The 144,179-nt window shown below is 43.7% G+C and overlaps 4 protein-coding genes across 10 annotated transcripts in view; all 4 read left to right on the top strand.

Moving 5' to 3' along the window:
• Positions 1 to 133, top strand: part of gar1 (GAR1 ribonucleoprotein) — a 4,089-nt gene extending 3,956 nt beyond the window's left edge. For 2 of the 3 annotated variants that reach the window (XM_088989175.1, XM_088989166.1), the window contains exon 7: positions 1 to 132. This exon is cut by the window's left edge and continues 154 nt beyond it. The gene's annotated coding sequence lies outside the window, so the exon portion shown is untranslated. The other variant, XM_088989183.1, reaches the window with a different exon arrangement.
• Positions 134 to 685: 552 nt separating this feature from the next.
• Positions 686 to 6,213, top strand: LOC148901546 (alcohol dehydrogenase class-3). 3 transcript variants are annotated; one of them, XM_088989155.1, is made up of 10 exons: positions 709 to 777; positions 1,330 to 1,431; positions 1,502 to 1,643; positions 1,730 to 1,817; positions 2,212 to 2,267; positions 2,403 to 2,431; positions 2,739 to 2,999; positions 3,071 to 3,206; positions 5,815 to 5,953; positions 6,034 to 6,213. In XM_088989155.1, exons 1-10 carry the CDS (start codon positions 724 to 726, stop codon positions 6,056 to 6,058), a joined length of 1,032 nt encoding a protein of 343 aa, XP_088845281.1. In that variant the 5' UTR covers positions 709 to 723; the 3' UTR covers positions 6,059 to 6,213. The 3 variants fall into 3 exon arrangements, with proteins under 3 accessions (XP_088845272.1, XP_088845281.1, XP_088845270.1); XM_088989146.1 differs by having other exon boundaries at positions 686 to 741; positions 2,212 to 2,431; XM_088989144.1 differs by having other exon boundaries at positions 2,212 to 2,431.
• A 1,285-nt stretch (positions 6,214 to 7,498) lies between these two features.
• Positions 7,499 to 10,527, top strand: LOC148901547 (eukaryotic translation initiation factor 4E-1A-like). Its single transcript, XM_088989196.1, has 7 exons — positions 7,499 to 7,531; positions 8,589 to 8,695; positions 8,791 to 8,886; positions 8,985 to 9,048; positions 9,462 to 9,575; positions 9,655 to 9,794; positions 9,868 to 10,527. Exons 1-7 carry the CDS (start codon positions 7,514 to 7,516, stop codon positions 9,980 to 9,982), a joined length of 654 nt encoding a protein of 217 aa, XP_088845322.1. The 5' UTR covers positions 7,499 to 7,513; the 3' UTR covers positions 9,983 to 10,527.
• A 17,771-nt stretch (positions 10,528 to 28,298) lies between these two features.
• LOC148901548 (uncharacterized) lies at positions 28,299 to 111,244 on the top strand. Of its 3 annotated transcripts, XM_089017142.1 has the most exons (6): positions 28,299 to 28,350; positions 31,067 to 31,155; positions 88,119 to 88,269; positions 108,789 to 108,936; positions 109,019 to 109,222; positions 110,540 to 111,244. In XM_089017142.1, exons 5-6 carry the CDS (start codon positions 109,096 to 109,098, stop codon positions 111,148 to 111,150), a joined length of 738 nt encoding a protein of 245 aa, XP_088873268.1. In that variant the 5' UTR covers positions 28,299 to 28,350; positions 31,067 to 31,155; positions 88,119 to 88,269; positions 108,789 to 108,936; positions 109,019 to 109,095; the 3' UTR covers positions 111,151 to 111,244. The 3 variants fall into 3 exon arrangements, 2 of the variants coding, with proteins under 2 accessions (XP_088873268.1, XP_088873277.1); XR_016117872.1 differs by lacking the exons at positions 108,789 to 108,936; positions 109,019 to 109,222; positions 110,540 to 111,244 and adding an exon at positions 103,421 to 103,861; XM_089017151.1 differs by lacking the exons at positions 28,299 to 28,350; positions 31,067 to 31,155; positions 88,119 to 88,269 and having other exon boundaries at positions 108,351 to 108,936.
• The last annotated feature ends 32,935 nt before the right edge of the window (positions 111,245 to 144,179 follow it).

A 144,179-nucleotide genomic window follows, 5' to 3' on the forward strand; every position in this document is an offset into this window, starting at 1 on the left:
GAATAATTGATACACCTCTGTCATTTAACATGACGATGACCACATGCATTCAGAAATTGTCCCTATGGTATGTATGGACAAATGGGGGGAGGGTTACAGGGTCGGGAGTTCTTACTGCAGAAAATGGTTTATGTTTTGATTAAAGTTTTTTTGTGTGTAAAATCTCGTAGTATTTTTATTCTAAAGCCTTCCAGTGACCCTTTTCTGCTTTTTCTATCTTGATTTATAGCCTTGGTTGGGTCTTGACAATTTTATGGTATGGTTTATCTCTATATGTTAAACAACACACAAGGCCATAGGATAACATGTCTGAACAAATAGTGGATAAAGTCCACTCCGGTCTATTTGTCAGAGGCCTGCGTATAGAAAGAAATATACATGTATAATAAAAGAATAGATTTTTTTCGTCGTGTCAAACGCATTAACATTTTATATCGCACTTAAAATCAGCGACCTTGTGTTTTTCAATGTCATTTTTATTCTCGACTCGGATTGGTCTCGCCGTATTTTCCAGCTCGCGTGCAGGGAATACTGAGCACATGAGAAACGGTGCAGCTAATGAAATGCGTTTTTTAAATATTCAGGACAGTTAACTTGAGATGGGAAAACTAATTTTCTGTCGGTTGAAATCCTTGCCGGAAGTACATGTTTGAGTCCTTGTTTCATTGGTCGAACTTTCCTCAAGTACGGGTGTGCCCACCCCTTTGCCGAGACTGAAGAAGCATGGCGGCGTCTGGACTGGTTCGTAAATTGTTCAAACGTACTGTGCGCTTTAATGTAACTATCACCAATTGGACCGGATATTAATTACATTGAACTGTTTTTAATGGTATCTGAGTTTGATTGGCGTTGAATAACAAACCAGTGGGAATTGTTTCCTACGCCAATTAGTTTTCGACGACTGTGAATGTTAGAGTAAAGAGTTTGATGTTTCTCTTTATTCGTAAATTGGTTAGTTGTCAGATCTCCCAGGCAAGTGACACGCAGATGCAATGTGTTGAAGAGCTTGATCGTGGCGTGGAGTCGAGCGGGTCGTGCTGTGGTCTCCATCCGACGCTGTGCGGGTCTCTGCGAGTCTGTAACACGGCGGAACTGCTGTTTTCTGGAAATAAATAAACAAGCAAGGGTGGAATTTATGTATTGAACCAACAACACATATAGTTTTCTTTTTATGGGAGGCCTTGCCTACGTTCTTCTAGTTCAAAGTTCAACATATGAAGTCCACACCGACTCCTTCCTGATAGATGACACCTCATTGACTCCACGTATTTAGTGTAGTAATTCTGTAGTTGAAGCAAAATTGTCACCTTGTGTGATTGACTTTTCCAGGTAATCAAGTGCAAGGCTGCTGTAGCCTGGGAGGCGGGCAAACCTCTGGCAATTGAAGAGGTGGAGGTGGCCCCACCTCAGGCCCATGAAGTCCGGATTAAGGTAAAGCAAGGCTAGGCAATGTGATGTACAATCAAGTGGAACGGTCCCTTTTCATTGACATTTTTTACAGATATTTGCAACCGGAGTTTGTCACACTGATGCCTATACCCTGAGTGGCAGTGACTCAGAGGGAGTGTTCCCCGTCATCCTGGGCCATGAAGGCGCCGGCACCGTGGAGAGTGTTGGTGATGGGGTCACCAAATTTAAACCTGGTCAGTGGTCTCAGACATATTTAGGATTTTAAAAAAGTGTTTCTGTAAGTAAAATGGCTGAGAGATTATTGTTTATTTATGTCAAGGTGATACTGTCATCCCGCTGTATGTGCCTCAATGCGGCGAATGTAAATTCTGCAAGAATCCCAAAACCAACCTCTGCCAGAAAATTAGGTACACTTATCTCAGAACAATGTTCCGCGCGTTTCATATACATGTTTAATGAGTACTATATAATTTTTCAAGCAAGCCCTCAAGTAATTTGTTGAAAACATAATGCAAGGTTTTTTGTTTGTTTTAGAGAAATATTTTGTTATAGAAGTAAAAAATCCGAACTTGTGATAACTTGCTATAATATAGTTACTGTACAAATAATGAATACCATTCCTTGTATAAATTGGAAACTGGGGCAAGACAATTTGTACGTAATTGCGATGAGTTTGACAATACGACTGAGAGCTTACACAGACGTATTTGATTTAATGTTCACGTCGGCCACATGAGGAATATTTGTGCTAGGTTAAACTTTAACTAATGTTATACTTCCTTGGTTCTTCCCATCCTTTAGAGTGACCCAAGGTCAAGGCCTGATGCCTGACGGGACCACCCGCTTCACCTGCAAAGGCAAGAAAGTGTTCCATTTCATGGGGACCAGCACTTTCTCTGAGTACACTGTGGTGGCTGACATCTCGCTGGCCAAAATCACTGAGAAGGCTCCTCTTGACAAGGTGTGCCTCCTTGGGTGTGGCATCTCCACAGGATATGGTGCTGCGCTGAATACCGCCAAGGTAAATATACTGAAAACATCACTTTCTCGTACAGTGAGCAACAATCAATTATTCCACTTAGATTATTACCACTCCTCAAATCAATGACTCATTTTTCCCTTGAGGTTTAGGTAAATCTGAATCTGGTCGAATTTTTTACAAATAGAAAACTCGCTTGATGCATAGAACATGAAACACAGTAGACATCGGCACAATTTCATTGCTCGGCAGGAAGTGTAAACCTGCACATACACGGCTCACTTCAGCTCATGAAGCATGTATAAAAGTGCCTGAAGCATACTTGGTGGGTGGGTTTCGTTTCATTCAGGTGGAACCCGGTTCCACGTGTGCCGTCTTTGGCCTTGGAGCTGTGGGCCTGGCTGCTATCATGGGCTGCAAGGTGGCCGGAGCGACGCGCATCATCGCCGTCGACATCAACCCGACCAAGTTTGACAAAGCCAAGGAATTTGGCGCCACAGAGTTTGTTAACCCCAAGGACCACAGCAAGCCCATCAATGAGGTCCTGGTGGAGCTCACTGACGGCGGCGTGGACTACTCATTCGAGTGCATCGGCAATGTGCAAATCATGGTGAGAAGTTGTGTATGTGTGTCTGTCAAATGTAATGCAACAAGAAGTGATTAAACAATAGAATATTCCAGCGAGCTGCTCTGGAGGCATGCCACAAAGGTTGGGGTGAGAGCATCATCGCTGGTGTTGCCGCAGCCGGACAAGAGATCTCGACAAGGCCTTTCCAGCTGGTGACAGGACGAGTGTGGCGGGGCACTGCCTTTGGAGGTGATGAGGCCATCACAATACACAAGTAGCCACATCCGCCTCAATTATAAAGTTTTGTCTTCAAATGTGTAGATTCTCCCCATAAGCTGCAGTCTGAAAAACACCAAACAATAACTTTTAATGCCAGCAAGAGATAACATTGCTCGTGCAGCACCTATTCAAAGTATTGTATCACAAATATATTTACACCGCTCAACTTTCTCTCGACAAGAAGAGTATCTCTCAAGCTAAGTCACAATACTACTCTGGACTCATTGACTAAAATACTGGAAATACTCGGGCTCTCTTTTCTCTTTATAACAGAATCATTCAACCCCCTATTTCTCTCCCCCTACACCTTTATTCCTCTGACACCTGCAATTCTCTCCTATTCTTTTCTGAAAAAGTCAACAAAATCCACCAGCATCTTGGCTCCTCTGTACCCTCCCCCCCCCCAACCTTCTTACACCATCTTATCTCTTATCTTCTTTTGATCTCCCTCATCCCTCAACAATCTCGAACCTCATAACTAAATCCAATAATTCTTCCTATCAATTAGATCCCCTCCCAACAGTTCTGGTCAATTCCTTCTTGCCATCTCTCCTTCCATTCATTTCAGTCATTATTCACTCCTCGCTGTCCTCAGGAATCGTCTCTGTCCCCCTCAAAACGGCGGCTGTCACACCAATTCTTAAAAAGCCTGGATCTGATCCCAACGATTTCAAGAACCTTCGCCCCATTTGTCACCTTCCTTGTATTTCCAAAATCATAGAAAAAGTTGTGTACTCTCAGCTACACTCTCACCTCTCCCAGAATGATATCTACGAACCATTCCAATCTGGTTTCCGCCCCTTCCACAGTACAGAATCAGATCTCTTATGTCACGAATGATCTTCTTTTGGCAGCTGACGCCGGTTTACTCTCCATCCTCGTCCTTCTTGACCTCACTGCAGCTTTTGACACCATTTCTTCTCCCATCCACCTTGACAGACTTTGCTCCATAGGGATCACCGACACGCCCCTACGCTGGTTCCACTCTTATCTGTCTGGCCGCCCTCAGTTCATCCAAATTAACTCCTTCACTTCACAGTCCTCTCCTGTATCTTCTGGTGTGCCCCAAGGCTCTGTCCTGGGACCGCTCCTCTTTATTACCTACCTTCTTCCCCTTGGCAATATTCTCCGCAATTTTGGTATACAATTTCATTGCTTTGCGGATTACAGCAAACCCGACGCCTCTCTACAACCTTCTTCCCTTTCACTCTGCTTCTCTGAAATTAAATCCTGGTTTACCCATAACTTCCTCAAACTTAACAGCGAAAAAACTGAAATTCTCCTCATTGATACCACATCCACTTTGAGCAAAGCTAACTGTTTCTCTCTCACCACTGACAATTCGATCGTTTCTCCCTCCCATCAGATTCAAAGCCTAGGTGTCATACTTGACAGCACACTATCTTTCCGCTCTCATATAAATAACTTAACCTGGTCTGCGTACTTCCATCTACACAATATCAATCGTCTTCGCCCGTCTCTCACTCCTCACACCACTGCTATCCTCGTTCATAGTCTTGTCACCTCCCCGGATTGACTATTGCAATTCACTTCTCTTTGGTGTCCCTCAGAAACTTCTCCACAAACTTCAACTCGTCCAGGATTCTTCAGCCCGGATCATCACCAAAACCTCATCCTTTCACCACATCGCCCCCGTCCTCCAAGAGCTCCACTGGCTTCCGGTCAAATATAGAATCAACTTTAAAATTCTTCTTTATACATTCAAAGCTATCCATAAACCTTGCCCCCCATACCTATCTGACTTTCTTCAAATTTCTATTCCCTCTCGTTTCCCTTCTCGATCGTCTTCCTCCCTCCACCTCTGTGTGCCGCTCCTGCCCGTCTCGGCACGATGGGTGACAGAGCCTTCAGCTGCTCTGCCCCCAAACTCTGGAACTCACTTCCTCCCAACATTCGTAACATCGATTCTCTTCCCGCCTTCAAGTCCCATCTCAAAACCCACCTATTTAAAATTGCATTTTCTGTGTAACTCTCACTCTTGTTTCTATTTATAATTGTATTTTATTTATTGCATTCTATTTGTGATTGTATTTTATTATGGTACCTATGCTTGTCTGTGACTGTAAATTGTCCTTGAGAGCTTTGAAAGGCACTTAAAAAAAATTTTATTATTATTATAACAATATCGCATACATCTATTTTTTTTTATCTTCTGCAAAAGATATACACACACATTACCACTGTGTCAAGATTTGGACAGCTGACCACACTATTTGGTGGTAGGTGGGGAGGTTCTGAACATAATTCAACGGCTTGTTTCACCATTTTGCATATCAAGATTTATGCAATCAAACAATGTCAGAAACATTGTGTGTGAAATGATTCGCCAGCAACACAATACATTGTGAGCAACTTTGTTGAAATTGATGAGAAGAGAATTGGGCATAATAATTTGCGTGGGCATAGCAACGCATTTGAAATTTAATGAAACAATAAACTGTTTTCTTTATATGCACAAGTGACACTGATGTCAATATGGAGCAAGTAGTTTGGAGGAAAGAAATTGTCGACTTGGGGAAAAAAACTAATTAGACCTCTTTAACCTTGTTCCCTGCAGGTTGGAAGAGTGTGGAAAGTGTCCCCAAACTGGTGGAAGACTACATGAGCAAGAAGCTGAAGGTGGATGAATTTGTCACACACACGCTGCCATTCGAGAAGATTAATGAGGGATTTGACCTCATGCACGCTGGAAAGAGGTATGCTCACTCATGCCATTGTCCTTTATTTGATTGATTAAAATTTGTCCCGAACAATCAGTTTCTTTTTTGTCATGCAGCATCCGTGCAGTCCTGAACTTCTAAAGTGCCTCGACCTCTGGTCAAGCAGCTCTCAACTGCCATACGTGTTTGAGCCATCGACAAACTCTAAATGACATGTCATTTTCATTGTCTAAATCAGACATTCCAGAAGAATTTCAAAATGGTTTTGACAGTAATAAAAAAAGCATTTAAAGATGCCACTCTCCCTTTTTATTTCCTCTACCAAGCAAGGTACAGCGTCGATATACAGTAACACATTCCCTTTCAAAGTCCAACTCAAATATTCCAGACAGAATTTAAAAATTAGGAATGTTAGGTTAAATTTTTAAGGAAATGAGGACAACAAGATCCAGGGTTATTTGAGTGTTGTTCTTTTGCAACTTTGTGGATGAGTCGTAGCTAAAACCTTGGAGTAATTTTTGCTGATTATTAATGAACCAAAACCTCTACCTGTGATTAATTTGCAAATTAGACCGAAAACAAGAAGGGCACAAATGCTATTTCATGGCGCTGTGCAATTGTCTATTTTTTTTTTTTCCCCCGGACTGGTTAGCATTTCCACCTCAGTGCAGAGGTCCGGTGATATGAATCTGGCTCCAGCCTTCCTGTGTAGAGTTTGCATGTTCTTACCGAACATGTGTGGTTTTTCTTAGGGCACCCACATTCCAAAACATTGCACTTAATTGAATGCTATACATTGTCCTTCAATGTGGTCGTTACTGTTGAAAGATTATTTGTTTTGTTTGCTTTGCGACTGGCTAGCAGCCAGCTCATACCCTTGTGAGGATAAATAGATCAGCTAATGGATGGTTAAATCACAACTTGAGACACAAATGAGAAAAACAACAAAATTGTAGAGCAGAAATGACAAAATTAACATTTCTGGAAATTTGGGAGACAGATCATTTGTAGATGAAGTTAATATTAATATAATAATACATTTAATTTCCAGGCGCCTTTCTGAACACTCAAGGACACTTTACAATCAAAAGAACAATAAAAACAAATAAAACGTTAATTAAAGTAGCTGATTGGACTACAAGAGTAGACCATGATTGCAATTTTAAACAAATCGGTTTTGAGGTGGGATTTGAAAGTCGGAGGGAGTCAATATTAAATAGGTTAAAACATTAAATATTGGGTAATTTATGAAAACGAATTCTAATTTGAATAGAATTATCCACATTTAACAAAATTTCTAAAAAGTAATTTTGAGAACGGCATATCCTTCATTGTATTTGATATGTCATGACTTCTGATGAATGAAGGAATAATTAAAGAAATCCGCACAATGACATCAATTTCAATGGGAACAAACAGCAAAATTAATGTCACAAATAATACAGATGTCGCGGGTCATGATTTCCTCATCACTGTCTCATCCAAGGGCTTCCCCTGACGTCACCATCCCTAAAACGCATGCGCGGTGCAGCGCTCCAGCTGGTCCAATCATCTTATTTAACACCGGAAAAACATCGCGAAGGCAGGTTCTACAAGATGGCGACCGCCTTTATGGTGAGTGCACTGCTGAATACCAGTCGTTAAATTCGTTTCAAGGTCCCTCGCATCTTTTTGGGGTCCCGCCTGTCTCAGACGTTAAATTGTCCAGAGTGCAAAAGTATCACTGGTGCAATAAAATGTCATTGCAATATTGTTAGCACAGCAGCGCAAGCTCAGCTATACTTAGTTATTTAATTTACCACGTAACTGACAGAAAATGCGTAGAATAACTCATTTTAAGTGCAACTAATGAAAAGTCTCGCCGAAGAATTATAAAGTTGTCCATACGTCCTTTTTGATAAAACCGCTTGTTTTAAATGGATGGAATGGTAGCGTGACGTCACGCTGTCGGAGGTTCACCTTGACAAATTTACAGCAAAATTGCTCCAAACGCTTGCTATTTAGTTGTAAATGATTCAGAAAACAATTTACTAAGGGGTTGGTGACATGGCTGTAAAATGACAAAAATCGAATTTGTACTTCCAGTTGATTTCTGTAAATTAAGGAGGCAAACTGTTTAAAAAAAAAAAAAAATCAAAGATTTTCATTTTAAAGTTTTATTGCCAATACATGTTTCCCCTCAATGTCGTACCTGTAAACGTGTGTTTTCCCTGTATTTTATATATTTTTTTATCATTTCAAATAATGTATGGCGTACTACAACTTTTATACTGTAAAGAAAAAAAAAAACATTCTGAAACGACCTAAACAAGTCCATTTTGGCTAAAAAATCTAGTACGTTTCAACTGCTGGTAGCGAACGACAATGCTGTCGCCGATTGTCACTATTGTCATGGCAAGTCAGCAAAAAGTAATACTCAATCGTTTTTTTTAATCGCTACTTACCGTCGGATTGTTATAAGCATAATGTGGCCATGCCCAGTAAGCTGTTTGCATTTCCGCTTGTGTTAGTGTTTTTTCATCATTTTAAATAATGTATGGTGTGGTTCAACTTTTATAAGGGAATTTTAATCATTTATAAGAGCAGCTATTAGCCACGGTTGACAGGTATGCAATTTAAAAATAGTTTTGCCTTTTACATTAAATGTTTGTGTATTACTTTGGTTTATCAGTTGTTACCCTCCATTACTCCAAAACCTGTAAAGGAAGAGTGCGAGGAGGTTGTTCAAAAACTGATTGAAAGTCCAGATTTATACATCAAGCACCCGTTACAAAACAGGTAAGATTTTGTAAAGATCAAGATTTTGGTTCTCAGATGCCGTGTTAATCTGTACTTTTGACTATGAAGCAAAGAACCGTGTTGTACATGTGCAGGTGGGCTCTTTGGTTTTTCAAGAATGATAAGAGCAAAACTTGGCAAGCAAACCTTAGGCTCATCTCCAAATTTGACACAGTTGAGGACTTCTGGGCGTAAGTAATGTTGTAGCCAAGTTTCTGCGGCAAGCCATATTAAAGTAACAGTTGAGTTTTTTTTTCTAAATACAAGTTGTATCCTTGTTCCATACCAGGTTGTATAACCACATTCAGCTGTCCAGTAACTTGATGTCCGGCTGTGACTATTCACTCTTTAAGGTAGGAATAAGCCCCTCCTGCCTCACTGCCATGACATAAAGTCATCGACGTTGGTATTTTGATGGGAGCTTTGTCGGAAGCGGTACTGTATTTTCACTCTGTCAGATGAGGCAGACCTTGGTTTCTGTTTATATTCACTGAGACTGAATGATTTACCATATAGCCCGACTGGGGAATCTAATCAATCGCCAAGCTCAAGTTGGGTGTTGAGGTTACACATCCAATCACATCAAACTGAATGCTTCCGTTCTCCACATTGACCACTGTTTTGCAGAGTTCCCAATTTCTTGGGTGTAATTTTTCAGATGGCTTCGATGATAGTGTGGCTGTGCCTTACCCCTGGATGCCCGTGTATGGAACTCCATAATCTCCACTTGGCTGCAGCGGTCCCATGATCATTTGTTTTTCTATAGGATGGTATTGAACCGATGTGGGAGGATGAACATAACCGGCGAGGTGGTCGCTGGCTCATTACGCTGTCCAAGCAGCAACGCAAGGCTGATCTGGATCGGTTCTGGTTGGAGACGGTAAGTTTTGCTCCTGTAGTACATGCCCATACTGTCCTCCTTTGTGGTCATTACATGAGAGGATGTTCTTGCATCATAGCTCTTGTGTCTCGTGGGCGAAGCGTTTGATGACCACAGTGATGACGTATGTGGCGCAGTCATCAACGTCAGGTCTAAAGGAGACAAGATTGCTATCTGGACTATGGACTATGAAAACAAGGAGGCCATCACACACATCGGGTGAGCAGAGAGATGCCACGTTGCCTTTTTTTCAGTGGCATTTTGTTCCATTTAAATGTTTCTCTTTTGTTAGGCGTGTCTACAAAGAACAGCTTGGAGTTCCTTCCAAAGTGGTCATTGGCTATCAGTCGCATGCCGACACGGCCACAAAGAGCGGCTCCACTACCAAAAACAAGTTTCTTGCTTGATGATGCGTACATTTTTTTCATATGATTCACAAACAAGAGATGGGGACAGTTGATCTTTGTTTGTGTGTTTAGTCTTGTGTGTTGAGTCTTGACTTGAATACAGTGATTGGCTGCAGCACTCCATTCCTTTCTCAAAGGCTCCCTAAGGGTGTAATGGAAGATCATATTTTTTTGGCAGTACCGTTTTGTGCCCAGAAAAGCCTTTTCATCAAGTCACTTGTACAAAGTGTGAATAGTTGTGGAAAAAAGAGACTTATTTTTGAAGAAATGAAAAACATAGCTTGGGTACATTTTTGGAGTGTTTATTTATTTTTATTTTTCAAATCGATGTGTTAATGTTCTTTGTTGCTTGAATTGAGTGATTTGAGGGGAAGTATTCCCGAAGCCAAGTTAATAGTTATTGTTGTCGGATGTTCAGCCTTTGTGCTTGGTTCAAGTCAACCTCATTTGAATTTTGTTTCAGTTAAGAGTACTGCTGCTAACGATTTCCCCGGACGATGAATGTGTGTACCGCAGATGTAAATAAAAGTATAGAGGAGCCCTCTTTTTCAGCAAGCCACCGCAGACTCATTCCACATGTCTTCAGACTGACTAAATAATATCGAGACAGTAATCTCATTTTAGTGGTTGAACAATATGTAGTTGCCTGCTCACGTGTTGTTTTAACCCAGAGGTGGGCAAAATACGGCCTTTAACTATCACTTGCGACCTTTATAAGACATTTTTTTTTTGCATTAAACTTTCTCTTGCCATTCATAGCAACTGAAGTTCTGGAGGCCATACGGAAGCCCGCAGTAGCCAAGTCAGTCCGATTCTGACAATTTACATGCTCAGAGTATCGCTTGCACCTCGACGGGCAGTCAAGTAACTGTACGTTTCCTGGAGCGGAGTTGACTTGTATCATGTTAAAAACTTTCCACAATCTGGGCCACTCATAAGATAGGAGGAAGATCGAGGCGAGGTAAGAAGTATGTGAGCGAATGGAAAGAAAGCCACCAGGCGTCTTGCTTGTCTCATTTTGTAGCAAATAGTCATAACTTTGAGTTATCTTATATCCATCCATCCATCCATCTATACTGCTGCACCTTGTTGCTTGGACACATGGATGTTGTTAACATACTTTGACGTTCATACAGTACATATAAAAATCCATAGTTGTTTCGCAGTTCTCATGAATAAAACTAAAATTATGTCAATACTTTAATAGTTTTGTTCTGTTGATGTTTGGTATGGAGTCTGTGAACTGTCAACACTTCACGGCCTCCTGAACATCCGCTCGCTTACGGGTAAGGGTTGTCTTATCCAAGACATCCTTAATGACCGTAAGCTGGACTTCTTCTGTGAAGTGTTGTCACTGAACATCCGCTCGCTTACGGGTAAGGGTTGTCTTATCCAAGACATCCTTAATGACCGTAAGCTGGACTTCTTCTGTTTGAATGAGACCTGGCAAACGGCGGGGGACTTTTCCGAGTTGAACGACACGACGCCACCTGGGTTTGTTTACCTCTCAAAACCCCGCCTCTCGGGCCGCGGAGGCGGTCTCGCGATATTTTACCGCAAGATCTGGAAAGTCACTCAAGTACCAGTCCCGGAAACTCTCTCATTTGAATGCCTTGCGTGTCAAATTTCTGGTCCATCTCCCACAGTTATAGCCACTGTATATCGTCCCCCTACACCACATCGTGACTTTTTAAAAGACTTCTCAGCCGTATATGTATATCTCAGACTTCACATGCTCAACAGCAGCTCATGCCCTTGCTCCTGTTAAATCCCGGTCAGTCCAATTCACTCGATCCGCCCCTTGGTTCACCGCCCAACTCCGCTCCACCAAGACGAAAACTCGGCAGCTGGAAAGACTTTACAGAAAGACCGGCCTCACCACCCACCAGGACATGTACACAGCTCACCTCACCCACTACAAGGACTCTATCACACGCGCAAAATCGGAATACTATTCTGGACTGATTGATGCTAACAGTGGGAATCCACTGACTCTGTTTTCCCTATACAACAAAATCATTCAACCCCCTATCTCTCTCCCCTCACACTTTCACTCCTCAGACACCTGCAACGCACTACTTCTGTTTTTCACTGAAAAGATCAACAAGATCCACCAGCACCTCGGCTCCTCTGTATCCCCCCCTCCCCCAACCTTGCTACTCCCTATCAACTGCTGTCGTCTTTTGAACTCCCTCATCCCTCCTTACTTTCTGACTTCATCACCAAGTCCAAGAATTCCACCTGTCAACTTGACCCCCTCCCTACTGTCCTCATCAAATCTTGTCTACCCGCTCTCCTCCCTTTTATTTCAGCTATTATTCACTCCTCACTGTCCACTGGAATTGTTCCTGTCCCTCTTAAAACCGCAGCTGTAACACCAATCCTGAAAAAACTTGGTTCAGATCCCAGTGATTTCAATAACCTACGTCCAATTTCGCATCTTCCATTTATCGCTAAAATTCTCGAAAAAAACGTCGCCTGTCAACTCCACTCTCACCTCACTCACAATAACCTCTACGAACAATTCCAGTCTGGTTTCCGTCCCCGCCACAGCACTGAATCAGCCCTCATAAAAATCACGAACGACCTTCTCATAGCAGCAGATACCGGCTCCCTCTCTATTCTCATCCTTCTTGATCTATCTGCGGCCTTTGACACCATTTCTCACCCCATCCTGCTCAACCGACTCTCCACTCTAGGCGTGACACACACCCCACTTAGTTGGTTTCACTCCTACCTCACTGGCCGCTCACAGTTTATCCAAATTACCTCATTCACTTCACGGTCCTCCCCTGTGTCTTCTGGTGTGCCCCAAGGTTCTGTCCTGGGGCCCCTTCTCTTTATTATATACCTTCTTCCCCTTGGTGATATCTTCCGCAAATTTGGAATTCATTTTCACTGCTTCGCGGATGACACCCAGCTCTACCTCTCCAGTAAACCCGACGCCTCTCTTCCACCTGCATCCCTTACACTTTGCCTCTCAGAAATCAAATCCTGGTTTTCTCATAACTTTCTCAAACTAAACAGCGAAAAAACTGAACTTCTCCTTGTCGGTACTAAATCCACCCTTCACAAAGCAAACAGTTTCTCTCTCACCATTGACAATTCTACCAGTGTCCCCCGCCCTTCAGGTTAAGAGCCTGGGTGTCATCCTTGATAGCACACTATCTTTTCACTCCCACATAAATAACATAACCCGGTCTGCATATTTTCACCTCCGCAATATCAATAGTCTCCGTCCCTCTCTCACCCCTCACACCACTGCTATCCTCGTCCACAGTCTCGTCACCTCCCTGTATCGATTATTGTAAGTTCACTATCTTTTCGGGGTATCGATCAAATACTTTCTCACATAACAGGGTCTCCATACGATAGTCCAAAATTCCTCATCGATATAACCCTGGATCATCACAAAAATGTCTCCATAAACCCAACTAGTCCAAAATTCCTCAGCCCGGATCACACAAAAACCCCCTCATTTCACTCCTGTCCTCCAACAGCTCCACTGGCTCCCTGTTAAACTCCGTATTGAATTCAAGATACTTCTGTTTACATTTAAAGCCATCCATAACCTTGCCCCCCCCTATCTGTCTGACCTAATTCAAATCTCCGTTCCTACTCGGGCCCTCAGATCCTCTTCCTTCCTCCACCTCTACACGCCCTCTGCCCGTCTCACAACGATGGGGTGCAAAGCTTTCAGCCGCTCCGCTCCTAAACTCTGGAACTCACTTCCACCCAACATCCGCAACATTGACTCCCTTCCTACTTTCAAATCTCACCTGAAAACCCACCTGTTTAAACCTGCTTACATGGTCTAATTTTTTATGCTGTTTTATTATTTATTGTTTTATGCATGATTTTACTGTTTTGTGTGTCGTCTTTGTTGTAAAGTGTCCTTGAGTGTTCAGAAAGGCGCTTGTAAATTAAATGTATTATTATTATTATTATTATTATTATTAACACATGCAGTTTTTATATGCACCATACCTGTCAACCTTGGCTAATAGCTGCCCTTATAAATAATTACAATTCCCGTATAACAGTTGGAGTACGCCGTAAATTATTTGAAATGATAAAAAACCGCTAACACAAGTGGAAATGCAGTTTTGCGAGCATGCGCACATTATGCCTTCATAATCGTTCGCAGCGATAAAAATATATACATATGATCGAGTATTACTTTTGCTCCCTTATTAATGATTACAATTCCCTTTATTAAGCGATAATAAACCAAACACAACCCGACACATAATCATTTACTTATAGCAATAATAAAATCAAAGGTAATTTGTTTACTCAATATACACCACAAGCAATGATTTCATTTTTTTCTGAGTGCTCTCCCCACATGTGGTAAATTTAATGTCGCTTATTATATGCATCAGTGCAGGATTTAGCAGACTGTGTGTGTGACGAAGTGTTTGGTCAATGGAACATGAGACTTGCTTTTACCTACATTTTCCACATGTCCGGCAGTTTTAAAGTGGCTCTTCAGATCGTAAAATCCACTTGCAGCAACTTTTACGTCCTTTTTACACGGAAAACATATCAATTGGCAATAAAATGAAAAGAATGTTTATTTAATAAATATTCATTTTGAATGTAAGGTATATTTTAAATAAAAACGTAAAATATATTCCATTTTAATTGTAAATGTTGATCGAGATAAAGAATGGGCATGGGAACGGTGACGTTACGAACTGGGGGCGGGACTTTCTGAAAATGCCCAATTCGCAGCTCAATTTTTTTGCAGATTTTGGAAACTTTAAGTCATTTTTATTGGTATTTTGCATTAGAATAAAAATATCACACTGCGTGTTTTGGGTATTTTAGATGCTATAAAATGTTTTTCTGATGTCAGTTAAGAAACAAAAAAGTGACGTCGGTTGTCCTTTAAAACAGGCAGGATTGCGGCCGCAACCACTGGAGTTGCCCTCACCGAGTTTTGGAAACCCCCCCTTTCCGTGAATTCAGGTCATACTCGTAGTCCCCCAGCAGGCGTCAGCGTAGCTCCACTTTTTACGCTTTTAATTTCCACGTCAAACACGCACTTAATTGGAAATTGGGATTACACCGAGCTCTCCTCAATTGTGCGCTGGCAAACGAGATACGTCTCTGTAAATAGCAGTTCGCTTTTTGTTTATTTATGGAGCACCTTCCGTCACCCTCCAAGCGTAGTCTTACACGACAGGCAATAAAATTTACATTACGCTCCCGTCGTCTCTTGCGACTGCCAACCGAGTCCTTCTGAACGCCGTCACACTCACAAAATGTAAAAAAAAAAACACGAGGAGTGGGGGGGGGGGGGGGTGCAAACTGCGTTGTTCACAGTGCGCCACTTTAAAACCCAGAGACATGACACCGACGAGACGACTTGTTCCCGTATCCACAGGGGGTGCATGTTACATCCGCCCTTCTTCCTCAAGGGCTCCCCGACAGACAAGTCGGCTGGCTCAGCGGGTAGGATATTAACCGTACGAATACTGACTATGTCCTGCAGTCGCTCATAATGTTGTCAGCCCTCAATCTGACATGTTGGAATCCTTTCGTTTGCAAAGTGTTTTTCCGAGAGCCATCGCCGTATGACACAAGTGACGTGAAGTGGGTTATGCCGTGGTGTCTTTTACACATGGAACACATCCACTTCGGCTAGGCTACATACAAGGAGTAGGGAGCAGAGGTCTACAGTGAAACATAATATTCCCTTGGCGTGATAAAGCATGCTCACAGTCGCTGGCACAGCTGGTCAGGCTTTTATTAAGCAAACATTGCAGTTAGCACAATCATACCGGAGTTGTTGTTACGCCACAACTCACGCGCAGTCATGCATGTGCTCTCTCAGGCTCTCTCGCGGGCTACTCGTTTTTTTTTTTTTTTTTTTTTTTTTTTTCGTCGTTGGCACAGCTGGTCAGGCCTTTATTAAGCAAACGTTGCAGTGAGCACAATCATACCGGAGTTGTTATTACGCCACAACTCACGCGCAGTCATGCATGCTCTCTCTCAGGCTCTGTTGCGGACTACTCGTTGTCGGGTCCTCCCTTCTCTCCGTGACGTCATGCTCCCCCGATATAGCCCAGCCCCCAAACATGCAACTCACAAGCACCGGACGTTATACTACCCTCCCCTTTATGAAACCCTCGCCGCGAGGGGTCAACATAAAATCCTCCAGCCGTAGGTGTTGTGGCCATTGTGTCCGTCTCTGCGGTCGACCTGGCTCTGAGTAAATTCTGCCTCGTGCTGGCTGACCCGGGACACGACTGGTGGAAGGTGGATCCTCAGCCTGGAAGTTCCGCCCCTCGTGCCGCACGTCACAATCTCGCTTTCGACGCGCACCGGCTTTCTGCAGCCGATCCCGCTGTCTGTGGGAAGACTCCAGCCCCGGCTGGTCCTCTGAGCAGCCCGGAGGTCTCCCAAACGCCTGAACTGGTGCGTGCGGCTGGGCTTGAAGTCTCTTGCCGGCCGCACACTCCTCACAGCGCCGACAGGAGTCCTCTGCGTTGTGTTGATGCTGTCCCCAGTAGAACACTTGGCGGAGCCGTCGGAGGGTCTTTGCGCGGCCAATGTGTCCTGAGCCAGTGCCCTTATGACATGCTCTCAGCACAGTCTCTCGAAGAGATTTTGGCATGACCACCTGCCATCTCTCTTCCCCAGCAGCAGGTTCTCTCCAAGCATGCTGCAACACAGCATCCTTTATGTGTAGCACAGCAAACTTGCTCCAAAGGCCTTTGGGAGCAGCAGAGAGTCCCATCACGTCTTTCCAGGGTGGCCTCCTGCCACTCTGGACCCACTGCCGCACCGGGTTGAGGTCGTGGTGCTCTTCTTGCTTTGCAGCCCACTCTGCAGTGTCCACACCCTCTAAGGTGCAGCATGTTGGCCCAGCAGCAGCCGCTTCTTCATGCATCTCCAACTCTCTTGATGTTATTGCCCCCTCTACCCGATCTCCTGTCGAGGGCAGAGTGGACAGCACTGCTGAAGGGTCTGCTGTGTTGATGGCCACCCCTGGGGTACCCTGTTGAGATGCCGTGATGAGCTCGACATGCTGGCCACCTGGCAGGGTGAGCACCCCAGCCCCCAAGTCCACCACACAATTTGTGGCTTTTAAAAAGTCCCGTCCTAAAATACAGGGGTCACTCATGTCAGCTACCTAAGCTGAGTGGGTTGTTGAGGAACCCCCCAAGACAAAAACAAATGTCCCTATGCCCTTCATCTTGGCCGTTTCACCGGTCACTGTCCTCAGTTTTGTGCGTGTCGACTTTAAGACGGTTCCTGCTGGAATAACGTCAGGCCTCACGATTGTGACTGAAGACCCAGTGTCTACCAAGGCTTTCCAGGAAACGTCTCCAATTTGCATGCGGACCTGACTGGGGTCCCCCACGTCTGTCCTACCCACTGTCATCGTTCCGCATGTGGACTGCAGTTCCCGGCTGACCACTGGAGGGGTCTGTGCTGCCCGGCCTTCAGGGACCCTTCGCCGTTTGATCTTTGAGCAGCGCCGCAGCAGATGACCTGGCTGTCCACACCCCCAGCAGACAGCAGGGCATGCACATCGACCACTCCCTTCCTCCTGTTGTGCTGGCCGGATATTCAATGCACACACCAGCTCTTCCACCCACGCCGGCCGGCACGCCTCACCTTTCGACAACGAGGTCGCCGAATCGGGGCAGGCCGCTGTCAGCAGTATTCCCTTGACTGCGATCTCCCTCTCTGTAGCAAAGGCAAGTGCTTCTCAGAGCGCCGCTGGGTGGGCAAGCTGGACGTACTGCCACAGTTCATCCGGTTTGAGAGCTTGGATGAACTGGTCAAATTAAAACCAGATTATTTTCTTACAGACAGTGTATTGTAGGTGTTCAAATACCTGACATGTTTTGGCGTATACTTCCGCCTTCCATGTCAGGTATTTGAACACCTACAATACACTGTAAGAAAAGAATCTGGTTTTAATTAGATATCAAGTAGACAGGATGAACTTAGTACAACTAACTGGTCATGAATCAGTTCATCCCGGACGTCCTCTGGAATCCCAGCATATGCGTGTCGACCCAGGCTCTCGATAGCATGGGCAAGACAACGTATTGGTTCACAAGGATGTCGATCACGCTGCTTGAACTCGCAGCGCAAGGAGTCTTTCAAATTGAACTCCCTAAAGCGCCGCTGCAGAGTGCCCACCAGCGTGCTGTAATCAAGTCTCTGTCCAGGGCTCAGTAGCAGCAGACCTCCTCAGTCAGTGAAAGCGCTAACTGCACCGCCTTCACCTTGTCCGGCCAGTTCGATGCGTGGGCCACCAATTCGAACTGTGCCAAATACGCCTCCCAACTTCCTTTCCCGGAGAATTTCGGCGCCTTTATGGAGGGCCACGCGACACCAAGGGCGCCACCATTAATGCTCTCATCGCTCCTCGTGGTGACGGCTGCACTTGTCGTAATGCGGATTGCCGGCGTAAAGACGACCGCGCTCCATGCCACTTGACTCCGACACGTCAATTTCGCATGGCAAGGCCTACGCCTTTACCTTCTGCCGAGTAGCGTTGTCGCGGAACATCTTCCCCCAAAAGTTGGACGTGCAACGGGTGAATCCGGAGCTTCTGACACCAATGTAGTGCCCCTCGGCGTGATAAAGTATGCGCACAGTCGCTGGCACCGCTGGTCAGGCTTTTATTAAGCAAACGTTGCAGTTAGCACAATCATACCAGAGTTGTTGTTACGCAACAACTCACGCACAGTCATGCATGCTCTCTCTCAGGCTCTGTTGCGGACTACTCGTTGTCGGGTCCTCCCTTCTCTCCGTGATGTCATGCTCCCCTCCGTGAATTCAGGTCATACTCGTAGTCCCCCAGCAGGCGTCAGCGTAGCTCCACTTTTTACGCTTTTAATTTCCACGTCAAACACGCACTTAATTGGAAATTGGGATTACACCGAGCTCTCCTCAATTGTGCGCTGGCAAACGAGATACGTCTCTGTAAATAGCAGTTCGCTTTTTGTTTATTTATGGAGCACCTTCCGTCACCCTCCAAGCGTAGTCTTACACGACAGGCAATAAAATTTACATTACGCTCCCGTCGTCTCTTGCGACTGCCAACCGAGTCCTTCTGAACGCCGTCACACTCACAAAATGTAAAAAAAAAAACACGAGGAGTGGGGGGGGGGGGGTGCAAACTGCGTTGTTCACAGTGCGCCACTTTAAAACCCAGAGACATGACACCGACGAGACGACTTGTTCCCGTATCCACAGGGGGTGCATGTTACATCCGCCCTTCTTCCTCAAGGGCTCCCCGACAGACAAGTCGGCTGGCTCAGCGGGTAGGATATTAACCGTACGAATACTGACTATGTCCTGCTGTCTCTCATAATGTTGTCAGCCCTCAATCTGACATGTTGGAATCCTTTCGTTTGCAAAGTGTTTTTCCGAGAGCCATCGCCGTCTGACACAAGTGACGTGAAGTGGGTTATGCCGTGGTGTCTTTTACACATGGAACACATCCACTTCGGCTAGGCTACATACAAGGAGTAGGGAGCAGAGGTCTACAGTGAAACATAATATTCCCTTGGCGTGATAAAGCATGCTCACAGTCGCTGGCACAGCTGGTCAGGCTTTTATTAAGCAAACATTGCAGTTAGCACAATCATACCGGAGTTGTTGTTACGCCACAACTCACGCGCAGTCATGCATGTGCTCTCTCAGGCCCTCTCGCGGGCTACTCGTTTTTTTTTTTTTTTTTTTTTTTTTTTCGTCGTTGGCACAGCTGGTCAGGCCTTTATTAAGCAAACGTTGCAGTGAGCACAATCATACCAGAGTTGTTATTACGCCACAACTCACGCGCAATCATGCATGCTCTCTCTCAGGCTCTGTTGCGGACTACTCGTTGTCGGGTCCTCCCTTCTCTCCGTGACGTCATGCTCCCCCGATATAGCCCAGCCCCCAAACATGCAACTCACAAGCACCGGACGTTATACTACCCTCCCATTTATGAAACCCTCGCCGCGAGGGGTCAACATAAAATCCTCCAGCCGTAGGTGTTGTGGCCATTGTGTCCGTCTCTGCGGTCGACCTGGCTCTGAGTAAATTCTGCCTCGTGCTGGCTGACCCGGGACACGACTGGTGGAAGGTGGATCCTCAGCCTGGAAGTTCCGCCCCTCGTGCCGCACGTCACAATCTCGCTTTCGACGCGCACCGGCTTTCTGCAGCCGATCCCGCTGTCTGTGGGAAGACTCCAGGCCCGGCTGGTCCTCTGAGCAGCCCGGAGGTCTCCCAAACGCCTGAACTGGTGCGTGCGGCTGGGCTTGAAGTCTCTTGCCGGCCGCACACTCCTCACAGCGCCGACAGGAGTCCTCCGCGTTGTGTTGATGCTGTCCCCAGTAGAACACTTGGCGGAGCCGTCGGAGGGTCTTTGCGCGGCCAATGTGTCCTGAGCCAGGGCCCTTATGACATGCTCTCAGCACAGTCTCTCGATGAGATTTTGGCATGACCACCTGCCATCTCTCTTCCCCAGCAGCAGGTTCTCTCCAAGCATGCTGCAACACAGCATCCTTTATGTGTAGCACAGCAAACTTGCTCCAAAGGCCTTTGGGAGCAGCAGAGAGTCCCATCACGTCTTTCCAGGGTGGCCTCCTGCCACTCTGGACCCACTGCCGCACCGGGTTGAGGTCGTGGTGCTCTTCTTGCTTTGCAGCCCACTCTGCAGTGTCCACAGCCTCTAAGGTGCAGCATGTTGGCCCAGCAGCAGCCGCTTCTTCATGCATCTCCAACTCTCTTGATGTTATTGCCCCCTCTACCCGATCTCCTGTCGAGGGCAGAGTGGACAGCACTGCTGAAGGGTCTGCTGTGTTGATGGCCACCCCTGGGGTACCCTGTTGAGATGCCGTGATGAGCTCGACATGCTGGCCACCTGGCAGGGTGAGCACCCCAGCCCCCAAGTCCACCACACAATTTGTGGCTTTTAAAAAGTCCCGTCCTAAAATACAGGGGTCACTCATGTCAGCTACCCAAGCTGAGTGGGTTGTTGAGGAACCCCCCAAGACAAAAACAAATGTCCCTATGCCCTTCATCTTGGCCGTTTCACCGGTCACTGTCCTCAGTTTTGTGCGTGTCGACTTTAAGACGGTTCCTGCTGGAATAACGTCAGGCCTCACGATTGTGACTGAAGACCCAGTGTCTACCAAGGCTTTCCAGGAAACGTCTCCAATTTGCATGCGGACCTGACTGGGGTCCCCCACGTCTGTCCTACCCACTGTCATCGTTCCGCATGTGGACTGCAGTTCCCGGCTGACCACTGGAGGGGTCTGTGCTGCCCGGCCTTCAGGGACCCTTCGCCGTTTGATCTTTGAGCAGCGCCGCAGCAGATGACCTGGCTGTCCACACCCCCAGCAGACAGCAGGGCATGCACATCGACCACTCCCTTCCTCCTGTTGTGCTGGCCGGATATTCAATGCACACACCAGCTCTTCCACCCACGCCGGCCGGCACGCCTCACCTTTCGACAACGAGGTCGCCGAATCGGGGCAGGCCGCTGTCAGCAGTATTCCCTTGACTGCGATCTCCCTCTCTGTAGCAAAGGCAAGTGCTTCTCAGAGCGCCGCTGGGTGGGCAAGCTGGACGTACTGCCACAGTTCATCCGGTTTGAGAGCTTGGATGAACTGGTCAAATTAAAACCAGATTATTTTCTTACAGACAGTGTATTGTAGGTGTTCAAATACCTGACATGTTTTGGCGTATACTTCCGCCTTCCATGTCAGGTATTTGAACACCTACAATACACTGTAAGAAAAGAATCTGGTTTTAATTAGATATCAAGTAGACAGGATGAACTTAGTACAACTAACTGGTCATGAATCAGTTCATCCCGGACGTCCTCTGGAATCCCAGCATATGCGTGTCGACCCAGGCTCTCGATAGCATGGGCAAGACAACGTATTGGTTCACAAGGATGTCGATCACGCTGCTTGAACTCGCAGCGCAAGGAGTCTTTCAAATTGAACTCCCTAAAGCGCCGCTGCAGAGTGCCCACCAGCGTGCTGTAATCAAGTCTCTGTCCAGGGCTCAGTAGCAGCAGACCTCCTCAGTCAGTGAAAGCGCTAACTGCACCGCCTTCACCTTGTCCGGCCAGTTCGATGCGTGGGCCACCAATTCGAACTGTGCCAAATACGCCTCCCAACTTCCTTTCCCGGAGAATTTCGGCGCCTTTATGGAGGGCCACGCGACACCAAGGGCGCCACCATTAATGCTCTCATCGCTCCTCGTGGTGACGGCTGCACTTGTCGTAATGCGGATTGCCGGCGTAAAGACGACCGCGCTCCATGCCACTTGACTCCGACACGTCAATTTCGCATGGCAAGGCCTACGCCTTTACCTTCTGCCGAGTAGCGTTGTCGCGGAACATCTTCCCCCAAAAGTTGGACGTGCAACGGGTGAATCCGGAGCTTCTGACACCAATGTAGTGCCCCTCGGCGTGATAAAGTATGCGCACAGTCGCTGGCACCGCTGGTCAGGCTTTTATTAAGCAAACGTTGCAGTTAGCACAATCATACCAGAGTTGTTGTTACGCAACAACTCACGCACAGTCATGCATGCTCTCTCTCAGGCTCTGTTGCGGACTACTCGTTGTCGGGTCCTCCCTTCTCTCCGTGATGTCATGCTCCCCCGACTAGCCCAGCCCCCAAACATGCAACTCACAAACACCGGACGTTACAATATATTGATAAGGAACTTGATGGATCACAGCAGATTCAACAATGTGATGACATCCACTTATAAATGTTTTTTTTGGGGGGGGAAATTGGAAACAGCAAGACTGAGCCAGTGGTGGACAGTATGATATAAATATTGATACCAACATTGGGATTGATCCGCAGTGTGTCATAAAATAGGCACCCGTAAACCGTGGAAACATAACATGAGTGCAGAGGAAAACCAGCATTTTAGAGGTGGTTTGGGACACAATTGCACATTATTCTTGTGAAATTATGGCGATTTTATAATTCATACGCCTGAAAGGATGTATCCGGCAAGGATGGTGTTTTTTTTTCACTCAAAAAGTCATTATGTCTTTGTTCCTCAGGAAAATCAAAATACCGTGTATTTTCGAATTAATCATTTTTGGGGGGAAAAAAAATCTGAAAATAAGTAAGCACTCTCTTATGACCTCTTTCTGCTCTGAAATATGGACATGCACACCTCCTTCCAATGAAATTTTGGTGTGATGCCTGCAAGATGCAATCTATACAATCATAATCAGTAGGCTCTAGTGTCTAGTCATTGATTTGCAACCCATACCACTTAGTACTGGGCTGCTTGGAGACCGATGCAAAAAAACAAACAAACATGTTTTTGTCTGCTTTGGCCAAGTTTTGAAATCAGCTACCAAAAGTATTCTTGTATAAATAGGAATCAGTGATTGCATGACAAATAATTCTGACATTCTTGTGACCAGTTGTGAGCTTTACAACATAATTATTCCATTGACTAATTTGAAAAAAAATATCACCCAAATGTTTAACACAAATATACAAACTTCATTGGAATTTGGCCTGTACTTAAAACACTGTCAGCCTTTATCAAAACACCCGAAGGTGATTTCAGGCTCCACAACCTGTTTAGACTTTGATGCGTGTCTTGAAGAGCGGACTCTCGTCACTTGGCTGTGAAGGATAATATGAGCAGTAGAGGTCAATGCTGCTGAAACTTTGTTTTGCAACTGCTTTATTTTATTGTCTGTACACTAAATGTACACTAAATGATCTCAACAGAAGAGCAAAACACATTTTATTTATTTATTTATTTATTGTAAGTATATTGACATTTGGTCAAAAAATGTGTCCTTTTATCTAGGGCATTCATCAAAACTGCTCATGACAAAGAACTGTCATTGTTGTACACCAGTATGGAGAATATTTGGCGATTTATGTATTTAGTTTTTTATGTGCCATACTTTGATCCTAATTTACAAGGAAAAAGTTTCTTCAGCGGTCATCTGTACTTCTTTGAAGGTGTCGGACGTCTCACTCCTCATCCAAAGAGCTTTGTCAGCAAACTAAATTTGTGCTGGTAACTCTGGCCATATATATATCCCTCATGGACACAGGTGGCTAATTTACATACATAGCTGATTCCAAAATCATTAACAGCGTGAATGGCAATGGCAGGACAGGTGTACTTATTATTTTTTGTAAGCTACAATTTTATACTATTCATACTAAGTGTACATTTTAAAATCAGAAAATATATTTAGAAAAGTCAGTTTGACTTTGGTACACATTTTATTTTGATACCAAAAATGAGGACGTAATCTAAGGAGAAATGAGACATTTTCCTTTTGAAACAAATTAACAAAATTATTTCCGGACTGCCAGGGGTGAAGAGGCTGTGGGGAGGAGTGGCTCAGAGTGGTGGCTGCATACAGGCTCTTCTTCTGCATTCAACTCCACGAACAAATGCATGAGACAGGTGCGACATCTTTCTTTAATGCGAGAGTGAAACGGCTGTACGGCACAGAAAAACAGCCATTCACATTCACATACACACCGAAGCTATTAGAATGTTCAAGTAATCTGGCATACACGTGAAACTCCCCACAGAGGCATGGGGACAACATACAAACTCTACACAGGACGGCCAGAGCTTGGAATCCAACACATGACCTCGACACTGTGAGGTGGACATGCTCAACATGTGACCATCTTGCCTCCAAAGTAGAACATCCCCGAGGCAGTACAATTCTGAATTGGACCAAGATTCTTGTTGGAAAAATACCAATGTGAGTTATGTATATATGCACGCACGCATGCCCACACACACACACACACACACACACACACACACACACACACACACACACACACACACACACACACACACACACACACACACACACACACACACACACACACACACACACACTTGGGCCTTTACCTCCTTAGCAGCACTAACTGGTCACTGTCCAGATGTCCAGAGTCCAAGGCCTCTGGCCCCTGCATTAAGCCATTGCCACGTCCGGACTCTCTGCCAGTGATTGTCCTATGCTGCCAAAGCGCTCTATTTATAATCTCAACATGTCACATGTATCAGGATGTCCTCGCCACTTAGTGTTGCTCAAATGGTGATCAAATGTTTTCTGTCAGCATGGTCATATTGTCCAAAAAGGAGACAACTAATATGTTTGCAGTTCAAACACTCGCTGGGGGTCAAGATGAGTTCTTCAAGAATCTGTGGTTTCTTTGACAACATCACTCTGCAGAGCAAGCACACTTTCTATGCTATTTTGTGTCCCAATTCATTAACTGGCTGAGCCAGACTGTGATATCTCCACTACATCACACATTTTCTTCTGTAATGAGAAGGGGGAGGGTAGTTGTGGGCTTGGGGTTCATTATTAATCTTATTAATGCAAATATAATGCATGGCTCCAAGTGGCCTGCAAAGCGACTCCCGATTGGAAACTGGAGAGATTGTCATGATTGTATATTGAACGACGACACCGATATATTTCAACAGCACTGTCACGAGGAGAAAGGAAACTTAGTTTATATTGTGAAAACAGAAATAAGACAATTATTTCCTGCTGCTCCAGAATGCTAATGTACGGGTGCTGACAAGACGTTGAATGTCTTTCAACATCACGGCACAGTATCACGGCTGATTCAGATTTCATGGTGGGGCAGAACATGTCATGTAAAACAACTTGAAAAGTAAACAAAACAAACATCCCTGTGGTGTTGATTATACAATATACACAGAGTAAACATTTTAAACTTACTGACAGGCTGCCGACTGCTCTGTCAGGTGGAATCGTGGAAAATAGACGGCTAACCGTCTTTGTAAAATATAAAATTTTAAAAAGCACCCACCCCCTTCATTAAATTGAGTACTCATGTTCTGTTTACGCCTGGGAGGAAGGAAGAACCTGCGGGGGTGGCAGCTTCGTTAAACGATCACACCCTCTCATCGACATGAACTCCTGCAAAAGTTTGGGTGTCATCCATCTCTGAGCCTGCCTCACCAGATAATTTGGGGGCGGGCAGTGTGAGGGGTGACCTAGTTTGGTAATTAAAACCTGCCACATATACTTCAGGTGATAGAGCACAGTTTGAGCTGAGGTGGAAAAAAAATATCCACAACATGTCACATTCTTTCTGAAAGTGCGAATAACAAGGATCAGTGCACTGTTAATGAAGCATTTCGGATGGTATACATGCAACCAAGGTCCCCAACCTGCGGGCCACGGATTGGTACCGGTCCGTGGGTCGTGTTGTACCGGGCTGCATAGAAAGAATAAATAGCCTACATTACAACCTACATTTCATTCATTTCGCCTATTGCCCAAAGACAAATAGGAGAGGTTCTGGCATGCTTGTGACCCTGTGAGGATAAGCCAATTAAAATGGATGGAAGGCTCTTAATATGTTTCAATATGTAACATGTAATCCGGCAGACATGGGTATTTTAACAGGGCCTCCAAAAACATTTCATTGAGCCATAACACAAAAAAAATGGGTTTCACGAAGACAACTTGGAGTATTTTTTTACCATTTTGGGGTCCTTCAAAAAGAACTCATTCAGGTACTTTTGTGCAATTGCACTCAAATAGAAAAACAAAGGTTTTCTTATAGCATGTGTGTTCTGCCCCCAGTAATTACATTACAATGCAGTACAGTACCCGTAGTGGTGGAAATAGTTAAAACCACTCAAACGTTGTGTGTTCAAAGAGTTCAAAGAGTCCCATTCATAACAAGCCACACTCTCTCAGGCAGTGTAGGGGTTTCAGAATGAAGACCCTAGACCAGAGCAAGCGCTTCCTTAAAAGGCATTTCATTTGTTTCAAATGCTGTATGTCAACAAACCAAAGAGCCAAAGACTGTAAGACTGCAGTTCGCTGTTCAAAGTGTGACAGTGATCGTCACATCTCAGCTCTACATGATGGTCCAGCTCCATGGATGGCAAAGGAAGCCGTGACTTCCGGGGGTGATGGCGGAGGGCAGGCTGAGGAGAACTCCACTATAAGTACATCCAGCTGCACTGAAGTTTGTGGAGAGTCATAGAAAGTCGTGTTCCAAAATATGCCTGGTCAATGTGTATCCTGAACAGAAGAAGACAATGTATGTTATGCTGGATGACCAGAGTAATTTGTCACTCGCCAAGTCTGCCTTCTTCGACATGTTTAACGTTCAGGGAATGGTCTCTCCTTATACATTGAAGACATGTTCTTGCATGACAGAAACAAGCGCCACAAACGTCATCATAGAGGCTATTGATGGTGGAGTATCCATGGTACTGCCAACACTCATTGAGTGCAATCTGATACCTAATAATAGAGACAAGATACCAACTCCAGAGGCTGCTACACATCATCGGCATCTCAAAACCATTGCTAACAGGATACCACCGCTTGATGCCTCAGCCGAAATACTTCTGTTGCTTGGAAGAGATATCATCCGAGTTCACAACGTTCGCAGTTAGTGTGATGGGCCATACAATGCGCCATATGCCCAACACCTTGATTTGGAATGTGTAATTATAGGAGACGTCTGCCCCAGGGGAGCCCATAAACCTACTGTGAACACTTTCAGGACGAGTATCCTCGATAATCGTCGAGTTAGCTTCTTCAGACCCTGTGAGAGCAGCATCTACAGTAAGGAGAGTTTCACAGGAGAGCCCCCCGCCCCCCAACAACCTCCTCAAAAGCCAGTTCAAGATGGTCTTGTCAAGCAGATCTTCAGTCACATCATTGAGGATGATAAACTGGCCCTCTCTGTCCAAGATGAGATCTTCCTCCAAATCATTAATAGGAAGTTCCCAAAGGAAGACTCAAAGAGTTGGGTGGCTCCCCTCCCGTTACGGTCTCCAAGGCAGCGCTTGCCAAAAAGCAGGGAGCACGCCCTCAACCGTCTCCTGTCTCTTCGGCGCACTTTGAAGAAGAAGATGAAAGATCACTATGTAAAGTTTATACGGAAAGCAGAGAGCAACCTCTACTCGTCTGAGTCTTTATCAAAGTCCAGCATTCAGGTGCGGGATGGCAGCCTGCAGTCTCCCCGGGAAAAGAGACCCCTCTCAGGGCCCCTCTCTGAGCATCGTGCACATCGCCACCGTCAACACGATGGGAAAATTGGTCGCTGTGAAGAAGATAGTATATTGATACTTACATTTTGATGATGTTTGTTCTTATTTCTGTTGGTTTGTTGGTTTGCCATCCTATACATGCCAGGCGGGGAGTGTTCTGCACCCAGTAATTACGTTACAATGCAGTACAGTGCCCCCTAGTGGTGGAAATAGTAAAAACCACTCAAAAACGTTGTGGAGTAGCCATTTTGAAATCTAACTGTGGAGAGTTGTGATTACATCCATGTCCATCCTCTTTCTTTTGACTTGTTCAGGCACACTCTGTAAGTACATTTACACTATTATACATTTTATTGTTTGTTGTGCAAGTTATTTATAAGGCTACATCAATATTTCGTCAGTTAAGCATTTCACATCAATCGTTGAATGAGCTAGAGCAGGGGTCGGGAACCTTTATGACTAAGAGAGCCATAAAAGTAAAATATTTAGAAATGTTTTTCAGTGAGAGCCACACGCACGCGCGCGCACATACAAACACTCGCGTGTGCGGCCACTTTTCATCAAAATATCAGAATGTATTATTTAAAATAACTTTGTGATAGTACTCACCGTTAACATGAATGGTTTTCCGTTCCTCGTGATTAGTAAAAATCCAGGCAAACGATCGGAATGAAATTCAATTTGCCGGTCCAGAGGCGAAGTTACTGCTAGCTAGCCTGCACACGGCTCATAAGCTTCCACACTTGCTATCTGCAATCTACTTCTCGCAGAAGTATGTCGATGCTAACGTTAACATGGGGCTTGTTAAAATGTCACTGACATTCGACTGTTTCATCGATGGTATTGTTTCATTGCAAATTAAAATCAGAACATTTTCTCTCCTCTAATGCTCCGGTGCATTCACGCTGAAGTGCACGAGTTGGGCTCATTTAAAGGGCCGTTTACCTGTTTCAACATGACGGCCACTATCATCCAATCAAAAGGGCGCTCTCGGCCATTCTCGCTCAGTGTCATCCAATCAAAAATGAGCTTTCCGCCAACTGCAGCCCCAACGGGAAATGAACGGCGAAAAAAACGACAATATGTATTTAGTTTTATCGGCGAGCCATATGCAATCATCAAAAGAGCCATATATGGCTCGCGAGCCATAGGTTCCCGACCCCTGAGCTAAAGAATAGGCCTGGTTCATTAATGTAATTTTATATGTATAATTGTATGCTGTACAACATTCGTATTCCTTTTCTGTTTGTATGCAGTTTTACAAGAAAGACTTCCATAAAAATACTAAACGGTTGATTCTCAACTTGTTTTTTATTGGAAGATTGTTAAGCTCGCTGTCTAAACACCAACATTTGGTCAGGGCAGAAGAATGTGTAATGGTGACATTTGATGAGTCGCCATCATGAGTAAAACCACAGAATCACAAAAATTGCCTCAAAAGAACCACAAAAAATTGCCTCAAAAGACACCATGCCTGAAAAGCCGCAGGAAGTCTGCCATTTTACTTTGAAGCATCCACTTTCAGGCGACTTTCAGTTTTCCACTATATTAGGTATTAGCAATGTTGTCCATGTGACCATTAGGACTCAGACCTCAGTACGACTTTGGTGACTGTGACCGGAGATACGTTTTGACAAGCACACAATGTAATAACTGAATGCAGGATGACAGTGAATGCAGTAGCAAATGAGATTCATACACGCATGTCGACACAGAGCTCATTTTCAAACGTTAATCCAAGCTTGCTGCAAGATGTTGGACTTTAAAATCTCATTTCAAACACAACACTGTATTTTTCAACCCACTCCTCAAGCTGCAGGAGGACGAGGAAATCAATAGGCAAAATAATGATGCTGTTGTCTGTGGAAGGCTGCCGCGATTGCACACATCCGGCGTCATTAATTTGCAACAGACCCGCAACCTTGCTTTTTATTCATGCGTCCCCTAGTTTATTTGTGAGGGTGCGGGGGTGCTCGGAACCCATACGTGAAGAATGCATGCAGTGCAAGAACATGAAGCATACTTTTAACGGAGCGAAGGAAAATGAAATTAATTTGTAAGGAACACAGGAAGAAGGCATTTGAGGAATTTGGCCCGTGGTTCTCGCAACCCTCCCTGCATAATGACTGGAAAAGGAGGAAATGTTATTTCTCTGAGCTGGAGATAAAAAGGATTTGTAAGGCTATGTAAGTACAGAAGAAGAGTCAGGAGAGCGATCAATAATTAATTTACTTTCAGCAGTCAAGGGCAATTAACATGCTTTTTTTGTGCCCATTACCCACCTAAAAGTGGCGACTCCAGGGCCTGAGCCCCCTAATCTTGCTAACCGTTGTCACATTGGAGGATTACACAGCCCGCCGATCAATAGCTACAAATACACGGACGATAGTCGGGCTTTGTGAATGACTACGAGTTAGATTACTGGCACTTTGTGAATAGTTACCAGTGTGGAACATGCTGCAGGATCTCATTAACTTGTCTTCAAGAACAGCAAGTCATTGTTTGGCATGCCCCTTCGTAGCCTGACATTTGGTAAATTTGTGTTTGGGACCGGGGGCGAAGCAAGAAGTCTCAGGTTGGGTACGTAGAGCATTAACTTGAATTCTGAATTACTATCGGCATCAAATAATCATGTATTAATCATTTATTATAATAATCAATAGAGAGGAGAGTCATTGTGTCATTGTGGTAGTCATATGTTCAGACCTCTCAAGTCCTTCATACTCTGTGACAAGGGGGTCGGGCTCTATAATTCACAAGTAGCCATCAACAGCCAGTCTTTGAGAACATTTTCTTATTTATGTTACTTCCATCATGAAATACAATAATGCGTCATTGACATGATTCACACGACACTTCGGTGGACTCCAGCAACGGTGTTCCTGATCAGTTATGATGTGAAGTAGAAATGTCACAATTCAAGCATGTGATTTTTCAGTGGATCGTTGCAAAATGATCACGTTTTCTCTTTTGCTAAGAGTTTATAAGTGACAAATTTGTATTATTTTAACATTTTATGACACAATCCTGTGTTTTTAGGTGCTGGAGGGTGTGGGGAAACATACATCTCCAGTGAGAAAAAAACAGCAAAAGTCAATATGAAGAGGAAAAAGCCCGCAAACAGCAAGGTAATTACAAATCTGAAAATACACAAGACAAAATGATTCACTTCCACGAAATGTAAATACCGTAATTTCAGGACTATAAGGCGCGACTTTTGTCACTAGCTTTCAACCCTGCGGTTTATGCAACAATGCGGCCAATTTTTGTATTGTTGGGGCGCTCGAGCACTGAAGATAAGAGTGAGACACGGCGGATATATGTGCCGAGGAAGACGCATGTTAATGTAACTGCGGTAACTACGCGTGTGGATCGTGCATTTAAAGTGGCCCTCCGAGTTGAATCGGAGGCTTGGATAACCAGCAACGAGAAATCGTTCACCAAATCTGACCTTATGCAAAGAGCAACCTTTGCTAACGTATTTCTTTCATGTCTCAGTGACTCGGCATGTTTTTGTTCTCAGACCTGTTAGCGAGTGCTAACGTGTTGCTGCCTTGTCTCACTTGTACTGGCATGTTTTTTGTGTTACTACTTACTGCATTATTGTGCCGCCATGTTCGTCTACCTGCGGTTGTGACGTCACCGCTGCTTATCGGCCTGTCACAACATTCTGTAGCAGTGTGACATATGCTACATTTACTCCCCTCCCTGAAGGAACCAGAAAAACTCTGCAAACAAGGGAAACCGGGTAGACTGCCGGTTTCCCTGCTTAGCCGTGTGGGTTATTCTGCCACGCGATAGGCTAAGCACTGGCTAGGGTTTGAAATCGGTGATTTAATGGTCCAAATACCGAGGGCAAAGGCGAACGCGAGCTGGCCGAGGCTCTGGCCCCACGGCTGGTTCACCACGCTCTTCACGTGTTCTCGGCGTCCCACTGATGTTCTCGGATGTGTGGCAGGACGTCAGTAGTCTTTGTCGGAGAAGCCTATATCTGCGACAGCCCTGTCGTTCGAGGGGGTCGGTGATGCCACTCTCCCTAGGCGGCTGGCATGCCCATGCGACCCGTCAGCCAGACAGAAGGCGGTCGGTCCGAGTTAGGCGGTAATCTGTACCGGTGCTGTCCAGGATGAGTCCAGTTTGTGAGAGCAGCTCTGCCGGTGAATGCGGACCCAGTCCGACACAGTAAGTGTGCGTTGCTTCGCCCGGCGCTTCTCATTGGCCCCTCTGCTGGCTGAGGAAGACTAGGGAGTAGGGTGAATTGTTTCACCCGCATTGTCAGAGATGGAAAAGCCGAGTGCACAAAACAAGTCCAAGCCCAAGAGTTTGGCGCCATAACGGGATATTTGGAAGATGAAGGGGGGGGAGAGACCTCGAGCCATAGCGCATAGGCGATATAGGCGGTCGCCTAGAGCGCCATCTGCTGGAGGGGCGCCGCCACGTTGTGATTGCTCAGTTGGCTGTTGTCATTGAATTGTATTGGGGGCGCCGGGATGTAATCTCGCCTAGGGCACCAAATTGGGTAGAGCATAGCGCACTGTGAAGGTGGCAGTGCCCACCATGCCAATCTTAGTTTTGCCATAGCCAAACAAGTTCTCAGCGTTTGCCTCGATCGGGAGATGAGGAAAAAGACGTCAAACTGTGAACACGTTCAACGGTGACCTGGAGGCTTCAGTGTCAAGCAGGAGTGGTAAACTAACTCCATCCACTTCCACTGTGCACCACTTGAATGGTTTGGCACGCGAGCCCACGCAGTGGATGGTGGTCTGCCTCGGCTGGCCTGGTGAGTGGCGTGACAGGTATGGTGACGTGGGAGCAGAGCGGCACATCCTGGCGATGTTGTTCATCTTCCCGCAGCGCTGGCATCGTTGTCCGGTGGCTCTGCAAGTAGGCGCACGTGTGGGGTGCAAGGCAGACCCACAGTTGGCACGAGGTGTGTGTGTGTGTGTCGGCCAACGCGGGAGAGTGTGAAGGTGTTGGTGGGTTCACAAGCCGAGCCGTTAATTGTGCTGCGTTCTCCAATTGGAACGCCATCTCTACTGCCTTCGATAGTGGGAGGTCGTCAGGGGACAATAACAGTTTCTCCCGTAGCTTCAATTGTGTGCTCCGCTAGTTGATCTCTAATCATTTCCTCCTCCAAGCGGCCGAATTTACAGAGGCCCGCTAAACACTGCAAGTTGGCAACATAGTGGTGTACCGACTCACCTGTTTGTTGCTGTCATTGATGAAAGGCAATCCGCCGGACAATCACGCTCTGTGGTGGGGCGACACAAACAACAAACAAAGCGACAAAATGTCTGTATTTCTGCGTGGGTCCGAGTGTACGAAAAATGTGCTGCCCCTCACTTCCCAAACTGTGCACTAGCTTAGCCGTTAACCGTGCGTCGCTTGCCTCGTTTAGTTCGATTGCCATCAGATATGTCGTCAAAGAGTCATACCAGCGGGACCACGGGACTGGTGGCTCACCGGGGAGCGCGAGAAACGAGGGGAGGGCAGCTGTGTAGAAGTCCATCTTCGTCGCCAATGTTGTGTCCGGAGGAATGAGAGGAGAAGAGTTGCTTTTTCAACGTCTTTAATGTGCCGCCATGTTCTTCTACCTGCGGTCGTGACGTCACCCCTGCTTATCGACCTGTCGCAACATTCTGTAGCAGTGTGACATATGCTACATCGTCTTTCTTTATAAACATGCGGTTTATAGTCGGGTGCGGTTTATGTATGTACAAAATGGCCTGTCCTTTAAAAATGTACTGGGTGAGGCTTATAATCAGTTGCGTTATGTCATCCGGAAATTATGGTAATCTGAGTAAAACAAGATATGCAAAAAAATACTAACTATACAATAAAATTATCAACTCATGAGCAACTGTAACCATGAAACGGGGGCATAAAGAAAATTACACTGGACCAAACAAGGTTAAGAGTCCTTAAATTCATGGCAAGGCTTGATTGGTAACGACAAACAGGTGCACAACTGAAGGGGAACGTCCTCCACTCCAGCTGCTGCTGTAAACAAAAACAAGAACGGAGCAGAACTTGACAGTGAGCCACTATATGTATATTATCACAGGCATTGCTGGGTTACATGCGAAGGCATAAATATATGATATGAATCATGGTTTGATATGTTATTGTCTTTCATTCTCCTCCAGTGTACATGGTGCGATTCTGCAGACGTTTTTATGGATGAAGGGCCTCCTCCCTGTGCCATTTGTTCCTTATTTTTTTCCATTACAGCATACATGAATCATGCAACAGCCACTGTGTTTGTTGCAGTTATTCATTTTTCATTGCGACTTTATCTTGGAAAAGCCATCTGCAGTCTAGGACCACCTCACCGGGTCGCAGGTGGAGGAAGTGCCACTGCTGGCATTTTTTTACCCCTCCCATATTTCTCCACTTGAAGTAATTCATAAATTGTGAATGCAGCATTGATGGACTTTCTTGTTTTCAACTGATGACATTTCCATACTTGGATGCCAATTTGGGAAATGTCATTCTCCCTCTGCGGCATGACCCACTGTGCTCCATATGATAATGTAAGTAGCTCCAAATAGTGGCTAGAATAAACAGATTTATTTATACATTCCCACATTTTTGCATATCCTCGCTGCCCCGAGCCCACATGCTTTATTTCAGTCCAAATGATGTTGAGTCAGCCGCTTCCTATATCGTTGCCCCAGATAAGTAGCTTGAAGCTCAATGACCAAAATATCACATGCTTTAAAATATGTCACAACCTTAAAATCGGAAAACAGACCTCCGTCCAATATATCAGAATCAGAATCAGAATCAGAATCAGAATCATCTTTATTGCCAAGTATGTAGGACACACAAGGAATTTGTTTCCGGTAGAACACGCTGCACTAGTATCGTTGTCAAAAAAACTGCTAAGTGGCACTATACAGTTCCATTTTGGCTACTGTTGAAAGAGTTCAAAGAGTTAATGGCTTGGGGGAAGAAGCTGTTTAAATGTCTGCTGGATTTGGTGCGCATGGATCGGTAGCGCCTGCCTGAGGGGAGTAGCTGGAAAAGGTGGTGGGCAGGGTGCGGAGGGTCCAGTAAGATTTTCCGCGCCCTAGTTTGGATTCTTGCAGTGTGCAAGTCCTCGAGAGTGGGTAGGGCGGTGCCAATGATTTTTTCCGCCGTCCTAACTGTCCGTTGAAGTCGGATTTTGTCCATTTTTGTGGCGGCCCCGAACCAAACGGTGATGGAAGAACACAGGATGGATATATATATGGCGAAGAGCAGCCGAGGTAGGCACTTATGGATGAAATTACTGTCGTACCAAGTTATAGGGCTCCAAATAAGAGTTTTTAAGACAGGTGCCGGTATATAATGGAAGGTCGGGATTTCAAAGTCAGTTTTCAAGATAGAGATAGGCTTTTTTTTTTCTTACCAGAGATCAAGTTTCAATTTAGGATTTTAAACAAAGTCTAGGGTTCAATGTAATTTACAGCATTTCCAAATACATTTTTCAAACATGTATTTTTTTTTTTTTTTTTTTTTTGCCAAAATCAAGCTTTTCCACTTAAGTTATCGTTTTTCGTCAAACTTTCTAGCCAGGGTTGATATTTCAAACCTGGGTTTGGGTTACAGACCCAAAACAATTAAACAGAGCCTATTTAACTTGTACCCACTGCGGTCAGACAGAAATTGAGATGCACAACCCGGATAAAAGTCCTAAAATTGAAACATGGAGGATGAAAAGTAAGAGACATGCAATAAATTGATCGAACTGAATGTGAATGTTGATAGTAAAATTATTTGCTGTTTTTCTTTCCACTGTAAACTAGCTAAATGAAGTGTATGAAATGTATTACAGTATTATTATAAATGAAGTGTAAAATAAATGTACTTATACACTATTAAATAAAAATAAAGTAGACATTTACATTTGGGTGAGTGTGTGTGTGTGTGTGTGTGTGTGTGTGTGTGTGTGTGTGTGTGTGTGTGTGTGTGTGTGTGTCGTATATGGGATATAATTTGCTATAGTGAAAAATATCCTGCTGTGAAAAAAATTCTTGCTATAAACGATGATTTTATTGTAGAGGGATTTCACTGTATCAGAAATAGTGTTTCAGACTAACTTCCATGGACTTTGACTGGCTGTTTGATGATTGAAACTTACTGATTCTTATTGATTCTGATTTGTTGAATCGTGACTGACTGAGTCTAATGGCCTTCTCATACTTCAAATCTTTTTTGTAATTCAGTCAAGCAGATAAATATCGTACTGTCTTTGACGAAGCGAGATGAAATGCTACAAAAACATCACTGACCAGACATTGCCACTGCTAACCGATTTGACTGCCATCGACTCACTCTAAACCACTTGGTTCTTAACCTGGGTTCGATCGAACCCTAGAGGTTTGGTGAATCGGTATCAGGGGTTCGGATGATCCACCGCCACAGAGGTCCACCCCTCAGTCTAGTCTGCAGTTAGTAGGCAGTCATTGGAAGAAGGGTTCAGTGAATGAGCATATGAAATTGGTGGGGGTGGGGTTCGGTGCCTCCAACAACATTAAGTACCACTGCTCTCAACCAAGTCACCAACTCTGAGTGACTAACACCGGTTTACAGACACATTGATTGAATTATTACTGACTCTGACTCACTCTTCCTGACTCTTACTCTGACTGGCTATGATTGACATCCTTACACTGATTAACTCTGATTGACTTAAACAACCTGATTCTGTGTTCTTTAAAATGACCGACTTACACACTTGAAACAACACCATCTTTCTTTTTTTTCTTCCAATGTGGAGTCAGTGTTTTTTGAGTTTATATTGCACCCATTCAAAGAATTATGACCCCAAATAATGGCATTAATCCCCACCACATTTGCCAGAAAACGTCTCAACACAATGGATCGACAAAATCTATAATGCTTTAGAGCGGTTCCTGTGCAAGTCCATTTAATAATTGAAGCGCACACACACACACACACACACACACACACACACACACACACACACACACACACACACACACAAATGACTGTGATGTGCATTTTAACTTTGCTCTCTGTTTCGTTGTTTTTTTGTTCTTTATCAGACACAGCAACTCTAATATAAACTCAACTGATTATTGCCTTCCTCTAGGGGGCACTTATCACCAGGGTCTCACTTCACATTGCGGTGCCAGGTGAGGATGGCAGCCTTATTTAGCCATGCTTTTGTTTCTTTTATTTCGATTTCTGTTAAGCCACAGGAAAAAAAATCAGCATCAAGTCCCTTTTCTTCTTCTTTCATACGACCTCTTGAGATTAATAATATAGCAGCAAAAGCTCCTCTCTTCCTCCCGCTCCTCCGGTACTCAACAAGAGCCACCTTATTCAATCTCGGCCATAGTGCTCAGCCAGCATGAGATAATTTTAGACAACGACACCCCTGAGTGCTTACGATAAGCAGCACACAATGAGCGAGGTGGGTATGGCATGATGGTGTTAGGCAATGTTATTTTTCTCTTCTCTTTCATGCCGCAAAAGCCCCTTCAGGTGCAAATCGGCAGAAACACGGTACTACTTTTGCATATCCAGTGACCGCACCAGCAAAATTGGGCATGGTAATGCAAACTCACAATACAGCTATGCATGTGGAATACATAAGCAGGTCCATTAATACATTCAGCAACACCTTTTAAACTTCAAAAAAATTAAATAAATAAATGTTTAGTATTCCCTTCATTGCCTTTATCAGCAGTTTAAAAAGGGCATGTTCTATTGGGGTCAAGTCTAGAGATTTACTTAAATTTCTTGCATACTGTCCCTCTTACCTCAGGAATGACCGAAAGCTATTCAACTTAACTTAACTCAACTTTATTTATAGCGCAATTTATAAACAACCACAACTGTATACACACTTTTGTGTATAATGTAAAAAATGTCTTCTTTTAGGAAATGAAGCCGACAAATCATTATGCATTCTCCCACTGTGCTCTGGGATACCTTCCATCCCTTTATATAAGGTAGTATACTGCATGGAATATGTTTGTGTTTTTTTTGTTATGAAGACTTTTGTCTCTAGAGTTCTCTTTATAAGGAATGAAAACATCCTACTTTCCCTCCCCCCAGCCAATTAACTGCAAAATGTTCGGTCGATAGCGGCGAGGGCCAAAAGTGTTCAGCATTACACTGCAATTGTTTATGAAGCAAGATTCTTGATTAACATCTGAACATATAGACCCAGGCACCAGTTTGACTGACTCAGTCATGTTACTTTTGTTACACTGTGGCATTGATTGTAACCACCAAAATTACACAACCAAATCTTTGTTACTTTCTGATTTGTTGATCGCTGACAGAGAGAATGATAATGACAATTTATGGTGCCTATTTGAAGACAGCACTGACTTTGTAGGGCAACTAATTACAGCCATTTACTTCTCGTTGAGCTACTTTTTAATTGCTTGTTCGTATACCAATTGTCAGGTCTTTGGAGTGTTCAAGTGTGGAATTAAACTTCCAATGGAATCTTTAGTGAGCTTCTCAAGGCACATAATATGTGAGGGGTCCCCTAAAATCATATTGGCAAAACTCACCCCCACATCAGGTTTGACAGTAATGACGAACCAGAAGGTATGCAGAGCTATATTGTGTTTTGGTTGAGGCACGAATGATCATTAAATAATGAAAAAAAGCACATCACGCAGGATTGGAGTGCTTTGTGAAGTGATTGGCATATTAGATAAGTGCCCGCTGTATGCACTTCATGACATACTGATAATTGCTGCCTCCATGAAACAAAATGCTTTCACAGATTTACTTGCAGGCATACTTACAGACTCACTTGCTAATTTATGGTTTTTTTTGTTTTTGTTTTTTGGAGAGCATGTCATGTATACTTTGTATTTTTATGTTTTTTAGGAAGGTGCAACAGCAATGCAAAATACACCAATCTACTAGTTATGCCATGGTCAGGGGTCCACTTTGAAGAATATATAAAAGTGTTTCGGATCAAATCACAATGTTATATTTTTGAATGAAATATGATGACATCCAACAGTTATCGACAGAGTGCTGAATCTTTCTGTCTGTATCTTCATCAAGTCCACCACAGTGGTTTTCCACAACCCGTACCACAATTTAGATCTGGTGGACCTGGGGTGTGTGGCAGAAAAAAAACATTAGTCCGTGGAATGCTCAGCAAGCCGCAGCGTGGTCTTCCAAATCCCTAAACACAACAAATTACATATGCCCTGGTACAAAAATTAAAATGTGTCAGAAAAGGGTTCTTTGTTTTCTTTTCAACAAAGTTCAACATGAACAGTATTTTTCAAATGTGACACATAATAGTTTCTTTGCATTTATTTGCTGCTTCATCCTTTGGAATATAGGTACCGTTGACAGAATGTCCACGTGTTTCGAAAAAAAATAAAATGAGTGAATTCATTGTGATGTTCTCTCAATTAATGATCCCTCAAAAAGTTTTTTTTTTTATATACGTCTATTTGTCTAGAAAAATGTGTCTTTAATTGCTTGTATTTTTCAGTGTTTTACACTAGTACTACTACAGTACTCAGTTATTTGCAACATGGTCCATCAGATTAAAGGATTAAGGAGTCTCTTACCAATGGACAATAATTTGAGTGCTTCAGAAGTAATAGAATAGTTCAAGATGCCTCATTGCACATTTTCTATCAAATATCCTTTTTTTATAGATAAAGCAAATTAAGAGTTTAGATTTTGCACAAATTGTTGCATGGTTTCTATAATCTCAGTTGCACAAACATACTCATGCTTTAGTGTGCGCGTGTGTGTGTGTGTGTGTGTGTGTGTGTGTGTGTGTGTGTGAGAGAGAGTGCGTGTGTGTGTGTGTGTGGGCGTGGGGTGGGGTTGGGGTTGGGGGTTCAAATGTTTGACAAATGAGAACTGCCATAAAACTTCATACACATTACTGATGCTTGGTTGTCGCGAATGATGTGGGCGATCAGTATTATGTTGGGATGATAAATCATTTTCTTTTGGTATAATTTGGAAAACGAATACTGCTTCAGGGCTCTGAAGTTGGCATTAGTGGCTTTCTGTTTAAGGGCATTAATCATAATTGTTAGGCAGGAGAAAGCTTTTTGTTGTGTGACTCAAACGGTGAAAAGAATATGTTCATTTTAACAGAAAAGGTGGATTTTAAAAAAGTGCTGCAACAGCACAATCCATTGTTCATAATATGTCTAGTTCAGAAAGTCATTGATCAATGTTAGGGTACCAGCAGAACAGTCACACGGATAGTACGACAATTATGCAAATGATGTGCAATGTGGTCAAGCAATGTGGTGGGATGATCAATAGCCGTTATGCAAAAAACAAATAGTGACAAAATCACAATACAGTAGTGTCACAACAAAAATGTGTGAAATGGCACAAATGAATTCTCCGTATCCTTAATTTATAGGGCAGCAGACTGAGGTGCCATCTGCAACCTGGAGGTTTGACAGCATTGAGGCAAGTTTAGAGCGAGAAGAGCAGGGGAAAAAGAAGAAATTCTTGGGTCCCCTGGTGTTGATGGTCCATGGTGATGATGATGTATCTCTCAGCCTCCCCTGCTGTGTCCTGCCGAATAGGAAGCTTTTAAGTCCACTGGCAGATGGCAGGGGAGGCACTTAACAGGAGGAGTTTGAAGGAGTGTGATGATGGTGTTGAATGAAGAACTCAAGCCCTCAAACAGGAACACCTTTCGAGGTGTTCCTGAATGAAGTGCAGTCCCATGCTGACTGTGTCAACTATTTGTCCTGAAGGTAAATTGCAGGGACTGTGGCAGGAGTTCTTTGTTGCCCTTCTGGCAGTCCAGCATAAAGCTTTCAAAAGACTTGATGACAACGGCTTTAAGAGTGACAGACCTGTCGTCGTTGGAGGCTTGGGATAAGCTTTGGAAGAACAATGGGAGCCATTGAATACCCAAAATGAAATCTGGCACCAGCTGATCAGTACAAAATTTGAGACAATAGGGAGACACACTTTCGATCCAGATTGCCATGTCGATCTTGTTTATGAATGGTCAAGCAGAGGATTAAGTCAGAGGTGCAATCCCAACCCTCACCCCTAATCCTGAACTCTAAACCTCAATCCTGACCACCTAAATGTATCCTGAACATGAACCCAAATCGTAGACCCTCGCCCTATTCCTATATCCTAACCCTAAACGCTAACCCCAAACCCAAACAGCCTTTACCTCGCCCTACTCCTACCCCGAAACCTCTTACTCTAACTCCCAACCTTAACCCCAATCCTAATCCCCTACACAAAAACCAACCATAACCTCAACCTCAACCCTAACCTTAACCCCATTCCTTAACGATAAGCCAAAAACCTAGTGTTCGGGGTTAGGGTCGGGGTAAGAAATAGGGTTGGAGTTAGGGTTGGATGTGCGGTAAGAGTTGGTATTAGGAATAGGGTTAAAGTTTGTGCTAGTTTTAAAATACTGTTACTATTGTAATTGACCAATTTTCCACATTTTGACAAGCGAGCAAATTAGAACCCACTACCCAAAAATATGCAAGATATGTCCCCATTGTGAGCTATCCGGTAAAATAGGTGATTATTTTCCCCAGAGAGAAAATGGTACATGGAGTCTTTGTATGTGTGTTCGTGTTTTAAAAGATTGAGGCCAATCCCTTTTTGTGTAGAACGCGATACAAATGAAAAGAAGTGGGTTGCGATGGACTGGGAAACTTTCCGATGCGGTGACATTGAAATGCCATTCTACCAAAACACAAAGGCACAATCATGCAAGTCCCGGAGCTTTTTGGAGGCTGACAGTAATGACATGTTGGGAAAGGGGAACATTCCCAACCCTTTGACTCACTGATGCTGTTTTTCTGAGAGGCTCAGATGGAGAGAGGGTGTGATGACAGGAGGGGAGAGTGATGGCGTTAGGCAAAGAGGCAAAATGACAATATAATTTGATTTGATTTGTGTGCCTTTATGCCTTCTCACTGGAGATGGTGGTGGTGGAGGAGGAGAGTAATGGCGACACAGGTGGATGGAGGCATAGGACAAGGCTACAAAGTTCATTTAGCACTCTGTGATATGTGGGACGCATTTGGTGCACTTGCTCAAAGGACAACCGACGTCTCCGGACAAGTTCTGTCCATAATTTGTAAAGTCGCTTCAAATGAGTTCTACTGAGCGTATTTTAAAAAAATTCCACCGCATATAGCTATATTTTACATTTTAAGACTCACGCTGAATATTCCGGAAGTCTTGTTTTTGAGTTGGTGACGAGTCCTCACGTTACGTCACTGAAGGAACGCCCCTGACCGAAAAAAGGACACATTGTAGCAGTCCTTCCATCATGTCAATGCATTTTGCTGTCCTTGGTTTGGTCTGAAAACTTCATGTAGCACCAAAAAAAGATAGAAGAGGGCGACAAAGCTCCGTGTAAGGAATTAATCAGCCTGTGAAAACGGGCTGATTAATTTCTTACACAGAGCTTTGTCGCCATTTTCTGCCTCTTTTTGGTGCTATATTTCCCACCCCCAGATACCTCAAAATGGCATGGAATAAATTCTTTAATCGATTGCAAACATGTATGCTTTCCTCTTCAGAACTATTTGAATCATATTGATAACTGGATGAGTAACAAGAAAGCATATTCTCCGAATCTGAAGCCATTTATTTTGATTCTCCAGCAAGGCAAGACGTCCTGGGGTGACACCACGAACAAAGGGGCGGGACCTTCTGAAACTGGCCACTTTTGGTTTCATTTTTTTGCTGTTTCAGCACACTTTAAGTCATTTTTATTGGTGTTTTGCATTTGACTAAAAATATCATACTGTGTGTTTTGGGTATTTTAGATGCTATAAAACGTTTTTCTGATCTCAGTTAGGAAACAAAAAAGTGATGTCCGTTGTCCTTTAAGGCTGCTGATGTTCTTTTGGCAGAGTGGGCCTCCTGGTGTCAGAAAAGGAATATTCATGATTGATTGATGTTTAACTAGACAACTACAGAGGAGAGCGGCACATACTTGCTGTTTGGCATTGCAGGGTAGCCTATCTGCAGATTTATTTTCATCATATGCTAAGAAGCTTGGTTGTCTTTATTTATGAATTCCTAGACAGTTATTTACCATGTAATTAGCAAAAGGCGTTATTAACAACAGTCTGAGATCAGAATCAGAAAACCTTTATTTGTCCCACAATGGGGAAATTTGCAGATATGAGTGATTCGACTTATTTTCAGACATGAACTGTAGTACAACCGATTTGCATTTATTTATGTATTCATTTTGCTTTGATTTCCAAACTAAATTGAATTTAATGGCAGTGAACTCAATTTAAATCATGCAACAACAAGCCGGAGTTTGGCAGGTAGAGAAGGGAACAATTTCCCCCAAAATTATAAGAATTACATATCATCGATTTAAAACAACCGCATGCAAGCACTTTCCCTTTGGCCATTCCATTTGCCTATCATTGAAAACACCAATGACAGGCTCACAAATAGCAGTCGTGTCACAAACTGAACTTGAACCCTCAATTTCTATGTGCTGTGCAGGGAGCCGATTTACTGCTAGTTTGTGGCTCCCTTTCGGTGGCAAATGTTCAAAATGCACAATAAACTAGATTGCGTGTGCTAAATTAATGCACCAATTAATTAACCAATCAATGTTTTCAAATACCCCTTTCAGGATGCATAAAATGTACTGTAGCAATTTTGTGCATTTGGTAGAGCATTTCTGGGTGTTCTCGATTATGAGTTTACCTGTATATAGCTTCAGCTTATGTTTGTGTGAACAATAAAGTTTGCCCAATTTTGTTGCACATTCAAATAAAAAAATCCGTCAGGTAGTCTTACATCAGGTAGGGTTTGAGGAGGAAGGATTGCATTTAATTATGTGCCATGTTTAATTAGGGTTTGCGTTCCATCGGCTAACCAAAGGAAAGTTAGCCTCTTTGTTATTTAAATGATCGACAGCCTCTTAGCATGATGCAAATGGTAAAATGTACAATTAGTTGGATACGTCTGTGTAAGCTCTCAGTCGTACAGGAGTGGTCCATCGATGAGAAGGTTTCTTCAGCCGTCATCTGTACAAAAGTGAAGGTTTCGGACGTTTCGCCTCCTATCCAAGAGGCTTCGTCAGCGAACTAAAGTCTGACTGGTCGTATCGGCCCTATTTATATATCCCTAATGTCCAGACATGGTGGCGCCGGACACAGCTATGATAGGTCCCTACTCTCAGGTTTGGGGGGGCAGCGGACCCCTCCCTGTGGCCCCACTGATTGTTCCTACATTCCTGACTAACGACTGGCCTATTAAAGTTGCCTAACCTGTTTCAGGTTAGGCAACTTTCGTAATGCTGATGAGGGTCGTTATGCTGATGAGGTGATACCGGTGGGAGTGGGAGTGGGAGTAATAGGCTAGTCGTTAGTCAGGAATGTAGGAACAATCAGTGGGGCCACAGGGAGGGGTCCTCTGCCCCCCCAACCTGAGATTAGGGACCTATCATAGCTGTGTCCGGCGCCACCATGTCTGGACATTAGGGATATATAAATAGGGCCGATACGACCAGTCAGACTTTAGTTCGCTGACGAAGCCTCTTGGATAGGAGGCGAAACGTCCGAAACCTTCACTTTTGTACAGATGACGGCTGAAGAAACCTTCTCATCAATTAGTTGGATACTTTTACAATGTGACTTTGGGGTTTCTACAAGTCTTTAGTACAAAATCTACAATTAAAGAGGCCCTCTTACAGTGTTTTCTCTCCAAAGGGCTGTCTCTACTGGGTGCACAAAACATGAATAAAGCACTTCTGATTGTATTAACCGCCCGTGTTTCACCTTCCGCCTCCCTGGCTTTTCCTCCACATGTGTATCACCGGCATACAGAAAATGCTGTCCCATTAAAGCCGCTCAGAGCTTTTATTGGATGAGGGACAAGCAGCTCCCACAGGTGGAGGATGGATTATTCCCCTATCTGAAAAGGTGGCGGTACAATAAAGGTGTGTAAAAACTAGGTGCGTGTTTCATTGTGAAATATTAAAGGAAAGGAGGAGGTAATAACCACAGGCAGGTATGAGTGGAGTGGTGGCTTTACAGGAAATTAGGTACAGGAAACGTGACGGCCTCTCCCTCTTGCCACACGGCCCCTGAGCATACTTGTGGCGCATAGGTTAGCCTGGCCACTCGTTTGTGGTTGCGGTGAAGCTTTTTGGTGTATGTCAAACTTGTTCACTCGTTGGAAAGGGTTTGTAATTGACTCTGTTAACTTATACATGTCATGCTATCTCTTATGCATTTTACCATATTTGAAATGTCGCGCTTGGATGACTTTTCATGTGCAAAGTTAAACCACACGTGTGTGTGGGTGTGCACTTTATTGGTTTCAGCAAGTTCTACTTCCGGGCAACTGACGAGGCACTGTAATAAAGAACCAGATATTTAAAATGTGAATGACTCACCAAAAATATTTTTAACCACAGTTGGCATATTTGCAGGTATCGATTTGGATGCCTGGTTAGGATAACATGTTATGATGTTAGGGTGATGAGGGTTACCATAAAACCAAATATTAGAGCTTGTTTGAACCTCCCTGTCCTCACCATCAAAATAAGACAAGGCGCTTTGCATCGAGTAATTCATCATCCCTTACTTTGTATCTCCATTTAACGCATCAAGGAGGCATCGAATAACAAATAAGTGTGGTGGATTTGGCGAAACACAGATATGAGGTGGCTATCAAAGCTGCTTTATATTAAGGCTCCTTCTCAGGAATGTCTGTCGTAATTGGCTGTGAAGGGATGTAATCAGATAAATGCAATGGCTGACGATGCCTTCCAGTCGAATTGCGTTTTTTTTCCTTTCCAAGATGCCTTCGCCATCAACTCGAGCACAAATTCTCAAGTTGCTATGTTTTGTCACATTGACATGACTAAAATTGCCACAAAAGCTAGTTAGTAAGCAAACAATGTTGTCAGCAGTGACGTACGGTGAGGTTCATGGCTGGTGAGGCACTGACGTTCATCACAGTCAGATTTACAAACATGAACTCCACAGAGTAGCATATTCACCATTTGATTGGCAACAGTTAACATGTTTTGTTTAAAATGTCATGTCAGCATTCTTTATACACTGTATACAAACTGTAGCAGAGAGAAAAAATATAAAAAGACGTTATTATCGTTTTACCTTTACTTATAAATGAAGTCCAAGTCTCTCTGTCTCAATGGAGATCACTGCCAGTGAAGAAAGTTGTCCTTGATCAGTCTGTTGTGACTGTATGTTTTCAGTCTTTTGTGCTTAGAAGGACCGCTCCACTGATGCTGTAGTAGAGGGAACAGTGAGCACGAGCTGGAGCGACTTTGTCCCTTTAGGAATAGTTTCAATGAGATCCTTCTTGGCCAAAAAGCTTAGAAGCTGTCCAGGAGATTTACATTCATCCCTCACCGTTTGTGAGCTATACAGTCTGGTGTTGGTCTTCCTTTAAATATTATCTCCTGCTTCGATTGAAAGTCCAGTTTAGAAAATTCTTTCAATTTAGATATGTAATCCACCATTCTGAAAATAAGGCCAAACAACACAAAAAAAATGACTGGATGGTTGCACTTAACTTGCTAACTGTTTACTGTAGCTTGCTGTCACTAATTCTATTCTGCATTCTATTATGCAGCCGAGGAGACGCAAGAAGTATCTGTAATCACCAGCGCCCCCTGTCATGACGCAGGAGAACTGTGTGCCTCACCTCGGCACACTGTTTTGATAAAAAATAAAATAGAATAAACACTGTAGTACAGTGTTTATAATGTACAGAGACTGTACATTATATACACCAGCTAAAGTGTAGAAATTTAGTTCATATACTAAAGGCTATTGAACACTTTAATAGTGATATGCAGAGGGACAGCAATGCGGTCTCACTGCAGAGCAAGCCAGCACAGTTAGCAAAGTGATTGTGCAATCCATGGCGAGGCTCAGCCGGCTGCTGCCTCACCGCTCGTCTCCACTTAGTATTTGAACGGTAAATGTGAAAATTCAGCGATTTTGAAAAAAATCCAAAAATGATGAAGTTAAATGGAAAAGAACGTGAAAGTACAAATCACTAAATAAATATAACTGTTTAATTTATTTTGTCGTTTGATATTTCCATGATGACAGGTGAGGCACCGCCTCACCTGCCTCTCCTGACTGCACGTCACTCGTTGTCAGCAACAAATTAAGCAAGAAAAAAAGTTAGTTCAGTTGGATTCCACAAATCCAACACAGCTTTGATGTACTTATTTATTTATGTATTGAATTATTTTTTTGTTTATTTATTTAGTTAGTCATTTAATTATTTTAACAGGAGAAGTCAAACATTTCATGGTAATGATTTGTTTTATGGATAAGAAGGTTTCTTCAGCCGTCATCTGTACTTTTTGAAGGTATAGATGAACCATAAGCCAAGGCATCACTGTAGTTATGTTTTAAAATACAATAAATGTCACCTCAGTTTGACATTCAAAATTAGATTCCAAATGTGTTTTATCTGGTATATAAATATATCGTAAATATTTCCTGCTTTGACACACTGGGCTGTTAGTGAGCCTTGAGTAAACAGCAAGTGAATTTCACCTCAAGACTAAGAAACTAAAAAGTAAAATTCCTGCAATAAAAAGAGATCTCTGCACCAAAATAAGCAAAGTTCCAGACCCCCCTCCTTGTTGATACTTTTTGCAGATCTTAAAAGGGTAATTATGATTCAGGGATTATAAATATTGTTTTCTGTTGCTTTCAGATATATTTTCAAATCCATTTTTCTGAGGGCGCCTCGCAATTCGCTCTGTGTCAATCTCCAACTGAAACTTTCAGTGGGGCTTTGTGAGTGAAAGAGCCATTTTTAAGTCAGCTGTGTCGCCCAGTAATGCCGCTTTAGTATGCAAATGTCTTTGTGTATAGCCGACTCATATTTCTTTTGGGGTAGAAGGCCAGTTCAAGCAGAGTGCACTACCTCAGAAAATGAAGTCTGTATGCTGAGTGACGCCTGTGGCAGGGGGAAGTCAACAGATCAATGGAATTATTGAGGAAGCGTCAGAAAAGGTTCATGTGTAACTTGAAGGTGTAGTCCTGCAATGCAGACACATCCACACGCTCAACTTCAAGTCCGGAGAACTGGTTCCTGAAAACAGAGTGGCTCTCTCCAGTAGATTGTAACAAAGCGATTCGGAGGATAGCAACTTTTACTGACCTCAGAAAAGTATGTTTAATTCCAATATTGAGTTTCGCGTTTCATGGTGGAATTGTCAATCATTGCTGCCCAGCTATGTCCACACAAGTTTTCCTTTTGAAGTGATCTCCCGAAGTGATCTCCCTCAAGTTGAACGTATTTTCCGAGGCTGCTCTTCTTGTGCTCAAGGAAGGATTCATCAGGGATCGTGCAGTTCTGTTAGGAAACGTTGCTTCACCATTGCAATGTTCTCACCCAGGAACTGTCAGATTCTCAGTGCAAGTGAAGATGTACATTGCAGTGGTGAAGCAGCAACACTGTCTCCTGGTAATCTTGAGGCATCTTGGCGGTGCTGGTTGCAGCGCTGTCCTCCTGATCATAGGCCCATAAAGAGTACAACTCATGGCTTGTAGTTTGTATCTGAAATTTGTCATTATGACAAAAAAACGATTCCAACAGAAATGGCAATCATACTCGCACTCTGTATTGTACTGTACTGTATTGTACTGATTTACAGAGATACGTATCGGACAAAATAGTTCATTTGTCATCCGTTAGTGGGCTAGGTGCACATTTGTCATCATCAATCATTTTTTTCCAAGGCAAACTGCAATTATCAGTCAGTTAAAGGATAACCGACACAACTTTTTTGTTTCCTAACTGACATCAGAAAAACTTTTATAGCCTCTAAAATACCCAAAACACGCAGATGATATTTTTAGTCAAAGGCAAAACTTAAAAAATGACTTAAAGTATCCAAAATCCACAAAAAAAATGAACCCGGAAGTGGCCAGTTTGAGAAGGACCAGCCCCCTTTTTCGTGATGTCACGCCAAGACGTCTTGCCTTGCTTGAGAATCAAAACAATGGCTTCAGATTCGGCGAAGATGCTTTCTTGTGACTCATCCATTTATGAATATGATTCAAATAGTTCTGAAGAGGAAAGCATAAATGTTTGCAATTGATTAAAGAATTTATTCCGTGTCATTTTGAGACATCTGTACAGAAATGTAGCACCCAGAAAATGCAGAAGATGGCGCCAAAGCTTCGTTGGAAATGGGCTGTTTTTTTTCTCCTGGGAATTTGTGTCAGCGAATATCAAATAGTTGTCTTGGTGCAACACACAACGATTCACCATCGCGTTATTTATGTGTACCTTATTTTTCGGATTATAAATCGCAGTTTTTTTCATAGTTTGGTCGGGGGTGCGACTTATTAATCGGAGCGACTTATATATGCTTTTTTTATTACTGTATATAATTTCACGTTATTTTCACATTAAACTGCAAGAGCGCGCTCTAGGCCTGTGCTGATATTGTGGTGTTGAAACATCTGTGAGCCGTCAAAATCTGTGAGCGCAGAGACAGTAGCCTACACATTTCTATAACAGGTGTTACAGGGAAATCTGTGACCCGTCAGAATCTGTCATCCCTGCGGTCGCGGTTTCTGGAGGGTCAGATTTTTCTGTAACACCTGTTATTTATAAACACAACTGAGAAGGGCTGAATAAAAATGGCACCGAAAAGAAAGTCATATTCTGCAGCTTACAAGCTGCAGATAGTGAAATATGCAGCCGAAAACGGCCATCGAGCAGCAGAAAGAAAGTTTGGAGTGAGCGAAAAACTTGTAAGGAAGGGACTGGCGAAAAGCAGAGATTACGCTTACTGAAATGAAGAAAACAAAAAAAGCTAATCGCGGGCAAAAAGCTAGGTGGCCGCAGTTGGAGGAACAAGTTCACCCATGGGTGCTTGAACAACGTGCTGCTGGGAGAGGTTTGTAGACGATGCAGTTGCATCTCCACGCCCAGGTCGTTGCCAAGGAGATGAATATAAACGGCTTTGCAGGAGGACCTTCTTGGTGTTACCGCTTCATGCAACGCAAACGCCTCTCTATCAGAAATCTCTATCACAAATACATTTTCCCCAAAAATGCGACTTATCCTCCAGTGCGACCTATATATATTTTTTTCTTCTTAATTATGCATTTTTTGGCTGGTTCGACCTATAATTCGGAGCGACGTATAATCCAAAAAATACGGTATTCCTTCTAATTTCGCCATCAACATGGATCAACACGAAGTTTTCAGACCAACCAAAGTACCGCAAAATGCATTGTGTGTCCTTTTTCAGTCTGGGACGTTCCTTCCGTGACGTGACGTCAGCAATCGTCCCCAACTCAAAAACAAGACTTCCTGAATATTCAGCGCGAGTCTTAAAACGTAAAATATAGCTATATGTGGTGGAATCTTTGTAAAATACGCCCAGTAGAAGTCATTTGAAACGATTTTACAAATTATGGACACAACTTGTCCGGAGCCATCGGTTGTTCTTTAATACCTCATGTTATTTTAACCATTGTGCCCGTCATCACCTCTTTCAGTAAATTTCACCGGTCCGTGAATCTGTCAGTGCGTCCGTCAATCAGTTCATCCCTACCCCTCCAAAAAAAAATGGCCAAATGCTTTCTCTAAATTCACCTTCTCCTCTACATCCTTTTTCTTTCATTGGTGGATTGCACCTCTTTAATGCCACCACAGAGTAGACAGGAAGCGCAAAACTTTTCTATGTATAGTCAATAGTAACAACCAAGCTCAAATTCATTTCAGCTTACATTAATGTTCATGTCACACAAATCTGGCAGCAAGTTCAACTATGCAGGTGTGTTTGTATATGTGTGTGTGTATGTGGGGGTGTATGTGTGTATGTATGCATGCGACCATTCTGGTCCCGCAGTCAAATGCCAGCACTTACCCCTTCGACCGACATGTACCTTGCACTTTGCCAGGGGCCACTTGGGCTATTATGGGTGCAAACCTGCTCCTTCTTGATATGGCTCATTTCTGTAGTCAGGCATCATAAGAGCACCTGTGAAAGATGCACTGGGCTCCTCTGATTCAAACACAGCAGGTTTCTTCGAACCCATCCAATAGTGAATGTCACCCGTGTGCAATGTTTATGACGATCAAAAGACATGGCTTGTCTCTGCAACAACTTTGATTAGATGAGTGATTTTCTCTTCTTATAACATGCTAATGTGGTTGCTGTGGTGATGTGTGCTGGTACAAAAGCGAGACGGAGTATATGGATTCTGAGATAACGTGGGACACTTTTGCAGGGCCACATACTTAACTGAGGCTTGTTAGAGCTCGTGTTGTGTTGAGTGGTAGCAAGTGGTGAGTCGCAAAACAATAAAAACCACATCGGTTGTGCTCAATGGAGCATTTTTTCTGGTCTTTTTTAATTTTATTTGTATAACCATGCATTTTCCTCCTACGCACATGTCCCCAATCAAGACCTTTGATAAAACCAGCATGTGTAAGCTGTGAAAGAACATGGAAAGACCCAAGAATTATTGACAACTGAGTATGTACACTGTAACAAAATGCATGATTTTGCCCTTAGAATAGAAACAGGAGACAAATGCTTTTGTAAATCATGCAAATTGTCTATAAATATAGAAAAATCAATATTTCAAAGTGTGTTACTTGCAGCCCCAGCCCTTTCTTATTGCAAAGGTAACACAACTTTAAAATTTGGCATATTCAATTTCTGTCACTAGATCAGCAGTTCTCAATTCTCATTGTCCTTATTGACCAGTGTTATACAGTATAGCCATAATTTGACATACTGAAAACAAAAATAAATGAATTTCACCCTTCTGATAAATGAGGTTGTAAATCCTGAAATACTGGATCGTTGTGCGTGTCTATCTTCAACAGGCTGGTCTTGTCTTAGTGTGTTATTTATTTATTTATTTTCCTTTCAAAGAAAAAAAATAACATTCTAGTTTTTTAACACACGCTGGCATCAGTGACATTGGTTTTCACAAATGCAGTTAGGCAACAAAAAGTCAAATATTGTTCACCAGCACACTGACATTGTATAATTATAAGTAAAATGTATAATAATAATAATTATTAATAATAATAATAAATATAATAAGAATAATCAGCTAGGAAATATGCAAAAAAAAACACCCCCCCCCCCAAAAAAAAAAAAAAAAAAATGTTGGAATAGCTGACTCAAAATGCGTCTTTGATTAATTAAATAAAACAAGCTTAATCCAGTATCTCTGTGTGGCCATTCAAAGTGGTTAGGGACCCTTGCTCGAGATTTATTGATGTCATAAACACCGCTCCAGCATTTGATTTCAAGTGACTATGGGTTTATGCTTACATTGGCATATTGCATAAAACTGCCATAGAAAGAAAGAAAGAAAGAAAGAAAGAAAGAAAGAAAGGGAAGACAGTCGCAGTATAATTATTTGATAGTTTTCTGGCAGTCTCTTTGTCAATTAAATCTTGTTCCACTTTGTGCCAAGCATACTGTGACTGCATCCAAACTTGAAAGGCAATGTGTTGTTGCATCTTCCTGAGGCGTTTTATTTATTTCAGACTTACAAATGTGCTTAAGTGAATGGGAGAATACACACAAGGACAGATTTACACATTTTATATGTTCCTCCACCCTGACTGTGCAATCTGGCATGAAGGTGAGGAAATTATTTACTTGGGTTAAACAGAGAATATTTCCAGCACGCATGCACACATAGATTTCAAATTCTACTTTCCTGCCAATATTTTACAGTTAAAGCTAAAACATTTATACGTGAGTTGGATTGTTGCTGTTGGAGATCCATCATTTGTGACAGCCTGTGAGGCAGCTGAGGCAAAACAAGCAGCCGTAAGATCTGCCCCAATACAGTCCATTAGTATTAATTATGAATAATATCGCCTGGCTATGGATGAGCTGCCTGACAAATACAATCAAATTAAATGTTGAATGCTAAATAGGTATCAACACGCAGTAACACTTCTGTATTGTGTTGTGGTAAACAGCAAGATCAATGTGGACAAACAAAGCCAACCCTCAATTTCATTGGAAGCTGTTTGTAAGATAAAAGACACATTAATCTTCACACGCCATTCCACAAAATAAAAAAATTGAGAGCTATCCACTCCATCCAATCCTGTTGTTTGTCTGGCTCCATTAATCTCCTCGTTTGCTCAGTCCTTGAAATACTTTCCACTTTCTCTGTGCCTCTTGCAAGTCCTCTGAGGGATTAGCAATGTAGTAGCAGGTACAAAAAAGATGATTTTCCCACCATAACTATAAATAACATACATTATTTATTGATCACATCAGAATCAGTATCATCTTTATTGCCAAGTATGTAGAACACACAAGGAATTTGTTTCCGGTAGAACACGCTGCACTAGTATCGTCGTCATCTCTCTCATCTCATCTCATTTTCCGTACCGCTTATTCCTCATTAGGGTCGCGGGGGTTGCTGGAGCCTATCTCAGCTGTCTTCGGGCACGAGGCGGGGGACACCCTGAATTGGTTGCCAGCCAATCGCAGGGCACACAAAGACGTACAACAGTCACTCTCACACTCACACCTAGGGACAATTTGGAGTAGTCAATCTGCCTGCCATGCATGTTTTTGGAGTGTGGGAGGAAACCGGAGGACCCAGAGAAAACCCACGCGGGTCCGGGGAGAACATGCAAACTCCACACAGGGAGGCCGGACCGGGACGCGAACCGGCAACCTCTGCACTGTGAAGCCGGTGTGCTAACCACTTGACTACCGGGCCGCCGTATCGGCGTCAAAAAAAAAACAAAAAAAAAAAACAAAAAAAAAAAACTCCTAAGTGGCACTATACAGTTCCATTTTGGAATACATGTATGGAATACATGTATGCAGTATGGGGACACTTGGTGAGATAATAGGTCGCAGCAATGCACGGCTGACTGGGATCAGCTTTGGGGTCTGCTGAAAGGTTAGAGATTTTGCTTTCGGATTTGCGTCACAAATTTGTTGACTTTATATCGTCTTTACCTTCCGCATTGTGTAGACCAAGAGCATGCAACCATAACAATCTTGATTGGACCCATCAGTAAACGCCAGAAAAATCACATTTTGCAAGAAAGTGTCTCCCGCTGAACATGTACAGTATGCATGTGAGTCGCCTCATTCCAAAATGTACTCAGTGGCACCACATGGAAAGCTAGGACATTTTCCAACAAACAACATGAAATATTGCGGATGTGCAGATGATATCAGGTTGCCCTCCCCCCCAAAAAAAAACATGCTGAGGTTTCATTGAAATTGAATTGAATTCAATTGGTACGTCAAATCAGTTGGTTGAATGCCTGGGCTCGTATTTTGACACACTCGGAAATTCACCAAATTGAGCCCCAGTTAGCTGCCAATATACTAGACGGATGGGGATCTTCATGTCAATCATTTTTGCCCAGGCTATCTAATGAATGCGTCTTGGGGTTAAATGAAAGTTTTGAGGAATGTCTTTAAACCAATAAAAGAATGATGCGTCGTCATCTGATGAATGAGTACACACTTTTATAGTGCTAAGCGTACCTCAAAGGTAGAAAAGGAAATTTACTTCTGTCATGTGTCCTATTGGCTCAAATGTGTTGCACTGAAGATGACCCCAGTCCATAATTCCACGCTGAGTGTCAACTGTCAATTTTCATAGAAAAATCAATTGGATTTAATCCCTGAAACAAACCACTTCTTGGGAAAGGTGAAACGTAACTCCACACCAAGATCTTTATGCTTCCTTCAGTGAGAGACTGTCAGATATAGACCATGATGACCTTTAAAAAAAACACGAGAAAAGCAATGAGATGAAGCCATTGTGTCAGCTTATTAGCTTTATTGAACAAACAGCCACATGATATATGAACTTTTCACCATGATCAGGGCTTTTTCCTATGCAAGCTGTCACATACTTGGTGATTATTGGAGGATCCCAAAAAGCAGGGAGGAGGCAGGAGCTGGGTATACGTGACACATTGTATTAAAGAAATACTGTACAGAGATAACAAAATCTAAAACAAAGTTATTGGATTTACCTTTATTCGTCTCACAGTGAAAAAATTTACATTTCACAGCAGCAATGTTATAAACGTAAAGATGAAAGGAATGAAATAAGTAGAAAAACAAAATACATGAGCTGCTGGAAAGGCAGCCACACACAAAGACAATATGACAAAACAAAGACAGAGAGTCATTCATTCTTAAGTACTTTCTGTACCCCCTTTGTCAATCAATCAATCAAAAAAAAACATGACTGAAGCTAAAGCCTAACAGTGACCGAAACATGACAGACAAACAAACATAACAGGAGCAAACAACGACCCCACCCCTGTTCGGGCTTGTTGTGTCCGGAGGAATGAGAGAGGAGGAGAGTTGCTTTGTCAACGTGTTTATTGTGCCACCATCTTAGTCTACCTGCGGTCGTCACGTCACCGCTGCTTTACGACCTGTCGCAACATTCTGTAGCAGTGTGACATATGCTACATTTACCCCCCCTCCCTGAAGGAACCAAAAACACTCTGTAACAAGGGAAACCGGGTAGACTGCCGGTTTCCCTGCTTAGCCGTGTGGGTTATTCTGCCACGCGATAGGCTAAGCACTGGCTAGGGTCTGAATATTCAAAATATGTGATAATTGTCCAAATTACCAAAGGGCAAAGGCGAACGCGAGCTGGCCGAGGCTTTGGCCCCACGGTCACGGCTGGTTCACGACGCTCTTCGAGGCGTCCCATCGGTGTTCTCTGATGTGTGACAGGACGTCAGTAGTCTTTGCTTGAGAAGTCGTTCGAGGGGGTCGGTGCCGCCACTCTCCTTAGGCGGCTGGCATGCCAACGGGACCCGTCAGCCAGACAGAAGGTGGTCGGTCCGAGTTGGGCGGTAATCTGGACTGGTGCTGTCCAGAATGAGTCCAATTTGTGAGAGCAGCACGGCCGGCGAATGCGGACCCAGTCCGACACAGTAAGTGTGCGTTGCTTCGTCCGGCGCTTCTCGTTGGGCCCTCTGCTGGCTGAGGAAGAGTAGGGCAGGCCGTCTGCTTGGTTGGAGCTTTCTCCACCGCCGTTGGCCTGGGGGTGAATTGTGGCACCCGCATTGTCAGAGATAGAAAAGCCGAGTGCACAAAACAAGTCCAAGCCCAAGAGGTTGGCGCCATGACGGGAAATTTGGAAGGTGAAGGGGGGGAGAGTCCTCGAGCCATAGCGCACTGTGAAGGTGGCAGTGCCCACCATACCAATCTTAGTTTGGCCATAGCCAAACAAGTCCTCAGCGTTGGCCTCGATCTGCAGAGGCAACGCAGAATGCTTTTAAAAGCATCATCCAATGTCAAAGAACAACTTTACTGAAGCCATTTAGCCCTGAAAAAATGTTACAAACATGCATTTCTTTGTAAGACAGTGTGTCAGTCATTCTCCAATTGGTGTTTCTGGACTGCCCATAAGGGGAACGAAACAGAGCTTGGATGCTTCCTAAAAGAATTGCAATCATTCTTACATAAATTGAATGTGTGGATAGCAGATATCAAACGCCATTGTTACGCTAATTTATTTATTATGACTGACAAATAAATGAGAAATGATGCAAGCACTGTATGGCAACAATGAACTCAATTGACAACAAGCAGCAGTTTGGTGTTGTTATCTCTCTCTCTCTCTCTCTCTCTCTCTCTCTCTCTCTCTCTCTCTCTCTCTCTCTCTCTCTCTCTCTCTCTCTCTCTCTCTCTATATATATATATATATATATATATATATATATATATATATATATATATATATATATATGCAGGCGCACGCACACACCACTGCCGGTAATGACAGCTCAGCATATGATCATTTTCAGCATTTAGATCAGGGGTCGGGAACCTATGGCTCGCGAGCCATATATGGCTCTTTTGATGATTGCATATGGCTCGCCGATAAATATTACATATTATAATACATATTGTCGTTTTTTTCGTCGTTCATTTCCCTTTGGGGCTGCAGTTGGCGGAAAGCGCAATTTTGATTGGATGACACTGACCTAGAATGGCCGAAAGCGCCATGTTGATTGGATGATAGTGGCCGTCATGTTGAAACAGGTAAACCCTTTAAATGAGCCCAACTTGTGCACTTCAGCGTGAATGCACCGGAGCATTAGAGGAGAGAAAATGTTCTGATTCTAATTTGCAATGAAACAATACCATCGATGAAACAGTTGAATGTCAGTGACATTTTAACAAACCCGATGTTAACGTTAGCATCGACATACTTCTGCGAGAAGTAGATTGCAGATAGCAAGTGTGGAAGCTTATGAGCCGTGTGCAGGCGAGCTAGCAGTAACTTCGCCTCTGGACCGGCAAATTGAATTTCATTCCGATCGTTCTCCTGGATTTTTACCAAACACGAGGAACAGAAAACCATCCATGTTAACAGAGATGAGGAAATAGCCGTCGAACTGTGGACACATTCAACAGTGACCTGGAGGCTGCCGTGTCGAGCAGGAGTGGTAAGCTCACTCCATCCAGTTCCACTGTGCACCACTTGAATGGCTTGGCGCGCGAGCCCACGCAGTGGATGGTGGTTCGCCTCGGCTGGTCTGGTGAGCGGCGTGGCGGGTATGTTGACGTGGGAGCAGAGCGGCACATCCTGGCGAAGTGGTTCCTCCTTCCGCAGTGCTGGCATCTCTGTCCAATGGCTTTGCAAGTTGGCGCGCGTGTGGGGTGCCAGGCAGACCCACAGTTGGCACAAGGTCTGCGTGTGTTGGCCCGTTGATGTCTGACGACATTTATCTCGGTACGGTCGTAAGTGAAGGTGGGAGCAGAGCGGCACATCCTTGCGAAATGATTCATCTTCCCGCAGCATTGGCATCGTTGTCCGGTGGCTCTGCAAGTGGGCGCACGTGTGGGGTGCGAGGCTGACCCACAGTTGGCACAAGGCGTGCGTGCATCGGCCCCTTGACGTCTGGCCACATTTATCTCGGCACTGTTATATGTAGAGGTGGAGTCGTAGGTGGCGGTGGCTTCTGGGAGTGGCGAGGTTGGAGCAACAATCTGTGCCAATGCGGGAGAGTGTGAAGGTGTGGGTGGGTTCACAAGCCGAGCCGTTAGTTGTGCTGCGTTCTCCAATTGGAACGCCATCTCCACAGCCTTCGATAGTGGGAGGTCATCAGGCGACAATAGTAGTTTTTCCCGTAGCTTGGGATCAATTGTGTGCTCCGCTAGTTGATCCCTTATCATTTCCTCCTCCAAGCGGCCGAATTTACAGAGGGCCCCTAAACACCTCAAATCGGCCACGTAGTGGTGCACTGGCTCGCCCGTGCGTTGCCGTCTTTGACGAAAGGCAATCCGGCGGACAATGACGCTCTGCGGTGGGGCGAAATGTCGGGCCAATAAACTGACACAATCCCCGTATGTCTGCGCGGGTCGAAGAGAGCGAAAAATGCGCTGCCCCTCACTACCTAAACTGTGTATTAGCATAGCCGTTCGGCGTGCTTCGCTTGCCTCGTTTAGTCCGGTCGCCGTCAGAAACGTCGTAAACGAGTCATACCAACAGGACCACGGGACTGGTGGCTCACCGGGGAGCGCGAGGAACGAGGGGAGGGGTGCTGCGTGGAAGTCCATCTTCGTCGCCAATGTTGTGTCCGGAGGAATGAGAGAGGAGGAGAGTTGCTTCGTCAACGTGTTTATTGTGCCACCATCTTAGTCTACCTGCGGTCGTCACGTCACCGCTGCTTTACGACCTGTCGCAACATTCTGTAGCAGTGTGACATATGCTACAGGGCTGAGAGTCCTTCTAAAGCAATACAGTAATCACATTAAAACCAATAGGTGAACATATGCAAGATGAGCCCGACTTCGCCACCCGTCGGCCACAAACAGAAACATGAGACAAACTCTGTAACGTGAATTTAACTGGTAGACAAATCTTTCTATTCTAGACAGCGTTACAAAGTAAAAACTAGTGTTGTAAAATATAAACTGTTCAGTCATTTTCAGAGGAATGTCATATACTATATATATATATATATATATATATATATATATAACTCCTCCAAGGGACGTAAGCCAATTGCCACCATATTTGTTAGAAAGCCAGAAAGCATGCCAGCAGTTAGACATCCACTTATGTGGCATTGCGCACCATGGCAGGATGTGCAAACCCCCCCCCCCCCCCCCCTTAAAAATGCTCCGCAATACCCATGTAGACTTCCATGTTGGCTTAAAGGGGCCATTTTCAATGGACGCGTGCCATTTCCATGGGGAGGACTATTAGACTCAGTGACAGCCTTTGATTGTCGCCTTGTGCAAAATCATGCTTGGTGCTTTTCCATGATGCTAGTTCCACACCCAGACCTCCATACATGGACCAAGCTGCCACTTTTCCATTGTACTTTTTCAGGCTAAGCGGTTAGATTGGAACTGCTTTTCAGGACCATCTTGGAGTTGTTTCTAAAGCACAGGACACGCAAGGTTGTGCCATCACTGTCATGTGATTGTCCAACGGCATTACAGCAACTAAAAAATGGGCATTTGCATTGGAGTACCCCCAGTGCAAATGAGATTTTCCTGAAGATTAATAATAATACATTTTTTTCCATCCATCCATCCATGCATCCATCCATCCATCCATTTTCCGTACCGCTTATTCCTCACTAGGGTTGCGGGGGGTGCTGGAGCCTATCCCAACTGTCTACGGGCACGAGGCGGGGGACACCCTGAATTGGTTGCCAGCCAATCGCAAAGCACACAGAGACAAACAACAGTCACTCTCCCACTCACACCTAATGAGCTCAAAGCTGGAGAGATTCAGAAAGTTCAGCCACCAGTTCGTGACGTCTGCTCAGGATCCCCCTTCACAAACTGCCTTGCTCCAGAATCAAAACAATGGTTTCAGAGAGTTCAAATTCAGAAAAAGATCCTTTCTTGTTACTCATCCAGTTATGAATACAGTGATACCTTGGCTTACGAACTTAATTGGTTCCCAGACATTGTGTAAGGCGAAAAGTCTGTATCCCAAAAATTAATTTCCCATAGGAAACCATTAAAATGAGAATAATCCATTCCCAGGGCCCCATAAAACACAATTTTCTACTTTCTAATTTTCTAAGCCTTAAAACTACACAAAATATACCTTATTTTATGTATAATAAATGTGCTATGGTATTATAATTAAAGAAATAAACTGTACAGGATAATAAAGTTGTTTTATTTACTTTTGTGATGGTTGTTGATGGCTTGATGGATTGGAGTGGTTAAACACTTGACGAGGAACGTAGCCTTCTTCTTTCACCATCATGAGGAATGATCCCTTGTAGGTGCTTTCTCTGCGATAATTTTACCTTTTTCCTCATCGATTGTGTTCTGTTTCGCTGGGTTGATAACTTTTTGCGTCAAGTGTACAGATGGCTTGTGCGGGTTATTTGGGTAGCCTGATTGATGAGATATTTTAACCTTGCAGTCTACACTCTGCTTATCTCTCTGTCGTCTGCCTGTCTCGAATGTTTAACCCCTCCCCCCTCACTGCTGCGTTCTTGACCAATCACGTGTGTTAGATTATGAATCTTGTCAGATTAAATCTTGTTCAACATCGCAGGGATAATACTAGTGGGTCTCAATCGGCAGTACATTTGCACCTAAAAGCTAGTAACCACTCATTTGACGACAATGAGGTTAAAATCTTAGCGAAAGAACAGATGGGTCGAAAGGGGAGTAAAAGAAGTGATTCTCATAAAACAACTAAATCCTTCATTAATTAGTATTTTAAATCATATTGCTCCATTTAAATGAAGAAAAAATCTACAATATCTTCCAGCCTGGTATCAAAACTTTAGCCTTTACATTGTTTTGTTTATGCTTCCATTCACTGGATGCTGTGATGTTTCTTCAGTTTTGCACACCCTGGCAAACGTTAGGCAGAAGAATAAAAAATGTACAGTTCTTGAGTGAATCAGAATCAGACAGCCTTTAATTCTGAAACACATTGTCTTTGAATGGCATGGAACTCGAACCCAAAAAATAACTAAATGTTTATGCTATGACAAAAAAATTGCATTTGTGATAGGTTTATGGTATTTCCACATCTCATTTTGTAATGGTCATCCCATCGAACAATCTCAAATACATCATTTGCTTTTTCTCCTATGTCTTCCACAACAATTGCAAGAAAGGAAAATGCAGACAAAGAGGGGTTTTTTTTCTCCAGATGAAAGTCACAGCTGAGTCCCATCCCGAGTAATATGTTCTTTTGTGGCTATCAAAGGGATTTTTGCATTTTGTCACCTTTTGAATCAAACTGCAAGTCTCCAATGGCAGATTTGTTTTGTACTATTGAGACGATAAGCACTCGTGTGTCTCGTTCAAGCAACGCTTTTGAGGTAAAAGGCATACAGTTTGAAGTTGTAAACTGCAGATTGGTGAATCAAAGGAATAACCACCACCATGTGCAAAAGAAATCAACGTAACAACCAGGACTAGTCAAAAGTCCCAAAAAAAATCAATGACACACAGTGCATGCACGTAGATTGCATAATTGCTTTTCTCGACGGTTATTAACAATGACTGATAAATAAGCGTGCAATGTCAAGAGTCCACACTGAAAAAAAGTACACACCACGCTCTGGCCATGTCGATGCACATGGAGGTCTCATTAAATTACGAAATGCAATTGTTGTTTGGTGCCTCCCCAAAATAACACCAAACACAATAACAGGACATAATTTGCTGAAAAAAGTACACAGCACGTGAGATCACATGTGCCAGTCATTCTCACCAAATATCAAACTCATAATTGTAAGCTTTTGCATACTGCGATAGAAAATAACGTGAATCGAGGATTGTCACTTCCAGACTGTGTATATAGCAGTTACAGTGGTACCTTGGCTAATGAACTTAATTGGTTCCCAGACAGAGTGTGTAAGGTGAACAGTGTGTATCCCCAAAATTTATTTCCCATAGGAAACCATTAAAATGAGAATAATCCGTTCCCATGTCACCATAAAATATAATTTTCAACTAAATAAGCCTTAAAACGACACACAACATACCTTATTCTATGTATAATAAATGTGCTATTGTATTGTAATTAAAGAAATACACTGCACTATATAATAAAGTCACTTTATTTACATTTCTGATGGTCGTTGATGGCTCTTAATTGACACCTGTTGCCTTCTGACTTGTAAGGTCTTACGAAACTGGGGCATCAGAATCAGAATCAGAATCAGAATACCTTTATTCGTCCCGCAATGGGGAAATTTGCAGTCCACAGCAGCAATTGAAGAGGGATGGGGTTGGGGTGGGAGTGAAAGGATAGAAAACAAGATATTCTAAGCATAACAAAATAAAAATGTCAACTGTATACTGTGCAAATGTAGATGTGCAAAAACCGTTCTATAAACAAGACTGTACATAGTGCAGAATCAAGAGATGCATTTAGATATATTGCAACAACCCATATTTACAAGTGTCCATTTTTTTTTTTTTTTTTTTTTCCCATTATCATTCATAATGTTGATGATTCTAAGACCCACAGTCTTTTCTGGATGGAACTGTTCAATAAAAGCCTGCATATCACAAATTCATCCATGCTGCTTTCAAGGATCGAAGGGTAACAAGCCTTTTCTATCAGCGGAACACAATGATACTGTCACGTTCCGAGCGTGACAGGGATAGGTGACTCGTCGGAACGTTAATAAAAGGGGTTGGATCTCTAAACAGGCGGCAGAGACGTAGGTGCCGGCAGAGATTTTATTACAACAAAAGGCGTGAGTCCGATGATTCCACGGACCCGATAGAAGAAGGCGGGCGGGGGCGATCCATCCAGCCTATCAAGCTCAGCAAAATAAAATGGCACGCGGGGGTTAAAAAAAAACACCCGATCTCGCAAAGCTACAAACTTACGCGATCGCGGCTAACAATCACCTCGGGCGAAGCCAACTCTTGTGCTGGCAAGTCCAAGACACTGGCGAGGCGCGAGACGTTGTACTCATGTCACTGGTGAGGTGACAGTGACTCGTTGAAACGTCCCAGTATCGGTGATCAGGGGATTGACATCAGCTGGTGGAGGTCGGAAGCGGCGGCCCCGCCCCAGCTGTCAACTTGCACGTGACAATTTTGGTGTCATTAGTCACAAGAAAGAATCGACTAAATAAATCCTTTGTGTAAAGTTTTTAGGCAAAGGATGGTAGCAATGGTGGATTTAGCATACTGGGCTCTTTATCTGTAGAATGATAGTAGAAAGTTACTCTCATTTCCCACACAGCGTGGGAAATGTTTCAGGCTGAGATTCCCATGAAAGCCGCGGTGCACACCTGTGACGCCACAAACGCACACCTCGTTCTTGTTTCTCAATGATCTCCTTCTTCTCCTCGACTGTAATTTTGTTTTCTGTCTTCTTCGGCTGAACACGAGCCTGTGGTGGGGTCTTTTTCGGTCCCATAACGGCAAAAGTATCGTTGAAGACGATCGACGTGTGCACTCATAGAAAGGGGGTGTGGAAAGGTAGGTCGGCTGGGGTGCCGTTCGGTCGTGTGCTTTGGTGTTCTTCCGCCAAAGATTACTCCGCCAGCTGTGATGGGGAGTGTGTATCGCGAAAATAGTGCTTAATGCAAGGTTTAATTTTTATAAATGTAACGTTCATAAACCGAAAAGTTCGTAAGGCAAGGTGTTCGTCAACCGAGGCCCCACTGTTTTAACAAAGTCTTGATTGCTCCCCAGACACAACTGCTGAAGCTGCTGTGTATAGTCTAAGCAGGGTATTGTATGAACGATCCAAATTGAACCTCACCCCACCAGACCGGTTTAACTGTTTTGAGGTAGTGTGGTCAGAGAACACATTCAACTCATGTTTCAGCACTCCATCATCACCATTCAATCAATGTTGGCATTAGGAGTTGCTGCACATACAGCGTGCAGAGCATGGATGGTAACACAATCAATAAATCGGAAAGCAAACACACAGGGTTTGAATCCATGCACTATGTGCGCGTGATGGTTGATTTTGAGAAATTTTTACACATTTTTACTATTGAGCAAGCTCAGTTCATTTTGATCATGCTGTTTGCGATAAAAAAATAAAACTGTCTTGCATCTTCATCACTCTGCAGATGACGTGCAAAAGTATTTCCACAATCTTATTTTTCTTCATCTGAGAGAACACAATGTAAAACGTTTTCAAGTGTTTGGGCTCAATAAAAATATGTGTTGTTGAATGTTAGAAAATACGGTGTATATATATATATATATATATATATATATATATATATATCAGTATACACTTCAATAGGTATGCCCGCACGGTCCAATAAGATCAAATAAAAGTGGTTCCTTTGTAAAAAAATAATTTCAATCTTGTGATGATCCATGCCAGAAAGCAGTGTCAGGGCAGAGGCAGTTTTTTTTCAATTTATTGATGACAGATTAAAGTTTGGGTGAGGTATTATTGAGAGGTCTCCGTCATCTGCATTCATGTTTCATGATGGTCATGCTCTGAGCAAGTACACATTCAACGTAAACATGAATGGTCAAGGGAAATACTTTTGTCAATCTCAGTGAGTTGCTAAAATTAGCATTATTATTATTTTTTTAAATATCTGTTTTTGGACAGCAAATATAATATGATGTAAAAATACATGATGTGTAAGGAAGCTGAGGGTAGTCATGTGCGCTTAGTTTGGTCAAGAACTGATTTTTGGTTGGAAACCAAGGCATAAAAGACCGCAAAATTTAGGTCGAAAACCAAATTGGTTTAATCTGTATTTGATTTTCGGCAAGCCCTGCGTTGTCCTTCTTGTGTTTGTATTACTGCAACACAGTAGTCTGGAGTAACTATTCACTCTCTCCCACGAGCGACTGGCCACTGGATGTATTATTATATTGGTGCAGATGATTCAAGCGTCTGCATCGCTTGTCTTTGTTTCGACGGACTCAAATGACACAGCACTTTTACCATATTCATCGCTTGCGCATGACAAATCCGCGTAATTCTCTTCAAAGCTTGTTTCGGCAGTACCACTTTGGGTACAATGAGTGTTTGGGGCCGTTTTGAGGCTTGTACTCATTCTCTTTCTCCCTTCACAATGTTATTTCTTTTTACGTGATATTTACAGTAACAACTAGTGTCATGCAAATGTCACGTATGGGGACCCTCTCCCCCGAAGTCTCCCCCTTTCCATCTTTTGATCGCCATGTGTGAAAAGATTATTGACGGAAAGACCGGGATGGCCACCGTCCATCCGTACTCTGACTCATCGCCTCGGAGGGGCAGCAGCGTGGGCGTCATAGCACTCGCTGACAGCAGTTTACCTTAAACATCAATAGCCTCTGGCTTAATGAGCCAGCCATTGGATTTCTGTTTTGATCTTGGTGGTGTTTGCGATGACGCACTTCATTCGCAGTGCTCAATTATGTCCATCATTTGAGATTAGGGGGAAAAATATTTCTCATACACCCACTGTTCACATCATTGGGTTTACCTGCACAGTCCATGAAGTATTAATTTGATATGTTGCTATTATTTCTCTTGTGATATACAGCACTGGATCATGCATTGCAATGTTGTTTTTGTATTAGTTGGGCTATTGTCCATCCATCCATCCATTTTCCGTACCGCTTATTCCTCATTAGGGTCGCGGGGGGCGCTGGAGCCTATCACAGCTGTCTTCGGGCACGAGGCAGGGGACACCCTGAATTGGTTGCCAGCCAATCACAGGGCACACAAAGACGTACAACAGTCACTCTCACACTCACACCTAGGGACAATTTGGAGTGGTCAATCTGTCTGCCATGTATGTTTTTGGAGTGTGGGAGGAAACCGGAGGACCCGGAGAAAACCCACGCGGGCCCGGGGAGAACATGCAAACTCCACACAGGGAGTCCGGACCGGGATGCGAACCGGCAACCTCTGCACTGTAAACCTGGTGTGCTAAGCACTCGACTACCGGGCCGCCTGGGCTATTGTTATCTTGTGAAATATTGGTGTTGTTGTTAAAGTTAATTTATTGATCTGGTTTTGACAAATGGTTTTGTGATATACTGTTTCTTTTGATTGGGCCTTGGATCTATCTCATTACAGTCAATAATTTGACACTGAAGCTATGTTTTTGTGTCTCTCGCAATAACTCGTGTTGTCTATTTTGCCAAATCGATTGAATGCGCTAAAATACCATTTAATTGTGGATTTGTACCCTTTGTGTAAAGTTCTAAAGCATATCTTTGCACACGTGAGACTGTCATGTCAGTTTGTGCTTGCGTGTGATTTAGGTCAGTCTAATATTATTGATGAGGCTCATTCGAAGGTGGTTTCATTTTGTTGAATAATTGAACGATGGAACATGAATTTAATATGATATTTAAGTGGTTCCGAAACAGAGTATGCCATATGTTTAATGTTAGACTATAAATATAGGAAATTGGAATACATTATAGGTGCGCTGCCATTTATTTTAGGCAGGCAGATGTGTCACTGGGACCCGATCTTAAGGCGGGGTATATGAGACATCAGTGGGCCCTTTGCGTGACTGTCCGAATTGAGTGCAGATCTTACCCAGGTGAATAGTGGTAGTTTACACATATCATATTTGCTCTATATTGGTGAATTTTACGTACTCGTCCATGTTACTTACTTAATAGTGGCCATTTGAAAGCAACGGTGCACCACAACAACAAAACTCTGATTAATGGTCTTGAAATTGCATGGTCGTTTGATGTGGGATTCCAAAGCAAGAAAATTGGCTTCACACTTAGTGAAGATGATATATGAGCTCTCTCAACAGAAATGTTTAGCAAATCAGAAACATTGTCCTTTATTACAAATCAAAGTGTACTCATTAAAGGTTACTTAAAGCAATGACCTTAACATTTTTTACAAAGCAACACATGAGCCTAATCAATGATGAATGGCCACCGTACACATACAGTTTGCAACCATGTATAATAAGTTGTACTTCCCAATTTAGATATTGTGTTTGGTATTAACAGAAACATGTTAAATGTTCACTATTTCAAATAGGCTCGATACAGTGTGTCTATTTCTTTCAACACAGATAAAGGATGACATTTTTGTGTCATTCAGAAGATCTTTTTAAAATTTTGCTTTCTATGTTTTAATCATCATAAATATTAGTCATTATATAGAAACAATGTCGGAATCAACATTAATAGTTCAATTCCAATGCAAACTAAAGATAAAATCATCACTATCAGGAGGCAAACCGGGCAATTCAGGGTAGCGTGACATGCTCAAAAAAAAAAGTGAGCTGTTTCAACAAAGCAAATCATGGTCAATCCACCAACAACCCCAGTTATAATGAACTCTTCCTATATATATATATATGAGGTAGAAAAAGAGTTGAGATGTACACTTTCACAATACTTGCACGATACTAAACTTCCTAGTAGCGGTGCATTCGGTGCCTTCTTATGATATTTTGGAGTTTAACAGAGAGATCACTAAACTATGCAAATAAGCTTGCACTTCAGCAACTGCCCCAAAGCTCCACAGGGGAAAAAAGCAACTGTGAGTACCTGGAGGTTCATTGTATTCATAGTTCACATTATACACATTCACATGTTCACGGTGCTTTTAAGAGCGCCGTTTCCAGAAAATGAGGACTTGGGGACTGAACCCTGCTGAGAATAGTTAAATTTAATTGAAGACATCCCCCCTCTGAATGGTTATAATGGATTCAGTTAAGTTAGATGTAATTTTAAACTCAGAAAGCATATTTCTTATTAACAAAACAAACAAACAAACAAAAAGCCTATGGATTATCGATTATGATGTGCACATGTTGAATGTCAAGCAATAATGAGACCTCAATTGTTTGTTATCTTATGCTTTATAATAGTCACTCTGCAGAGTACAATCATACAGTGTGTTGGGGCAAATGGCTATGCGAACACATTCTTAACATCAATTGTCATTCTCAATGTACAGTTTTGTATACTTATTTCAGCTTATGGTGATATTGTTTAAAAGTGTCTATCAGCTACAAACTAACTCCCACTTCTAGATAGTTTGTAGCTGATAGACACTTTTAAACAATATCACCATAAGCTGATAGGCTTGTTTGAAATGATGTCACACGTAGAGAGAAGCTGCTCCTCTCTCTATCTTTCTCTCTCTTTCCACGCTCTCTGTCTGTCTGTCTCTTTCTTTCTCTTCCCCCGAGCGTTTTCTGCTGCTAACCTTTTTGGGGGTCAGCACTCAGTGTCTTCTCTGTGCCGTCCCAAAGATAAAGAATCTTTTTATTTTTACTTTGATTCCTGCTTCATCAATTATGACCCTATCACAATGAAATGCATATATTCTACGAACTAAACTTTTCCTCCTCAATGTGTAAATATGTCTTTCTTTCAATTGAGTTGTATCACTTAACACGTCACAAACTCGTTTTCAAATCTGAAGTTAAGAATAATGACTTTTATTGTGGTTGACATCCAAAAATATGAAATTTTGGCTCAGATTTTAGCAATCATCATGGAATTTAACAAGTTTGATTTGCTTTCACGGGCCGAAAAAAATGATGTGGCGGGCCGGATTTGGCCCGCGGGCCTTGACTTTGACACCTGTGATATAAACTAACCACTTTTTGTTGTTGTAATTTACAATAACCCTGTAAAGGACTAGCTACCCAGGTTCCAACTTACTCTAGTTTGGCAACGGAATACGACGGTGCATAAAACTGACAAATGCGTGTATTCGACCCAAAACAAGGACCTCCCCTTAGATCTAGAGTACACTGGTGCTTCTTTATGACATGCCAGCAGAGGCAAAGGCGCTAAAAGGAAACAGACAGTCGAAGGGTCAGAAAAATGACATATATGTCCATTTGAGCTGCAGCCCTTGAAATGGAATCACGCTTGTTGGTGAATGTCGTAAAATCCTGAAAAGAGCCAACCTATGAGAGTCCGTTGTAAACAGAGTGTGTCGTGTACGTATCATGAATCATATGCAAATGCACCAGTTAATCAAGACAACCGAGACCTTGCACAATAAAAAGAAACAGAATGGTTAAATATAATCCATCATTTTAAAGTTTATGGCATGCTAGGTTTCTCTCTCTCTCTCTCTCTCGCTCTCACTCTCTCTTTTCTCTCTCTCTCTCTCTCTCTCTCTCTCTCTCTCTCTCTCTCTCTCTCTCTCTCTCTCACACGCACACGCACACGCACACACACACACACACACGCACACACACACACACACACACACACACACACACACACACACACACACACACACGCACGCACACACACACGTGCACACACTTTGCAATGTATGTGTCAAGCAATTAACTTGACTGCTCCTCTTGCCAGTTAATGACGGTTACACCTTGCACAGTAGCAATAAACCAGGAGTCTCCAAAGTCGGTCCTCAAGGGCTGCAGTCCTGCCTGTTTTCCAGCTCTCCCAGGAGCAATGCATCTGATTCAAATCTTCAGGACCATTTTGATGCGGTTTCAGAGCTAGCTGATGAGCTGATCATTTGAATCAGGTGTGTTGCTCCTAGGAGAGCATGAATCAGGCAGGACAGTGGCCCTCGAGGACTGACTTTGGAGACCCCTGCAATAAACAGTATGACTTTGAATGACCCATCAAGTTTCAAAAAGTCCATGCAAATTTACAAATACATAACAATAAAGTGTAAATCGATGAGAAGGTTTCTTCAGCCGTCATCTGTACAAAAGTGAAGGTTTCGGACGTTTCGCCTCCTATCCAAGAGGCTTCGTCAGCGAACTAAAGTCTGACTGGTCGTATCGGCCCCATTTATATATCCCTGATGTCCAGACCTGGTGGCGCCGGACACAGCTATGATAGGTCCCCACTCTCAGGTGGGGGGGGGGGGGGGCCGGGACCCCCCCCTGTGGCCCCACTGATTGTTCCTACATTCCTGACTAACGATTGGCCTATTACACCCACTCCCCCCCGGTATCACCTCATCAGCATAACGACCCTCATCAGCATTGCGAAAGTTGCCTAACCTGTTTTGCCTGAGCAGGCTATTGTATGAACGATCCAAATTGAACCTCACACCACCAGACCGGTTTAATGAAGGATTTTGTTGTTTTATAAGAATCGCCTCTTTTACCCCCCTTTCAAACCATCTATGTTCTTTCGCTAAGATTTTAACCTCATTGTCGTCAAATGAGTGGTTGCTAGCTTTTAGGTGCAAATGTACTGCCGATTGAGGCCCACTAGTATTATCCCTGCGATGTTGATAAAGTCTTTTTTTTGAGAATTTGTTGAGTCTCCCCAATGTACTGCTCTTTACAATTTTCATTCTTACAATGTATGGAATAAACTACCTTACTTTGTTTTTCATTTGGTAGCCTATCTTTTGGATGCACTAATTTTTGCCTTAACGTGTTTATCGGTTTGAAATAAGTAGGAATTTTATGTTGCCAAAGGACTCTTTGTAATTTTTCCGAAACTCCTGCAATGTACGGTACTGCTACTCCTCTCCTTTTAGAATCTTGAGAATTATTGGTTTCGTTCGCTATTCTTTCTTTCTGACATTTGTTGAATGACCACTGAGGGTACCCACAGTTAGTGAGTGCTCTCCTGATGAAGCCTCTTGGATAGGAGGCGAAACGTCCGAAAACCTTCACTTTTGTACAGATGACGGCTGAAGAAACCTTCTCATCGATGGACCACTCCTGTACGACTGAGAGCTTACACAGACGAAATAAAGTGTAAATTATTTTAAATATTTTTTTTTCTTTTTCTATGATTGAGTTGTTTCTAAGCATTTTAAAAGTTTCCCAAAATGTTTCCCCAATATGCTCTTTTAGGAATTGTAGTTAGCTAGTATAAGGGACACCCCCAATGAATGGTGCATTTTCAAACGTTTTCATATATAAGGCGCACCTTCAATGAATGAAAAATGTTTTCCAAATATAACATTAAACTATAAATGTTTTCCAAATATAAGACACACCATCATTATAAGGCACTACAGAAGAGGCTTGGGTTATGCACTACTTTTGCAGGGGCAAATGGAGTCGGTGCCTGCTGACAGTAGTTGCGAGACCAATGTAATCTTATTTCACATATAAGGTGCACCTGCGTATAAGACGCGGGGTCTTTTGTTGAAAAAAAATAAGTCTTTATACACCGCAAAATATGGTGCTTCGTATTTTGTTATTTTGCTCATTTTTCATTTTATTGTCTTTTCTTTTAATGATGTGAAGTACCATATTTTTCAGACCATTATGCATTGTATTAGTCATAATTTCAATGATTGGGTATTACGTGGTTAAAAGGCCCACTGTGTTACTGTTAAGACATATTTGTGAAGCCTCGCATTTTGATTCCGATGGTACGATATGTTTAGTTTATTGATAAAGCACTCTTATCCTAGGTTCACACCCGGACACAAAATATCAGGAAGCACCGCTAAACAAGTCAATGCACTAACCATTATCAAACCTTTTTTTGCTCAGGCAAAGCAGCATTTGGAAGCTGGCTGTGTCATTGACCTCACAACCCACCATTGTAACATTGGAAATGCGGTAACATAAACATTTAGTTCGCATTCAGTCTGACAGCATTGAGCTAGGAGAACTCCATTTTCAGTATTTCGTAGATAAGACAGGAGCAAGTTGTTTAAAATCTTGGGATGACGAACACAGTCTGTACTCTAATTATAATGTTTTGCATTTTAACAGTTGAAATGCGTCTCCAGAAATGGTTCGCCTTGTTTGGTCTATAGTTGTTGTTGTTTATGTGATATTGTTGGAATGGACAATGTCCTCATTAAACTTATTCATTTCATTTACTAGTTGTTTTCCAAAATAAAAGCTTATGTTTAAAAATTTCTTATTTTGATGTATACAAAAGAAAACCCGTCTGTATTGATGAACTACAAACCCCCAAAAAATAATTTTTGTTGAGAGGCTGAAATTAGAGATCAGAGATTTTAACTGCAGACAATCATTACAAATATTTGCCTATATATGTGATAAACAATTACTTTTTGATTAAATTTAAATTCACATCAATAGTACATATATTCCTAATTTTTGACCTGATCCGCTCCTGTTGAATCTTTGGTTTTAACTCTTTTTTTTCTAATTTTAAACACAGGGGGGTGGGCATTGAGAAGTGGGTTGACATCTTTTGGGGGCGCAGGGGTCACTTTGAAGGCATGGAGTCCTTGAAGGTTGAGTGTGTACAATGTGAAGAAGTTTTATTGCTGTTTGCCTTCATCTTTCCTCAAGTCTAAGCATCATCCGTGGCCTCCGTCTCCCTCGTTCAGTGCACGCACATGCACACTCACAGTCACGCACACCAGCAGTATTCTTGTTTGTGTTCTGCTGCACATAATACTGGCTCAGAGGGGTCACAGAGTAGTCTCTTAGATCGTATTGAGGTTGGCAGGAAACGGCTACGAGGATAATCAGAATAAGAAAACCTTTATTCGTCCCACAATGGGGAAATTTGCAGTCCACAGCAGCAAATTGAAAGGGGATAGGGTGGGGGGTGAAAGGATAGAAAACAAGATATTCTAAGCATAACAAAAGCATAATAAAAATGTCAACTGTGTACTGTGCAAATGTAAATGTGCAAAACTTTCATAAAAAAACTGTACATAGTGCAAGTATCAAGAAAGGCATATTGATATATTGCAACAGGAGTGGTGCGATAGGTGGTTCTTGCTGAACCATGCATGTTTTAAATGACATTATTGCTGAACCATTCGCCCCCTATTGTTCCAAGGCCAAATGGTGTACTCAGTTGAACTGGGGCAAGCAGTGCCAGGGAGGGAGGAAGTGATATTCATCTTCATGTTAAACGAATAAGGAGAGATGGGGTGGGGGTGAAGAAGTGCCTCATTTTCACTCAATGCCTCGCCTCCAAGCCCATCAGCATGCACGGCTGTTAGAATACAGCCGACCATCTGTGGGTTGCGGAGTAGTCACCAGACTCCATGTGCCCATCTTGTCTCTTCACCTGTCTGTTTCCCCCCTTTCTGTCCTCACTGTCTGTCTGTCAGTGTTCCTGTTGATTTATATTGGGCAAGGTGCCAGTTGTCATGAATAATGTTTACAGTAGCTTTCTCAGTTATGTCGTCAATGTGCCCTGTGTGTGTGTGTGTGTGTGTGTGTGTGTGTGTGTGTGTGTGTGTGTGTGTGTGTGTGTGTGTGCGTGTGTGTGTGTGTGTGTGTGTGTGTGTGTGTGTGTGTGTGTGTGTGTGTGTGTGTGCGTGTGTGTGCGCGTGTGTGTTTGAGTGTATTTTTACCTTATACTGGGGTAGCAGCTCAGGGCAAGAGTTCATTTTTTATCAGGAAAGATGTCCAATCAATGTTTAAATATGTTTCACAATTCAGACAAAATGTGTCCAAATTTGATGTAAAATTAGTTATTTCAGTTGTAATTAAACAATATTAATTTTAGTGTCAACAGTTATAATTAATGTCATTTAAAACATGCAACTATTTTTTCATCCAAATATTAGATGTTTCCTTTTTTATTAACAATACATTATCCAATTATTTACTTAGATACAAATATACACATAAAAAGTCGAAGAATAACTCAATTTAAATGAACCAACTATATAGGAAATATGCAATATGTATTTCAGAAGTCTTAAGCTTGTTAATGTAAATTGTAAATGGGCTGTTTGTTTTAAATAGTGCTTTTCTCCCATTGGTAGTCAAATACTGTGACCTTATTCACCTACCAATGACATCAGGAGCTACTGTGGGTTCAGTATCTTGCTCAAGGACACCTCGACCGGCTTGCAAATGGCCTTGGCTCAAAACCCCAACCTTAGCGTTGGGGGAAGACCACGACCACTGAGACACCCCCCAATAAATGCTCTAAAGTTTAATGTCATACCATTCTCATTCGTTCAAGTTTTATTTCTGTTGTGCAAAGTCGTGGTTGTCATAAAAAGTCATGGGAGGAGATGCCACATTAATTACATAACATGAACCATGTGAGCATTGTGTTAATTTTTATTTATTTGTTTATTTTAACCTTATACAATGTAAAGTTTTATTTATTTTGGGCAGGAACCACCTGCTTCATTACATGACAAAGGTACACATGTAGCTCAAGGTGTCCCTGAAATTTTTGAAAGGCACTTGTAAATATTTAAAAAATGGTATTATTATTATGAAAAGGTACATTACTATGATTTATGGGCAAGAATAGTTGTGATCCTTAGACATGAAATTTTCCAAACAGGATTTTGGATGTATTATTTGTTGTTGGTTCATCAATTTTGACTGTGATAGCGTATTATGACATATCGATAATGTGTTCATGTGCTAGTCCGCCTATTTTTTTTATTTCTAGTCGTACTGCAACTATTTGTTTATTTCTATTGTGCAAGGAGAAAGATGTCATGTGTACATGTGGATATGACGTATTTGTGTGTGCGTGCGTGTGTGTGTGTGTGTGTGTGTGTGCGCGTGCGTGCGTGTGTGTGTGTGTGTGTGTGTCAGAGATAGAGAGAGAGAGAAAGGGGAGAGAAAGAGAGGAGAGGAAGAGAGAGCGTTGAGTGCCAGCCCTTTCAGTGCAAGTGTGACTTTGCTGATTTCATGAAGCCTTGCAATCAGACACCAGTGAAGAGGCTCACATTTTGCGTACAAACCATTTACTGTTTCAATGTGTGTGATTGTGACAGGCCGCCAGCTCCTTGAGGGAAAAATATGAGTGCAAGATTTGTGACCCGCTCTGATCCCTGCAATACTGTATTTAAATACAAAAAAATATTATGGAGGATGTTTGTCCTTCCTGCGATTGGCTGACATTGTATTTTTCAGTCAAGGATAATCAGGCTGGAATGGATTGGTGTGACTTTTCACTTAATTTTATTGATGAAACTCGGTGAGTTACGAACATGGTCAGGGTACGAATTAAGCATGTAAGTCAAGGTGCCACTTTATTTAGATTGTGTAAATCCACCTAATGCTGTGTTTCTTGACATTTGTATGGGAACATAACCCGCCAATTCAAGTTGCTATGTTTTGTCACATTGACATGACTAAAATTGCCACAAAAGCTAGTTCGTAAGCAAACAATGTTGTCAGCAGTGACGTGCGGTGAGGTTCATGGCTGGTGAGGCACTGACGTCATCACAGTCAGATTTACAAACATGAACTCTACAGAGTATTTATTGGCAACAGTTAATGTGTTTTGTTTAAAATGTCATGTCAGCATTCTTTATATAAACTGTAGCATAGAAAAAAACAATTAAAAATAATTTAAAAAAATATCGTGTTACCTTTACTTATAAATAAAGTCCATGCGCCGCTCCTTCTGAAGAAAGGCATCGGTAACTTCTTTGTAGAAGCCTTCCGTATCGTTCTTCAGTTTTAAAAGTCTCTCTATTTCTTTCAATTTAGATATGTAATCCTCCATTCTGAAAATAAGGCCAAGCAACATGAAAAAATGACTGGATGGTTGCACTTAACTTGCTAACTGTTTACTGTCTCTCTCACTGCTCTCACTAATTCTATTATTCTGCAGCCGAGCAGGCGCAAGAAGAATCTCTGTAATCACCAGCGCCCCCTGTCATGAGGCAGGAGAACTGTGTGCCTCACCTATGCACACAGTTTTGATAAAAATAAAATAAAATAAACACTGTAGTACAGTGTTTATAATGTAAAGTGACTCTACATCTACTGCAGAAATTTAGTTCATATACTAAAAGTGTTTGAACACTTTATTAGCGATATGCAGAGGGACAGCAATGCGGTTTTACTGCAGAACAAGCCAGCACAGTTGGCATAGTCATTGCGCAGTCCATTGTGAGGCTCAGCCAGCTGCTGCGTCACTGCTCATCTCTACTTTGTATTTGAACAGTAAATGTGAAAATTCAGCGATTTTGAAAAAAAAGTCCAAAAATGGTGAAATTAAATGGAAAAGAACTTTAAAGTACAAATCACTAAATAAATATAACCGTTTAATTTGGTTTTTCATTTGATATTTCCATGATGGCAGGTGAGGCACTGCCTCACCTGCCTCCCCTGACTGCACGTCACTGGACCAATTTCACCAATTTGCAGCTCCACAGTAATACTGAGACGCAAATCTCCTTTGGGGTGGCTGTTTGAATGGCGTCCTAATGCAGCAAAACACCATATTACACCCCAAAGGACTTGCTCATCTTGTCGCCTGCAAACACACAGAATTACCCTTTCACGCCAACATCATATGCAAGCGCATGGGAGCAGCAGAGTGATAAGGGGAGAGTCTATTTTGGACTATAAAGTCCACACTTAAGTCAAGAGGCACAGTTATTTGCATCGGGGGTCAATTTTATTTCTACTTTTGCGAAAGAAATGACACTTCAATGACATGACACCCGCTTTGGTACATATTGGTTAAAATATTTGTTTAAAGCCGTGTGGGCCCAAACTTTTATAACCCAAGATTGACTTTTAGATCACAAATGCATGCCATGCCAACACAAAACAAAAACTAACATGCACAGAGATATACAAATGTTTGTTTGTCTGTATTTATTTATTTATTTATTTTTTATTCCATCTCCGGGCCTCGCAACCGACTTAGCAATCAACGTAATGGGCAGCCTTGTTAGAACGGGGCATAATTACTGTGGATCAATAATTCCAATGCAGCTTTTTCAGGTTTCTCCATCGCGATCCTAGAACATCTGTCTACGGCATATATATGTATGTATATATATATATATATATATATATATATATATATATATATATATATATATATATATATATATATATATAGTAAAGTCTCGTTATATCGATATTCAAGGGAGTCCGAAAAAATATCGATATAACCGGGACTATCGATATATCCGACCCTGTTTGCATGTAATTTTCTCCGTGCGTGCATAGAAATAGTATCGATATAACCGGGACTATCGATATATCCGATATCGATATAACGAGACTTTACTGTATTTATGCATCAGGTATGTTGGAGTAGGTAGACGTGAAACATAGGTAGGACAGTGGCCTCTAGTGAACACGATTTAAGATCCCTCATGTACGAATTTGGAAGAAGCGAGCCAAGGTCACTGTCATGCTGCTGCACACGGGTTAGTCTAAAACACTTAAACATTTCACGGTCACCCTAATACTTGGTATTTTCCACATGCAGTGACCTAAGCTAGTGTGCGTTTCTATGGTGAGGCATACAACTATTGGCCATGAAATCTGAAATTTTGGGGAAACATTTTGTCATGATCTGGTTGGCGACCAACGGGGGGGCGCTGTCGGCCCCGCCTACACCTGCACAGGTGCTGGTCGTCCCGATCAGATTGGCGACCAGCGGGTAGCGACGTCAGCCCTGCCTGCAGCCTCGCAGGTGCTGGTCGTTTAATCATTGATAATAATAATAATAATAATACATTTAATTTACAAGCGCCTTTCTGAACACTCAAGGACACTTTACAACAAAGACAACACACAAAATAGTAAAATCATGCATAAAGCAATAAATAATAAAACAGCATAATAAATTAGACCATGTAAGCAAGTTTAAAGAGGTGGGTTTTCAGGTGAGATTTGAAAGTAGGAAGGGAGTCAATGTTGCGGATGTTGGGTGGAAGTGAGTTCCAGAGTTTAGGAGCGGAGCGGCTGAAAGCTCTGCACCCCATCGTTGTGAGACGGGCAGAGGGCGTGTAGAGGTGGAGGGAGGAAGAGGATCTGAGGGCCCGAGTAGGAACGGAGATTTGAATTAGGTCAGACAGATAGGGGGGGGCAAGGTTATGGATGGCTTTAAATGTAAACAGAAGTATCTTGAATTCAATACGGAGTTTAAAAGGGAGCCAGTGGAGCTGTTGGAGGACAGGGGTGATGTGGTGAAATGAGGGGGTTTTTGTGATGATCCGGGCTGAGGAATTTTGGACTAGTTTGAGTTTATGGAGACATTTTTGATTGACCCCGAAAAGAAGTGAATTACAATAATCGATACGGGAGGTGACGAGACTGTGGACGAGGATAGCAGTGGTGTGAGGGGTGAGAGAGGGACGGAGACGATTGATATTGCGGAGGTGAAAATATGCAGACCGGGTTATGTTATTTATGTGGGAGTGAAAAGATAGTGTGCTATCAAGGATGACACCCAGGCTCTTAACCTGAAGGGCGGGGGACACGGTAGAATTGTCAATGGTGAGAGAGAAACTGTTTGATTTGTGAAGGGTGGATTTTGAACCGACAAGGAGAAGTTCAGTTTTTTCGCTGTTTAGTTTGAGAAAGTTATGAGAAAACCAGGATTTGATTTCTGAGAGGCAAAGTGAAAGGGATGCAGGTGGAAGAGAGGCGTCGGGTTTACTGGAGAGGTAGAGCTGGGTGTCATCCGCGAAGCAGTGAAAATGAATTCCAAATTTGCGGAAGATATCACCAAGGGGAAGAAGGTATATAATAAAGAGAAGGGGCCCCAGGACAGAACCTTGGGGCACACCAGAAGACACAGGGGAGGACCGTGAAGTGAATGAGGTAATTTGGATAAACTGTGAGCGGCCAGTGAGGTAGGAGTGAAACCAACTGAGTGGGGTGTGTGTCACGCCTAGAGTGGAGAGTCGGTTGAGCAGGATGGGGTGAGAAATGGTGTCAAAGGCCGCAGATAGATCAAGAAGGATGAGAATAGAGAGGGAGCCGGTATCTGCTGCTATGAGAAGGTCGTTCGTGATTTTTATGAGGGCTGATTCAGTGCTGTGGCGGGGACGGAAACCAGACTGGAATTGTTCGTAGAGGTTATTGTGAGTGAGGTGAGAGTGGAGTTGACAGGTGACGGTTTTTTCGAGAATTTTAGCGATAAATGGAAGATGCGAAATTGGACGTAGGTTATTGAAATCATTGGGATCTGAACCAAGTTTTTTCAGGATTGGTGTTACAGCTGCGGTTTTAAGAGGGACAGGAACAATTCCAGTGGACAGTGAGGAGTGAATAATAGCTGAAATAAAAGGGAGGAGAGCAGGTAGACAAGATTTGATGAGGACAGTAGGGAGGGGGTCAAGTTGACAGGTGGAATTCTTGGACTTGGTGATGAGGTCAGAAAGTAAGGAGGGATGAGGGAGTTCAAAAGACGACAGCAGTTGATAGGGAGTAGGAAGGTTGGGGGAGGGGGGGATACAGAGGAGCCGAGGTGCTGGTGGATCTTGTTGATCTTTTCAGTGAAAAACAGAAGTAGTGCGTTGCAGGTGTCTGAGGAGTGAAAGTGTGGGGGGAGAGAGATAGGGGGTTGAATGATTTTGTTGTATAGGGAAAACAGAGTCCGTGAATTCCCACTGTTAGCATCAATCAGTCCAGAATAGTATTCCGATTTTGCGCGTGTGATAGAGTCCTTGTAGTGGGTGAGGTGAGCTGAGTACATGTCCTGATGGGTGGTGAGGCCGGTCTTTCTGTAAAGTCTTTCCAGCTGCCGAGTTTTCGCCTTGGTGGAGCGGAGTTGGGCGGTGAACCAAGGGGCGGATCGAGTGAATTGGACTGACCGGGATTTAACAGGAGCAAGGGTGTTGAGCATGTGTGCAAGGTCCATGTTGTATTGGGAAACAAGTTCATCAGGACGGGAGTTGTAGTCCGGTTTGAGGTTGGCAGCCATTGCAGTGAGGGTGACAGTGTCAATGTCAATTGGATGTTCCGATAAGTGATGATGCGCGGTGGCTTGGGGAGAGAGAGTGTGATGGGAACGTTAAATGAGACAAGGAAATGGTCCGTTACAGGCAGTTCGTTTGCTGTGCAGTTGGCGGGAGTAAAACCACAGCAGCATATTAAGTCCAGGGTATGCCCTTTTATATGCTTGGGGAAATCAGAGAATCGGTGTAAGCCAAAACTCTCCAATGAGGAAATAAAGTCTTGGATGGGTGGAATTGTCAATGTGTATGTTGAAGTCCCCAAGGATGATAATATTTGGTGACAGAGTGGAGAGGTGTGTGAGGATGGCTGAGAAGTCTTTTAAAAAGTCACGATGTGGTTTAGGGGGACGATATACAGTGGCTATAACTGTGGGAGATGGACCAGAAATTTGACACGCAAGGCATTCAAATGAGAGAGTTTCCGGGACTGGTACTTGAGTGACTTTCCAGATCTCGCGGTAAAATATCGCGAGACCTCCTCCGTGGCCCGAGAGGCGGGGTTTTGAGAGGTAAACAAACCCAGGTGGCGTCGTGTCGTTCAACTCGGAAAAGTCCCCCGCCGTTTGCCAGGTCTCATTCAAACAGAAGAAGTCCAGCTTACGGTCACTAAGGATGTCTTGGATAAGACAACCCTTACCCGTAAGCGAGCGGATGTTCAGGAGGCCGAAAGTGACGCTGGTGGTGTCATTTTGAGGGGTATTGGCCGACCTAGCCAGGCCGGCCAACACACGGTGTTGCACGGAGCGGCTGTAACCTCTGCGTGGCCGGCGGAAAGATGACCACAGGGAGGTGATATCCTTGGAGTCGTCGAGGTGAAAGTCTCGACGTGATCCGCGGTGGATATACCTCCGGGAAGGGCGGCGAGCGATTTCCGGGAATCGGAAAATCGCCTGTGGCACGCTCGTCCACCGGGAGCGGAGTTCAAGCAGCTCTGACGGCAAGTACTGCAGCCGTCCAACGGGTCGTTGGAGGAGCGACATGATAGCAACCAGCAACGTCCAGAGACAGGCAGCGCCCAGGTTAGCCCTCAACAGCGGGTACAGGTGGGTGGAGATCGTACGTGTTCTCGTCCGTGTTCTCGTTCGCGGTCCGGATAAACGACCGGAATCACGAGACGATCCGACAGCCAAAGCGGATTGGAGTTCGACCATAAGTTCCTCTGGTGACTGTCGAGTATTTCCAGTGGTACAGGAATCGTAAAAAAACAAAAAGAAGCCAAAATGTTTGCGGGCGAACAGCGGCAGCCAAAAGCGCGCCAGCGTACATTCGACCAAGAGATAGAGATAGAGATAATATTGACACTTAAAAGGACACCTGGCACGACCATCCGGTGCCGGTTCATTGTTTTTTTGCTGCTTGGTTGCTGCATGCATTGTGTATGTGTTTGTTTAACCTTGGCGGACTTTTACTTTTGGTCGTCTTTTGCTACTTTGTATTTTTTCCATTTAGATGATTTTGATGTTTTACATTTTGTTCCTGCTGACTTTATTTTAATACAATTTGTCAAACAACCTCCTGCTCCCTCCTGCCTGCTTTTTGGGATCCGCACCCGCCATCACCACCTCGCAAACCATGACACATTTGCAATATTTTCAGAGGCCAATGTAGGCATACTATAAGTAGAGATGTCAACATACTGTATTTTTATTATTTCTTTATCTATTTTTTTGTGAAGACTAATTGCAGTTTTGGGATCTCAAGCGACATTTAGTTTCCTGCATTGTTTTTACATTGTCTGAAACAGACAAGTAAAGTGGGACGTACATTGAGGTTGACAATGAACTTTGCCTTTTGAACCTGGTTTAACAAAGACTCCAGGGGAGCCACTAAACTATTTGGACATCTAACATGAAGAATCCTTTTCCTGTCACATTTTTCTTTTCATTTCTGCTGCGGTTTGAACCGAATCGACCATTCACAGAGTTGGCCTAATGACTTGTTAATGCAAGAGCCATACATACATGGGTGGAATTTGCCCAGATCAGCCTTTTCGAAATCCAGCGCCTGAATTCTTATCCAAATCCTGCATTTCATTACCCAACCGTTTAGGCACTCGCAGTAACCAATCTAATTACATGCATTATCAGGAGCCTGGCGTGAATTTTGTGTGTAATGGTCCATCGACTTCCATTCCGCCAGGTGTGTCTTGTTTGTGCCATTTTGGGTTTTCTTCTTGCACCACTGGGCTAATTGGATGTTCTTCTGAAGTGTCTTTATCAATGGAAGAAAATTAAAATACAATGTTGGACAGTGATTACTAGCTTCAACTGTGCATCAATAACCAAGTGTATTGCTGTGATATAATTGCGTACATGTTTTGACTGTGGATTACTTCTTTACATGTTTGTCTAAAGAGAGCGAATTGCAATTGTTTTCTCTTGAGAGAAAAAAAAATATCCTATTTTTTGTTTGGAAGGAACTATGGAAATGTAAGTTACTGGATGTTATAGACTGTTTGCACGTGAGGTGGAATACTAAGAGAGAGATTGAAGTGTATGTGAGCACTCAAGAGTTCAATCATTTATCTCCTAACTTCTTGGTTCGACTTGGGGAGTCAGTTGGCTTTCATTCGGCAGTGGCGTGCGCAAATCATCTCCTTTTCAAAAGGGCAACTTGACTTTCAGCTAATAGCGCACTCGCGACATTTGTGATTCTGAAAAAGAGATAACCTTTAAAGCACCTGTATTAGGAAGAGGTGGGGCGTTTCCAACATTACTTCAACTGGGGTGTAATTGCACTTGTACTGCAGGCTTCAAAGTAACTACTGGACGTTGCAAGCCTTAACGGCACCATGACTTGTTGAAGTTTTGTGCATGTGACTCATTTTTGATTGATTAAAGTTAATTAATACATGAACAAGAACACATGAATTAATCTAAGGAACAAAAACTGAATTTCTACCCTTTACGGCACTGGAAAAAGCCCATTAATTATTCATTTCATCATGTAACGATGTTGCGCGCACACACACACACAGAGACACACACATATCTATATATCGCTCCATCCTTCTTGCTATCTATCGATCCATCCGTCTTGCTATCTATCGATCCATCCGTCTTGCTATCTTTCCATCCACCCGTCTTGCTATCTATCTGTCCATCCGTCTTGCTATCTATCCATTCATCCGTCTTGCTATCTGTCCGCCCGTCCGCCCGCCCGTCTGTCTGTCTGTCTGTCTGTCCGTCCGTCTTGCTATCGATCCATCCACCCATCTTGCTATCTATCCGTCTGTCCGTTCGCCCCTATCTATCTATCTATCTATCTATCTATCTATCTATCTATCTATCTATCTATCTATCTATCTATCTATCTATCTATCTATCTATCTATCTATCTATCTATCTGTCTGTCTGTCTGTCTGTCTGTCTGTCTGTCTGCCTGCCTGCCTGCCTGCCTGCCTACCTACCTACCTACCTACCTACCTATCTATCTATCTATCTATCTATCTATCTATCTATCTATCTATCTATCTATCTATCTATCTATCTATCTATCTATCTATCTACATATATACAGTAAAGTCTCATTATATCGATATCGGATATATCGATAGTCCCGGTTATATCGATACTATTTCTATGCACGCACGGAGAAAATTACATGCAAACAGGGTCGGATATATCGATAGTCCCGGTTATATCGATATTTTTTCGGACTCCCTTGAATATCGATATAACGAGACTTTACTGTATATATATATATATATATATATATATATATATATATATATATATATATATATATATATATATATATATATATATATATATATATATATATATAGATAGATATATCTATATATATATAGATATATATATACAGCAGATTGAACGCTGAACTTTTCTTGGGATGACTATTGTAGTTAATGAAGGAAAAAAAACTTTAGTTAAATATAACAATGCAATATATATATATATATATATATATATATATATATATATATATATATATATATATATATATATATATATTTTCCTTCATTAACTACAATAGTCATCCCAAGAAGAGTTCAGCGTTCAACCTGCTGACGATAATAAAACTTCAGTGACTCAAACGAGATATTTCTGATAGCGTGCGATGACTTTCACGCGAACCCTACTCCCATCTTTGAGACCCCCCTCATCTGCTCCCGCCACTTGAAATCGTTAGTGCGCCCAGGCGACTAAGAGCAGTTTATCAATCAAGTGTAAATGAGGCCGCTTAATTAATAGGCAGCTCAAGGCCATGTGCAAATATTTCTCTTCAGCCTCAGCAGGATGGAAGGCCATACTGATGGATGGGCTGAACCGAGAAGTTAGGTGGATCTGAAGTGTCCGACAACCTGTGGCACTTGCAAGGATTGTGCTTGAACTGACTTGTCCTTCATATATTTGTAAGCTCCAAAGCATTCTTGTTTTTCCACCGACAGTTTTCTGCTATTGCCGTCTGTTTTTTTTTGTACTGGCCAGCAACCAATAATATGCAGTTAGATTAATTGAATATTAACAGCGGGCATTTTGTAATCTGCTCGCGGGGTGATACAGTGGCTGCGCGGCTAAACACTACATTAATCCGAATGCGCCGCTTTTGCATTATGGTTGCATCTTCGCCCTATTTATAAACGGTAAGTGGCCTGAATTTCCCTAAAGTGTGACATGTCACGAGGATACATAAAAATGTCTCATAAATATGACTCCTCATTAGTTTATTGCAAGCCATCGAAATAACATCTGGGGAGAGGTACTACGGGTGCATTGCCACATGCAATAATGGAACATTACGGCTTCAAGATGGGCTGTCAGTTCCCGCCAGAGCTTGTTTTGCCAACGTTCACTGGCTTTTTGGCAACATAGCAAAAGTGTGTTAATACGTATTTGTGAAGCAACGGTTGAATGTAATTCCTGGCAGCTGCAACCTTGAACAATAGACATGAACAGGTTGACGAGAAATAATCCACAATCAAAAAGGTTCATACAAAGTTCAATCATGATAGGGAATAGTTATAAGGAATGTTCCGTTTTAGAATGAATGATATTCCTCTTCTCAAAGTTAGTGGGGACTTTTCATTGAAGAAATATATAGAATTATTAGAATTTTACATTGAGTTAATAAATAAATAAATAAATAAATATCACGTTCAGACATGTACAGGAATATACACAAGAAATATAAAAATATAAAATTAATATGATAAAACAGTCAATGTGAACTGGGATTGATGGTTATGTTGTAACAGCCCTTGAGAAAGAACAAGATAGCTACAAATGATCCATTTTGTGAGAAGCTTTATCCTCACAAGGGTCACAGAGGGTCCTGGAGCCTATTTGAGTTGTATTTGTGGAGTAGGCAGGGGACACACGAAGCTGTTCGCCAGGTGATTGGGGGTCACAAATAGTCGAACAAGCATCCAGGCTCACACTCACCCCAAGGGACAAATTAACTTCAGACGCCATTCGATCAATTACAGGAATATGAACAAAGATTGTACTCTTTTTACATTTATGCCATCAGTTCCATTCCAGTTTTTTTTTCTATACAACCACTTTACACGTAAAGTTTAACTAAAAATAACCTAATGTAAAACAAATAAATAAATAAATAACATGAGATGGCACACATAGAGACAAACAACAATTCACACCCACATCCACACCTTCGCTGAGTGGGAACTGAAATATAACATCCATTTTCCCATCCACGTTCCTCTATTTTATATAAACAGTAACATCCATCCATCAAAATTTCCGACCTGCTTTATCCACACAATGATGCTGAAGCCTATCCCAGGTGTCTTTGGGGAGACCCTAAACCAGCCTGCCATACATTTTCCAAAGTAAACTGAGGCCCAGAGAGAACATTCAAACTCCACACAGGGAGACCAAAGCCGGGATTGAACCCACAACCTCTGTAATACGAGGTCAACGCGCAAACTATGGTAAAATAGTAATATTAACGAATTAAACATTTGGGTAAGAAAGGGTGGAATTTTATTTTGGAAATATCATAATGTGGTGGGCTGGTGGCTCCTCTCCAGTATTTTTGGAATTGCCGTTTTGACACAGTGCACTGCAGTCAAAAAGTCTGTCAATGTGCAATGTAAATGAGACGATGTTGATGTGTCGGTTCATTTAGTTTTTCATTTCTGGACTAACTGTCGTGGCGGCAGTGAGGAAGTGAAAAAAAAAAATGCAAATTTGCACTTGAGTCTCACAACAATGCTCGTTGTTGTCATTAGAGGTCGTGTTGATGATATGCTAATGAGCCACAACACTCAAAAGAAATCCTAAATTCAGAGCTGTTTTGCTCGTGTTGATATTGAATTGTAGAAGCATTGAAGGTGACAGCAAAAACACAAAATAATAAAGGTGAAAATGTCAGAAGCATTTTTCAAAGTGTACATGGATCATGATGATTAATGTAGGAAAGTGAAAGCTTTCATTTTGGAGAGTCCAGGGGACATTTGACCAAGGCTTCAAGCTCTAATCTTTAAAGTTGACTTTCCAAAGGTGACACAACCTTGAAACCTAAAATATAAAGCTTTGCACTGTTGTAAAAGTACAGTATAGTAGTACAGCAGCTCATGTATTTTGTTTTTCTACTTTCATTCCTTCAATACAAATGTATATTTCTCCACTGTGAGACTAATAAAGGCAAATGAAATCCAATACAATACAAAACCCTTTCCCTGACTTGAAACTCAACTTAAAATTCCTAACCAGGACTTGAAAACCTAAATGTATTCTAAATCCTTGCTTAAAAATATTAGCCCACAATTTGAACTTCAATTTGAAAAATAACTGACTGGCAAATTTTAGCAAAGACTTGACTAATTAGTTAAAATTTGGTTTGCAATTCAACCCAGTCTTAAAACCCTACTTTGAATTCCTAATCCTAGTTTGAAAGCCAAACCTTGTCTTCAAAACCACATTTGAAACCCTAACGCTTGTGTGAAACAAACGATCATAGTTTAAATATGATTTTAAACGCTAACCTTGATTTGAAGCCCTACTATGAAAACCTAAAACAAATTCCGAGGCTTAATTTCAACCTCTCACATTGATTTAAAATCTAAACTCTGGCTTGATAACTACCTATCCTTTTCCGTGACTGGTTATGATTAAAGGGGTTGTGAGAATTCTGGAGCCCATCCCAGCTGTCCTCAGGCTGGAACACACTCTGAATTGGTCTCAAGGCAATCAAATAGTTATTTGAAACCTTCTTTTAACCCAACCCTTGAAGTCAGGATTGAGGCTCAATCCCAACCCCCATCTTGAAACCCTCATTTCCACCCTTCACATTTAACACACAATTTGTAATACAACACATCTATGATGGAATCACTGTTATTTATTGGAAACAGATGATTTTTGTCCAATTGGGGGGTTTATAATAGCATAGTTAATGTATGTCTTTTTTTTAGCATAGTTAATGTATGTCTTTTTTTTGCCCACAAGCATGTGGCTTCATCTCAGACTGTTCCCAATTACAAAGCGGCTGCTAAGACTGCTGCAAACCCACAGCCATCATTCTGCCTCAGTGATCTTGACAGCCCAATCCCGCGTATTCCCCTCTCGCATGGGAGATGCAGAATGTATGGCGGCCTACAAAAGCCCTGGCTTCAGCAATAAAAGCCTCGCCAATTTGAAGCGCCACTTGGCATCCGCGGTGGTGGGAAAACAAGTCGGTCGGCTTTTTGTTCATCGCGCGACTCAATCAAAGTCAAAGAAGCTGGCGGGGAGAATGGACGAATCAGCCTTGACGATAGTTTGCTTGGTATCAATCTTCAGAGAGATGCACAGGGGTAAACTGCACAAGTAAGACACACACTGACTGGGTGGCTGATCTCAGACCACTGCACATTGATAATATAGCACCCACTAGCAGGCCGGCTAATACCAGTGGGAGACCTTTTAATTGACAACAAAATAAAAATGAAATAAAAGAAGATGGTGGTGGTGGTGGTGGGAGGGTTGATTCAGGCGAACAACAACTCGTAGGGTCAGCATATGTCTTCATCAAATGAATGCCACTTGTGAAGTCATTGGCTGCTGCCTAGTTTGTAAATGATTTAACTGCATTTTGTTCATACACAGAGCATAATATGATGCAAACATGACACATCTGATGTTGTATTGAGCCTTGGCCAAGTTTGAAACCTTAACCCTGACGTGAAACCATTGCTCTGACTTGAAATCCTACTTCCAAACCCTGTCTGTGCCTTAGAACACAAAACACACATTTTAATGGCGAATCCAATCATGAAACCCTAACTCTGGCTTTAAAAACTATTTTGATACCATACCGTGGATTCGAGCCATAGCCCACTTTAACAATAAAAAATGATTGGTCAGTGTGCATTTTGGTGTGCAGTCCATTTTATTTGCAGCAATAATAAGCATGCCATGTGTGTGTGTGTGCATGTGTGTGTGCAAGTGTAAAGAAATAGAGAAAGAGGGAGAGAGACAGAAAGAAAATGCCAAGAAAAACTGACAGTTAAGCAGGGAAAAAAACCTTGAATCTCAACAGCCTCACTCGAGGCGTTTGACTTCCCGTTTTGTGCACGGTTAAATCTTTTAATTCTTTCACAGAGACCATTTCTGTTTGGCGAAATCTCCTTTGCCACACACACCTACGAGCAAGCTGAGTAAATGGAATATTTATAAAAGCCGTATGGTGTCAAGGCAAAAACAGCCGGGCAGCAGATGATATGCGGGAGGATCACGCTCATCTTTTATTTCAGTAAGTCACAGAAAAAACGCTTTCACACATCACTTGGAAATGTTATCCAAAATGATGTCTGTATAAGTGATCAATATGTCACAAGGTTCAAACTTGGCGAACGCACACAGAGCTGTTGCAGGCTTTTCTCTTCCAACAACCACACTCCCTCATGCATTAATTCTTGGAGTTGTGTAGTTTTTCAATTTGCATTCACCCTTCCATCAAACCTGAAATCCCCCCCCTTTCTTCCAATCCATCACTAATCAATCGAAAAGGCCGGAGTTACACTACAATTGAGCTGTTTTTGTCCAAACAAGCTGTAAAATGGTCTTCTCAAACTCCACTATTTTTTTTGTCATTCAGAACGTTCACATTGTAGTCATGTGGACTAACAGAGGTATTATCTGTATCGCGTTGTTTCCATGTTCAGAAACATTTAATAAAATGTTTGTTCATCAGCTTTTAATTTCACAATAATAGCACGACTTGAAATGCTACCTATATTTTCCAACATTTTTTCTTTTGTTCTAATTACTTTTTGAAAACTGTAAACCACATTGTCATTTTTTTCCCTCCATGTCATAGAACAGGTGGCACTGTACTGTACAGCAAAACAAAGAAAAATTGTGACATGCTAGACTTTCTGTATATATATATATATATATATATATATATATATATATATATATATATATATATATATATATATATATATATATATAAATATAACCATAACCAGGTGGCTGGCATAGTCTACCGAAACATCTGTGCGGAGTATGGACTGGAAACCCCAAGGTCAAAATGGGAAACACCTCCCAAGGTGGTGGAGAATGACCGAGCAAAAATCCTGTGGGACTTCCAGATACAGACTGACAAGATGGTAATGGCCAACCAACCAGATATCGTGGTCATAGATAAAGGGGAAAGGAAAGCCGTTGTCGTGGATGTAGCGGTCCCGAGTGATGGGAACATCAGAAAGAAGGAACATGAGAAAATCGAGAAATACCAAGGGCTCAGAGAGGAGCTGGAGAGAGCCTGGAAGGTAAAGGTGACAGTCGTGCCTGTGGTGGTCGGAGCACTTGGGGCAGTGACCCCCAAACTCGACGAGTGGTTGCAACAGATCCCGGGAACAACATCGGATATCTCGGTCCAGAAAAGCGCAGTGCTGGGAACAGCACGGATACTGCGCAGAACCCTCAAGCTTCCTGGCCTCTGGTAGAGGACCCGAGCTGAAATGGGGACAGACACCACCCATGGTGGGTGAGACGAGGATTTTTTTATATATATATATATATATATATATATATATATATATATATATATATATATATATATATATATATATATATATATATATATATATATAGCGGTAGTCGAGTGGTTAGCACACCGGCTTCACCGTGCAGAGGTCGCCGGTTCGCGTCCCGGTCCGGCCTCCCTGTGTGGAGTTTGCATGTTCTCCTCGGGCCCGCGTGGGTTTTCTCCGGGTCCTCCGGTTTCCTCCCACACTCCAAAAACATGCATGGCAGGCAGATTGACCACTCCAAATTGTCCCTAGGTGTGAGAGTGACTGTTGTATGTCTTTGTGTGCCCTGCGATTGGCTGGCAATCAATTCAGGGTGTCCCCCGCCTCGTGCCCAAAGACAGCTGAGATAGGCTCCAGCAACCCCCGCGACCCTAATGAGGAATAAGCGGTACGGAAAATGAGATGAGATGAGATATATATATTTATATACTATATATATATATATATATATATATATATATATATATATATATATACAGTAAAGTCTCGTTATATCGATATCGGATATATCGATAGTCCCGGTTATATCGATACTATTTCTATGCACGCACGGGGAAAATTACATGCACACAGGGTCGGATATATCGATAGTCCCGGTTATATCGATATTTTTTCGGACTCCCTTGAATATCGATATAACGAGACTTTACTATATATATATATATATATATATATATATATATATATATATATATATATACAGAAAGTCTAGCATGTCACAATTTTTCTTCGTTTTGCTGTACAGTACATTGACTGTTTTATCACAGTAATTTTATATCGAGTGTATATATATATATATATATATATATATATATATATATATATATATATAGAGAGAGAGAGAGAGAGAGAGAGAGAGAGAGAGAGAGAGAGAGAGTGTGTATAGTATAGCGATATCTCAGTTGATAAGGAATCGGTTTGGCATATGGGAGATGAGGGTTCGAATCCCACTTGGGGCAGAGAAAAATGAGCACAAAAACATCATCCAGTGTGGGTCCTTGGGCAAGACCCTTCACGCTAATGCCTACCTCATACAATGATGAGAGACAATAAATGGAATGACATGCAGACGTCGCCCGGCCAAACAAGGTCTGCGTCGGGTGCTGGGGAACCAGAGCACCTTGATGAAAAATGGGCTACTGGAACAAAGCGGAGATGGACGAGATGCGATAACATGGCTCTGTTGGAATGCTACTACTCAAGCAACCCGAGTCAGAGGGGTTACATGCGGAGAATGGGGGCTGAATGGTTACTTCGAAACCCACAGTCACGAATGACCACGAAACAACTAGTAGCTCAGTGTTCCAATATCCACAAACGGCAATTACTATCACAACTTGAGATTGATGAGGTACAACACAAATTCGAAGGCGAAGGGCCCCAGGCTGCCACATCAGAGGAAGAGGTTCAGCCAGAGATTGGGAGGCAAGCCCCAATGAATGATGAGATTGGGAAGCCAACCCCAATGAATGAAATGCTGAGCGAGGCAGCAACTGACCTGAGAGATAATGGCAAGAATGAAAACTGGGCAACTCAGAAACCGATTACAACGGCTCTGTGAAGTACCACCTGAAAGTCTCATGGAAACTGTGAATGCAGCACTGAGAACGATCCCGACCGGAACGATCACGGAAACCAATGAGCTGATATACGCCTCAGCATCAGTGATCCTAGAGATGCTTGGCTACAAGAGCAACCATGAGAGCCACGCGATTCATTACCCACCATGGAAAAGATGGTTTAACAGCAGAGCAGACCCTCCAAGGCAGACCCTCCAAGGCTGGAAACTGAAAGATACTGGAAAGGCATATGGGAGAAGGAGGTCGCATATAACAGCAGTGCACAATGGCTGGTGACTCTGAACAGAACACCAGTTACCATCACAGCGGCAGATATACAAGAAAGAGTCTCAGGTATGAAAAACTGGACGGCACCAGGCCCGGATATGGTCCACACCTACTGGCTAAAGAAACTCCACGAGCGCCTAGCAGCACAAATGAATGGATGGGACTCACCCAGGATGGCTAACCGAAGGGCGAACAATCCTGATCATGAAGTATTCCTCAAAGGGTGCAGTTCCTTCCAACTATCGGCCAATAACCTGTCTCTCCACAACATGGAAGCTCATATCAGGCATCATTGCGGCTAAGATAAGTGGACACGTGGATCAATACATGAGCAAAGCACAGAAAGGCATTAGTAGAGATACTAGAGGTGCCAAACATCAGCTGCTGGTTGACAGAACAGTCACACAAGACTGCAGGTCCCGACATACCAACCTGTGCACAGCCTGGATTGATTACAAGAAAGCATATGACCCACACACATGGATCACTGAATGCTTGGAGTTGTATAAGATCAACAGGACCCTGAGAGCCTTCGTTGCAAACTCGATGAGGATGTGGAAAACCACACTTGAAGCCAATGGCAAGCCACTAACGCAAGTGTCCATCAAATGTGGCATATACCAAGGTGATGCACTCTCCCCACTGCTGTTCTGCATAGGACTGAACCCCCTCAGCCAGATAATCTATGGATACCGCCTCAGAAATAGAGCTACGATCAGTCACCTCCTCTACATGGATGACATAAAGCTGTATGCTAAGAGCGAAAGAGACATTGACTCCCTGATCCACACAACCAGGATCTACAGCAGTGATATCGGAATGTCATTCGGGCTGGAGAAATGTAGTCGGATGGTGACTAAGAGGGGCAAGGTAGTCCACACTGAAGGGGTCTCACTCCCTGAAGGAACGATAGCGGACATTGAAAACAGCTAGAAGTACCTCGGTATACCACAGGCCAATGGCAATCTCGAACTAGCAACAAGGAAAGCGGCTACGACCAAATACCTCCAGCGGGTGAGGCAAGTCCTCAGAAGCCAGCTCAATGGCAAGAACAAGACCCGGGCAATAAACAGATATGCCCTGCCAGTGATCAGATACCCTGCAGGAATAATAAGGAGGCCAAAGGAAGAGATTCAGACCACAGATATTAAAACCCGACAACTCACCATGCACGGAGGGTTCCATCCCAAGTCCAGCACCCTGAGACTGTACACAAGCCGTAAGGAAGGCGGCCGGGCACTAGTGAGTGTGCGAGCCACTGTCCAGGATGAAACATCCAAGCTCCATGAATACATCAAAGAGAAAGCTCCAACGGATGATGTACTCAGAGAATTTCTCATACAATGGGGAGCAGAGGATGAGGTGCTGGAAGAGGGACAATCATAGAGGAAAAGCCCCTACACGGGATACCATAGCAGAAGTGGCTGATCTCAAGAAGTCCTATCAGTGGCTAGAGAGGGCTGGCCTAAAGGACAGCACAGAGGCACTCATCCTGGCTGCCCAAGAGCAGGCCCTGAACACCAGAGCCATAGAGGCAGGGATATACCACATCAGACAAGACCCAAGGTGTAGGTTGTGCAAAGAGGCACCTGAGACAATCCAACACATAACTGCAGGGTGTAAGATGCTGGCAGGGAAGGTCAAAATGGGAAATACCTCCCAAGATAGTAGAGAATGACCGAGCAAAGATCCTAATAAAGGCAAATCCAATCCAATCCAATCCTGTGGGACTTCCACATACAGACTGACAAGATGGTAATGGCCAACCAACCAGATATCGTGCTCATAGATGAAGGGGAAAGGAAAGCCGTTGTCGTGGATGTAGCGGTCCCGAGTGATGGAAACATCAGAAAGAAGGAACATGAGAAAATGGAGAAATACCAAGGGCTCAGAGCTCCTCTCTGAGAGAGCCTGGAAGGTAAAGGTGACAGTCGTGCCTGTGGTGGTCGGAGCACTCGGGGCAGTGACCCCCAAACTCGACGAGTGGTTGCAACAGATCTCGGGAACAACATCGGATATCTCGGTCCAGAAAAGCGCAGTGCTGGGAACAGCACTGATACTGCGCAGAACCCTCAAGCTTCCTGGCCTGTGGTAGAGGACCCGAGCTAAAAATGGGGGATAGACACCACCCATTGGGGGTGTGACGAGGATTTTTTAAGTATATATATATATATATCTCATCTCATCTCATTTTCCGTACCGCTTATTCCTCATTAGGGTCGCGGGGGTTGCTGGAGCCTATCTCTGCTGTCTTCGGGCACGAGGCGGGGGACACCCTGAATTGGTTGCCAGCCAATCGCAGGGCACACAAAGACATACAACAGTCACTCTCACACTCACACCTAGGGACAATTTGGAGTGGTCAATCTGCCTGCCATGCATGTTTTTGGAGTGTGGGAGGAAACCGGAGGACCCGGAGAAAACCCACGCGGGACCGGGACGCGAACCGGCGACCTCTGCACTGTGAAGCCGGTGTGCTAACCACTCGACTACCAGGCCGCCCTATACAGTAAAGTCTCGTTATATCGATATCGGTTATATCGATAGTACCGCTTATTACGATACTATTTTCATTTCCCTTGCACATTTCTAGTCTTTTTATGTATAATTAGTACCGTTTAGTACGATACCCGGTTATTACGATAATCCGGTTATTACGGTGCTCCTTTTCATCCCCCGCCTGCCATTTTTGTTGTTTATATTGATATATCCGTCGTGCCATTGGTCAACTTGGTCACGTGTCTTGTTACGTGAGCCGCCATCGGTCGCGCCATTGGTCGACTTGGTCACATGAGCCGCCATCGGTCGCGCTATTGGTCGACTTGGCCGTGTGACTTTGTCACGTCACACGCCATCGGTCGCGCCATTGGTCAACTTGGTCACGTGTCTTGGTTACGTGTCACGCCATCAGTCGCGCCATTGGTCGACTTGGTCAGGTGACTTGGTTACGTGCCCAGCACCCGTGTAGCAGAGCCATTTTCATTTTCAGACGCTAGCTCGTGTGTAGCAGACGAGATTGAAGTGTTTGTGTTAAAAGGTAAAAATGGGAAGCAGAAGAAGATTGATGACTTTTTTAAATTGTATACATAATACAGTAAGATGTAAGCGTTGCAGTTTCCCTGTTGTGTTATGTACATGCCCACTGTACTGTATATGAATGCAATCGTTTTTTGCAACAATGTTTCTTGTTTTGTCTGCTGAAGCGCGATGATTTTGAAAATTATTAACATTCCATACTGTGTATTAAAGGACAGCCGATGTCACTTTTTATTCAAATGCAAATAAAAATGACTTCACGCCAAGACGTCTTGCATTGCTTGTGAATCCAAACAATGGCTTCAGATTCGGATAATATGCCACTGTCCAGGATGAAACATCCAAGCTCCATGAATACATCAAAGAGAAGTCTCCAACGGATGATGTACTCAGAGAATGTCTCAGTCAATGGGGAACAGAGGATGAGGTGCTGGAAGAGGGACAATCATGGGAGGAAAAGCCCCTACACGGGATGTACCACCGAACCATAGCAGAAGTGGCTGATCTCAAGAAGTCCTATCAGTGGCTAGAGAGGGCTGGCCTAAAGGACAGCACAGAGGCACTCATCCTGGCTGCCCAAGAGCAGGCCCTGAACACCAGAGCCATAGAGGCAGGGATATACCACACCAGACAAGACCCAAGGTGTAGGTTGTGCAAAGAGGCACCTGAGACAATCCAACACGTAACTGCAGGGTGTAAGATGCTGGCAGGGAAAGCCTACATGGAGCGCCATAACCAGGTGGCTGGCATAGTCTACCGAAACATCTGTGCGGAGTATGGACTGGAAACCCCAAGGTCAAAATGGGAAACACCTCCCAAGGTGGTGGAGAATGACCGAGCAAAGATCCTGTGGGACTTCCAGATACAGACCGACAAGATGGTAATGGCCAACCAACCAGATATCGTGGTCATAGATAAAGGGGAAAGGAAAGCCGTTGTCGTGGATGTAGCGGTCCCGAGTGATGGGAACATCAGAAAGAAGGAACATGAGAAAATCGAGAAATACCAAGGGCTCAGAGAGGAGCTGGAGAGAGCCTAGAAGGTAAAGGTGACAGTCGTGCCTGTGGTGGTCGGAGCACTCGGGGCAGTGACCCACAAACTCGACGAGTGGTTGCAACAGATCCCGGGAACAACATCGGATATCTCGGTCCAGAAAAGCGCAGTGCTGGGAACAGCACGGATACTGCGCAGAACCCTCAAGCTTCCTGGCCTCTGGTAGAGGACCCGAGCTGAAATGGGGACAGACACCACCCATGGTGGGTGAGACGAGGATTTTTTTTTTTTTTTTTTTTTTTTTTTTTATATATATTTTTTTTTTTTCTTCAATCTGCTTCATTGACTCAAGGGTCACGGGGCCTGCTGTAGCCTATCCAATCGTCCACAGAAACAAACAACAATTCACTCTCGGACACACACCCAGACACAGCCAGCCTGCCATGCATGTTTTTTAAACGTGGGAGGAAACCGGAGGACCTGGAGAAAACCCACTCAGGCCTGCAAACTCCACAGAGGAAGGTCAGAGCTGGATTTGAACTGGGTCCTTATGCACTGTGAAGTCAACATGTGAAGCACTCGACGACTGGTCCACATCAATTTAAAATCCATATGAATAATTCTGTATTTATATGAAGTCATCAAAAATAATAAATTCACATGGACATGATTCTTGACTGGTGATGGAAAATAATCATATGTTTGGATCACTGCGTTGAGATTAACTGAGCATTACACTCAATGCAACCCAAATTTTAAAATACCCAATATTTTTACTTTTATATGTGTGAAAAAACTATATTTTATGATTTGAAAAATCTCAAGACACATAGAACATCCAACAAAGACATTTGGGATGAAATCGATACATCCAGCAATTAATCCATGAATTAATACAGTCATCTCCTCTACCATTCATCCACTGTCGTTGTGTTTTTTGAATACCGATTTCTGTCTGTGGATATATCACAAATCTGGATTCGACCAGAAATCCATGTTATAATCCTGCCAATGTCCCTCCGTCACTCATCCTACTAAAAATCCACACACTAATCAAACCATTGTCCATTCATGAATCCATGTATTCATTTTTCATCACAAAAAAATCATGAATTTGGCCAGCTCGCTCTCCCGCTCCATTCATCCAGTGGAAATGGCCTACATGAATCCGTATACCGATTTGGGTGTTGCCTATCCCCATTGTTCACCCAGTAATCCATGCACAAATCCATCTAGCACCCATATATTAATGGGGCGAATGCCTCGACCATTCATCTTAACACAACTCCATTATTAATCCAAACATTCCGCAATCCTGCCATATAACCATCAGCAAACAATAACGCCATATATTTTTTAATAAACCAATTCCCATTGCACTCATTCCACACATCAGATCAGGATAACACAATGACTACTCCTCACTGTAATCAGAGAATTTCTCAGCCCAGCTATTTCATTTCCACTGCAACCGTCATTTCTCTAAACGTAACTTTTTCTCCAATTCTTTCCTCAACCAAGATGATTGCTGCAGCAAAACTAAGCACATAGTTTCGCTCGGGTTGTCAAATGATGTGGAAGGAAAAACCCCTGAAATAAAACCTGCCAGTGGCCGCTTTCCACCATTCATGCAGAACAAGAATCGGAGCATCCATCAGTGTTCCATCATCAATCTGCATTTATTCACTCTCACCCATGGAATAACCTCTTCCACCATTCATTCATTTACTCATCCATCTATGTAAAAATCCATGACTCAGTCCACCTTTTCACTCAGCTATTCAGCCATTCATCCGATTCCCAAAAACCACAAATTAATCATTCAATCCATCATAAAACCTGTAATCCATCTTCCATCTAGATGAATGCTTTGCCTGCCAAATAAAAATAAAAATCCACTTTTCAGTTCATCATTCATCCTGTTCATTCATTCATTTGACTGAAGTCCAGCATGTACAAAAACTTTTTACCACAGGAGCTTCCACTCATTCAAAGTATTGCCAGTGTTCCTCAGCATATTTATACTCAACGTGTTTTGGGCCAACCGAATGGAACCCGTGGCATCCTCTCCCATCTGCAAGTAAATGAGAAACGCTTGGTCGGTTTCTCATTGAGCCTAATCAAACATTTAATTGCTCGTTGTGAAAGACAGACTGGTCCCAAACCGGAGGAGCTGAGAACGAAAAGCACAGACAAAAATGCAATGGAGACGGGCATTACTTGAGCATAATTGCTTCCTAAACAGTTATCTCCTTTACATTTTATAACCACACACAAACACGCGATGAGGAAACCTGACCATGCATTTTTTGCATATCACACAGAACTTCTGTCTTGTCATAGTGATGCCTCACAAGGATTTATATTAATCACTTCTAAGTGGTTTCTGAAGTTGGTTGTCCGTTAACAGGGTTGCACTATAAAGAATGCAAAGGTCAGAGCAATTGATTGATATTTATTTTATGGCATGTGTCTTTGTCAATTAATTTGTTTGTTCTTTAGGTTGTATGTATGTTTTTTTCTTTTCTTAAAAATGATTCAACTACTATGATGGTTAAGGTTTAGTCGTTTTGATGATTATTACTGAGCTTGTTTTTCATTGGGGGGTTAATTTGGTTGTTAATTTGGATACAAATTAGGACATTTTGTAAATTGATTATTGATCTTATTTTGCCAACTATCTATCCTGAAAATAATGCGACTTCACCATTTGCATTCAATCCACGATATCAACTTGCAGTTGCATCTCTGGTAATATTATGTTTTTTGAGCACCATGAGTTCATTGGCTCATTGGTTTGCGTGGTACTTCAGAGTGTTTTCTGTTCAGTGAAAAGCCGGGATGAACTTCCCTTTTCAGCCACGTGAGGAATATTTGCACAATTCCTGCATGGAATCCTCGTAAATCATTAGGAAATTGGTTGGATAATGGATACTGTGATAAGAAATATAGCACTTTGCTAACAGTAAGAGGTCGCTCCCGCTGAGCAATATCAACAGCAATGTTGTTGCAAGCCAAGTCAGACTATAATTAATAGCATGTGAGTTCAACATGTGACACGCCTCTTCTGCTAGCCGCCGCTATCTGATGCAAAATGAAGAGGACTTAGAGGGGAAGATCAGGCTAGAGTGCAAGCATTGTGGGTGGGCTTTCGCGGAGGTAGCTTTTCCTGATCTTCGCCAGGGTTCAGTGTTGCTCTGTCTTTTCTTATTAGGAAGCTAATGCGACTGTCTGTTCTCATAGCAGAAAGCAGTCCCCCCCAACACCACTGTTTCCAATCCACCACCTTTTTCCCCCTATTGCCCTAATCTGTGCAGTGGCAGCGGATGATAAGGTGCCACACATTCACTTAGTCTGCTCTGTACCGCTTGAGGACGTGAGGGAAACTTTTGCAGGTCCATCCATCCATCCATCTTCTGCCGCTTATCCGGGGTCGGGTCGCGGGGGCAGCAGCTTCAGTAGGGAAGCCCAGACTTCCCTCTCCCCAGCCACTTCTTCCAGCTCGTCCTGGCGGATCCCGAGGCGTTCCCATGCCAGCTGGGAGACATAGTCTCTCCAGCGTGTTCTGGGTTGTCCCCGGGGTCTCCTGCCAGTGGGGCATGCCCGGAACACCTCACGAGGGAGACGTCCCGGGGGCATCCTAATCAGATGCCCGAGCCACCTCATCTGGCTCCTCTCGATGTGGCGGAGAAGCGGCTCGACTTTGAGCCCCTCTCGGATGACCGAGCTTCTCACCTTATCTCTAAGGGAGAGCCCGGACACCCGACGGAGAAAGCTCATTTCGGCCGCTTGCATCCGGGATCTCGTTCTTTCGGACACAACCCATAGCTCGTGACCATAGATGAGGGTTGGGACGTAGATCGACCGGTAGATTGAGAGCTTTGCTTTTTGGCTCAGCTCCTTCTTCACCACGACAGATCGGTACAAAGTCCGCATCACGGCAGACGCCGCACCGATCCGCCTGTCGACCTCTCGATCCCTTTCACCCTCACTCGTGAACAAGACACCCAGATACTTAAACTCCTCCACTTGAGGCAAAATCTCCTCCCCGACCCGGAGAGGGCACTCCACCCTTTTCCGACTGAGAACCATTGTCTCAGATTTGGAGGTGCTGATTCTCATCCCAGCTGCTTCACATTCGGCTGCGAAACGCTCCAGCGAGAGTTGGAGAGCTCCACTTGAAGGCCCCAACAGTACAACATCATCTGCAAAAAGCAGAGATGCTATACTGAGGCTACCAAAACGGAAACCTTCAACGCTTCGGCTGCGCCTAGAAATTCTGTCCATAAAGGTTATGAACAGAATCGGTGACAAAGGGCAGCCTTGGCGGAGCCCAACCCTCACTGGAAACGATTCCGACTTACTGCCGGCAATGGGAACCAGACTCTGACATTGGTCATATAGGGACCGAACGGCCCGTATCAGCCGCTCCTGTACCCCATACTCCCGAAGTACCCTCCACAGAACTCCACGAGGGACACGGTCAAACGCTTTCTCCAAGTCCACAAAACACATGTAGAGTGGTTGGGCGAATTCCCATGCGCCCTCGAGGACCCTGCTAAGTGTGTAAAGCTGGTCCACTGTTCCGTGGCTGGGACGAAAACCACACTGTTCCTCCTCAATCTGAGGCTCGACTTTCCGATGGACCCGCCCCTCTAGGACCCCTGAATAGACCTTTCCAGGGAGGCTGAGGAGTGTGATCCCTCTGTAGTTGGAACACACCCTCCGGTCCCCCTTTTTAAAAAGGGGGACCACCACCCCGGTCTGCCAATCCAGAGGCACTCTCCCCGATGACCACGCAATGTTGCAGAGGCGTGTCAGCCAGGACAGCCCCACAACATCCAGGGCCTTGAGGAACTCCGGTCGGATCTCATCCACCCCCGGGGCCTTGCCACCGAGGAGCTTTTTAACCACCTCGGTGACTTCAGTCACAAGGATCGGAGGGCCCACCTCGGAGTCCCCAGACACTGCTTCCTCCAAGGAAGGCGTGTTGGTGGAGTTGAGGAGGTCTTCGAAGTACTCTGCCCACCGGTTCACGACGTCTCGAGTCGAAGTCAGCAGCGCCCCACACTCACTGTACACAGTGTTAGTGGTGCACTGCTTTCCCCTCCCGAGACGCCGGATGGTGGACCAGAATTTCCTCGAAGCGGTCCGGAAGTCGGCTTCCATGGCCTCACCGAACTCTTCCCATGCCCGTGTTTTTGCCTCGGCGACCACCGAGGCTGCATTCCGCTTGGCTAGTCGATACGTGTCAGCTGTCTCAGGAGTCCCACAGGCTATATAAGCCCGGTCGGACTCCTTCTTCAGCTTTACGGCATCCCTTACTACTGGTGTCCACCAGCGACTACGGGGATTGCCTCCACGACAGGCACCAACCACCTTACGGCCGCAACTCTGATTTGCCGCCTCAGCAAGGGAGGTACGGAACATGGTCCATTCGGACTCAATGTCCCCCACCTCCCCCGGGACATGTGTATAGTTCTGCCGGAGGTGGGAGTTGAAACTCCTTCTGACAGGGGATTCTGCCAGACGTTCCCAACAAACCCTCACAACACGTTTGGGTCTTCCAGGTCGGACTGGCATCTTCCCCCACCAACGGAGCCTACTCACCACCAGGTGGTGATCAGTTGACAGCTCCGCCCCTCTCTTCACTCGAGTGTCCAAAACATGAGGCCGCAAATCCAATGATACAACTATAAAGTCAATCATCGAACTGCGACCAAGGGTGTCCTGGTGCCACGTGCACATATGGATACCCTTATGTTTGAATAAAGTGTTTGTTATAGACAATCCGTGTTGAGCACAGAAGTCTAATAACAAGACACCACTCCTGTTCTGATCCGGGGGGCCATTCCTCCCAATCACGCTCTTCCAGGTCCCACTGTCATTGCCCACATGAGCATTGAAATCGCCCAGCAGAACAAGGGAGTCCCCAGGGGGAGCGCTCTCCAGCACACCCCCTAAGGTCTCCAAAAAGGATGGGTACACTGAACTGCTGTTTGGTGCATATGCACAGACAACAGTCAGAACCCGTCCCCCCACCTGAAGGCGGAGGGAAGCAACCCTTTCGTCTACTGGGGTGAATCCCAATGTACAGGCGGCGAGTCGGGGGGCAATACGTATGCCCACACCTGCTCTACGCCTCTCACCGTGGGCAACTCCAGAGTGGAAGAGAGTCCAACCCCTCTCGAGAGGGCTGGTACAGGAACCCAGGCTGTGTGTGGAGGCAAGCCCAACTATGTCTAGTCGGAACTTTTCAACCTCGTGCACCAGCTCAGGCTCCTTCCCTGTAAGAGAGGTGACATTCCACGTCCCCAGAGCTAGCTTCTGCAGTCGAGGGTCGGACCGCCAGGGTCCCCGCCTTTGGCTGCTGCCCAGCTCACATTGCACCCGACCCCTCTGGCCCCTCCCATGGGTGGTGAGCCCTTTAGAAGGGGGACCCACGTTTCCTCTTCGGGCTGAGCCCGACCGGGCCCCATGGGTGTAGGCCCGGCCCGGTATTTTGCAGGTGTTTCACATATTTATTTATTTATCCCCCCGCAGAGTTCCATTTGTAATTTCTTTTGGAGGAGGTGAATTCTGTTGAGGCAACATCTGGAGGGAAAAAAAGCAGGCTCCGCCTTCATTTAATAAAATGGAACTGTATAGTGCCACTTAGCAGTTTTTTTGACGACAATACTAGTGCAGCGTGTTCTACCGGAAACAAATTCCTTGTGTGTTCTACATACTTGGCAATAAAGATGATTCTGATTCTGATTCTGATTCTGATTTGAAAAACATGAATAAGCCCCACTTTTAAGGCCGTTGAATGAGCACAAAGTGTCGGAGCTTATGGGGGTATTGTTTGGTACGAGGGCCTTAAAAGAATTTTACGCCGAATCCACTGGCCACAAGTTTTATTCATACTTGTATTTTGAAGATCAAACATGTCAAACTGGACCTTGACTGCCAAATGAGAAGCGCCCGATGGGCTAGAATGGAGGAAACAAAACAGATTTAAAAACAAATCTGTTAATAGATAAATTGGATGATGTTCATGCTGAATTTTCACCAACTTCTGAAGACCACCGCAAGGCATCTTAAAGTATTGAACATTGTTTTTAACACAAGCATGAAATTGTTTGAGTTGGTCTCTGAAAAGGGATGGCCCACATATCAAAGATTATCATAAGGGCCTAAAGGTATTCTTAGAATGGTTGGGTATATTGCGATTTTTTCCCCCACCAATCGATTGTGGTTTGGAGCCTCAAAGTGCCTGACGTGTGAGTATCATGATGAAAATGCATGTATTTAAAGGTTTCAAAAATCAACTACCTAAATCTTATTAGGGAGGTTTACATATCAGAGCTGTATTTCAACTTAAACGTGTATTTGTGTTTATATATTGATCTTTTCTTCTTCACCATTGTTCATTTTTTAAAATGTATTGACTTTTAATATTGAAGGGGCTCGGGGCTGACAGCTGCCCAGCCCTGACCAAAAGAATCCGCCCATATGAGTCCCAATTGGAAGCCCCAATCCATCACAGATTGCCATTGATAAAGTATGAAGCCATTTTGTCGACAACATAAATATGGGAGCAGCACCAGTTTTTTTTTTTTTCTGAAAAAAAAAACCCCCAAAAAAACAATCGATACCAGTCTTAACTAAAGTGTTGGTCAGAACATGACTAGAGTTGTGGGCATTGACTGGAGTTGTTTTTTATTTAAAAGGTAAAAGCCGGCCCACCCGTCTGTGTTCAGGTTAGGGACATTGAATATCGTTGACATAAAGGCACCACACCCACCCCACAGCACAGATGTCATGAGTTACATTCTGGTCCCTGGCCATCCTGTGTGGACCTTCCATGTATTCCTTGTACCTGTGTGGGTTTTCTCGGAGTACTGCGGTTTCTTCCCACATTCCAAAAACATTGTTGATGGAAGACTCTTAATTGTCCCGATGTATGCTGTCCCGATGTGAGCATGAATGGTTGTTTGTCTTTCAGTGCCCCGCCCACTCCTGCACGCCCCCAGCCGCCATGAGGAGAAGCGGCTCCGATAATGTATATATTGACGGATGTCTTGGAAAGTGCTTTGCTGTGCTTGCAGCTTATGTAAAAGTGAAATGTATTGCACTGAATTGTACCATTCGTTTGTCCTGCCGGGTGGGTTTTCAACCTGTGAAATTCTGTGTGAGCCGCCAGGTGGTATTCCACCAAGGTGGTTTGATTCAACTTTTGGAGAGAGTCATCAGATTTACCGCCACTTTGAGGATTGAGCTGATCTCAGTAAAATCCCTCCAGCAGATGCAAACCCACCTTTTCCCCCAACCCTCCCCACTGACAAACAACAGACTGACAAAGGAAATTAATATCGCAAAGAAAAGTTATGCGGAGAGGCTTAACAAACAGTTCTCCGCTAACGACTCTGCATCGGTGTGGAATGGCCTGAAAGCAATAACAAATTATCGTTTACCTTCCCCCCAAACAGTGTACAACAATGGTATGGCTGATGAGTTAAATACATTCTTTTGCCGATTTGAAAAGGACACCCCCATTTCCCTCGTCCCTCCTTCTTCCCCCAAGCCATTAACTCTTTGGACTCTTTCAACAGTAGCCCAAATGTAACTGTATAGTGCCACTTAGCAATTTTTTGATGATGATACTAGTGCAGCGTGTTCTACCGAAAACAAATTCCTTGTGTGTTCTACATACTTGGCAATAAAGATGTTAAGATGATGTTAAGAAATGTCTGGATGCTGTCGCGGAGGAGTTGTGTCCCGAGAAGAAAGATGCATATAATGCCGTAGGTCTGTCGGCGAGTACAATCACCAGACGCGGTGAAGTGCACAGACGTGCAAGACACAGCGCAACTGCTCATTTTTATTTGTGGAGTTAGCGCATAGTGCTCCAAAGTCTCAAAGGGACTACAACGCGAGAGGATATTTTTGACCAAGTGTACCAAACCCTGGAGAAGTTGGACCTGAGTTACAGAACTGTGATGTTCTGAAAGACCCATTCAAGCCCAACAGTCTCATTGACTTCTAAGCCGCCCTCCCAAACGACACATATCCAAACATCAAAAAACACGCAATGAAAATGTCCACAGTTTTTGGTAATACGTATGTCTGCGAAAAAAGCTTTTCTCGCATGAAACTGCTGAAATCTCTGATGAGATGAAGATTGACAGAAGAACATTTGCATCAGTGCTTGAGACTGTCAGTAACTAGAATGGAACCTGATATTCAACTTCTCACCAGCCAGATGCAGATTCACAGTGCACACTGCTGAACATACATAGGTAATCTCACTTTTCTGCCTTGAATAAGTCATTCTGAGCATAAACACATACAATCATAATAAAATATACTGGGATAGAATCCATCTTTACAGCTATAGTGGTAGTGAAATGTATTTTGCTGTGTAGGTGCTGTATCACTTAGTTCACTTTCTCAACCTGCTTCCTTTGTGGTTTTCACAGGGAAGTTGATGAGGGAGAGCTGCAAACAGTGGTGTCTACAAGCCTACTGGAACCTACAAAATGATAATAAGGAAGGAACACAAGAACTTTAAGAGACTGCTCATATGTGTCAGAGAGATTCTGCTCTGACAACTGAGCTGAACTTTTATCTGTTAAGATTGTGCATGGCACAACAGAAAGTTAATGTTCCATGGCTTTTTTCGATGAAGAACACAGAGTTATTTAGTTATTATTTATTTCATAAATAGTGTTATTTATTTCCTGTTTTTTCTATGAAGAACCCAGAGAGTTATTTAGTTATTATTTATTTCATAAATAGTGTTATTTATTTCCTGATATTTTTCTGTGAAGAACTCAGAGAGGGTTATTTAGTTATTATTTATTTCATTAATAGTGTTATTATTTGTTTCCTGACTTTTTTTCTGTAAAGAACCTGGAAAGGGTTATTTGGTTATGTGTGGCTTTCTGGAAAACAATTTTTCTAAGCTCCCCTACGATCGTCACACTTTCTCTGTTACAAACTGACACCGGCCCCCCATCACAGAAGGGAAAAGTTATGTGGCCCTCACAGGGAAAAGTTTGGGGATCCCTGCCTTAGACTGTTTCCCAAATAAATGTAGCAGTACTAATCTGAACCAGAAAAAAAAATGCAAAAAAGGTAGGTAGGTATATTTGATAATAGAATGGGGTACCTCTATAGAAACTTAAATGCATAACACACAAGCGACTCGTTTATGCCACAACAAAAGAACTTCATAAAATTTCTAAGAAAGATAAATGCTCGTCAATCAAAACTCCGAAACCCCGAGTCACAGCAAATCCCGGATGAGCTAAACCACTGTAACCCAAAAAAAAGACAAAAGGTGGCACACTCTTTAACCCGGTGTGAATAAGTATTCCTTATGTAGGTATAGATGGCTCTGTCTGACCTGTCCCATGATCAGGGCCTTACCAAACATAGAAACATAGTGTTTTTGATGTGAAGTATGTAGTAAAAGAAAAAAAAATGGTAGTAATTAAGATGCGGGGTCAGAAGGTTGTGGGGTGACATCCAAAGATGGTCTCGGGCACGTGTCAGGGGAGAACGTGTGCATGTTTAACAGTAATTGATTGAAAAAGGCAGAATTATTATGTGATTGCATGATGCCATTGAAGTTTGATGCACTGCCAAAAATAATGTCTTGCTACACCTTTATTTTTTGTTGGTTTTTAACTTGTTCACTGCCATCCCCGAATTTTTTCGGGAATAGGAAATCTGATGTGGACCGCCATTCCCAAATTTGTTTGGGTTTTTTTTCTTGTTGGGGGGGCGGGGGGCTGTAAATCGCTGGTCAGACCTCTGGCAATGTTTTTCCCGACCATGAGGGGGCGGCATTTGCCTTTCGTATAGCGCCCCCCACTTGCACCTCATATTACTCCAAAATGATATCACTTAGGAATTAACTCTTGAAAAAAAGATGGTCGAAGGTTTCTTACAATGCATTGAATGTTTATGTAGTCCTAAACCTCAATATTCTGTGGGTCCTGGAATTTGTGTCAAAATGACAAAACACTGGAGTGGACACATTTTTGCACGTCTGGAAGTGAATGAGTTAATATATGACCCGTTCCTCATCGCTATCCCCCCAGAATGGAAAATATCAATAATAAAACAAGTATACTCCGAATAACTACTACATTCATTTATTCCTTTATGTATCCACCAACTCTTAGAGTTGTGCTTCGTATGCAACACTTTTCCATCATATATTTTTAAACGGATATCCCGAACATCATTAAATATTGCAGCAATTTAGCATCCCGGCGAGACCAAAGGGGGGTAAACACTGCGCTTAATGAACCCTCCACTCGCACTTGTTCAACCTGAGCCTGAAGCTGGGCTGAGTTCCACAGCTGTGGAAAACGTCATGCCTGGTCCCAGTGCCCAAGATTGCCAACCCCAAAGAGCTCAACAGCTACAGACCGGTGGCGCTGACGTCTCACCTGATGAAGACGCTGGAGAGACTCGTCCTCGCCCACCTGCGACCGCTGGCAAGCTCATCGCTGGACCCGCTACAGTTTGCCTACCAGTCCAGCATCGGTGTGGAGGATGCCATCATCTACCTCCTCCATACGGCGTTGCTGCACCTGGAGAATGCTGGGAGCACGGTGAGGATCACATTCTTCGATTTCTCCAGTGCCTTCAACACCATCCAGCCAAGTCTACTGGGGGACAAGCTGCGGCATGCCGGAGTCGACCATCACCTCACATCCTGGATTACAGATTACCTCAAACAGGCCACAGTACGTGAGAGTAAAGAACTGTGAGTCGGCAGGCTTCTCTGCAGCACCGGAGCGCCGCAGGGAACAGTCCTGGCTCCATTCCTCTTCACCCTCTACACCTCGGACTTCAATTACAACACCCCAACCTGCCACCTTCAGAAGTTCTCTGACGAATCAGCTATTGTCGGCCTCATTACAGAGGGAGACGATAGGGAGTACAGGGGACTGACAAAGGACTTTGTGGACTGGTGCCAGCAGAATCACCTCCAGATCAACACCGGGAAAACCAAGGAGCTGGTGGTGGACTTCAGAGAAGACAGAGTCGCCTCTTCCTCCTCAGGAAACTGAGGTCTTTTGGAGTTCAGGGCTCACTCCTAAAGACTTTCTATGACTCTGTGGTGGCATCAGCCATCCACTATGGCATTTTCTGCTGGTCAGGCAGCATCACCATCCGGGACAGAAAAAGACTGGAGCGCTTTGTCAAGCGGGCCAGTTCTGTCGTGGGCTGCTCGCTGGACTCTCTAGAGGAGGTGGGCAACAGACGGACGCTAGCTAAACTAAAAGCTATGACGGACAGCCCCTCCCACCCCCTCCTGCCCATCCTGAAAGCTCTGGGTAGCTCCTTTAGCCAGAGACTATTACACCCGCGCTGCAAGAAGGAGAGGGACCGCCGCTCGTTCCTACCGACTGCTGTCAGGCTTCACAATTCCCAATGATCACATGTGAAAAAAAAAAAAAACTGGACACTTGTAAATATGGGTTGTTGCAATATATCTAAATGCATTTCTTGATTCTGCAATATGTACAGTCTTGTTTATAGAACGGTTTTTGCACATCTACATTTGCACAGTATACAGTTGACATTTTTATTTTGTTATGCTTAAAATATCTTGTTTTCTATCCTTTGACTCCCACCCCAACCCCATCCCTCTTCAATTGCTGCTGTGGACTGCAAAATTCCCCATTGCGGGACGAATAAAGGTATTCTGATTCTGATTCTGTTTCTGATTCACTCGACTCAGCTGAGGCTTACAGCACTCGACTTATCCGTTTATTTCATGCCAAGAACAACTTTTTCAGATTTTTCCCCCCTTTTGCTTAGGATTTTTTGGGGAGCCGCAATCTCCATGATCGCTGAACTGGAATTTCAATGTTATTTCGGAGCTGTGGAGCGCTTACAAGTGACGTGAGATATTTCACACTAAAATGAGCTTCAATATATTGTGAGGATGCATTGTCATTAATCGCTCAACCATCCGTTGAGGCAGCCTGAATCCAATTTGTGCCCAGTGAGGGTGGTTTTAAATCAAACAAGTATGAGACTTGTGCAGGACTTATGCCTGAAGTATGGCTCGGCTAACGGTATCTAACTTACTCCTTTTGTCATCCATTGAATCTTGTCCAAACAGAAATATTCATAAAAACCCATTCAAATGTGAGGATGTCTAAATCGTTCTTTGCCTGACCCAAACTGATCAGGTACTTTCAGAGAAGATAAGCATTTGATGTTTTACTTTTATAAAAAAAGAATAGTTGTTTAGTTTGCACTTTAATGGAAAAAAATATTTCTGCTGTACCTCATACTGTATGCCAATTCAGTAATACCCCACCACTGTGCTTCACATTTTGCAGGTACAGTGCTTCACATTTTTTCCCCAAAATGCTGTATTCATCCCATCACCAGCGTCATATTGCTTTAGCCACTGCAGCATAACCATTTTTTCTCACATTCATCCCATCATAAAGTAAGAACTGAACCCAAGCTGCCAAAATCAATCAGGCAAGTGTTCCACATCACCATCTGTGTCCTGAATTAAATTCAAATAAGACAAAAAAGGACAATAACGTACTTGTGTTTTCAGGTTAAAAGATTGACCATCTGGGGCTAGCGCCGTGGCAGGGAAGATGTCATGTTCCATGTCTATATTGAAGTACCAAAATGCAAGGTCACCCCTTCCGCTGTCCCACAGGGGGGTCGCTGATGGGCGATAAAAGGCCATGGATCAACGCATCAAAACAGGATGAGCTGAATCAAAAAGACAGCTGCATCTCTTCCAACTCTCCAGGTTGGACACTTGTCTCTTGGATTTAGTGTGTGGATTTCTGTGTTTGTGTGTGAGAATGTGTCACCGTTCTTTCTATGCTTAAAAAAAGAAGCTTCCTCAACAAGCTACAGTGCAGTGAAAATGTATTTGCCCCCTCCTTGATTACATCTAAACAATTTTAATCTCACACAAAGACAGCCCAAAGACAGACAAATTGCTGATTCTAAATGACAATTTCATTTATTTAGACATAAAAAATCCCTGTGCTCCTTGACACTAGTAAACGGATGTGCTACCCAATAACTAAAATAAAGCGTTTATGATAATTGATGATTCATCTTTTGTCTCGCTGTGTAGATTTTGTCCCACTTTTCATAGAATTACTTCAATTCTTTTCTAGCATGAACTACAGATTTAAGGTCACGCTGTGGCGTCACCGGTGCGCACCGCAGCTTTGATGTCTTTCAAACCTTTGATCTCTTTGAAATGCGTCTCAGCCTGACTCATGTCCCACGCTTGAAAATAATAATAATAATAATAATAATACGTTTAATTTCTAAGCGCCTTTCAAAACTGGTATGAAAGTAGCCGTCGGGGGACAGAGAGAATCAGAATCAACTCGGACTCAGACCCAGACAGACACGCAGCTCGCAGAAACCCGCTCAACCCCATTGTGATGGCCTGTATCCCGTCCTCTCACGCGGTGAGAAGACGTTCCGGATTCAGTCTCCATCGACCGACTCAAACTGGCGGTCGTAGAGCACACGTTGCCGTGCTCCCGAACATCGGCCACCCCCCAACAACGCCCCCCATAAAGTGTTTGATGTTTCTCTTTAATCGAAAGTAGGTTCGTTGTCAGATCTCCCAGGGAAGTGACACGCAGATGTATCCCAGAGCTTGATCGTGGCGTGGTGTCGAGCAAGTCGTGCTGTGAAACTCCGTCCGATGTTGAGCGCGTCTCTGCGAGCTGCGTGTCTGTCTGGGTCTGAGTCCGAGATGATTCTGATTCTCTCTGTCCCGCGATGGCTACTTTTATATTTTTACCTTTTTTAAGCGTGGGACATGCGTCAGGCTGAGACGCACATCAAATAGATCAAAGGCTAAAAAGACATGAAAGCCGCGGTGCGCACCGGTGACGCCACAACACCACAGCATCTTAGTTGGATTCAAATCCGGACTTGGCCACTCCAAATATTTAGTGTTTTATGTTATTTTATTTATTTATTTTAAGTCATTCAGAGATAGAGTTGCTGGAGTAATTCGGATCATAGTCCTGCTGCATGTAAAAGAGTGCTACAGTTTGAGGGTACAAACTGATTGTAGGACGTTCTCTTTCAGCGTACCGACAACAAGTGGAGCAGCTGGAGCTCTGGTGCAGCCGTCACAACCTGGAGCTGAACACGCTCAAGACAGTTGAGATGATCGTGGACTTCAGGAAACATCCATCACCACAGCTACCCCTCACACTATCCAACTGCCTTGTGTCAACCGTTGAGACCTTCAGGTTTCTGGGAATCACAGTCTCCCAGGACATGAAGTGGGAGGTCAACACCAACTCTATTCTGAAAAAGGCCCAACAGAGAATGTACTTCCTGAGGCTGCTAAAGAAGCATGGCCTGCCACAGGAGGTGCTGCAACATTTCTACTCGGCTGTCATCGAATCCATCCTGTGTTCTTCCATCACCGTTTGGTTCGGGGCCGCCACAAAAATGGACAAAATCCGACTTCAACGGACAGTTAGGACGGCGGAAAAAAATCATTGGCACCGCCCTACCCACTCTCGAGGACTTGCACACTGCAAGAATCCGAACAAGGGCGCGGAAAATCCTACTGGACACTCCGCACCCTGCCCACCACCTTTTCCAGCTACTCCCCTCAGGCAGGCGCTACCGATCCATGCGCACCAAATCCAGCAGACATTTAAACAGCTTCTTCCCCCAAGCCATTAACTCTTTGAACTCTTCAACAGTAGCCAAAATGGAACTGTATAGTGCCACTTAGCAGTTTTTTTGACGACGATACTAGTGCAGCGTGTACTACCGGAAACAAATTCCTTGTGTGTCCTACATACTTGGCAATAAAGATGATTCTGATTCTGATTCTGATTCTGATTTCAGGGTTTTCTTGTAGACAACATACTTAATTGTCACAGCAATTGGTCTGGTTCTGAGGGAGCAAAGCAGCCACAGACCATCACATTGCCACCTCTATGCTTCACTGTTGGCAAAATATTCTTTGTATCACATGCTGTTGCCATTGTAACGGGCCGCTCAAGAGTTACTCTGTGGATGCCTGAAACGATCATGATCTATTGAATCTGGTGAGTTAGATTTGATAGTGCTCTAAAACAGGCAGGATATGGCTCTCAAAAAATCACAGTTCCCGAGCCTTGTCCTAGATCAACAGTACACTGCAAACAGGTGCTTTCATTCTGTCTGCAAAGTTCAAACAGTTACATAAAAATGCACTGAAACTGAGAACTTTATGATGGATTACCTCACATTACTTGATATGTTTCTCGTTGACAAATGAAAATGTTCGTCCAATAAATGAAACATGTTTGACAGATTAAACAGTAAGAGAAGGCAACATCTAATTGCTGCCTCGTCTCTCGCTAAGAGCTACAAGAACAACAAGACAAATAAAGTGAGAAACAATGTTCGCAAAGGCTTACTTGAATGTACTGAAGCCGAAGTTGTAAGTAAAGAATGGAAGATACATGAGCGGTAGGGGGGGAGCGTTGGGGGTGGCAAATGTGTCAGGGAAGACATCAATTCTCCTTGCGAGGAAACAGAAAGACCTCCCTACTGGCTCCACCACGCACCCCCAGCATTGCTTAAAGTGGACGGAATGACTGTTTCCTGTTTCCTGTGCAGCAGACAGGAAGCAAAGGACACGTTGCACATCATTGCAAAAGCAGAGGTTGTGCGTGCACAAAAGTACCCCCACTTTTTGCACGCACAACCTCTGCTTTTCTAACGGTGTCCATGCAAAGCTTGACAGAGTGCAAGGCAATGGAAACCGCAGCGTGAGAGCTTGCCACGGGCCCGTAAACCTCCGTGCAACATTGACCCACTACATGAATTGCTGACAGGGAATGCCATCAAACACACCAGAGTTTATTTTTTCAAGATGATGAAAAACAGTCAATTCCGGTGAACTTTTTTACTTAGTTACTGTCATCTGCTTCCCAAGTGTTGAATAGAGCAAGAGAACCCAAATTACCAACATCCCATGTATGTATGAACATGAATATTCAGGAAATAGTCTCATATCTCACACAAAACAAGTCAGGCATGGTCTTGTACTGTATCATGCGAGTGATGAGTGCAAATGCAGGAAGATATACTGTTTTACAAATGTCTGTTCAAGGAGCCTCTACTCACTGAATGCTCATGACCAGGAGTCATGGTCAACAGCGGATCTTGGTTTGTTGGTTTGCCTTCCTCACGTCATCCGAACTAGTATGAGTCATGTTCATTTTCGGTTCAAATTCTTGGTGGACATCATCGTACTTTTGGGAAACCTGAAACACCGGTTTCCGAGCATTAACTTTTTGCTTTGTCAATCATTTTCCGATGTACTCTCCAGCATTTCTCCTGAAAGCATTTGGAATGATGCCGCTTGCATCAGGCAGGTCCGCAGTACCATGCCAAGGAAGCTCATTAGCGCGGCTTTGTCATGCGGCTGTTTCATGTCCGTCATTCGGCTGACCTTTTCCTTGGAATGCCAGTGGGTCTTCTGCACTCAGAGTGAGTCCAATATTGTGTTCCTGTCGCTCGGATGTGCCACTTGGGCCACAGATTGATGCTCTTTGACTCTGTCAGGCAGACGTTGCTGCTTTTTGTGTGTGTGTGTGTGTGTGTGTGTGTGTGTGTGTGTGTGTGTGTGTGTGTGTGCGTGCGTGCGTGCGTGCGTGCGCGTGATGTCTGTGTGTGTGTGTGTGTGTGTGTGTGTGTGTGTGTGTGTGTGTGTGTGTGTGTGTGTGTCGGCTGTGATGTTACTGGGGAAAAAATGCCCTTCAAGTATGTTGGTAGTGACCACTTTCTATTCCGTGTTTGGTGGCTTTATTTACAGTCAGTCATTTGATCTCAGCACCACATCAGTGATGCGAAACTAAGTACTCATACTCTCCTTTGTGTTGTGGATTTTTAATGTATTTTGTTTTCTTAATTTCTTTTCAGACAGCGTCCTGCCTGAGTCTCCTACTGTACATTTGAAAAGAGTACCTATACTTTTTACTTTGACCAGACCACTTTTGACACATATAGTATATACACTTCTTCTTAAACATGGATTATGAGTCTTTTACCACCCCTGGCTTTCAGACAATTATTCAAGTCTATCTTTTGGACAGTGATCAATTTTCCCCCCTCAGTTCCTCGGTCATTAAGCCAAAAGAGGAAAAGTGGAGATTGTGGTAACTAACTCGAGCTCCCATATCAAGATGTGATGCTGATTCGGACATCTTTACTCCAGAGTGACACAAATGTGAGGACTCGCCCGCCCCCCTGGTATTTCACTATGATGAAAGTCATGCATCTGAACACATTTTTCTACATATTTTCCGTCACTTGTCTTGTTCTTTCCTCTCTGGAACAGAAGTTAATTCCAGTATACATCTGCATCACTGAGTCTGCTCCATAATTAATATGACTTTTCCTCCACCACTATGTGCAATAGAAATAAACAGGAAAACGGGAATTTATCCACAGTTAAAATTGTCTGGAAGGGGATTTGGACACAGCAAAGGCTGAGATGAATAGTTAATATCATATTTATCAACAAAGCATACAGGCATCATCAGAACAATATTTAATATTGCAATATAATGCAAAACTATTGCATTTTTACACCATTTTAATTGTTACAACACAATAGAATGGAGTTTTGAAAAAAAATGTACCAAAATAACACAAATTATTTTTGAGGGAATGAGAGATTCCACTTATAAATCATTAGCAGTTATCATTACCAGCACCATTAGCCTTGGTCAAATTATAATGGAGCACTTACAAGCTACTAATTAAATGCTTTGCATTAACATGAAATACTAATGTTATGCTCAGGATTGGGGTTGTTACTTTAAAAATGTACTAGTTACTAGTTACTAAAACCAAGTAACACTTTATTAAAGTAATGCACTTATATTTGCAATTATTTTTAGATTACTCCATATACAAACAAAAATCAATATAAAAAATACTTTTACATATTATTCTTGTGTTTTTTGTTCGATGGTTATGTACTGTGTATGGTTTTTGGAATGCCAAAGGAAGCTTGGGCACCCACAATTCAAACCCAAGGTAAAAGAACCGACTGCAAAGTTTATCTATCGATGGATAAGATGACCTACGTACAAACCTAACTGCCTACAGGCTTAAGTAGCCATCTATTAAATTCCATTTTCCGAGCATGCGTGGTCATTTACTCAGAAAATAAAAACTGCACAACAGAGAGAACTCAAGCCTCTGAGAGGAGAGTAATCAGTCAAGCAGGACCATAATTGAGACAGCTTTCAAGGCAAGAGAACACGAGGGGCGTCGCCTTGACACCTTCCGCTCGGTGGTGTTTCTTGTCACGTAGCCAAACCCGCCACCATGACACAACACTGACCCGTGATGCATGGCCCACATTAAAGACGCTCTTGTGTCATCCAGCAGTCAGGGACAAAGGAAGCCTGGCCAAACCGGATTAACAGCAAACACAGTGGATAATAAAATGTTGTGGTCTGCAAAGCTGTTAGATGGCCTGATGTAATTGTATGCGCACACTCGGCGTCACCGCTAAAAAGCGTACGTTTAAGACACTCACTCTCTCTCCATACATAGTTATAAAAGTCCTTTTTTTCCTTTTGGGTGGACTCCAGCGCGACCTTACCTTATCTTCAAACAGCTATGATAAAATTACTGGAAAAATGTTGTCACCGGGCAGATACAAATCAATCGAGTTTGTCTGCTTTCGTCTGCACACAATTCGCTTGATGTGTAATATTAGCTATGCAAAATTACACTAGAGTTCTATGTCTTTAAAAGGAGGTGATTTACCAGTAGTTCATTCTGTTGCTTAACTTTCATACTTACCTATTTAGTACTTACAGATACCTACCAACTTACTGGTACCCAACCAGAAGCCTCTCAGTTTCCTATCAATGGGCTTTTTTATCAACATATGTAACTACTGATTTATGAACAATATCACTTGAATTACCAACCTACATGTGTATTCCGCAAATTGTGTACTTTCAAACACACTACAAACAACACTTTCGTGTAATAGTTGTGTTAAATTCATACTGTCTAATTGTTGTCTAATTTACAACAGATTATTTTCTTACAGACAGTGGCTTTTTTAGGTATTCAATTACCTTCTCGGGGGCTGCGTAACTATTTACTATTTACTAGTTACGCGAATTACCGTCCAATTTCTCGACTTATCACCATAATGATGTATCTAGCTAACAAACTACTGACTTACATAGAGTATCTACCAATTTACCAACTTTCTGATTGAACTACTTACTGATGAATGGACGCTAAATCTCAACTGTGACATCCTGTTAGGGTTGAAGCTGACATATTGTATTGAACAAAGAGAAACCTGATAGTGTGTCCACTTTCTTACGGGAAAAACAACTAAGCAGACAAGTGAAGTTGAACAGAAGGCTCCTGTGTGTATGTGTGTGTGGGGTTGCATGTGTGTGTGTGTGTGTGTGTGTGTGTGTGTGTGTGTGTGTGTGTGTGTGTGTGTGTGTGTGTGTGTGTGTGTGTGTGTGTGTGTGTGTGTGTGTGTGTGTGCGTGTGTGTGTGTGTGTGTGTGTGCGTGTTTGTGTGTGTTGGGGGGTTTAGAGGATAATGCGGGTGTGACTGTAACTGCGCCGGTCTTGTCGCCAAGCTAATTAGCTGAAAGGAAAGTGGGCCGGCGTCCATATCAGTAAGCCCAGGGAAGGCAGTCTCGTTGCAGGACCGGCCACGTGACGGACAAGAATCGTATATTAAGTGTGGTTGGGGTGCTGCCTCTCCAGAGTGGTTTTTGTATTACCACATGTACTTAGTCGTAGTAGCACTTGGCTTTAAAGGACGCTGCTCACGTTCTGAGGAAAATGCAACACAAACTGCAAATGAGCTAAGAGCTTGCCTGGGAATAAACACATGGCCACAGGGACTGCTTCTGTATTGACCAGGACTGCTTCTGTAAAGATTCCATTTGCATGTTTAAAAAAGAAAAGAAGAAAAGGCAACTGTCAATTTTGAGAAGTATTTGGAAAAAAAAAAACAAAAAAAACATCATTGACTCTGAAGGTTTCCTTTGGCAAGCGATGCAGCCTGGTGGAGGGGTCAAAATGGCAAGAATATTGATCGCTGAGATGTGTATAAATATTGTTGCCAACTTTTATCTCGTCAAAGAAGAGCTTCATGTCTTGTCTTTAAGAAGCTCTGAGAGCACTTTTTCCCCTTCCGGCAATTCAGCTAAATATGGACTGTGGCTGAGACATTGCAGAGCAGATGTAACTCAGACCTAAATGGCACACGGGCTCCTCAGAAAAGTGCTTGTTAAATACTCTCATTTGAGCCAAAAAGGATGCTAGAATCATTATATGCAAATCAATAATCATTATTTTTTCGTATGATACAAATTCCAATATTTGCCGGAAAAAAAATCACTATAAATGACCCGGCAAACTACTTTTAAAGCATACGTAGTTGAACACCTTCTGTTTTGGTCCCTCAACTTCACTTGAGAGAGAATATTCTGTAAAGTAGAAAAAAATAACAAAAACAAAAAAACAACAGGAACTGATGAATATAGTGCAGCTTTAAAGGACAACCAACACCATTTTTTTGTTTCCCAACAGATATCAGAAAAACGTTTTATAGCATCTAAAATACCCAAAACACACAGGCTGATATTTTAGTCAAATGCAAAACACCAATAAAAATGAATTAAAGTGTCCAAATTCTGCTACAAATCATCTCAAAACTGGGGATTTTCAGAAAGTCCCGCCCCCAGTTTGTGATGTCACGTCGAGTCGTCTTGCCTAGCTCAAGAAACAAAACAATGGGCTCACGGAGTTGAGATTCGGAGAAGATGCTTTCTTGTTACTCACCCAGTTATGAATATGATTTAAATAGTTCTGAAGAAGAAAGCATCAATGTTTGCAATCGAAACAAGGAATCCTCCCATTTCAATTCGAGCTGTCAATGACAGCAATGTAGTGTCCCGGAAAATGCAAAAGATGGCGCCCAAGCTCTGTTGGAAATGGGCTGACTTGTCTACTGGAAATTTGCGTCAGCGAATATCAAATAGTAGTCTTGGTGCAACACACAATGATTCACCATCGCATTATTTATGTGTTTTCCTTCTAATTTCGCCATCAACACGGATCAACATGAAGTTTTCAGACCAAACAAAGTAACAATAATAATCAGTGGTGGGCCGTCAGAGCCAGCACGGCCTTCTCTGCTGGCCTAACATAATCAGACATCATTATCATAATTATAATAAAAGTCAATTTCATTAAAAAAGTATTTTTTCTAAATATATATATAATTATTCTACATACTGTTATCTTGATGTTATATTATATCCATTTGGTTATGCTCCGTTCAGTGTTGTAGTTTTAAGTCAGAGTTTTTAATCCAATCAGAAACCAGGCTGTATGAAATCTGACCGACACCTTCAGAATCAACAGTGAGGGCGTCTGTGCGCTGTAAATGAACGGGCACATGTAGTTGATATATAGTTGCCAATTACTTAAAATCCTCCACCTTATTTATCTCTTCCCCTGTAGCTCTTGCACTTGGATCTCTCTCATTCACACACATATATTCCGTCTTGCTGCGACTGATATTCATTCCTCTCCTTTCCAGGGCATATCTCCACATCTCTAGTTTCTTCGCCACCTGCTCCCCATTCTCACTACAGATCACAATGTCATCTGCAAACATCATGGTCCAAGGAGATTCTTGTCAAACATCGTCTGTCAGCCTGTGCATCACCATAGCAAATAAGAAGGAGCTCAGAGCTGACCCCTGGTGGAGTCCCACCTCCACCTTGAATTCCCCTGTCACACCGACAGCACACCTCACAACTGTCTTACAGTCCTGATACATGTCTTGTACCGCTCTGACATACTTTTCTGTCACTCCAGACTTCCTCATGCAATACCACAGCTCTTTTCTGCGCACCCTGTCGTACGCTTCTGCTCTTAGTCTAGCTTCAATTTCCCAGAGTTTCTCACAATTTCCCAGAGTTTCATTGTATGGCTCATCAACTTTATTCCTCTGTAGTTAGTACAACTCTGCACATCTCCTTTGTTCTTAAAAATGGGCACAAGTACACTTCGTCTCCATTCTTCAGGCATCTGTTCACCATCTAAGATCTTGTTGAATAACCCAGTCATGAACACCACCGCCGCCTCTCCAAGACACTTCCATATCTCGATTGGTAAATCATCAGGCCCCAGTGCCTTTCGCCCTTCATCCTCTTCAGCGCCCTCCTCACTTCATCCTTGCTAATGTTTGCTACGTCTTGGTCCACGATAGTCACGTCTTCTACTCTTTGTTCCTTCTCATTTTCCTCATTCATCAATTCTTCAACCCACAAACAACATTGAACATCACACCTTCAATTTCTAGCTTCAGACTCATCATTCTATCTGATACTCTTTTTACTTCTAAGACATTCCTCACAAACTCCTCTTTTAAGATAACCCCAACTCCATTTCTCTTTCTGTCTTCATCATGGTAGAACAACTTAAACCCTGACCCTAAGCTTCCAGCTATGCTCCCTTTCCACCTGGTCTCCTGGACACACAGTATGTCTACCTTCCTTCTCTGCATCATGTCAACCAGCTCTCAAACTTTACCTGTCATTGGTCCTACATTCAAAGTTCCTACACTTAGTTCTATACTCTTGGCGTTCCATCTCTCGCTTATCCTCCGGGCACCACTCCCTCCTCTCCTTCTTCGACCAACAGTAGTCCATTTTCCACTGGCACCCTGAAGGTCAACAGTACCAATGGCGGCCGTTGTTAACCCGGGCCTCGACCGATCTGGTATGGGATTCAGAGGTTTGATTCGCATATTTGTTTTGGCAATTTTTTTTACGTCGGATGCCCTTCCTGATACAACCTTCTGTATTTATCCGGGCTTGGGACCCCTTGTGGCTACATTTAGAAGTCATTTGAAGTGATTTTACAAATTATGGACACAACTTGTACGGAGACATCGATTGTCCTTTAAATGTATGAAATAAAATGTATTTTAATGAATTCAATTACTGGGCAAACCATGATTGTGGTGAATCACATTTCTTCTATATCGTCAAGAAATGATTAATGACTTCCAAATAATAAAGCATCTCTCACATATATGATTCTGCATATTGGTCTTTTAATGAGAGATTACATATCCTTTAGTGTCTGCCCATCTACACCAGGGCCAAACCTTTTTTTACCTATGATTGGCTTTTTAAGAAACCAAATTAGCCAGATCAAGCCGATCACGCACGTGCAAGCATATACACATGAATCCATGCACGCCACACAAAAGAAAGTGAAACACACAGACTCACAAATGTCAAAGTTCCACTGTTTTCTCCTCAAACCCCGTTCGGTCGATTTGGGACCGGTCCGCAGGCTCCCGATCAATCTCGATCAATTTATTGAGTACCCCTGCTCTAAACCAAACGTGTCAAATTCCGGTCCTGGATGGCACATTTTCCATCTCTCCCTGTTGCAACACACCTGCTTGAAATGATCAGGTCATCAGTAAGATCTGCAGAAGCCTGATTTCGATCCTGTTCTGATCCAGACTTAAATGCGATTGAGAAGTCACAAATATACTCAATCTCATGTACGCGATAAGGAGCTGTTTAGCAAGAATGGACAAAAATTTGAATCTCTGGATGTGTAAAATTGATAGGTAACCCAAATAATTTACAGGTGTAATTGCAGTGAAACATGGTTCGACAAAGTACAGTGGGGCCTTGGCTTACGAACCTAATTGGTTCCCAGACTGAGTGTGTAAGGCGAAAAGTGTGTATCCCAAAAATTAATTTCCCATAGGAAACCATTAAAATGAGAATAAGGTCTCCATAAAATATATTTTTTAACTAAATAAGCCTTAAAACTACACACAGCATACTTAATTCTATATATAATAAATGTGCTATTGTATTGTAATGAAAGACATACACTGCACTATTGTCACATCTCGTTGCCATCCGGGGCGCGCCCCGCCCCTCCTGTCACCTCCTCCGCCAATCTTGGGAGACGGCCCCTCCAATTATCATTCACCTGGGTTCCCACAGCTGATTGTCATTCACTGATTGTGCCTTCTGCCTATATCTGTCTGTCGCTCACTACCGTCTCCGTCGGAGTATTTTTGGTCATTGCCGTTTCCACTTCCGTGTTGCCAGGTCTGCTGTCATTTAGTTATCTTCCTCCACTCTTCCCTGTTTGTTATTATTTGATGCATGTTCCAGTAAAGACTCTTGATCCATCCAAGCCTGTCACGCCGTGTATTTCGGGTCCTTCCCTATCGCCAAGATTCCGTCGCTCGAGTTCTGCCTCCTTGCACTCGAGCGTCGTAACACAATACTCCGACCACCCATGGACCCCGCCGGCGATGACAGGTACTTTGCCGCCCTTGTGCAAGAGGCGGAGCGTTCGAGCCAGCTGGCCCAGGCGATTGAGGAAATGCGCTACGCCACTTCCTCGCTGGCTCAACGCCTCAAGGAGATGGAAACATGCATCGCCACCCTCACGGTTCCTTCCTCCCCGCCCGTGGGCAGGCGCACTCCCCCGCTACCCCAACCCTCACGCTACGCAGGCGAAACCGAGCGCTGCGCTCAATTCCTCATGCAGTGTGCGCTCGTGTTTGAACAACATCCTGACGCCTACGTTAGCGATGAGGCTAAGGTAGCCTTCATCACCAGCCTGCTCGCGGGTGAAGCCGAAACATGGGTGCTGGCGTTATGAGAGTCCCGACCGGAGCTGTGCGCCTCGTATCAGGACTTCGTGGCCGAGATACGCCGGGTGTTTCACCATCCAGTGACGGAGGTCGAGGCAGAAGGGAGAATCCTCGACTGCGTCCAAGGGGCCCGTTCGGCCACAGAATACTCCGTCGCTTTCCGGATCCAGGCCGCTGGCAGCGGCTACGGCGACCGAGCGTTGAGGGGGGTGTTTCGTCGCGGCTTGAATTCCGACCTAAAGGACGAGTTGGCTACCCGCGACGCCGGCACCACCTTCGACGACCTCGTCGAGATTGTCATCGGCTTGGATCATCGTCTCCGAGAGCGGCGAAAGGAGCTGAGCGACCGACGGCCCGAGGTACCCCGAAGCCGACCTCGGTCGACCACACCCGGCAGCGACCGCGCGCAGCCCCAGGAGGGACTCCTTGAACCTATGGTGATAGGGGGGGGAGACGACCGCGCCAACCCGAGGGCTCGTCGCACCCAAGGCCCCCAGCCTAGGACCCACGGCCAATGTAAGTCCCCGCCGAAACGGCGTCCGTTGGGGGCTAAGTCCACAACACGAGTCACACGGTTGGAGCTGGAAAGTGAACTATTTGGCCCCTCCAGCTCCCAAAGAGTGCGGGCACTAGTGGACTCGGGGGCCGACGGGTGCATCATCGACCCCCACTTGGCTGACCTTTTGGGCTGCCAACTTATAGATCTCCTTCCCCCTAAGGAGATCGTCGACCTGGATGGCCGATTATTAGCCCGGGTCACCCACCTCACGGCCCCACTTAAGCTCCGAGTGGCAGGCAACCATGTGGAGCACCGCCAATTTTTTGTTATGCCCTCCCGGAACGCGCCATTGGTCTTGGGTCTCCCCTGGCTCAAGGCCCATGACCCATCCATTTCTTGGGAGGGCCCCACCATTCAGGGCTGGAGCCCCTACTGCTACGCAAACTGCCTGCGGTCGGCTACGGCAGGGCGTAACCCCTCCCGCGGTGGCCCGCCTGAGGCCATCTGCCTCAAAGGCGTGCCACAGTGCTACCACGACCTGCGGGAGGTGTTCAGCAAAGACAACGCCCAATCCCTGCCGCCCCACCGACCGTATGACTGTGCTATTGACTTGCAGCCAGGGGCTCCATTACCGGACTCCAGACTTTACCACATTTCACAACCGGAACGGGAAGCCCTGAGCACTTACATAGACTCCTCTCTAGCGGCGGGACTCATTCGCCCGTCGCGTTCCCCGCTGGGCGCAGGGTTTTTCTTTATCGACAAAAAGGACGGATCCCTGCGCCCATGCGTTGACTACCGGGGCCTGAACGACATCACCATCCGCAACAAATACCCTCTCCCCCTCATGGATTCGGCCTTCGCGCCCCTTCAGTCCGCCACCATTTTTTCAAAATTAGACCTTCGTAGCGCCTACCATTCTCAGGGACTTCCTCAATGTTTTTGTTTACCTTGATGACATTCTTATTTTTTCTCGCTCTGCAGAAGAACACCGGCAACACGTCCGACGGGTCCTGGCGCGGCTCCTGCAAAACCGGCTCTATGTGAAGGCAGAGAAGTGTGACTTCCATGTCCGCTCTCTGTCGTTCCTGGGGTTTGTTGTGGAGCAGGGACAGCTCAGGGCCGACCCCGCCAAAACCAAAGCGGTGGTGGAATGGCCGATCCCAAAGACGCGCAAGCAGCTTCAGCGGTTTTTGGGGTTTGCCAACTTCTACCGCCACTTCATTCGCGGGTATAGTCAGAAGGCACTCCCCCTCACTAACCTCACGTCCACCAAGCTCCCTTTCAGGTGGACTCCCGATGCTGAGGGGGCTTTCAACCGCCTCCGTCTTGCCTTCACCAACCCCCCTGTTCTGCGTCATCCCGACCCGGAGCTCCCGTTCACGGTCGAGGTTGACGCATCCGAGTCCGGAGTAGGGGCCGTCCTTTCCCAGCGCTCTCCCACCGACCACAAGCTACACCCATGCGCCTTCTTCTCCCGCCGGCTCAGCCCCGCCGAAGCCAATTATGACGTCGGCAATCGGGAACTGCTGGCGGTCGTCCTGGCCCTGCAGGAATGGAGACACTGGCTTGAGGGAGCTAAACACCCCTTCACCGTCTACACGGATCACAAAAACCTGGCGGCCATCCGGTCGGCCAAGAGACTTAACTCACGGCAGGCCCGATGGTCACTCTTCCTCACCCGTTTTGACTTTTCTCTCACCTACTGCCCAGGGTCACAGAACACCAAGCCCGACGCCCGACCAAGTCAACAGGACGATCCAACTCATCGCCCAACGGTTCTGGTGGCCGGGGTTTAGGAGGGACATCACCCTCTTCGTGAAGGCCTGCCCGACCTGCGCCCGTGGAAAGGCCTCCCACCAGCCCCCGGCCGGACTCCTCCAGCCCCTACCGGTTCCGTCCAGACCCTGGTCCCACATCTCCGTCGACTTCGTGACAGGCCTTCCCCCCAGCCGTGGCAAGACGGTCGTCCTCACCGTAGTGGACCGATTCTCCAAGTCGGCCCACTTCGTTCCGTTAACCAGGTTGCCGTCCGCCACCGAGACGGCTCAACTCCTGGTTAACCATGTCATCCGTCTCCACGGGATTCCGACGAACATCGTGTCGGACCGGGGACCGCAGTTCGTGTCCAAGGTATGGAAGCGTTTCTGTCGGTCCCTAGGGGCATCGGCGAGCCTGTCGTCTGGTTACCATCCCCAGACCAACGGACAGACGGAGAGGAAGAACCAGGACCTGGAGGCGGCCCTCCGGTGCGTGTGCCTACACAACCCGGCGTCGTGGGCCCTGCACCTACCCTGGGTGGAGTACGCCCACAACTCCCTGGTCTCCGCAGCCACAGGTCGGTCCCCATTCATGTCCGCCTGTGGCTATCAGCCGCCCTTGTTTCCCACACAGGAAGGCCAGGTGGAGGTCCCGTCTATCGATCATCACCTCAGACGGGCCCACAGAGTCTGGAAGGAGACCTGGGACGGCCTGTCACGCACCGCATCCCGGAACCGGCGGGTGGCAGACCGCAATCGGCGGCAAGCACCCAGCTACCAGGTCGGACAGGAGGTCTGGCTATCCACGAAGGACCTTCGGCTGGCAGGGTCCTCGGCCAAGCTGGGCCCACGCTTCACGGGTCCCTTCCCCATCGAGGCCATCCTCAGCCCGGCCTCGGTGAGGCTCCGGCTCCCACCCACCATGCGGATCCACCCCGTTTTTCATGTTTCCCTCCTCAAGCCAGTGGAGACCAGCCCCTTAGCCCCCACGCCCGCCCCCCCCACCTCCCCCCCGGATATTGGACGACGGACCAGTCTACACCGTGCGGGAGATACTGGACTCCAGGTGCAGGGGCAGAGGAGTGCAGTACCTGGTCGACTGGGAGGGCGATGGACCTGAGGAACGTCAATGGGTCCCACGTTCCTGGATCCTCGACCCATCCCTCACCCGGGCGTTCCATGCGACTCACCCATCCAAACCTGGTGGGCCGCCGAGAGGCGTCCCTTGAGGGGGGGGCACTGTCACATCTCGTTGCCATCCGGGGCGCGCCCCGCCCCTCCTGTCACCTCCTCCGCCAATCTTGGGAGACGGCCCCTCCAATCATCATTCACCTGGGTTCCCACAGCTGATTGTCATTCACTGATTGTGCCTTCTGCCTATATCTGTCTGTCGCTCACTACCGTCTCCCTTGGAGTATTTTTGGTCATTGCCGTTTCCACTTCCGTGTTGCCAGGTCTGCTGTCATTTCGTTATCTTCCTCCACTCTTCCCTGTTTGTTATTATTTGATGCATGTTCCAGTAAAGACTCTTGATCCATCCAAGCCTGTCACGCCGTGTATTTCGGGTCCTTCCCTATCGCCAAGATTCCGTCGCTCGAGTTCTGCCTCCTTGCACTCGAGCGTCGTAACAACTATATTGTGTCACTTTATTTACATTTGTGATGGTCGTTGATGACTCTTAATTGACACCTGTTGCTTTTCTGACTTGTCTTACGAAACTGAGGCATCACATTATCATTCATCTTGTTATTGATTCTCATAGCCACAGTCTTTTCTGGATAGAACTGTTCAATAAAAGCCTGCACATCACAAATTCTTCCATGCTGCGGTCAAGGATCGAAGGATAACATCATCCCAAGCATTTTCTATCAGCTAAGCAGGCGGCAGAGACGTAGGTGTTGGCAGAGCTTTTATTACAACAAAAGGCGCGAGTCCGATGATTCCACGGGCCCGACAAAAGAAGGTGGGCCGGGGCGATCCGTCCAGCCTATCAAGCTAGGCAAAATAAAATGGCACGCGGGGGTGAAAAAAAAAAATGCGATCCCGGAAAGCAACAAACGTACGCGATCGCGGCTAACAATCTCCTCGGGCGAAGGAAACTCTTGTGCTCGCAAGTCCAAGACACTGGCGAGGCGCGAGACGTCGTAATCATGTCATTGGTGAGGTGACAGCAACTCGTTGAAACGTCCCAGTATCGGTGATCAGGGAATTGATATCAACTGGCGGAGGTCGGGAGCGGCGGCTCTACCCCAGCTGTCAACTCGCACGTGACAATTTCGGTGTCATTAGTCATGTGAAAGCATCGACTAAATAAAGCCTTTGTGTAAAGCTTTTAAGCGAAGGATGGTAGCAATGGTGGACTTATCATACCGGGCTCTTTATTTGTAGAATGGTATTAGAAAGTTACTTTCAGGGAACTGACACACCGTGGGAAATGTGTCAGGCTGAGATTCACATGAAAGCCGCGGTGCGCACCTGTGACGCCACAAACGCACACCTCGTTCGTGTTTCTCAATGATCTCCTTCTTCTCCTCGACTGTAATTTCGTTTTGTGTCTTCTTCGGGTGTACACGAGCCTGTGATGGGGTCTTTTTCGGTCCCATAACGGCAAAAGTATCGATGAAGACGATCGACGTGTGCACTCATAGAAAGGGGGTGTGGAAAGGTAGGCCGGCTGGGACGCTGTTCGGTCGTGTGCTTTGGTGTTCTTCCACCGAAGATTACTCGACCAGCCGTGGTGGGGGGTGTGTATCGAGAAAATAGTGCTTAATCCAAGGTTTAATTTTAATAAATTTAACGTTCGTAAACCGAAAATTTCGTAAGGCAAGGTGTTCGTAAACCGAGGCCCCACTGTACTAATGTAGGGTGTCCGAATAATTTTGCATGCGGGCACACAGGAAGAGGCAAAGTTATAGTTAGCCGGGCATCTCTTGGAAAAAAAAGGCACACTTAGAGATTAGGCTTTAGAAGATTAATCATATTTTATCATACACAACATTGCGCTTCAGAGAGTAAGGCACACTTAAATTGGATGGGCAATTCTATTTTTTTTACATATGGGAGCAAGCTTTTATAAAACGCATCACATATAACATGCAATGAACAGAAGCTAGAATAATGGCTACAGATGGAAATATGCTAGAGACAATACAATACAATACAATACAATACAATACAATACGTATAATACAATAGAGCTTCATTTATATAGAGCCTTCGCAACTGCTGCACTTCACAGAACATTTAAAATGCTGCATCCAAGAAACCAGATAGTGATCCACATATAAGGTGCATCAGAGTAGGGCACACTGTTGGATTTTGAAAAAAAAAGTGTTTTTAAATATGCCTTTTTACATGAAAAATACAATAATAACTATGATGCCAATGGTAATAGCACAAATGTGCTGGGAGTTAACTGTGGAAATCTTAAATTAGCATGACACAGCCCTTTAAGAATTCATTGAAACTCAATACAGGGATTGCTCTTGGAAAAATATGGAAAATGACACAGATGAAACAGTGTCAGGTATCAAAGTTTTTTACTTTACTACATTTCACTCCCAAGTGTGCAAAGGTAAAGACGCATGAAAGTTCAGCTTGGCCGTTCACAAAGCCAAGGCCCAGGAAAATTAATTGAAAGTCTTAGAGGAAACTGAGCTGAGCCCTAGCAAAACACAAACGACTTAATTGGATTGTGACAAGCGAGCTGAGGTAATTCCTACAAATCGCGTGACTCCCAGCGATTCTGAGTGTCACTTTCCCAGGCTCCACAACCCATATTGACGCAAGGCAGCGATTAATGGCTCACTTCATAAGCCAACAATTAAATGCAAAAAATGTGCTATTTGTGTCATATATGAGGCACATTATTATCTTCATGATTCAACAATACCAAACATAGTCAAACGAACCATTGATTAATCTTCTGGAGTGGCCTCATCCCCCAAAAAAACACCAATTTAGTGTGTCCTGGTGAGAACGTATGCCCCGAACACGTCCAAAAATCAGGCATAAATAAGGCTGTTCAGTGATGATGCATCATTTCCTCTTGAACTTCAGCAAAGAGTCCAAGATTTAATGTACCGGTAGTTGCTGTGTACTGTATTTTTGTTTCTTGTCAAAATCATCACATGCCACCTCATGAGTCTTCTCTCAAGATGGCCGTACTAAAATGGCCAAACCAATCAAGTTTCATTGAAGGACAACATGTTTGGTTTAAATGTCTTACCCCCTGGTATGATTCCGTTTACCCTGCCTGAACCTTTACAAAACACTTTGAAGAGGGCTGCCAGAACCTTTACAAAACACTTTGAAGAGGGCTGCCAGTCGACGCCCTGTTCAGCATGCTAACTTTAAGCCACCGGGAATTGTAAAGCTCGCTGGACCGAACCCCCGACTGTGAAAGTTGAAGCCTTCACTACTCCTTTTTTTTATTCTGCAGACACAAAGAGGCGAAGAAAAGATTCCGCGTCATTGAACACAACGTTTGCTCAGAAATACACCATTGGTTTCAGTCGAGGAGAGAGACTCTCTCCGGGTCGATCTTCCATTGTTTCTCCCACCAACACTTGTTTAAAATTATAAACAAGACCAACAATGCCTCAAAAGCTCAACCTAGCATGAAAGCAGAAGAAACAAACACACGTGCAGTTTGAAAGAGGAAACCCTGGGAGAAATTGATGAGAGAAAATTATCTGTCCCAATGTGAGCACACATCAGCCGAATGCTGTGTGTGTGTATACCATATCCGCCTGAAGGATTATGTAATTTTCACGTTCTAAACATGACACCGCTTGAAAAAAAAACTATCAAAGAGCCCCATTGAAGGTGGGAGGAAATTAGATCCCAACCCTTGTTTCATTGGTAAACCTTTAATTCAGTGGTAGCATGTATCATGACAGGATGCATGAAAACATTTTAACTCATTCATTGCCATTCCCGAATAAAGCGATAAAGTGCTGGTCAGACCTCTGGCACTGTTCTCCCTCCCACAAGGGGGCAGCGTTTGCGTTTTGTACAGCTGCCCCCATTTCAAGCTCAGAAAACTCCAGACACATGTAACTTAGGAAATTCTGATGAAAGAAGAGAGTGTAAGGCAGTGGTCACCAAACTACGGCCCGCGGGCCGTGTCCGGCCCATGAGCAAATTTGGCCCGGCCCCCTGAACAATACCGGAGATGCTATGAGATTTTTTTCCTATTTGGCCTAAAAAAAAAAAAAACAATTTTACAAGTCAAACGTCGGTTTTCAATCATTATCGGTTCATATTTTAATCAATGTAATCAATCTATATTGTTTATAATCGTAATTGAATAATACACACACGCCTGCTCACAAAAGAACGCTAAATGAGTCGGTCACAATGCAACGCGACACAAGAAAGTGACGTATGAGGAAGTAGAGGGGAATCTGGCGGTACATTCAGGTGCGCTCAGTTTGGTCCCGAACCCGTTTTTCAAGGCCAAATACAAGCAGGCAAACTCAAAGCTAAAAAGTGGACTCCTATCTCAGCAGAATACATTTGTACGCCAAGCTCAGCTGAACAAGGCATCCGTTCGGGCCAGCTTCGGGTTGCTAAACTGATAGCAAGCAGCAGCCTTTCACGGACGGAGAGTTTGTTAAGAAATCGATGAGAAGGTTTCTTCAGCCGTCATCTGTACAAAAGTGAAGGTTTCGGACGTTTCGCCTCCTATCCAAGAGGCTTCGTCAGCGAACTAAAGTCTGACTGGTCGTATCGGCCCCATTTATATATCCCTAATGTCCAGACCTGGTGGCGCCGGACACAGCTATGATAGGTCCCTACTCTCAGGTTGGGGGGGGCGCGGGACCCCCCCCTGTGGCCCCACTGATTGTTCCTACATTCCTGACTAACGATTGGCCTATTACCCCCACTCCCCCCGGTATCACCTCATCAGCATAACGACCCTCATCAGCATTGCGAAAGTTGCCTAACCTGTTTTGCCTGAGCAAGCTATTGTATGAACGATCCAAATTGAACCTCACACCACCAGACCGGTTTAATGAAGGATTTTGTTGTTTTATAAGAATCGCCTCTTTTACCCCCCTTTCAAACCATCTATGTTCTTTCGCTAAGATTTTAACCTCATTGTCGTCAAATGAGTGGTTGCTAGCTTTTAGGTGCAAATGTACTGCCGATTGAGGCCCACTAGTATTATCCCTGCGATGTTGATAAAGTCTTTTTTTGAGAATTTGTTGAGTCTCCCCAATGTACTGCTCTTTACAATTTTCATTCTTACAATGTATGGAATAAACTACATTACTTTGTTTTTCATTTGGTAGCCTATCTTTTGGATGCACTAATTTTTGCCTTAACGTGTTTATCGGTTTGAAATAAGTAGGAATTTTATGTTGCCAAAGGACTCTTTGTAATTTTTCAGAAACTCCTGCAATGTACGGTACTGCTACTCCTCTCCTTTTAGAATCTTGAGAATTATTGGTTTCGTTCGCTATTCTTTAGCGTAGGGACCTATCATAGCTGTGTCCGGCGCCACCAGGTCTGGACATTAGGGATATATAAATGGGGCCGATACGACCAGTCAGACTTTAGTTCGCTGACGAAGCCTCTTGGATAGGAGGCGAAACGTCCGAAACCTTCACTTTTGTACAGATGACGGCTGAAGAAACCTTCTCATCGATGGACCACTCCTGTACGACTGAGAGCTTACACAGACGTTTTGTTAAGAAATGTATGGACGCTGTCGCGGAGGAGGTGTGTCCCGAGGGGAAAGATGCATTTAATGCCGTAAATCTGTCGGCGAGAACAATCACCAGACGCGGTGAAGAAATCCGGAGTAATGTATATGCCCAGCTGCAGCAGAAGACGAAATAACTTGACTTTTTTTCATTAGCACTGCATGAGAGCACGGACGTGCAAGACACAGCGCAACTGCTAATTTTTAATCGTGAGGTTCGCGCAAACTTTGAGATATGCTCCAAAGTCTCAAAGGGACTGCAACGCGAGAGGATATTTTTGACCAAGTGTACCAAACCATGGAGAAGTTGGACCTGAGTTACAGAACTATGACGTTCTGAAAGACGCATTCAAGCCCAACAGTCTCATTCACTTCTATGCCGCCCTCCCAAACGACACATATCCAAACATCAAAAAACACGCAATGAAAATGTCCAAAGTTTTTGGCAGAGCGTATACCTGCGAGAAAACCTTTTCTCGCATGAAACTGCTGAAATCAACGATGAGATCAAGATTGACAGATGAACATTTGCATCAGTGCTTGAGACTGTAACTAGAGTGGAACCTGATATTCAACGTCTCACCAGCCAGATGCAGGCCCATGGTTCACACTGATGAACATACATAGGTAAGCTCACTTTTCTGACTGAATGAGTCATTCTGAGCATGAACAAATATAATCATAATAAAATATAGTGTGATACAATCCATCTTTACAGCCATAATGGTAGTGAAATGTATTGTGCTGTGTAGGTGCTGTTTCACTTAGTTCACTTTCTCAACCTGCTTCCTTTGTGGTTTTCACAGGGAAGTTCATGAGAGAGAGCTGCAAACAGCGGTGTCTACAAGCCTACTGGAACCTACAAAAGGATTATAAGGAAGGAACACAACAACTTTGAGACTGCTCATATGTCAAAGAGATTCTGCTCTTACAACTGAGCTGATCTTTTATCTGTTAAAGGACAACCGACGTCATTTTTTTGTTTCCTAACTGACATCAGAAAAACATTTTATAGCATCTAAAATACCCAAAACACATACAATAAAGTCTCGTTATATCGATATCGGTTATATCGATAGTACCGCTTATTACGATACTATTTTCATTTCCCTTGCACGTTTCTAGTCTTTTTATGTATAATTAGTACCGTTTAGTACGATACCCGGTTATTAAGATAATCCGGTTATTACGGTGCTTCTTTTCATCCCCCGCCGGCCATTTTTGTTGTTTATATCGATATATCCGTCGCGCCATTGGTCAACTTGGTCACGTGTCTTGTTACGTGAGCCGCCATCGGTTGCGCCATTGGTCGACTTGGTCACATGAGCCGCCATCGGTCGCGCTATTGGTCGACTTGGCCGTGTGACTTTGTCACGTGACACGCCATCGGTCGCGCCATTGGTCAACTTGGTCACGTGTCTTGGTTACGTGTCACGCCATCAGTCGCGCCATTGGTCGACTTGGTCAGGTGACTTGGTTACGTGCCCAGCACCCGTGTAGCAGAGCCATTTTCATTTTCAGACGCTAGCTCGTGTGTAGCAGACGAGATTGAAGTGTGTGTGTTAAAAGGTAAAAATGGGAAGCAGAAGAAGATTGATGACTTTTTTAAATTGTATACATAGTACAGTAAGATGTAAGCGTTGCAGTTTCCCTGTTGTGTTATGTACATGCCCACTGTACTGTATATGAATGCAATCGTTTTTTGCAACAATGTTTCTTGTTTTGTCTGCTGAAGCGCGATGATTTTGAAAATTATTAACATTCCATACTGTGTATTAAAGGACAGCCGATGTCACTTTTTATTCAAATGCAAATAAAAATGACTTCACGCCAAGACGTCTTGCATTGCTTGTGAATCCAAACAATGGCTTCAGATTCGGATAATATGCTTTCTTGTTACACATCCAGTTATGAATATGTTTCAAATACACTGTAGTTCTGAAGATTAAAGCATACATGTTTACAATCATTAAAGAATTATATGTGCCATTTTGAGGCAACATTGGGGAACATCTCTCACCCAAAAAAAAGGGAGCTAATGGCCAGCTCCGTTTCTTATATGGCGCCAGGCTGCCCTCTTTTGGCGGCTTTTGTTTAATGCAGTTCGGCGCAGGATCGGATATATCGATAGTCCCGGTTATATCGATATTTTTTTGGACTCCCTTGAATATCGATATAACGAGACTTTACTGTAGTATGATATTTTTATTCAAATGCAAAACACCAATAAAAATGACTTAAAATGTCCAAAATCTGCAAAAATATGAGCTGCGAATTGGGCATTTTCAGAAAGTCCCGCCCCCAGTTCGTGACATCACGCCAAGACATCTTGCATTGCTGGAGAATCAAAACAATGGCTTCAGATTCGGAGAATATGCTTTCTTGTTACACATCCAGTTATGAATATGATTCAAATAGTTCTGAATAGGAAAGCATACATGTTTACAATCGATTAAAGAATTTATTCCGTGTCATTTTGAGGCATCTGGACTGCAATGTAGCGTCCCAGAAAAGAGGCGGAAGAAAATGGCGATCTCTTGTAGACATGACAGTGTATTGCGTTTCCACAGGCTGATAAATTCCTTATATGGAGATTGGACGCCCTCTTCTGGTGCAACACGAGGTTTTCAGACCAAACAAGCCTTGATGTAATAGAAGGACTGCTACAATGTGCCCTTTTTTTTGGTCAGGGGTGTTCCTTCAGTGACGTCACGTATGGACACGTCACCAACTCAAAAAAACAAACAAACAAGAATTCCGGAATATTCAGCACGAGTCTTAAAACGTAAAATATAGCTATACGCGGTGGAATCTTTGTAAAATACGCTCAGTAGAAGTCATTTGAAGCCATTTTACAAATTATGGACAAAACTTGTCCGGACACGTCGGTTGTCCTTTAAGATTGTGCGTGGCGAAACAGAAAGTTAATGTTCCATGGCTTTTTTTCTATGAAGAACACAAAGAGAGTTATTTAGGTGTTATTTATTTCATAAATAGTGTTATTTATTTCCTGTTTTTTTTTTCTGTGAAGAACTCAGAGAGGGTTATTTAATTATTACAGTAAAGTCTCGTTATATCGATATCGGATATATCGATAGTCCCGGTTATATCGATACTATTTCTATGCACGCACGGAGAAAATTACATGCAAACAGGGTCGGATATATCGATAGTCCCGGTTATATCGATATTTTTTCGGACTCCCTTGAATATCGATATAACGAGACTTTACTGTATTTATTTCATTAAGAGTGATGTTTCCTGACTTTTTCTGGAAAGAACCTGGAAAGGGTTATTTGGTTATGTGTGGCTTTGTGGAAAAGAATTAAATGTTTAAGTTCCCCTACGATCGTCACACTTTTTCTGTTACAAACTGACACCGGTCCCTCATCAGAGAAGGGAACAGTTGTGTAGCCCCCACAGGAAAAAGTTTGGGGACCCCTGGGCTAAGGTTTCTTACGCTGTGTTGAATGATTATGTAGTCCTAAAACTCAATATTCCGTGGGTCTTGCAAGTTGAGTGACAATGAAAAAAACCCTGGCACTGGAGTCAACACACATTTACACATCATCTGGTAGTGAATGACTTAAGGAACCATGTACAAATTTGAAAAGAATGTAGTGTAGGTTAACACAATTTCTATGGCTCCCACTTTTAAACTTCCAAGAGTGAATTTGCGTCATTCACAGGTCAAAGAGACTGTTTGTTTATTTATTTATTTATTGTATTTGAGATCTATTTTTGGCCAAGCATTACTTTTAGCTTAGGAAGCATTAGAAAGAGCAGGAAAAAAGGGTGATATGTTTGTTTCAAATTTTATGATCATTCGTTGGATATCAGGGAATGATGGAACAAGTTGTAATGGCCTCCACAGCCACCTCAATCTTGGTCATTGAGACCATCATCAAAGTTCACGATCCTTCCAGTGTTTTCAACGATACCATGCATAATGACCGACTGATTAATCAGGGGACTTTTACCTACTCCAGTGCATTGATTAGAGTTGTGTGCCAGACACATGATGAATTGTATCATTTAGAAATCTACTTGGTGGCTGTAAATGAGAACTGTGGCCTTGCGTGCCCGAATTGCAAGATGTGACTTTGATCTTGGCTTTTGTTGGCACATTGAGTATTTTGCATATCATCCCTAGACCATGAAAACTTATATTTGTTGCAATGATCAAGTCACTGTCTGATTGAGAAACTTTGCCTGGAACTAAAAGCCAAACACTTGGTGATTGGACTTCATTTGAAACATGATTTGAAATGGTGCAATGTCACTGCCATGCCCGAGAAGTCATGTTGAGCTCATTTTTTTATGACACTTTCACATTTGGTGGAATTGGGCTTGACCAGTTAGTATGTTTTTGCTTGTTGTTCTATTTGTCATATTCCACCTTGAATCAGGGGTAAATAAATGGGCATCCGAATTATATAAATGTTTTCTGCGGATAGATGTTTATAGTGCAAATTTTCCTCCGAAATGACTAAACTGTCACGTCAATTAGCAGCAGAAAGTTTCATAAGCACTGAAAAAGTATTTGGAAAAAATGACAGGCCTACGCACTCAGCATCAATTAAACACATCACAGAGACAATGAATTCTGTAACTCAGCTTCAAGAAGAATGCATTAAGCCAACCAAAGACTTCATATGTACCAGTGAAGCCATTTGACTGAACCTCAGCAACTAAGACTTCAGAACGAGCCCAATCAAAGTGTGAAATGGGCATGGAGCTTTCCATATCAAGAGAGGCTCTGTCCCGTCCATAAAACGTGGCGATTACTTGAGACGGCGGGGTAACACACATCTCATCCCTCTCGCTCAAATCATGTCTTTGGGGAATGTTCAATTACGATCATCTCCTGCAGCCAAAAAGACTTTTCTCTCAGCCATTAACCTTGACACCCAAGCCTCTGCCGCTGTAATTTCACTCAGTTCATTAAGGTTAATTGTTTTGGTGACCACACATGCTCGTTATCAGCATCAAGCTTATTCATTCACGTCAGTTTAATGCTAACCGTGAGCTTCCTTCACATGAGCCCTTGGCTATTAGTTCATGATAAACAGGAATACCATGCACTAGGAAGAGGAAAAGTCCTTCATCAAAATCTCTGTAAAATTGAAAGGATATGACTCACCCTAACCCCAAGCCTCCCCCTAAATCCAATCCCCAATCCCAAAAAGGCAATCATCAAACTATTTCCATTTCAATGGGAATACTAACTGACCCTAAACCCTAGACAAATTCCAGCACCAAATTTAACCCTGCTCCCTAAATTTAAAAATACCTTTGTCAAACCGTTGTCTAATCAGGACTCTGGTCTTTCCATTGATTGCTATATTAATTGATTAATTGATGTGTCCCTGAGTTTAATATTACATATGGGTGGCTGAGAACATACTATGTTGTGCCAATTTCTCAGAATCAGAAAGCATTTAATAGTCCCGCAATGGGGACATTTGCAAACGTTGAGATCAGCACTTCATCTATCCCCTGTGCCCCTTATCCTCACTTGGGTGGGAGGTATGATTCTAGAGATGAGCCACACCCAGAAATGGCCACAAAGACTTCACAGGGTAGATCAAAATAACAATAACACCTAGGGACTATTTAGATTAATCCATTACTCTGCCAAGGCACAAAGAGAACATCCAAACTCCACAAAGCATGGAACCCCAATTTATTTATGTGAGGCAGATGTGCAAACCAATCATCCACTTGCACGTTCATATACACATTTATTACTTGATGCATTTCCAAATGAGCACTGTATTTATTTATTTTTTTCCACTCAGCTGTCCTTCATAATTACTCTCTGAGAACATGTGAGTCACAGGCCTGTTTTCGCCTCGGATGGCAAGCAAAGAAAAATAGAGACAACAAGCATTAATAACATACCAATTGGAATAAAGCTGTATGAGTTCACCGTATAATTCAAAAATATGTCATACCTCATTTTTCAGGCAAATCCAAACGCACCAAAAGATGCACGTGATCCATCTTGACGCCAGAGAAGGTAATGCAGAAGACAGTTCCAAAATCAATTCATGAATGCAAGGACGAAAAACAGATGTGCGTTTGAATAAGGTTTTTCTTTTTTAACAACATGCCTGCCACACCATTGAATGTCATAAATGACAAAGCACGAACTCGACTGATTTAGTAGAAGGATGCACCTAACAATCCATCGTTTTGATTGCAAGGTAATATTTTACAATACTAAACAGCATTCATTCATTTGTCATGGGGAAAATTAAAGCAAAGACAAGCCTCATCAAGCATATCGCCCTAAAAGTGACACGCAAACAAAACAACAAAATTGGGCTGACCTAAAACTGTGAGGGCCTGACAACAACAATGACCAAAGAGTCATGGGCTGACCTCTGTCGAATGACAAATAATCTGAACCACCACTGTTCTTATGACACTTGCCTGCTTCCTTTGTTTCCTAAAAAGAAAACTAACCATCGATGCTACTCTTTCCTAAAAATATATATTTAAGTAGATATGTTGTTCAAACTGTGTTTTTTGCCATACTGTTAACTCAAGTGCATTGAATGTGTGTGACTTTGTTGACATTTGCATGAAATCATTATTTCTTCCTCACTGATTGTTTCATTTCACCCACAGTCCGGAATTCATCACATCTATAGGATAATTGCAACTAGTAGCAAAATAAATAAACAGGATAAAAGTATGGACACATTGTGTTCGTTTTAAGCACAAAGCCAAATTTTCGAAAGCACTAAAAAAGTATTGAATTACAATGCTTACCCTGGCATCTAACATGCCATAATCCCAAAGAATAATCTCCTTTCAATCTAAAGTACTTTCCGCCAAATTCAAGACTCATTACTCCTCATCAGGCCAAGGTGAGAGGTCCTATTAATGGATGGATGGATAATTATTGTTTTTGCAGTCTGAATTACATTAGTAGAGAGTGATTTCAGACTCCGGTGTGAGCTTGGTTAAATTTAAATCATTTCATCAGGGGGAACAAAAACTTGACTGGGAATGGTTTCACTGCCTCGTGATTGAACTCATACAGTTACAGCAAAAGGGAGAAAAAATAGGACTTGACTCGTTATTCTGGGGAAAAAACAAATATGTATTAAACCTTTATTCCTTACTGTGCATTCTATTTTTAAATAAAGAAAAAGCCAATTATATGTTGATGTTGTCTGCATCTCCTGTGTGCATTCATCTATAAAACCATTTCCTTACTTCTGAGGACAACTGCGAAATTCACATGATAAAGTCAGACGGATGTTGTACCTTCCGAGAGAAAGACAACTTTTCATGTGAAACTCTCTCATAATTACAGTCTTGATTAATAGGTTTTTTTTCATTTCTAATAAATATTTTTCTAATAAATATTCCAATAAATATAAATACTTTATTTGTTAGCATTCACAGCCAAACAACGAAAAATCCATGTGAGTAACAGCAGGCTCAAGAACAATTTCTTTCACCAGGTGGTCAGGAGCCTTGACTCCCTCCTTGCAAACCCACCTTGCGCTGGCCTCCTGTCACCGACTATGCCTCTTCCCTTCGACATCTGTATATTGCAAAATGTGTGTGTGTGTGTGTGTGTGTGTGTGTGTGTGTGTGTGTGTGTGTGTGTGTGTGTGTGTGTGTGTGTGTGTGCGCAGTATGTTATGCATACAACATTTTTAACAAAAAAATGACCTTGACCTATGGTTTATGTCAGTTGATTATGTGAGTGCTCCACGATGGACAGCAAAAAGGTAATGATTGGCAAATCAAATAAATAGACAAAGGATAGATTTAGCGCTTTAGAGACTGTATAAGTTATTTTTGACTCATGTAGACATAGCATCCACCACTTCAACTACTCCCTGCTTTGTCCAATGTTTTAATCAAATCTCCGACTTTATCGGAATTCACAGTATACAACATTTATCATTAGTTTCACTGCCATATCCCTTCGCAATGTGCAAAAGGTGAATACAGTACCTTTAGTTGAGGTAAGGCACAGTTCAAACTGTTGAGCTCTTGAGTCTTTGTCAAAGCCTTTTATGGAGTCACTGTGGACTATCTTGACGGTGCATTTGCAGTGGGTTGACTCTTTTCCGCTTGTGTATTTCACTCCTTGTGAAGATTGCAATCTTAATTGAGGTTGCGCAGGGAGACGGATGAATGGGAAAACAACAGTGGGTCGGTCTGGTGTTCGGCGAGTTTCTCGATAACCCTGAAGTAGAGGTGACCTTCACTTTTTTTGGGGGGCCTCCTCTGCATTGAGCCTGCTGTGTTTTTAATCAACAAAACATAATCCATCAACACTCTTTGTCTGAAGAAGTTCCTGGTTCACACCCAAGGTGGGGGTCTAGAAAAACACCCAGAATTGTCAACTATCAACATACACAAATGACACTTTTACTTGAGAAAAATTCATTTTACCTTGAGTAAAACCTGGGATGTGCAGGGTAGCTCCATGTGTTGCTACAAGTTATTCATCTGCCAAAATCTTGTCAGTAAACGAGGAGAGCAAGAGCCCCACTTTCTATGAGACTCACATTTTATACAAGCACCGTTGAGAGACTCTCAGAAGATGAACAACAGACCAGCCAAACAAGCCTTCAATCACATGAGTGATTGACTTCGTCCACCCCGACGGCGTCACCATAGAGACAAACATCAGATTAAGTTGAGTAATACCAGAAGACAGTTGACATCTGAAGTTAAAAGTGACACACGCAGCACAGACCCACTCAGCGTGCCACATCCACAAATAGTAATGTGAAAAACTGTCAATATTACATTGCAATGACCAAAAAATAGTGCCCGGCTTTCTCTTTAGGAGAATTGCTTGTCATGTAAATTGACGGATTTACGGATATGAGGCCCTCAAAAAGTTCATTCAGTTGTCAGAAGTAGGAAGGATGCAACACTACATTTAGCTTGCACTTCAGTGGTGAGACCAATGTAGTCTTTCTAAATGGCTGTGTAGCATGTACAAAAAGCTTGTCTGATCGAGGTCCTAAGCGATGCTGGGTTGGCGCTGCTCAAATATTGGCACTTACAAGTCGAGACAACAAAGCGAAAGATATCTTCCCATTTGTGCCGAATAATTAAGTTGTTTTAGATATTCTTTGTATCTCCTTTGTGATATGAGACTGTTTTTGCCATTTGTTCTTTGCAAACATTTCACATTCAGGGGCAAAATGCACCACATAAAGTAAACTCATTTTTGGGCCCATGAGTGTGACTGACTCATTGCACCAAACAGTTTCTTTTCTTCCTACACAGCAAACAAAATGCACTGAATTTCACTCCCTGTGGAATTGAACACCATGTTAACATACAACCTGCACTGGCGAATAGTGACACAGTCCAGTAAGGTTTAACTTTTTTTTTTCTCCAGATGGCCAAGTCAGCATTATGGTAGCTCTCATGGGGCTCATTGAAATGTACCTGCTTTGGAAACCCAAAGCCACTGGTATCAAACTCTGGCCCACGAGAGCCCCCATCCAACATATATATGTAAAATTGATTTATATATCTTGAATATTTCACAACTGCAGGCCAAACCTGTGTTTGGAACTCTAGTTGCAAATTATGTCTTTTTGTATCCTAAAATTGACTTGAAACCCTACTTTGTAACCTGAACCTATATTTGAAACCCTAATTTAATTCAGCACCCACCCCTGATACAAAATGCCTTAAGTTTTTCTTTTTTATTGGATTGGATTGGATATCCAATCCAATAGTTGTTATATAATGTCTTAACATGGATAGGAGTGATCTGGAAACAATTGGCGCCTCATTGTTGCAAGCACAGGGTCTATTTTGAGTCCCCACTTCTATCCTCATATACAGTAATTGTCATTTGAATTCCTCGGTGGCCTCGTGAGTTAGCTGAATGGCAGGATTAGACTGGGCTTTCATGGAGAAAATGTGATTGAAATAGGAAGCAATTCCCATGAGCATGACGCGTCGTCTTGAAGATCGCATTTGTCCAAGACCGCCCACTGCCTCCACCATTGATTTTAGAAGATAATTATCTCGACGACAAGGCCAAGGTCATTCTACGAGCATATAGAAAGAAGCCAGGCCTGCTCCATTAGCAATTTATGAGCTTTAAAATGGGTGTATGTGTTCAAATCTGTTTAATAAACAAATCATTCACATTTCATGCGTAGCGTGTACATTTAGCGATGGATGATGAGTGGTTCATGAATATTATCATTCATCAGCCGCCCATTTTAAAACATTAAGGTATCATTTCCCCAATGACGCCTTCCGTAGTCATTTTTGGTAGACGTATTTTGATGGACGCCCAGTCTAATGTCACCTCCAACTTCTTCTCAATTTCTCGAGACTTATCATTTAATTTTCCCAAGGACCTTTGCTTGAAACCTTCATTCAAAGCTGTAGCTTGAAAAACTAACCCTTGCTTTAAAATATAGATATAGATGAAGATGGCGCCGCGGATGGCAGCCTCGGTCACACGCTCCCTAGTATTGTTCCTGGTTTTGTCATTTTCATTTGTTTTTTGCGATCCTACGCGACTCAGTTACACGAGGGAAGAGTTACTGAGCATTGGGGAATCCACTCTTGGACTATTTTCACCGACACACCAAAATCTACAAGGTTTTTCGGGGCTGCTCGCGAGCGGCGTAGCAGCTCTGTACGGAGCTTTGAGACGCCGGCCTAGGAGGGGGAAGCGAGCCGGCGTGCTCGTCAAGCTACGGCAGCGTGGATTTCGAACGCCGCTCCCATCGATCCACCTCGCTAATCTACGCTCACTACAAAACAAGATGGACGAACTTCTGCTTCTCACAAAGACGAATAAAACGTTTGCCCGCTCTGCTGCGCTGTGCTTCACTGAGACTTGGCTTAGTGACCGCCACCCGGACTCCGCGCTACACCTACCCGGATTCCGTCTCCTTCGGGCCGACCGTGATACGGAGCAATCGGGGAAATCCAAAGGCGGTGGACTATGCTTCTACATCAACGAAGAATGGTGCACCGATGTCACGATGCTCGACGCACACTGCAGCCCTGGTTTGGAATCGCTGTCTCAACTGCAAGCCATTCTACTCGCCACGTGAGTTCGCTTCCTTTATTCTCGTTGCCGTGTACATCGCGCCACAAGCTAATGCTAACGCGTGTATACAAACGCTAGCGGACCACGTAAACCATCTCGAACTGAAATATCCAGAATCACCCCTGATCATTTTGGGCGATTTTAATCAAACATGTTTAAACCGTGAACTTCCCAAATATAAGCAGCATATTGACTGTTTTACCAGAGGAGAAAACATTCTAGATCATTGGTACACAGCACTCAAAGGCGCATACCGGTCTGTTACGCATGCAGCATTGGGTCTCTCTGACCACTATTTAATCCACTTAATTCCCACATACAAACAGAAACTCAAATGTGTAAAACCGGTAGTCAAGACAGTTAAAACATGGACAGATGAAGCAAAGTTATCGCTACAAGAATGCTTAGACTGCACTGATTGGAGCGTCTTTGAAATTTCAATGGGCACATTGGATGAATACACAGACACTGTAACATCATACATCAGTGTCTGTGAGGACATGTGTGTACCAACAAAGTCCTTCCGCTTATTCAACAACAACAAGCCATGGTTCACTCCCAAACTCAGGCAGCTTAGGAAAGAGAAAGAATCTGCATTTAAAAGCGGTGATCGAGCAGTTTACAAACTCGCCCGAAACAGACTGACGAAGGAAATTAACATCGCAAAGAAAAGTTATGCGGAGAGGCTTAACAAACAGTTCTCCGCTAACGACTCTGCATCGGTGTGGAATGGCCTGAAAGCAATAACAAATTATCGTTTACCTTCCCCCCAAGCAGTGTACAACAATGGTATGGCTGATGAGTTAAATACATACTTTTGCCGATTTGAAAAGGACACCCCCATTTCCCCGGTCTGCCCACCATTACCAGAAACTACCGTATCTCCGCCCTCTGCCCTACAGATCCACGAACTGGACGTTAGACGGCTCTTCAAGCAGCAGAAGATCAAGAAAGCTGCAGGACCTGACAGAGTGTCCCCCTCCTGCCTGAGAGTCTGCGCTGACCAGCTGGCTCCGGTCTTCACACAAATCTTCAACAGATCCCTGGAGCAGTGTGAAGTCCCATCCTGCTTCAAACAGTCTACTATCGTCCCAGTTCCAAAGAAACCAGCACCCTCGGGATTGAACGACTATAGACCTGTCGCTCTGACGTCTGTGGTCATGAAGTCCTTTGAACGCCTCGTGCTGAACCACCTAAAGAACATCACCGGACCTCTGCTAGATCCTCTTCAGTTTGCCTACCGGGCAAACAGGTCTGTGGAGGATGCAGTCAACATTGGACTGCATGACATCCTCGACCACCTTGACAACACAGGAACCTACGCAAGGATCCTGTTTGTGGACTACAGCTCTGCGTTCAATACCATCATCCCAGAACTCCTCATCCCCAAACTTCTCCAGCTTGGTGTGTCCCCTACGATCTGCCAGTGGACCCTCAGCTTCCTGACAGGACGGACACAACAGGTAAGACTGGGAAATATATCATCCACAACACGAACCACGAGCACTGGAGCCCCGCAGGGATGCGTCCTCTCTCCATTGCTCTTCTCTCTCTACACGAACGACTGCACCTCAACGCACCCAGCTGTCAAATTCATAAAGTTCGCAGACGACACCACGGTCATCGGTCTCATCAAAGACGGCGACGAGTCTGCGTACCGACAACAAGTGGAGCAGCTGGAGCTCTGGTGCAGCCGTCACAACCTGGAGCTGAACTCGCTCAAGACAGTTGAGATGATCGTGGACTTCAGGAAACATCCATCACCACAGCTACCCCTCACACTATCCAACTGCCTGGTGTCAACCGTTGAGACCTTCAAGTTCCTGGGAATCACAGTCTCCCAGGACATGAAGTGGGAGGTCAACACCAACTCTATCCTGAAAAAGGCCCAACAGAGAATGTACTTCCTGAGGCTGCTAAAGAAGCATGGCCTGCCACAGGAGGTGCTGCAACATTTCTACACGGCTGTCATCGAATCCATCCTGTGTTCTTACATCACCGTTTGGTTCGGGGCCGCCACAAAAATGGACAAAATCCGACTTCAACGGACAGTTAGGACGGCGGAAAAAATCATTGGCACTGCCCTACCCACTCTCGAGGACTTGCACACTGCAAGAATCCAAACTAGGGCGCGGAAAATCCTACTGGACCCTCCGCACCCTGCCCACCACCTTTTCCAGCTACTCCCCTCAGGCAGGCGCTACCGATCCATGCGCACCAAATCCAGCAGACATTTAAACAGCTTCTTCCCCCAAGCCATTAACTCTTTGAACTCTTTCAACAGTAGCCAAAATTGAACTGTATAGTGCCACTTAGCAGTTTTTTTTTTTGACAACGATACTAGTGCAGCGTGTTCTACCGGAAACAAATTCCTTGTGTGTTCTACATACTTGGCAATAAAGATGATTCTGATTCTGATTCTGATTCTGAAAAACTCATAGGAAACCATATCATTAATTTTGAAGCGAAAGCTTTTCCGCTCATTTGTACGTTTTATTTCAGTAAAGTGTAATTGGCAGTAGATTGTACAATACAGCATGCATCACAATATATTCTTTTGGGCCATTAGATTTGCTTAAAACTCCAAGTCTTTAAGCATTTGATTGAAACTCCACTTTCACAATGTAGCCCTGACTAGAAGAAGTACTTTTTAAACTCATGAGCCTAGAACCTGTGAACAATCCTAAAACCTGTCTTCAATCCTCAATTCAAAGTTCTACCATGAATCTTTAATGCTGACTCGAACCCCTAATCTAATATATAAACCATGGCTTGACTTGAAACTTGTAATGTTGTATGTTTGTATCACAAACAATGTTTGAAAACTTTTTCGAGCCTGTTTTTGAAATCTCCTTTGAACTGACCTTGACTAGAAGGCCAGATCCAAAACCCTACTTTTAAATCATTACATCGGTGTGAAACCATTTTTGCAAAGCCCTTTTTTTGGGACCCTGA

Source organism: Hippocampus bargibanti, linkage group LG02 (assembly GCF_051943395.1).
Source record: "Hippocampus bargibanti isolate YZ-2025 linkage group LG02, ASM5194339v1, whole genome shotgun sequence".
Taxonomy (NCBI): domain Eukaryota; kingdom Metazoa; phylum Chordata; class Actinopteri; order Syngnathiformes; family Syngnathidae; genus Hippocampus; species Hippocampus bargibanti.

Excerpts from the sequence above, each read along its gene's own strand:
- LOC148901546 (XM_088989144.1), top strand. The coding sequence starts at position 724 with ATGGCGGCGTCTGGACTGGTTCGTAAATTGTTCAAACGTACTGTGCGC. Across the intron at positions 1,644-1,729 it reads GGTCACCAAATTTAAACCTG|GTGATACTGTCATCCCGCTG; the intron begins GTCAGTGGTCTC and ends ATTTATGTCAAG. Across the intron at positions 5,954-6,033 it reads CTCATGCACGCTGGAAAGAG|CATCCGTGCAGTCCTGAACT; the intron begins GTATGCTCACTC and ends TTTGTCATGCAG.
- LOC148901547 (XM_088989196.1), top strand. Across the intron at positions 8,887-8,984 it reads ACAGTTGAGGACTTCTGGGC|GTTGTATAACCACATTCAGC; the intron begins GTAAGTAATGTT and ends GTTCCATACCAG. Across the intron at positions 9,049-9,461 it reads GTGACTATTCACTCTTTAAG|GATGGTATTGAACCGATGTG; the intron begins GTAGGAATAAGC and ends GTTTTTCTATAG.
- LOC148901548 (XM_089017142.1), top strand. The coding sequence starts at position 109,096 with ATGCAAGGTCACCCCTTCCGCTGTCCCACAGGGGGGTCGCTGATGGGC. Across the intron at positions 109,223-110,539 it reads CATCTCTTCCAACTCTCCAG|CGTACCGACAACAAGTGGAG; the intron begins GTTGGACACTTG and ends GTTCTCTTTCAG.